This window comes from Rutilus rutilus (assembly GCF_951802725.1).
Source record: "Rutilus rutilus genome assembly, chromosome: 10".
NCBI classification, from domain to species: domain Eukaryota; kingdom Metazoa; phylum Chordata; class Actinopteri; order Cypriniformes; family Leuciscidae; genus Rutilus; species Rutilus rutilus.
Window position 1 is genome coordinate 870,001 of NC_140215.1, and position 122,500 is coordinate 992,500.

Here is a 122,500-nt window from a genome sequence, read left to right on the forward strand (position 1 = left end):
ACTGTTTGGGTAGTTTTTGTGTTACCCAGATCCTGGGTCAGACGTAACAACCCAGTGTTTGGGTAGTTTTTGTGTTACCCAGATCCTGGGTCAGACGTAACAACCCAGTGTTTGAGTAGTTTTTGTGTTACCCAGATCCTGGGTCAGACGTAACAACCCAGTGTTTGGGTAGTTTTTGTGTTACCCAGATCCTGGGTCAGACGTAACAACCCAGTGTTTGGGTAGTTTTTGTGTTACCCAGATCCTGGGTCAGACGTAACAACCCAGTGTTTGAGTAGTTTTTGTGTAACCCAGATCCTGGGTCAGACGTAACAACCCAGTGTTTGGGTAGTTTTTGTGTTACCCAGATCCTGGGTCAGACGTAACAACCCAGTGTTTGAGTAGTTTTTGTGTAACCCAGATCCTGGGTCAGACGTAACAACCCAGTGTTTGGGTAGTTTTTGTGTTACCCAGATCCTGAGTCAGACGTAACAACCCAGTGTTTGGGTAGTTTTTGTGTAACCCAGATCCTGGGTCAGACGTAACAACCCAGTGTTTGAGTAGTTTTTGTGTAACCCAGATCCTGGGTCAGACGTAACAACCCAGTGTTTGGGTAGTTTTTGTGTTACCCAGATCCTGGGTCAGACGTAACAACCCAGTGTTTGGGTAGTTTTTGTGTTACCCAGATCCTGGGTCAGACGTAACAACCCAGGGGTTGAGTTATTTATCGCTGGTTTTAAGTTAATCCATAACATTAACTCAAGTATTAAAATAATAAAAAAATAAAAATAAAAATAGTACTATAGTAAAAATGAATCAACCCAATATGCTGGGCTAAATAAACAACCCAATTTCTGTCCTATATTTACCCAACCCTTGGGTTGAAAACAACACAAAATCCAGAGTTTTTTAAAGTGCAGAGACATGTGCATGAACTCTTGTGACTTAAAACAGTAGGCAACCAAGTTCTACACAGGCATGCATTCTCATTTTCTCCAGAAACAAACCTATAGTTTTAAGCTTGTGTTTCTTATTGCGGCTGTGAATTGAGAGTCGGTGGCGATTCCATCAGGCCATTCACATGTTAAGGGCTCCTCGGTGGCCAAATGAAGAGATTCAGAGGCTTTTGTCTACTAGCAGCGACAGTAAATGAGCGGAGCACAAAGAGCTATCTGTGAAGTCTTGAATGAGCTCCACAGGCCCACTGCCAAAATCTTCAGGCCTTTCGACTCCCTTTAAAGCCACATTCCCAATAACTTTCACTCAGACAGTTCAAACCAAGACCACGGAAATGTGGGGGGAAAAGCTTCCCTATTTATTTCTGTGGCAAATGAGTGCAGTTGGGGTTCAGAAAGATCACGACTACTTGAGGGTCTTTCACTTCAAACGACGTAGCATGTTTTGAAAAGCCCAAAGCCAAGAAATATGAGCAAAGGAGGAGAGATATCATTTCATGCAGGGATTTGAGTTCCAGCCAGGAAGAACACACTGAAGAAACGTAGCACAGCAGATAACAGGAAAACGACACTACATTCCCCACAAATGACGTTTAAAATGAGTAATAAATGTGTCAACATTTTTCTATCACGGAAAAAATTGGTGCAGAAACTATTTTCACTTAGAAATTGCTAGTAAAGTGAATTAAAAATTACAAAGAAAAAGAAAAAGAAATCGCAAGCAACACATTAATTAAACCTGAAATTTTGAAGTAGAAAAAACATTTTCTTGTAAAACATACTGTACTAATATAAATAGTATTGTATTTACAAAAATAAATGTTTACAGTGATAAACATTATCACAGCTATCAGGAGGATGAATAAACATTGGATAATGTGAAATAAAGAGGATTGTATGATGTTTATCAGCTACTTTACAACTTTGAATGATACTCATCCAATCAGAGTCCAACCCTCAATGCAGGACCCAATCACATCCTTCCATTCACATGATTGACAGGTCTTCTACCAGCTGTTGAAATGTCTAATCAAAAGCTTGATACTCTCTAGCGCTGACCCAGAAACCTAAAAATGACTGATTGTTGTTTACATATTCTTTATGTCCTGGTTTCTGTTCTTGACGTACAGCAATGTAAATAGGTCAGCCGGGAAAAACATATGGATTTATTTTGCACAGTTTTCCATCGATACAATCCACATCAAAATAGTACAGCAATGCTAAATGGAAAAAATGTACATCGAATATGTGCTGTAATGTAATGTGAATAGTTTCAGCACGTTCATCGCAAACTAAAGCATAAATACGAATATCACTATTTCAGATAAAAACAAATAAAATAAAAACCTATTTAAAAACTCTTCCTGAAAGTTTGAACATTATTAGGCCTAATGAAGGATATTTTCAAGGTCTTGACAGCAGTCAACCATTCTATTTAATAACATTACATAATGCCAAACATTTGCGGGAAAAACATCCCAAATCATCTTCACTGATGAAACTGACAAAAATGTATTCTTAAAGTCCCAGTATGTATTCTTATAGTCAATCATTTTATCCCTTAAAACTCATCTTTGATCTTCAAAATTACATTTTGACCTGGGAAAATAATTTCTTTATGCCTTAAAATAGCTTGAATCAGTATCATCCATGAATATTATCCAAATTAGGAGAAAATACACTGCAATGGTGTTGACTGATGAATTTGCACATGGTTTGTCATAGAGCATATTAAAAACACCACATAGACATGTAAACTACATTACAAACCTGATATTCACCACAGGGGATCTTTAAATAAAAAAAATAAAAAAATGCAAATAAAGGAGGTTGATCTTTCTATTGAGATGTTCATCATAAATAACAGGTATGCCCTTTAAGCCTTTTCACTGACATTTGGATTGGAAAGGCCAAACCACTGAAGTCTGGAGCTTTCAGTAGCACTAATTTACAAAGCTCTGACAAACACTTGAGCTCTTGCTAGCTCCATCATGTGGCTCTGAAACGATTCAGGGCAGGGCCGCAAATTCGACTCGCTCTTGCCCCTCTTGTCTTCTGAATGGTTCTTTGATGCCCAAATGTGAGGGAAATTGGCCATGCTTGAGCAAGCACTCCCACTCGGCACTGCCGCTTCCATATCATTTCATATCACAATTCACAATGCTCCTCTTTGTGTGCACTGTGATTATGAAGAGAAACAAATAAACATGATGGACAGGACCAGTGAACTACTTTTGGGAGAAGATTATAGGAGTCATAACCAAGCAGGACACATCATGCCACATTTGTTTCTTTAGCGCTACGCTGCACAGTAAAACCTCCTTGGTTCTTGCAGAAGCTCAAACGTGATGCGTAACACGAGAATGAAGCTCATTGGTTCTTGCAGAAGCTCAAACGTGATGCGTAACACGAGAATGAAGCTCATTGGTTCTTGCAGAAGCTCAAACGTGCTGCGTAACACGAGAATGAAGCTCATTGGTTCTTGCAGAAGCTCAAACGTGATGCGTAACACGAGAATGAAGCTCATTGGTTCTTGCAGAAGCTCAAACGTGATGCGTAACACGAGAATGAAGCTCATTGGTTCTTGCAGAAGCTCAAACGTGCTGCGTAACACGAGAATGAAGCTCATTGGTTCTTGCAGAAGCTCAAACGTGATGCGTAACACGAGAATGAAGCTCATTGGTTCTTGCAGAAGCTCAAACGTGATGCGTAACACGAGAATGAACCTCATTGGTTCTTGCAGAAGCTCAAACGTGCTGCGTAACACGAGAATGAAGCTCATTGGTTCTTGCAGAAGCTCAAACGTGATGCGTAACACGAGAATGAAGCTCATTGGTTCTTGCAGAAGCTCAAACATGATGCGTAACACGAGAATGAACCTCATTGGTTCTTGAGAAGCTCAAACGTGATGCGTAACACGAGAATGAAGCTCATTGGTTCTTGCAGAAGCTCAAACGTGATGCGTAACACGAGAATGAAGCTCATTGGTTCTTGCAGAAGCTCAAACATGATGCGTAACACGAGAATGAACCTCATTGGTTCTTGAGAAGCTCAAACGTGATGCGTAACACGAGAATGAAGCTCATTGGTTCTTGAGAAGCTCAAACGTGATGCGTAACACGAGAATGAAGCTCATTGGTTCTTGCTGAAGCTCAAACGTGATGCGTAACACGAGAATGAAGCTCATTGGTTCTTGCAGAAGCTCAAACGTGATGCGTAACACGAGAATGAAGCTCATTGGTTCTTGAGAAGCTCAAACGTGATGCGTAACACGAGAATGAAGCTCATTGGTTCTTGCTGAAGCTCAAACGTGATGCGTAACACGAGAATGAACCTCATTGGTTCTTGAGAAGCTCAAACGTGATGCGTAACACGAGAATGAAGCTCATTGGTTCTTGAGAAGCTCAAACGTGATGCGTAACACGAGAATGAAGCTCATTGGTTCTTGAGAAGCTCAAACGTGATGCGTAACACGAGAATAAACCTCATTGGTTCTTGAGAAGCTCAAACGTGATGCGTAACACGAGAATGAAGCTCATTGGTTCTTGAGAAGCTCAAACGTGATGCGTAACACGAGAATGAAGCTCATTGGTTCTTGAGAAGCTCAAACGTGATGCGTAACACGAGAATGAACCTCATTGGTTCTTGAGAAGCTCAAACGTGATGCGTAACACGAGAATGAAGCTCATTGGTTCTTGAGAAGCTCAAACGTGCTGCGTAACACGAGAATGAACCTCATTGGTTCTTGAGAAGCTCAAACGTGATGCGTAACACGAGAATGAAGCTCATTGGTTCTTGCAGAAGCTCAAACGTGATGCGTAACACGAGAATGAACCTCATTGGTTCTTGAGAAGCTCAAACGTGATGCGTAACACGAGAATGAACCTCATTGGTTCTTGAGAAGCTCAAACGTGATGCGTACGATCTCTGAACTTTTTGAAGCAACAAAGTGGTAGTTGCTTTTACGGTCAATGGTTCGGAACAACATGAGAGTGGGTAAATTCAGTTTTGGGTGAATTAACTCTTTTAAAAAGTCAACATGAAATGCCATTTGCAATCCATTTAACTCCCATAATGAGATGTATTTTCAAAACAGAATCTTCAACAGAAAAAGGAGGAGGATCTTGATTTTATCCATCAGGAATTTATTGAAACAAAGTGGGTGTTACGAATCTGCAAGGTCAGGAGAATATCAGAGGTGGAGCATTTTGATAAAAGATTACAGCGTTTTTCTTTGGAACAAAGGATGAACCGTTACGCACAACAAGACAAGAAACATGGCTTATGGAAGAAAATGGGATGAATTCGGATTTAGGAAAACCACACTGGCACGTCGCCGGAGAGAGTCATCAACCGACACAAGACAGAAATTACTTCTGACAAATAGATGACATACTTTCCTGCAAAACTTGACAGATTATGAAACCACCACCAAATCAAACAACATAAATACAAACACACCCAGAGATTTTAAATATATAAACTCTCCTGTGAATCAAATCAAAACATTTCATTACAAGCCAATATGTTGCTCATGCTGGTCTGGATGGTGTAAACACTGAGGCGAAATGTAAATGCTTAAAAGTGACTAAATCTTTCCAGGAGTCCATTATGTCGTGCTTAAAAAATGACAGTCCACAAGAGAACGAGAACAGCTACAGAGAGACCTGAAGCTGTCGTTCAGACTCTGACTGGTGAGATCGGTTCGGACTCAATTTTAGGCAAGTTTATTTATACAGCACATTATATTTTATAACATTTTATTTATATAGTACAAATAAAGTGCTTTACATAAAAAAGGAATCATAAAAAGGTTCAAAGAAATAGTGATAGTTTACAATGCAGTCCACAAAACAATTATAATAATTGAATTGTTAAATAATTAATAGGGATGCACCGATGTGAAAATTGTGGCCGATACCGATAACCGATATTAATATTGCTGTTATGGCCGATACCGATATTTACCGATGTCGATATCTCTGTATAGAAAACAAATTTTAATGATTATCAAATAAAGAGCTATTTTCCAAAACACATTTTTTTTACTTTAGAAATGACTGATATTGGGCACCTTTACCTGTGTGCAAAATATGTCACACATACACACATTGCATTGCATATAATGTGTGCTGGTCAACTTGTCTAAAATTAAGAAACCCTTAGAAAACAGTAAAAAAAAAAAAAAAAAAACAGGAACATGTGTACAATTAAGATAGGCTACTTCATTTATTATTCCAATATCCAAATATTATTCTAAAAAATACCACAGGGAAAAGGGCTTCTTGTGACTGTCTTTGCGTTTGAACATTGCACATTTTAAACAGGACACGCAGCTGAATAAATGTTAGCCAATACAAACATATTTATAGAAAACAGTTGACAATGAATAGACAGGAGTCCAATAATAGCATAACGAATCACTTATTCTAAAAATAATAACAAGTAGGCTATAAGACGAATCCGACATATGGGCTGTGTTAACAGTAAAACGTCCGTCATTTAACGAATTTTAAAAACACGGATGGATAATACAAAATGCTTTCTGACATTTTGACAGAAAAAAACAAACAAGCAAGAACAAAATTTAAACTTAGCCCGTTTTCATTTTACAATTATCTTCTCTCTCTATGTGCGCGCGTCCGTGTTTGTGAGAGAGAGCTCGCGCAGCACCGGTAGCCTACTTTTTTAATCCATAAGTAACGAACGCGATAGTTTTCATACAAACTAAATATGTAACATAATTAGGTAGGCTACTTTAGTTATTATTAACACAATAACACATGAAAAATAGTGCTTTCTGCTTAGCCCGTTTTCATTTTACAATTATCTTCTCTCTCTATGTGCGCGCGTCCGTGTTTGTGAGAGAGAGCTCGCGCAGCACCGGTAGCCTACTTTTTTAATCCATAAGTAACGAACGCGATAGTTTTCATACAAACTAAATATGTAACATAATTAGGTAGGCTACTTTAGTTATTATTAACACAATAACACATGAAGGCTACGTTTCTCAACACTGAGAATGAATAAATAAACGCCTGTTTCTCCACTCGCGCTTATCAGAATCCACAAATCACACGCGCTGTCACTTTTGAGAAAAATCAAATTCGAATGGGTATCATATATCAAGCAATATATTCAAATATCTACGAGTCAAAAAACGATCAGTCAAAAATGTGTCATGAGGAGGAAAAAAACATAAGTCGCACTGGACTGCATTAACAATGTTACGGACGTGAGCGCTCTCGGCACTTAAAAACTGCTTTAAAACTTTCACAGAGACCTCAAGCAGAAAGCACAAAGCCTGTCTTTAAATTTAATTTCGTTTTGTATTAATTGTATCTTAATTTTGATCAATGTTTCATCAACGAATTGCATTGGATTTAATAAATAAAAAGTATATATACTAGAAAATATTTAATCAGGACAGAGGCGACGGCGCGTGAACCTGGAGCGCGTCTCATAAATGAACCGAAACCTAATTGTATCTTAATTTTGATCAATGTTTCATCAACGAATTGAATTGGATTTAATAAATAAAAAGTAAATATACTAGAAAATATTTAATCAGGACAGAGGCGACGGCGCGTGAACCTGGAGCGCGTCTCATAAATGAACCGAAACCTACCTGCCTCACAGACCTGAGACATATATAGAAAGCTTGAAACTTCTATTTTTAAACAGAACAATTCAAAATGAAAGAAAACAGACTGTTCTCTGCTTATGTCATCTGTATGAAATGTGTATTTCTCTCACATCAACCTCTTCAGCTTCACACATTAAATATCGGCCTGTTCACATCGGCCATATTTTGACATCGGAACCATACCGATGTGTAAAAAAATGACCATATCGGCCGATATTATATCGGCGGCCGATATATCGTGCACCACTAATAATTAATTTGGGGTCTGTAACATTTTATGCTTTTGAAAGAAGTCTCTTCTGCATTTATTTGACCAGAAAATACAGTAAAAACAATAAAGTTCTGAAATATTATTACAATTTAAAGTAACTGTTTTGTAATGCCAATATATTTAAAAATGTATTCCTTTTTAACCCTAAACTGCACATAAAAGCTAAACATTGGTCGGTGTTCGTGCACCACAATAGTCAAACTTTTCTAATGCGATGTCTTTGCACGCAACCACAAACACACGCAAGATCTGTATTCGGATTCAATTATAAATGACTCGTATGAACCAGTTCTTTTAAAGAGTTTGTCAAAAAGAGTTGCCATTTGAATCAAGCAAAGTGAATTAACCCTGAAATCCCGCACTGCACAAACATTGAGCAGGTTTACATGCACACCAATACGCTGATAAATCAACTGATTAAAATAACCTGATTTTACCAGTTTCCATGCAAATCAATAGCCTAGCACTGCAAGTAAACCGCGATTACAGGACTGCTCGAAAGTTAAGCATCCATGTGTTTGGATGTTTGGAACAGGTTGGATGTTAAATAAAGCATTAAAACCCCAGAGTATTTCACAGTGTCTTGCACTCATTCTAAGACTCACTTGTCCTTTGGCTGCACAAAAAGTCGAAGTTTGCGATATATTTCTCCTTCCCTACCGAAAACACTCGCTGTGGCTGGATGTGCTTAAGAACGCTTTGCTCTCGCGTATCACACCTGCGCACTTCACGAAAATCGGGCGAAATCGGGGTAATGGGCAAAAATCAAACTCTGTCGATCGGTTTATTCTTAAGCCGTTTATGACCGATAATAGAAAACGGGTTAACGCGTTTACATGACCACGCGTGTTGGAAATGCATTAGGGGTGCAACGGATCAGCGCCCCACGGTTCGGCACGCGTGATATTCGCGGATTAACTGCTAAATTGAACCATTTTAGAGTGAGTTTATCATTTGGATGGGTTTTGAGAGACAGAGAGAGAGAGAGAGAGAGAGAGAGAGAGAGAGAGAGTGGGCCCTATCTCGCACCCAGCGCAACTGACTTTGTACAGCGACGCATGTATTATTCCTATTTCTCACCCGACACACAGCAGACTTTTCCCTCCACAGACGCACGTCGGTAAATTAGGGAATGAACTTGCGCTCCCGGGGGCGGTTCAGCGAAAAGAGGAGGCGTGTTCCGGCGCAAACGTTCCCTGGTGCTATTTTGCAGTTTCAGAAAACAATTCCGCCACAGACCAGGAGAAACCTCGTCTAAAGTCAGTGACGCGTTGCGCATGTTATTCAGATGCTATTTTAAGGGCGCATGCTTGGCCAAAATGTAGCGTGTGTACAACACACACACTTTGCTTCTCTCATCTACACACAGAAGAAGCAGTTTTCATTTTTAGAAAACCATATATTATTACAAGGAACAATATTAACAATCGAGGGAAATCATTGTGGTGTCCATGAAGAGGTGAAAAAATAGGCATAAATCTAGCTTACACATTTACCCAAATTATCATACGCCTGTTTAAGCGAAGCTAATTTGGGTGTGTTTCTCCATCCCCAATGTCACTTCTCTGTGTTTTACGGCCCTGACGAGAACGTCGGTCTCCTCGGCTGTGAACCGCTCCTGGCAAATCCGCCGTTATAATAGCAATCCGCCATGGAACAAGCGCGCCTGCTCTTAAAGGGAATGTGAGATGACGCTCTGATTGGTTTATTTCACGTTACGCCCAAACCACACCTATGAGTAATGAAGCTGCTTCAGACCAACACATTTTAGATTTGCGTCGGGCGCAAGAGTCATTTATCCCGCCGAGATCCGCCCACAAAGTTACTTGCGTTTCAGATCGCTAAAATAGGGCCCAGAGAGAGAGAGGTGTTTCAGACAGCGCTCAAACACCGAATTGATTTTCCTCTTTCGCGTTTCCTTGCCCTTGAACGGACACACACACAATAATGTCTAAACGCTCGTCTCAGCAAGTATTCTCACAGTTCTGTCATCAGTGAACAGTTGAGAAAGAAACCGGATGTTTTTCAGTAAAATCGGTCTTAAAGTGACAGCAGCCTAATAGTCCTGCTGTTGTCTGTGTCATTAATATTAATCAAAATACAGCTTTAACAAAGATGAACCTCTATTTAATTTCTACAGTGAACAAAGTGTTATTTTACATTTAGATTTAATTATTAATTTCTGTCCCTGAACACTACTGTTAGACTTTGTAACTTTGTTATTTAGTATTAATCTCTGCTTGTAATTTGTGTATTTGTTCTTATTTTATTACTGACTGTTCACTTGTTTTTAACAGTGTTTGAACTTTATCAGTTTTGATGTGGTATCGAAGACCTTCAGGTGATAAATGAAAAGCAAAGTTACAAAGTTAGTTATACATATTACATTTTTGTGCTAATCCAAATGATCCGATCCGTGGCTCAAAAACCGTAAATTTGTGATCCGTTGCCCCACTAAAATTCACTCATTATTTTGTGAGAAACACAAAAGCAGCCATTTGTAAAAATCAGAAAAATATCCACAGAATCAAACGTCTATCAGTAGTGTAACAGTAAGTGGGTTTGTGTAACTATAGCATGCAGCTGCAGTGCAGGAATCACTCATTCACTGCTTTCTCCTCTTCAGGGTCTCCAGACCTCACGACAACAGTCTCTGGAGTCACACAAAGACGAGGCCGATGAACTACACACACAGAGCCAGTGCTGTGAGCGAGAACAAACCAAAGCTCTCACGCATCCTCATACTGTCAGCTGCGACGGCTTGAATCGAAACCCACTCGGTCCGTGTCTGCTTCTTCACTCCTGCCAGTTTCCTCCCAACATTTCTGGAGAACTCAACAAACACAGGCCTCAGTTCATGCCATAAAAAAAACAAGCGATGAAACCACGTCGACTTAACGAGGAAATACTTCAAAGAGTAAATAAAAACAAGATGTTGGTCTTGCAAGTTATCAGCGTGAGCATTTAAAGCAATAATCCAGCACATTCACTCAACCTCATGTCATTCCAAACCTGTAAGTTGTTATTTTCTTGTTTTGGACGAATCTCCAAGAGCTGCATGAAGCTCCTCCAGAACATCTACCTTTGTTTTCCAAAGACTAAATAACAGCATTCAGGTTTGGAAACAACACTGAGGTGAGAAACTGATGACTGAACTGAACTTTTGCTTTAAAGCAACACCAAAGCACTCTTCCCCCTACAGGTTGGAAGCGGAATTGTCCATTACCGCTGTAGTAAATCATTTAGCCTACCGTCACACGCACGCTATTTGTTCACCCAGCACCGGCTTTGGATTGAACGATGTCCACAAACAAGGTTGAGTACGTTGAAAGCATGATGTATTGCGACATCAGAAAGGAAGAAAAACAAAACAATGACTATTGTAACGCTTGCCGTAAAGCAAGTAAAATTTGTAGTTTTCTTATGTCTCATTAGAACTACAGAAGCGCGACCCGATCTGGCAAACTTGCATAGTGTGGTTATAGCAGATATAGGGCCGCAAAGCGACTGCAGCAGTGCCGTTCACCCCGTTACGACTTGATGAACCACTGAAACCATTTTGGAAACATTTTTTTAAGGTAAAAAATTATCTTTAGTGTTGCTTTAAAGTCACCATGAAATAGAAGTTGCAATAGTCTTTTCTCCTCTATTGTGTCGTATATCCGAGTGAAACGCTTCTGGAACAAGAACAAATGTGGGCGGGGCTTGATGGGGAATTGATTGGATGGTTGTGGTTTGCTATTGGCTGATCTCATGTGAGTGACAGGTTATAGCCCCGCCCACATCATCAGAGAAGAGATGCTGCGAGAGGAACTTATTCTGATTCAAGATTATGAGCCATTTAAAGGCCCCCTGAAATATTAATTTAAGTTTTTTATCTTTTAGTATGAATATGTTCGCCCTTAAGGTTATGAATAAGCTTCCAAAACAATGACAAAAATTAGCATTTAGGAGATTCAAAACGTACAGTCTCTCACTTCTGCTAAAATGGATCAGGGATTTGTATGACATCACCGCGTCTCATCACATCTTCTATCCAATCTTCTGTCTCTCTAGAATCTAAAGCTCCGCCCCCTCTGATATAAACACCACCTGACCACAGTGACCGCTGACAGACACTGAGCAGTGTGTGTTGGAGTGTGTGTTCGGTTGCTCAAACGCTCTAGTTTTATTCCGTTTTCCAACTGTACGCTGGTTAAGAATGAAATGAATGAATCCTCCACTACTGAATCTGTCAGTCTGTGAGGGAAACTAAACACTATTGGCTATTTGAAAAGGGGGAGGAGCCATTCAATATGTCCCGCCTTAGCTTCCTGTTTCAGTGGAAATTTTATCAACGCATCAAACAAAGCTGCGCGTTCCAAGACACTTCAGTGGGACTTAAACCCAATCATGATGTGCACCTGTAAATCATTCATAATAAACACTGCAATATTGCATAACAAATGATATTGTGCTGAAACTAAAAACAGGTTAATAATCGTATAACCAAGTGCAGAGACAGATTCCTGAGGTCTGAACGTGAGCAGAGCCGGCGAGAGCGTTTATCCTCGTCTCAGCGCGAGAGCCCATCTGGCCCACAGCCCTTCTCACTGTCCCAAAGCCCATAATTCATTTGGGAGCTTTTAAATACTGGTAAACATCCGTGGAAGTGGCGCCTCTCTCCTCATCTGCCCGTTTCAGAGTGGAAACTCACAATACAGACTATTCTCCTCCACATCTACTCAAACATCTGCAGGACATATTACACAAGACTTTACGCTGAGACGGATGGGTCAGAGACAGCAGGCAAAACAATGCGGAGTGCAAAGAAACGCATAACTGTGCATTAACACACTTGACAACATTTGAAAGGGAAGAGAAAATCCTCTCATTTCTTTTGCTGTTCTTGTCAAAGTTTGTGCATCCTACCGAACTCTTTCAAACTAAATTCATCTGTCACTTGGTAGAAGCTTGTCAAATTAAACGGGTGATTACATGACAGGTTGTGATGCCCTTAAAGGGTTAATTCACCCTAATTTACCCCAAAAAATATCCATAATGGGAGTAAAGGGTTCGTACAGACGCTGTAAAATGAAATTATATTCATGGACTTTTCAAGCACTACTTTTCTGGTTTCCGAGGACTGCAATCAGAGATCTTACTTATCAAACAATATCTTAAGGTAAACAGATAAACAAAAATAAACTAATAAAACAAAATGGAACAAATAAAGTGCAGCACATGCAATGACTGTGGAAACTTTAACCATTGATAGGATTCTATGACAAAGATATCGCTTTCCTTATTCAAACTGATTTTTCTCCCATGAATATATGATTGACCTGAAGAATGAAAGATGTATCATATCCTCGGATATTTATATCAGCAATATCACGCTCATAACCATGCGAAATGCCTTTATATCTACATCAGACGGGTTGCAGCGTTGATTTTGTGTTAAAATATTGTTTTATCAATAAAATTAAACTCTAATTTCACATATATTGTCTTTCAATAATTCAAGCCCTTTGTACGAACCCTGTTTGAACCCCAACAAAGTGCATCCACCCATCATAAAAGTAATCCATACGGCTCCGGGTTTTAATAAAGGCCTTAATAAAGTAATAACCTTTAAAGTAATAAAGGTTAATAACGTTACTATTCACTCCCGTTATAAAGCTTGAGAGACAGGATATTTTTTTATATATATATAACTCTGATTGTGTTTGTCTGAAAGAAGAAAGTCATTCACCTAGGATGGCTATCCCAACTACCCCTCAAAAACCATCGATAAAATCCCATTATGTAAATCATATTACTCTTTGTATGGTTAACAATGCGGTTGCTGGATGTTCAATGTAAACCCTGTGAACTAAAGCAAAGCCAGATTAGAAGAACCACTGATTGAGTTATAGATGCACAGAAACAGCACATGCAGGTCTAGGATTTTCTTCGCCAAACTGGGTTTGCATTTGCTCATTAAAAACGATCCTAATAAGATGGATTAAGCGTAGATCGAACTCAAATGAACGGAAAATTCAATTTTCAAACAGAATTGCAAGAAAACACTGTTTGCCTATAGCTGACAGAGAACGTTCCGGCAAGGTTCTCTCAAATTTACGAAGAACAAACTTTCTTCCAGTAACATTAACAGAACGTTCGTTAATTCGTTCAAAGTTAATAATGTTCTCAAAACGTTAGCAAAAAACATTATTTAGCCTATACATCGTTCATGGACTATATTTTTTCTGAAACGGTTTAAGATGTTTGTAAGTTTTTTTTTTGTTTTTTTTTTTTTTACTGTTTCAGAACGTTCTTCAGAGAACATTAAAAAGTAATGTTTCCAAAATATTTGAAGAATGATACAATCTAATGTTTCTTTAACGTTTGAATAACCAAGATTAAAAAAAAAAAAAAAAAATTAATTCAAATAAATGTAAACATTTAAATGGCCGGTTTGAACGTTCGGAGAACATTCAGAAATAATGTTTTATTACGTAATGGGAACGTTAGCAAAAAACGCTCTAATAACATATTTTTTGTTAGCTGGGCACAACAAAACAAAATAGCAAACTGCTGTCAGACTGCAATGTGTTACACCGTTAACTTCAGTCTACTCTTGTTTATAGCTGACATGAGATGCGGTTGTTAGGAAATCAAATCTCTTTAGTGTAATCCATAATCTCACTTCTCAGAGCTGCTCAGTTACCTAGAGTAATGCCGACCACTCTCGAACTGTGTCAGATACAAAGAAATACAAAGACTTTACAGAAACAAAGCGGAAAAAAGACGTATATTTCCAACAACAGTCGCGCGCGCGTCCGTTCTGAGGTAAACTAACTAACTGTCACAGTCTGAGGGGGGAAAAACGCTCAAACTTTCAAACTACAGCGTGAAAGTATTTAATAAACTCGGTTTATAAATTCACCTACCCATTTTTCAAGCGTTCCAGCACTTCTGCAGGAGTCACATCAACTGTGTTGAGAGTTTAACGGGTAACGGGAACGCTGACTCCGCGAGCGAGCTCACACCGACTGACTCACTCACAGTAAGTGCACGCGCGTGACGTCACCAGCAGGGATTCAGGGATTCACCTCTCCCCCTCCAACTCCCCCTCCCCCAAACCCCTCCCCCTCCCGACACTGTAACTTAAAAAAGTAAGTTAACTTACCAGTTACATTTATGAGTTCGTTTAAAGTAAACAATTGAGTTAATCGTCAAGCATCTATTCTGCGACTGCAAAAACTTTTATTAATGTTATTAGATTATTAACGAATATTAAAAAACGTGAAAACGTCTGTACATTGGCTTTCTGTACAATATAGGATTGATTTTAAACTTCTTTTATTGGTGTATACATCTCTTCATGGCCTTGCACCGCCTTATTTATCAGATAGGAAGAACCTTGAGATCAACAACTCAAAATCTGCTAAAAATTAATACATGTTTTTAAAGTACACCTTAAGACACATTTGTTTGCCATGGCCTATTCTTCCTTTTCATGATAATTTTGTATTATTTTTATTCTATTACTATTGTCTATACTATAGTTTACTCTGTGTCTATATTGTCTATCTTACTGAGATGATGTAAAGCACGTTGGTCAACATGTGTTGTTTTAATAGTGCTATACAAATAAAAGTGACATTGACATTGACATTAATATAACAAAGGTGATTGGTTTAATAAACAGAAACTCTAAGCTAAGCTGACTTATAATATAGTTATGATTATTATGATGATGACTATTATTTTATTGTTATTGTATAAATTTCATTAAAATACAAATATAATATTAATATTTATATATTTATCACATATTGTCTCTAATACATGCAAACCATAGCATGACCACGTCATTTAGCGTAAATGAAATAAGTTCAAATTTCAACCATTAGTTGAGTAATTTATAAGTTGACTAATAATAATGATAATAATAATATTCACTGTAACACTGTAAAAAAATATTGTTGATTTGACAAAAGAAAAAAGTTGTGATAAATCATGAAAATAATTGTTTACAGTGTAAGAAAGTTGCTGCATTAAATTATTAAGTACAATCAACTTGGATGTTTAAAATTACATTAAACTGACTTAAAAATTAGTTGAATCTTGTATAACTTATTTTAACTTATGTTAACTTATTTTGATGAGTTAAAGCAATGTAAAAGCATATGTTGTCATAGCTTATTGATCATATGATTTTTTTAGTGTAATAATATTAATAATAATAAAAAGTATTATTATTATTATTATTACTATGCAAATAATTCAAATTAAAAATCCAAGTTCAAATGTCTTGATATTTTATCTGGTATTTTAATAATAATAATAATAATAATAATAATAATACATTATTATGCAAATAATATAAGTTAAAATGTAAAATATTAGTTGACTAATTTATAAGCTGACTTGCATGTCATGTTGTGGAGTGCATTGTACCTGATATCTGGTTTATTAATAATAATAACTCACATATCAGGCATAATGCAGTCCCCAACATGACCGGTTCATTAGTGTACAGAACATAAGTTCAAATGTCAATCATTATTTGACTGATCTCCTGCTTTGACTGACAGGTTGTTGAAGGGTTAATGTAGACGGTGAGAATCGTATCAGTTCAGACTAATCTCTATTCATGGTGCATCACCAGACTGAGCTGCAAGGCCTCGAGAGCTGAATGATCCCGCAAACTGGCCTTTCGTCTCCAAGGATCCTGAAGAGCCGAATCACAAACCCTTTCAGAACAGGCCAAATGGCTTCAGTCAATGGAAACCCGGAGAAAGAATCGAGGGTATTCTCAGAAACAGTGTTTTCAGGGCCTCGATTTTGAGAGTTTTTCAGATTGTTCACAGTTCTGTATATGACAAAAACATCAGTAACTTCAAGAGCTTTATTCTAATGCACGAGTATTTCAGTCTTTCATTGGTTATTTGCCTTTAGATTATAAACTGATGTCCTCTGAGGATTCAAACATGCAAAAAATGAGTTTGTTTTGGATCGAGGCTCAAAATAACTGAGCATAAGTGAACTTTTTTTTGTTATTTTATCCAGGACTGAGTAGCTGTAACTGTACCAAAGGTCATTATGATGATGATGATGATGTAATCATTGGCTTGAGTAGTTTGTGTTGATGTGATCAAGACCTTTTAACCCCTTCCACACCCCTTTCCCTTTGAGATGTGTTAAAACTTTTGAAAAGAATTAATTTGTCATTAGTCATCAGTGTTACTACTGGTTATTAAAACTCGTTAAAAAAATTACCTGAAATAAAAAAACTGAAATAAAAAAAAATAAACTTTTTTTTATTAAATATTTCTGTAAGTTGGCAAATTTGTCAAAGTTGAAGAAGTAAAATGACTAAAAATAATTAAACAAAAGCTAAAATAAAAATACTACAAGCATTTTTTAAACAGGTAACACTTGACTTAAAGCCTTTATGTCTAATGCATTATAAAGCTTTTCATAATGAAACGGTAAATATTTATATAGATATAATATTAAGATAAATGTGTTTTAGTACTGTCAAATCGATTAATCGCGATTAATCACATCTAAAATAAAAGTTTGTAAATATATATATATATATATATATATATATATATATATATATATATATATATATATACACACATATATATATTCACCCACTTTTATATATATAAAATATTTACAAACTTTTGTTAGATGTGATTAATCGCGATTAATCGATTTGATAGTACTAGTTCTAATGCATTAGTTTTTTATACTTACCCGAGCCGATAAATAATGTATTATAAAAGTACTTTAATACATTAATTATGCCTTATAATGCACTGTGTGGTCTCATTAGAATGTATAATGCATTAAAACTAGTACTATCAAATTGATTAATCGCGATTAATCACATCTAAAATAAAAGTTTGTAAATATATATATATATATAGGCATTCACACACTTTTATGTATATATATTTACAAACTTTTATTTTAGATGTGATTAATCGTGATTAATCAATTTGATAGTACTAGTTTTAATGCATTATACTTTCTAATGAGACCATTCAATACATTATAGGGCATAATTAATACATTAAAATATTTGTATAATGCATTATATATAAAGGCTTTCAGTATAAAAAAAAAACTAATAAAACTGACAAAAGCAGACAACAAAATGACTAAAACTTTAAAGAAAAATTAGGGGAAAAAACATTTCAAAACATAATAAATATTATAAAACTGTATTAAAGACACTAAATTGAGACGGTATTCCTTTAATTATTTCCCTGTAAAGGCCTCAAGCTTCCGTCCTCATCTCAAGCACATCCGTTGAAGAAAACAGCGGCTGTTAAACCTCATTACGCTGAGTTCCTTCCTTTAGTGCCACAACAGAAGCTTTGCAAATACACGTTCAGTGGAAATAGGTAAAGACAAACTTCAGATCTGAAGGCATCAGAGGAGAATGAAACCCTTGGGAGAGTCTGAATACGTGACTGGAATGATGACATCACCAGTTTAAAACATCGCCATGGAGACGAGGAAAGTTTTTCTCATGTGTCTCTTTGACAAGGACTTTCTCATTTATTTCTGTAGAATCTGACAAACATCAGTCTGGCTTTTAACATGTTATTGTTATACAGAGTGCGTCGAGTTTTTATAGCTAGAAAAAGGGTTTTAGTCAAAGATTGAAGTTTAAACAGGCCTTGCATTTAGTCAGACATCTTTATCTTTTTCTGCCATGAAGACAAACATGTTTTCTGAAGTCTACAACTCATCCTGTCAGCCAGAATTAGTTTTATACATCACTCATCAATAGCACAGAGAAAAAAACGGTAACACTTTACAATAAGTTTCATTAGTTAACATTAGTTAACTACATTAGTTAACATGAACTGCACGTATACAGCATTTATTATTCTTTGTTCATGTTAATTTCAACATTTACTAATACTTTATTAAAATTTTGTTAACATTAGATAATGCACTGTGAACTAACATGAACAAACAATGAACAGTTGCAGTTTTTATTAACTAACGTTAACAAAGATGAACAAATACAGTAACAAATGTATTGCTCATGGTTAATTAATGTTATTAATACATTAACTAATGTTAACTAATGAACATTATTGTAAAGCGTTACCAGAAAAACTTGTCAAAACAAGGCCAGTCCATAATGCTTTATGAAATGAACATAAATCTTATTATCTTATCTTTATATATACATTTGACCTTCATACAGATGATTTATATACGTCTGACCTTCAAATAGATGATTTATATACGTTTGACCTTCAAATACCGGTAGATGATTTATATACGTCTGACCTTCAAATAGATGATTTATATACGTTTGACCTTCAAATAGATGATTTATGTACGCTTGACCTTCGTACAGATGATTTATATACGTTTGACCTTCAAATAGATGATTTATATACATTTGACCTTCGTACAGATGATTTATATACGCTTGACCTTCGTACAGATGATTTATATACGTTTGACCTTCATACAGATGATTTATATGCGCTTGACCTTCGTACAGATGATTTATATACATTTGACCTTCAAATTAGATGATTTATATACATTTAACCTTCATACAGATGATTTATATACGTTTGACCTTCATACAGATGATTTATATACGCTTGACCTTCGTACAGATGATTTATATACGTTTGACCTTCAAATAGATGATTTATATACATTTGACCTTCGTACAGATGATTTATATACGCTTGACCTTCATACAGATGATTTACATACGTTTGACCTTCAAACAGATGATTTATATACATTTGACCTTCATACAGATGATTTATATACGCTTGACCTTCGTACAGATGATTTATATACGCTTGACCTTCATACAGATGATTTATATACGTTTGACCTTCATACAGATGATTTATATACATTTGACCTTCAAACAGATGATTTATATACATTTGACCTTCGTACAGATGATTTATATACGCTTGACCTTCGTACAGATGATTTATATACGCTTGACCTTCGTACAGATGATTTATATACGCTTGACCTTCATACAGATGATTTATATACGTTTGACCTTCATACAGATGATTTATATACGTTTGACCTTCATACAGATGATTTATATACGTTTGACCTACGTACAGATGATTTACATACGTTTGACCTACGTACAGATGATTTATATAAATGTAAATTATTTGGTTGAAAAGATGTTTAATCTACCTAAAATGTTCACCACGACTGCATTTATTTAATCAGAAATACAGTAAAAACAGTGAAATATTATTATAATGTAAATCATCTGTTCTCTATGTGAATATATAGTAAAGTGTAATTTATTCCTGTAATCAAAGCTGAATTTTCAGCATCATTACTCCAGTCTTCAGTGTCACATGATCCTTCAGAAATCACTCTAATATGAGGATTTGATGCTCAAGAAACATTTATGATTATTATCAGTGTTGAAAACAGTTGTGCTGCTCATTGTGAAAGTGTTGCTGATGTCATTAGTACAAACCTTTCAGTTTTACCACAGTGAGCAAGTAAAAGTTAGTTAAAAGCTCAACATGTTCTCAATAAAAACATTTGCAGATGTTTGTGCTGAAACTGTGTGTGCAGAAGAGGCTCGACGGTTCAGAGAATCAGGGACAGAAGTGATTCAACAGCTGTGTGTCCGTGATGAAATACAGTCTCTCAAACAGTCCTTTGATTTGCATATAAAATGTCCATATTTGAATTACACAGTTCTGACATAAACAAACAAGCACACGTAAACGCGAAAAAAATCTAATAAATCCTTTTGATTTTCCCGGTAAAAACGTCCCGAGTCCTTCACTTAAAAATCAGGCTATCATAGACAACCTTGGTACAGAAAGTAATAGCCTACATGAAAATTCGTACAGTAGTGCTGTTCGGTCGGTCATTTTTGACCAAAGAATTTTCTTTTTGTATATATATATTTTTTTTGTTTACTTTATTGGAATGGTACGAAACTTGGTAAAGGTTTTGACACTTGCTGTGTGAACACAAAAAAAAAAAATCATGGACATGATTCGAAAAGGTTAAATAGTCCTGTAAAAAAATAAGTCACACTTGTGCTCCTCGCAGTCAAAAATGAGCACATTGGAAATGAGTTTCCTCTAGTGGAAGCGTCTGGTACTGCAGCCGAACACAATCTCACTGAAAGCTCATGTTTTGAGATATCAGGATCAAATTTGGAACACAACTTGTATAGATTTTCTTGCAGTTTTAGAGTAAAACATGATTTTAAACATTTATATTTCATATAAAAATTTAAACTAGTATTTTTGTGAATTTTTCATGACAATACACGTAACTTTTTTTAAGTTCACTTTTTTCACTTCAGAAATAATCTGCCAAGTGTCGTCTTTGAAAAGAGATCAAACTTCAGTCTGTCGCTCTAAAGCATTCAAGATTTATGACCGTTTAAGACAAGTTGTAAATTTGATTTTCAGGTCTATGCTCAAAAAGTGAATAAATGGATTATAAATACAGCGTAAATATAATGTACCAAAAAAAAAAAATCCTCTAAAAATACAACATATTAAATAAAAAACATTATCAAACCAAAATATAGTACATTAATTTCATTGACAAAAAAATCCCCCTAGAGCACCAGAGTTAAATTTAGGCCTTTTTTGTGAGTTAACATGTTGAACGTGTCGTGTGTTATATCAGCGCACGGAGGGATCAGGATGTGAGAGGAACAAAACAAAATTCCTCACATTTTTTAGACAGAGCATTTTTAATGAATTCTACAGAGCGGATCGAGTGGAAAAGTGTCTGGAAAGAAGCGCAACTTTCCAATAACGACAGAAACAGACACAGAGGGGCAGAGAGGCACCATAGGAGTGTGTAACACACTGAAGACCCATCACACACACACACACACACACACACACACACACACACACACACACACACACACACACATCTGCAGAGAGAGGCAGAGAGAGAGACAGCTCACAGTGGGAGTCTATGAGGAATATCTGTGTGAATCTCCTCAAAGCCGTTGATAAAACAAAGACAGTTCAGTGGATCTGAAAGAACGAGATGCACACACACACACACACACACACACACACACACACACACACACACACACACACACACACACACAGAATGTAAAGACATTAGAAGAGTTGCTGGTTTACGCTGGTAAAGCTGCTCGGTCTTTCTGATGACACTTGTTAACCAAGAAACGCTTACTAGTAAAACTAGTTTGAAACTGTAATTCCCAGATCTCACCACTAGCTGTCTCTGTCACACCAGTCATCATCTCACACTGCACACATCTGACCCTCAGCACTCAGTCTATCTATCTATCTATCTATCTATCTATCTATCTATCTATCTATCTATCTATCTATCTATCTATCTATCTATCTATCTATCTCACACACAGTACAATGTAATGTCAATGACAAACATATCAGACAGACAGAAGGACGGACATACGGATAGATAGATAGATAGATAGACAGATAGATAGATATACAGATAGATAGACACACAGACAGATAGATAGATAGATAGATAGATAGATAGATAGATAGACACACAGACAGATAGATAGATAGATAGACACACAGACAGATAGACAGATAAATCTTTATTCTTCTAGCCATTTTACCAGCTATAAAACTGCATAGAAACTCTCCTCACAACACTGTCTAACCTTCAAACTTTCAAACTATTCAGATCTGTCAGGATGGAGTCAGAACATGTGAGTCTTCATCCCTGTATATAGACAGCTCTCAGCGTGTGATAGAGATCATGGAAAACTCACCGATGAACGTCTCGCTCAGACTGAGAGTCGAAACACACGAGACACAAGAAACGTCCCGAGAGACGAATCCCTGAATCCTGAAATGATAATAATAACTCTCCCTGCAGTCTGTGTTTGGAAACAGATGAAAGATTCAAACATCATTTGTTGTAAACCTCGGATTAAAATACCTGAATAATGTTTCTGTCTGTGAAGCCATATATACACATAACTCAATGTATCTGAACATGTTTACAATTATTAAAAACTGAGTAGCTTTATAGGTGAAATTCATAAAAAAAAAAGTTGTTGTTTTTTTAGTATGACTGTAGACCGAAATGAAGGCATTGGGTGAGTGATAGTGCACGGCATGTCTTGTTTTATACCAAGCTAAAAATAAATGCATTTTAATCTGCACACCGAGAATGTCAATTAAATAAATAAATAAATAAATAAATAAGTAAAAGGGAAAAAGCGAAAAAATTAAAAATAAATAGAAAAAAATGCAAGAGAAAAATAATTGAACAAAATTAAATGAAAGACAAAAAAGAAAAACAATCAATAAAAAATAATAGAAAGAAAACCAAAGCAAAAAAATAAACAGAGGAAAAAAAAAAAAGAAATGATGAGCCATAAATGTAATCAGGTTCTTCTGAAATTAGTTAATTATGAATGTGTTACGTCATGTTATGCCTTTAAATCAATCAACTATAAAGACGCAGCATGTTTTTATTTATACAGTGTACACTAGAATTTGACTTTATAAAAAAAAAAAATCCACGTTATTGCACAGCATGGCTTGTTTTATACCAAGCTAAAAATAAATGCAGACATTGAAGCATTTTTTAAACAGGTAACACTTGACTTAAAGCCTTTATGTCTAATACATTATAAAGCTTTTCATAATATATATACCCAGATAACAAAATTATGTTTAAAAAAAAAGGTTGAGCAAACAGTGATTTGAAAAGTAAAAAAAAAAAAAGTTTATATAGTTTTCATAACTACACCGTTATCGTCTCCGAGTAAACTACAAAAACGTGAATGTTTGAAAGTGGTGTTTTACGTGTTCAGTCTACAGGCATGACATCGCCATCTACTGGCCAAAAGTCAGCAGAATACAGCGTTTTACATCGTTTTTGTGAATCCTTGTGAACGGGATCGTTCTGACAATCGTTTTACGCAAAACTTTTCAAAAACGCAAAGGAAAAATTTTCCCGTTTTTAAGAACATGGACGTGCCCAAAGAATGTTTCATGAGAATGCATATCATTAGCCTAATAATGTTAAATTAACATTCTATAAATATTATTTAAAGAATATTTTATCAGCGTTATTTAATGAGTTGAGGTAATTTCCACTGAAACAGGAAGACAGGGCGGGGCATATCGAGGAGCTCCTCCCCTTTTTAAAACTAGCCAATAGTGTTTAGTTTATATCACAGCTCAGCCTCCTAATCTCTAACCATTTCTCCTCCTAATCTCCTCCATATCGCTTTAAAATATAGCATTCTGTGCAGGAAAATGGAATGTGAATAGAAAGCATATTTACACTGTCTGCATCGTTCCCTATCCCCTATATAGTGCACTGTGTGCCGCTCACCGTGTAGAAAATAGTAATAATGTGAACAAGTGACCGATTTCAGCCGCAGATTCAGCATCTGTTTATAATGTAGGGGGCGGAGCTTCAGATTCTAGAGAGCATTTGATTGGACAGGAAAACTGATGAGAAGCTGAAGCGCAGAGTGATGTCATCAAAATCATTGATCCTGGCAGAAGTGAAAGACTGTGAGTTTTGAAGGCTTATATCTTCTAGATGCGAATTTTGAAATTGTTTTGGAGCGCACTATAGCTTATAGATAAGAGTAAGGCTAACATATTCATAATAAAAGCCCAAAAACTTTGATTTTGATATTATGAGGACTTTAAGGTGTGGTCACATTTACCGTTCGGGTGCGAAATGTGATCGATCGGAACCCACACGATCGGTAATTTCGCTTGAGGGCGAAACATTTCCCGCGCAAAGTTCACAATGGGTTCAGGCTTTATCACTCAAATGATCCGAAGCAGGTAAAAGACTGAAAGCTCTGCTCTCAAGAATAACTTGACTTACCTCTGATGTATCTGAAATATTAATGCCTCAGGAGTAGCAGTAAAACACACTCCATTAGTGTGTGTGAGGGAAGAACAACATTTACTGACATCTCCGTCAAACAGACTTTATGTCAACATCTCTGGATTCACATAAAATTGATTGACAGTTTAGTCAAACATCACAGATACAACACAATCTCGTGGCAGTTACATTTTGGCGAATTGGTGGCGACTTTGGAAACTATTGCATTCATTTGTTTTCGTATGCTCACACACCCGAACAGAATTAAGCCTTAAGGCTTCATTTGTTTTCTAAAAAAAATTAAATTAAATTCATAGCTGTGTAGTTTCGTACGATCATACGAAATATCCACTACAGATTATTAAACGGGGACATTTTTCCACCGATGTCCACTTATAATAGTAAAGTTTGTCCTAAAATGTCTTTTTCATAATCATTTTAAGGTGCGGATACATTTAAATTTGTTCTGTGAATTTTCGCGGGTAAAATCAACGCGATCGTGAATTTGAATGTTGCATGAAGGCGAAACGCAGATAATACATAACATACAAATATATATAGGCCTACTAAATATCAATAATAAATATTTTGTGAGTCTTCATCAGGTTTAGATCAGATTTTTGTGATCTGCTTCATTCCTCAATAACTTGAAAAGCTGCATCACACTGTGACACTCATTAAATAATCTGAAAAGTGATGTTCATATTATTTAGATCAGACTGAAATGATTAGGGATATTGTGTACAGACAAAAAAATGTTCTTCCTCAGTGTTTCTGTCTTCGTTTCCACCACAAATATCTAAACATTCTTAAATCAAGATACATTTACTGGAGAAGCAAAATGACTGAAGATATTAAGAAAAAAATATCTTCTATGATTAAAAAAAGACTATGATTAAAATAAACAAAAAATATCTATCAATGAGGTCAGAAAAATAATCTTGTTTTCCCTTTGAATAAGTTTATATTTCTGACTCCAGTGGCAGATACTTTTTCTTATTTTAAGCATTAGCCTATACTCGCTTATTTTTGATGCATTTTTCAGTAAACAATTATTAATATCGGCAGTCATTTTGCTTCCTCTCCAGTAAATGTATCTTGATTTCAGAATGTTTAGATGTTTGCACTAGAATACATTTTTTTGCATTGTTTAAAATAGTCGCCTCACATTGTGTTCACGCAGTGTGTCCGAGATCATTCACACTGATCAAACGAACTGGACTCTGCATGAAAAGCTCAGGTGTGAAAGCCAATGAGACTCGAGGAGTTGTGGAGCTTTAAACATCTATTTGTCATCAGATGAGGATCAGTTTGCTTTATCAGTGTGTGTGTGTGTGTGTGTGTGTGTGTGTGTGTGGCGTTGCCATGGTAACACTGTTTACAGCCTGCTGGTGTTCTATAAATGGCACTGCGATGATGGCAGAGGCATGTTGGGTAATGTGAACGATGAAGAAATGTCATGTCCCCTTCACAATCAACACCAGGCTCTCATAAAACACCTGATTACTGCAGAATCAGGTTAACAAAAACTGATGTCACGAATCAAAGTTCGGCTGATTCATGGCGAATTAGATATCAGACGTCTTAAAGCAGGGATTTCACTCTTAGATCCCTCATCCTAACATTTAAAAGGCTTCTGTCTTTTATAACACACCTCACGTGGCGGTCAGACATTGTCGATTTTGTTTGATTTTAATGCACTATATTTTGGCTCATTAATGGTTTTTATTTAATATTTTGTCTTTTTAAGGGATTTCATGGTACTAAATTAAATTATTGCAGTAGTTACAAACCATTTATACTCAAAACTTGACAAACGCTTTGGATCACAGACTGAAGTTCGGTCTCTTTTTAAAGACGAAACCTGCAGATTATTGCAGAAGTGAAACAAGTATAAAAAAGTGATTTACAAAAATTAAAAAGACATTAGAAGATGTAAAGAATTTTACGTTTATTGATATGAAATATGCATAAAAATACTATTTACTTTTTTTTTTTTATGAAATGTATATGTTCCAAAACATGTTTAACTCTAAAACTGCGAGAAAATCAAAGCCACAAATCTAAACAAGTTTCCAAATTTGATATTGATATCTAAAAAAATTAACCTTCATTAAAATTTTGTTTCGGGCTGCAGTACCAAACGCTTCCACTAGAGGAAATTCATTTCCGCAAGGAGCACAAGAGGGACTATTTTTTAAGGGCCATTTAACTCTTTCGAACCATATCTGTGATTTTTTCTTGTCTTTTGTTTTTCACATAACAAGTGCCAAACCCTTTACCAAAGTTCGTACCATTCCGGTGAAGTAAACAATTCTAAAAAAAAGAAAACGTAAAATGACAGCAGAGCTCCCGAGGGTTGAACATCTCCTGACTGATGGCATTATGTTTGTTCAACTGCAGGAAAGACGAGGACTTCAAAAGGCCTCCACTTCTCTTCTCCTCTCGAACGGCAGCGTAACGGGGCCAGTGTTACTGTATTCCCCCTCTCGAGCTGAGGAAGTGTGTGTGAATGAATGACAGAATGCGGTTGTTAGAGGAAAGTGACTGTGATGCAGAAACAGAAACCGGCTGTTTGCTTACACTCAGTGCGAGCGAATGAAAGACGCTTGTCTAATGCCATCTACAATATACTTCAAGCTCTGGATGTTGCCAAGGCAACCAGTGGGAGAGGAAATTAAACAAGAGGAACGTCACGTGTGTGTGTGTGTGTGTGTGTGTGTGTGTGTGTGTGTGTGTGTGTGTGTATACACACAGTGAAACCAAAAATTATTCAGACACCAGATATCATTTTTGATATTTCTTTACGTGTGCAGGACACTACAGTTCATTTCTGTGAGTGAGGAGAGCAAAATGAAGTAAACTGTGACATTTTACACCCAATAACTCTTCATACAGAGACTACCAGTGACATTGATAAAGACACTTTGAGCTGATCATGTTTTGCTGAAGTGTGTTTTCTTTAATTGCTAATGCTCTTTTTACACACAGACTGAACACAATGAAGCATTGCTTGGTGATTGGTTGAGCTAAACTGGTATTATCTAATTGTGTAGTTAAATTTAACAGCTGACAGATATTCAACATAATTCATGTGTGAGACAGTCTAACAGAAGGACGGACAAAACCAGTCAAATATCAACTGAGTTCTGCTCAGATTTTATCACCATTTTCTAAACTATAGCGAATAAACTGAGATAATGTGAGAAATGTTGAAGTTGGTTTGTACAGTGCAGTACAGTGGTTTGACTGTATATATATATATATGTTTAGTCAAGTGTATGTAAAAATATTTTGCATAAAATGAACTCCAAAATCCACTTTAATGATTTATTTAATCATAGGGTTCACAAGTTTTTTGGCAACCAAACCCCAACATTACCTCCTTTAACATTTCTAAAAATGAAATTTTGCTTGTTAAAATATTTTCAGAGCTCTTGAATCTCATTCTATAAACATTTATGAAAATCATCCTTATTTTTACTAGTCTGGCGCTAGTGGTGAAACACGTCATGTTTAAAGGGGTGATGACATGAGAAATATCATTTTCTTTGATCTTTTGACATATAATAGATCTTTGCACCAAACATCCTGTAAGTTTCAGAACTTAAAATATCCTCCTCATTATGGTTTGGTTTCATGTTCTTGTTTCATGTCATGTTTCCTGCACCTCTGTTTGTAAGTTCCACAGCCATGTTCATGTTCTGGTCTTGAGTTTCATGCCACGCCATGCTTTTGTTTTATGTTTGATCTTGTTTTGTCTACTATTAAACTGCACTTGGGTTCTCCACAAACTTTCCTTCAGTGGACTCTGAGGGAATCTGAGGGATTTGTGACGTCACTCAAGCAAATACATTTGCATAAGCCCGCCTCCAGAGCAAGACATCGACCAATAATTATACATCATCACACCATAGGCTCCGCCCACTGGCGTTCAATCACTTAACAGCTGATATTTGCTGGATGTGAGCATCGCGTCAGAAGCAAACAGAAGATATTATAATGACTGACTCTGTCTACACTGATACAGATGTGTGTTCAGATTATAATGACTGACGCTGTCTACACTGATACAGATGTGTGTTCAGATTATAATGACTCACTGTCTACACTGATACAGATGTGTTCAGATTATAATGACTGACGCTGTCTGCACTGATACAGATGTGTGTTCAGATTATAATGACTGACGCTGTCTACACTGCTACAGATGTGTGTTCAGGTTATAATGACTGATGCTGTCTACACTGATACAGATGTGTGTTCAGATTATAATGACTGACGCTGTCTACACTGATACAGATGTGTGTTCAGATTATAATGACTGACGCTGTCTACACTGATACAGATGTGTTCAGATTATAATGACTGACGCTGTCTACACTGATACAGATGTGTGTTCAGATTATAATGACTGACGCTGTCTACACTGATACAGATGTGTGTTCAGATTATAATGACTGATGCTGTCTACACTGATACAGATGTGCGTTCAGGTTATAATGACTGATGCTGTCTACACTGATACAGATGTGTGTTCAGGTTATAATGACTGACGCTGTCTACATTGATACAGATGTGTGTTCAGATTATAATGACTGACGCTGTCTACACTGATACAGATGTGTGTTCAGATTATAATGACTGACGCTGTCTACACTGATACAGATGTGTGTTCAGATTATAATGACTGATGCTGTCTACACTGATACAGATGTGTGTTCAGATTATAATGACTGACTCTGTCTACACTGATACAGATGTGTGTTCAGATTATAATGACTGACGCTGTCTACACTGATACAGATGTGTGTTCAGATTATAATGACTCACTGTCTACACTGATACAGATGTGTTCAGATTATAATGACTGACGCTGTCTGCACTGATACAGATGTGTTCAGATTATAATGACTCACTGTCTACACTGATACAGATGTGTTTTCAGATTATAATGACTCACTGTCTACACTGATACAGATGTGCGTTCAGATTATAATGACTCACTGTCTACACTGATACAGATGTGTTCAGATTATAATGACTGACGCTGTCTGCACTGATACAGATGTGTGTTCAGATTATAATGACTGACGCTGTCTACACTGATACAGATGTGTTCAGATTATAATGACTGACTCTGTCTACACTGATACAGATGTGTTCAGATTATAATGACTGACGCTGTCTGCACTGATACAGATGTGTTCAGATTATAATGACTCACTGTCTACACTGATACAGATGTGTTTTCAGATTATAATGACTCACTGTCTACACTGATACAGATGTGCGTTCAGATTATAATGACTCACTGTCTACACTGATACAGATGTGTTCAGATTATAATGACTGACGCTGTCTGCACTGATACAGATGTGTGTTCAGATTATAATGACTGACGCTGTCTACACTGATACAGATGTGTTCAGATTATAATGACTGACTCTGTCTACACTGATACAGATGTGTTCAGATTATAATGACTGACGCTGTCTACACTGATACAGATGTGTGTTCAGATTATAATGACTGACGCTGTCTACACTGATACAGATGTGTGTTCAGATTATAATGACTGACGCTGTCTACACTGATACAGATGTGTTCAGATTATAATGACTGACTCTGTCTACACTGATACAGATTTGTGTTCAGATTATAATGACTGACGCTGTCTGCACTGATACAGATGTGTTCAGATTATAATGACTCACTGTCTACACTGATACAGATGTGTTTTCAGATTATAATGACTCACTGTCTACACTGATACAGATGTGCGTTCAGATTATAATGACTCACTGTCTACACTGATACAGATGTGTTCAGATTATAATGACTGACGCTGTCTGCACTGATACAGATGTGTGTTCAGATTATAATGACTGACGCTGTCTACACTGATACAGATGTGTTCAGATTATAATGACTGACTCTGTCTACACTGATACAGATGTGTTCAGATTATAATGACTGACGCTGTCTACACTGATACAGATGTGTGTTCAGATTATAATGACTGACGCTGTCTACACTGATACAGATGTGTGTTCAGATTATAATGACTGACGCTGTCTACACTGATACAGATGTGTTCAGATTATAATGACTGACTCTGTCTACACTGATACAGATGTGTTCAGATTATAATGACTGACGCTGTCTTCACTGATACAGATGTGTGTTCACATTATAATGACTGACGCTGTCTACACTGATACAGATGTGTGTTCAGATTATAATGACTGACTCTGTCTACACTGATACAGATGTGTGTTCAGATTATAATGACTGACGCTGTCTACACTGATACAGATGTGTGTTCAGATTATAATGACTGACGCTATCTACACTGATACAGATGTGTGTTCAGATTATAATGACTGACTCTGTCTACACTGATACAGATGTGTGTTCAGATTATAATGACTGACGCTGTCTACACTGATACAGATGTGTTCAGATTATAATGACTGACTCTGTCTACACTGATACAGATGTGTTCAGATTATAATGACTGACGCTGTCTACACTGATACAGATGTGTGTTCAGATTATAATGACTCACTGTCTACACTGATACAGATGTGCGTTCAGATTATAATGACTGACTCTGTCTACACTGATACAGATGTGTGTTCAGATTATAATGACTGATGCTGTCTACACTGATATAGATGTGTGTTCAGATTATAATGACTGACTCTGTCTACACTGATACAGATGTGCGTTCAGATTATAATGACTGACTCTGTCTACACTGATACAGATGTGCGTTCAGATTATAATGACTGACGCTGTCTACACTGATACAGATGTGTGTTCAGATTATAATGACTGACTCTGTCTACACTGATACAGATGTGCGTTCAGATTATAATGACTGACTCTGTCTACACTGATACAGATGTGCGTTCAGATTATAATGACTGACGCTGTCTACACTGATACAGATGTGTGTTCAGATTATAATGACTCACTGTCTACACTGATACAGATGTGTGTTCAGATTATAATGACTGACTCTGTCTACACTGATACAGATGTGCGTTCAGATTATAATGACTGACGCTGTCTACACTGATACAGATGTGTGTTCAGATTATAATGACTCACTGTCTACACTGATACAGATGTGCGTTCAGATTATAATGACTGACTCTGTCTACACTGATACAGATGTGCGTTCAGATTATAATGACTGACGCTGTCTACACTGATACAGATGTGTGTTCAGATTATAATGACTCACTGTCTACACTGATACAGATGTGTGTTCAGATTATAATGACTCACTGTCTACACTGATACAGATGTGCGTTCAGATTATAATGACTGACGCTGTCTACACTGATACAGATGTGTGTTCAGATTATAATGACTGACGCTGTCTACACTGATACAGATGTGTTCAGATTATAATGACTCACTCTCTACACTGATACAGATGTGCGTTCAGATTATAATGACTGACTCTGTCTACACTGATACAGATGTGCGTTCAGATTATAATGACTGACGCTGTCTACACTGATACAGATGTGTGTTCAGATTATAATGACTCACTGTCTACACTGATACAGATGTGCGTTCAGATTATGACTGACTCTGTCTACACTGATACAGATGTGCGTTCAGATTATAATGACTGACGCTATCTACACTGATACAGATGTGTGTTCAGGTTATAATGACTGATGCTGTCTACACTGATACAGATGTGCGTTCAGATTATAATGACTGACGCTGTCTACACTGATACAGATGTGTGTTCAGGTTATAATGACTGCTGTCTACACTGATACAGATGTGCGTTCAGATTATAATGACTGACGCTGTCTACACTGATACAGATGTGTGTTCAGGTTATAATGACTGATGCTGTCTACACTGATACAGATGTGTGTTCAGGTTATAATGACTGACGCTGTCTACACTGATACAGATGTGTGTTCAGGTTATAATGACTGATGCTGTCTACACTGATACAGATGTGCGTTCAGATTATAATGACTGACTCTGTCTACACTGATACAGATGTGTGTTCAGATTATAATGACTGACTCTGTCTACACTGATACAGATGTGCGTTCAGATTATAATGACTGACTCTGTCTACACTGATACAGATGTGCGTTCAGATTATAATGACTGACGCTGTCTACACTGATACAGATGTGCGTTCAGATTATAATGACTGACGCTGTCTACACTGATACAGATGTGCGTTCAGATTATAATGACTGACTCTGTCTACACTGATACAGATGTGCGTTCAGATTATAATGACTGACTCTGTCTACACTGATACAGATGTGCGTTCAGATTATAATGACTGACTCTGTCTACACTGATACAGATGTGTGTTCAGATTATAATGACTGACGCTGTCTACACTGATACAGATGTGTGTTCAGATTATAATGACTGACGCTGTCTACACTGATACAGATGTGTGTTCAGATTATAATGACTGACGCTGTCTACACTGATACAGATGTGTGTTCAGATTATAATGACTGACGCTGTCTACACTGATACAGATGTGTGTTCAGATTATAATGACTGACGCTGTCTACACTGATACAGATGTGTGTTCAGATTATAATGACTGACTCTGTCTACACTGATACAGATGTGTGTTCAGGTTATAATGACTGACTCTGTCTACACTGATACAGATGTGCGTTCAGATTATAATGACTGATGCTGTCTACACTGATACAGATGTGTGTTCAGATTATAATGACTGACTCTGTCTACACTGATACAGATGTGTGTTCAGATTATAATGACTGACGCTGTCTACACTGATACAGATGTGTGTTCAGATTATAATGACTGACTCTGTCTACACTGATACAGATGTGTGTTCAGGTTATAATGACTGACGCCGTCTACACTGATACAGATGTGTGTTCAGATTCTGAAATGGAAGAAAGTACGTTCGTCCAGTTTAAACATCTGGTTTGAGTCTCTGTAGAGACTTCAGAAGATCCCAGCGTCAGAAACAAGCGTATGGTTTATTTTAATGGTGTCACAGGATTATATGTTTGTTCGGAGCGTTTTACTGACACACAGAGTAATGAAGAGTTCACATAGAAAACTTCTGTTGACGGATGAAGCAGCGACTGTATTTAATCTGAAGTCATTTCTTAATGCTTTGTCTGGAAATGACAGTGTTCTATCGATAATGGTTTCAAAACACCTACTCGTGTATATATATATATATATATAGATCTACACCTCGAGGAACATATCCTCATCCCACACAAACAAATAAAATAGCACTTTGTCATTATTTACTCTCCCATATGTCATTCAAAATCCACGACATTCTTTGTTCTGTGGACACAAAATAAGATATTTTAAGAACTAATGGAACCTTCCTGTAAAGTGTTGCTGTAATATAACGACTCATACTGTGATTTTCATCATTCCACCCACAGCTATTAGACAGATGCACCTGATAAAGTGGCCACTACATGTAATTGCAGAATTGTTTTGCGCTGATGTTCTCGATCACAGAATTACATTTATCTTTTTTCCGTGTGTGTTCCGTGTCATTTTCCTCATTACACTCACAGCGGGGATCCTTCCAGTCATTACCGGGATTCACTCTCAGCAATGTGGAGCAATCAAGATAATAGATCATTTATCCATAGCAAAAAAAAAACAACACAGCAAGCCATGATATTACTTTATCATGCTTCTAATTACAGGCTTCAGTCTCTTAATTGCAATATTAATTTCAGTCTGTAATATTGAGACTGTTGCATAAGCGGAAAATGGAGCAAAAGAATGTCCATGATGACAGTAAAAGCATTTGATTTATGATCAAAACAACAAACTTACACAGCAAAACAATCCTGTTCTTAATGAATGTTAGTCTTATTAGTCAATTAAAAATCTAAAAGTCCTTGAAATAAGAGAAGCAACGCTGCATTACACACTAAACCCCTTATTTTTCTGTCAAACACACACTCTTGCAGCTCTTTTCAGCACAACCGTTCACTGAAAAAATTAAATTGTTCGCTAATAAAAGTATTCTTCACGACACATTTGAATGTGCAAATATCATCTCAGAGCTTCGGTGGACGGGTTTGTGTTTTTGAAAGTTTATAGTGATGCTTTTCGCTTAATAATTGAACACTGGTTTGATTCCGAACGGTTGCACATTCAGAAATATATGCTTCTTAAAGCTTCGGCTGCTATAAGTGAAGACACATCCTTTATTTATAGAGAGATAAAACAGCACTCTATGCCATCAAAACTCCAGCGCACTTGATGACGGTGTTTCATCTCTTCCAGCATCTGAGAGAATGAATCAGGAGTTCAGGACAGTGTTTATCTAACACTGAAGCCCGTGGCCCTTCTTCATCAAGACGTTCAGCGCAGTCTCGATGATGGCATGACATTTCTGGCCTTAAAGTTTCCTAAAGACTCTAGTTTCACTCACTTCAGAGATAGGTCCTCCTTTTAGTAAATCGTGACCATAAATTAAGAATTCACTCCCTCGATCGTTTTAGTAAACCGTGGCCACTTTGAACTAATTCATTCCCTAGTTTTAGTAAATCATGGCCATGAATTAAGAATTTGTTCCGATGACTAAACTATTTGTTGCCTCGTTTTTAGTAAATCGTGGCCATGAATTAAGAATTTTTGTCCACACTAATAAGTTTTCATTTGAAAATCATCTTTTTCTCTCCGTTTTGGCCTTCCATCACACTTAGACGGCGTTTTTATTAATGAAAACGAGGATTTTTGAAAACCAAAAGTGGATAAATTTGAAAACGCCATTTTCGCGTTATTGTGTGGACTGTCAAAACTGAGGTATTTAGAAACAATGATGTAAGTTTTGTCATGTTATGCATATTGAACCCATAGATATTCATGTTTATAGCGGTATTGTGCCTGTTATGCTGTTCACATTCACACAGTTGCTAAAATATGTTACTTTGCTCATATTACTGACAGAAAATACTCACATTTGCTGTCCTGCGGCGAAACATGAGCAGTTTTAGCGTTTTAGACCAAACATAAATGTTTCTTGATCATCAAATCATCATATTAGAGTGATTTCTGAAGGATCGTGACACTGAAGACTGGAGTAATGATGCTGAAAATTCAGCTTTGATCACAGGAATAAATTACACTTTACTGTATATTCACATAGAGAACAGATGATTTACACTGAATAATATTTTACTATTTTTACTGTATTTTTGATCAGATAAATGCAGCTTTGGTGAAGTAGGCGAGACTTCTGTCAAAAACATTAACAATCTTACCGACCCCAAATCTTTTAACGGTAGTGTATATTAAAATGTTTTAAATATTGCTGTTTATGCCTATGAATTAAAATGTTTTCGTAGGTTAGTAGGCATTGGTGCATATAAGTGAAAATGATTCTTCTTGTGTTCAGAATAGACTAACAAACCGTGTGAAAACAAGTAATTGGCAAGTAATATAAACATTTTGTAGTAGAAAGACTGAAAGAGCATTTTCTTGTGAAATGTCCTCAGGTAATCTTTGAGTTATTTACAATTTTTGAAAACATTTTTTACATTGTACACCATTTTTTTCAGTAATTTTTACATTTTGAATCTGCTTGATTGCAATGACACACACACTAAGTAAATAATGTGATTTGTGGTTAAGGTAACATCTGTGTAAAATGTACGATTGACATGTTCATTTCTTTGTTGTTTTAGGAGTTTTGAAGGCCGCATTTGACCAACTCCAGATATTTACCCATTTTACTGCAGTATTTCCACTAAAACTGGACGTTCAGCTCCTGGAATAAAGAAGAAGTGACAGTCAGAGAAGCTCTGGTGTTCAACAGCATGAGACAGTGTGGATGTTCAACTCTATCGCATTCAAAACTAAATCAAAACAATCATTGCAATGTGTTTGCCAGGTTGTTTTATTTCATGTGACAAATGTTGGTTTTGACCGGGGCACGGCAGTAAAAACGGTAAAGCTATTGTGATGATGGCCAATCCAAAGACAGCACCTGTGTGAACCTGACAGCGCCTCGACTCCTGTAAGCGAACTGATGGAGACGCCACTGACAGATCGAGGGAGATGAACACTCCAGGGCTGAAGGACTGCAGAATATCTCAGAAACAGTTTACTGTTAATCCATGCAGAGAAAGTACCTGTCAGGTTTTGGGTGGGTGAAGGGAGCGAGGACTCAAGTGCAGGACAATGGGTGTTTAATGATAATAAAATAAAACAAAACAGACCACAGAAAACTATCTGAGGGAGAAAACAAGACTGGCTTGAGCACACAGCGGGGAAACACACGGTGTACAGACGCCGAACCAGCGCAGGACTGCAAACACAGGGAGAGCAAACAAAGCAGGGCACAGGTAACGAGGGAGGACAGGAGGGGTAAATGAATCAATAATCAGGTAACGAGATGGGCGGGGTTAGACAATCCACAGGAGAGCACAGGGAAACAAACATGACAAGCCATGTGCTCTCACCAAACATGACAAACACAAGCACATGGCCAGTCAAACAAGTCACAAGTTCACACAAAACATGACAACATGAAAGCACACGGCCAGCGTAAGACAAGACGGGACAAAACGGGAGTGTCAGGCTCTGGCACAAAACCAAGATATAGACTAGACAGACAGAAGTGAACCCTGACAGTACCAACACACACTCTCTCTGCAGAGACAGCTTTATGTACTGTATTTTATGTTATTTACTGATGAATGGATGGAGAGAACAATGGATAGAATGATAGACGGATGGATGGATGAATGGATGATAGATAGATAGATAGATAGATAGATAGATAGATAGATAGATAGATAGATAGATAGATAGATAGATAGATAGATAAATAGATAGATAGATAGATAGATAGATAGATAGATAGATAGATAGATAGATAGATAGATAGATAGATCAATTCCTAACAATAACTGTTCTATTCTTAGCCCATCAAATGTCTCAGTCAAATGAATATGATGATTCTGTCATTCTCAAACTAGGCCAGTCCGACAGAGAAACACTGTTCTGGAAGCTGAGCGGCTGCTCGTCTCTCTTCACCCTCAGATGCAGGAACAGAGGGATGGAGGGAGAGAGTGAGAGAGTGATGGAGGGATAGAGTGAGAGAGTGATGGAGGGATAGAGTGAGAGAGTGAGAGAGTGATGGAGTGATGGAGGGATAGAGTGAGAGAGGGATAGAGTGATAGAGTGATGAAGGGATAGAGAGAGAGTGATGGAGTGATAGAGTAACAAAGTGATGAAGGGATAGAGTGAGAGATTGATGGAGTGATGGAGTGATGGAGGGACAGAGTAACAAAGTGATGAAGGGATAGAGTGAGAGATTGATGGAGTGATGGAGTGTTGGAGGGATAGAGTGAGAGAGGGATAGAGTGATAGAGTGATGAAGGGATAGAGAGAGAGTGATGGAGTGATGGAGGGATAGAGTAACAAAGTGATGAAGGGATAGAGTGAGAGAGTGATGGAGGGATAGAGTGAGAGAGTAACAGAGTGATGAAGGGATAGAGTGAGAGAGTGATGGAGGGATAGAGTGAGAGAGTGATGGAGGGATAGAGTGAGAGAGTAACAGAGTGATGAAGGGATAGAGTGAGAGAGTGATGGAGGGATAGAGTGAGAGAGTGATGGAGGGATAGAGTGAGAGAGTAACAGAGTGATGAGGGGATAGAGTGAGAGAGTGATGGAGGGATAGAGTGAGAGAGTAACAGAGTGATGAAGGGATAGAGTGAGAGAGTGATGGAGTGATGGAGGGATAGAGTAACAGAGTGATGAAGGGATAGAGAGAGAGTGATGGAGTGATAGAGTAACAAAGTGATGAAGGGATAGAGAGAGAGTGATGGAGTGATAGAGTAACAAAGTGATGAAGGGATAGAGTGAGAGATTGATGGAGTGATGGAGTGATGGAGGGACAGAGTAACAAAGTGATGAAGGGATAGAGTGAGAGATTGATGGAGTGATGGAGTGTTGGAGGGATAGAGTGAGAGAGGGATAGAGTGATAGAGTGATGAAGGGATAGAGAGAGAGTGATGGAGTGATGGAGGGATAGAGTAACAAAGTGATGAAGGGATAGAGTGAGAGAGTGATGGAGGGATGGAGGGATAGAGTGAGAGAGTGATGGAGGGATAGAGTGAGAGAGTAACAGAGTGATGAAGGGATAGAGTGAGAGAGTGATGGAGGGATAGAGTGAGAGAGTAACATAGTGATGAAGGGATAGAGTGAGAGAGTGATGGAGTGATGGAGGGATAGAGTGAGAGAGTGATGGAGGGATAGAGGGATAGAGTAACAGAGTGATGAAGGGTAGAGTAGAGTAGAGTAACGATAGTGAGAGAGTGATGGAGTGATGGAGTGATGGAGGGATAGAGGGATAGAGTAACAGAGTGATGGAGGGATAACTATAACGATAACAGAAACGGTAACAATAACGATAACGATAACTATAACGACAACGATATGTCACAGTGTGTGTTGTATGAATGGGCGCGGCTCATCAGCACGGCTCGTTATCTCCGCTGATGAGCTGATCAGCACCAGCTGTTTTGAATGAAAGATGTCCTATATATTGTTTGTCACCTCGTCCTGTCTTTGTCAGATGGTTGTGGAGGTTCTCCGGTTTGCTCACCGTCATTTCTCCTCGCTCCAGTTCCTGTTTCCCGCACTATGGATTCTGCCTGTTCTGAGGACCGTTGCTGGTTTCCCGTTTGCCGTCTGCCCACTGAGTCCTGCGTTGCCGAGCCTGGAATTCTGCCTGCCATCTCTGAGGACCTGCACTACCTCTTTACTACTTTGTATTAATAAACACCAGTATTCACTTGCTATTGAATCCTTTGACTGTTCCTTTCGAGCCATGACACGATAACTATACCGATAACTATAACGATAACGATAACTATAATGATAACTATAATGATAACAATAACTATAATGATAATGATAACAGTAACGGTAACGATAACAATAACTATAACGATAACGATAACTATAACTATAACGATAACGATAACAATAACGATAACGATAACGACAACTATAACGACAACGATAACTATAATGATAACGATAACTATAACTATAACGACAACTATAACGACAACGATAACGATAACGATAACAATAACGATAACGATAACGATAACGATAATGATAACTATAACTATAACTATAACGACAACGACAACGATAACTATACCGATAACGATAACTATAACTATAACTATAACTATATTATGATTGGCTATCAATGTTTTTATTATTATCAGCTAAAAAAAAAAACTTTCTGAAACAGATTCCAACGATATCGTTCCTCTGTGTCGTATAGAGGGAATGCACTGACATCAGTTTCCCGCGGGAACACACTCCCTCATCCGGACATCCGGAGTGTCAGAAGAGCTGCTGAGTGACTGGAGTTAACAGGGAAAACTGAGGAAACGCCAGTAAAACAAACGATTATCAGTTTAAACTGAAGGTTGGACTCGATCTAGTGTTCCTTACAACTCACCACAGATCCAGTGATCGTGGATATTGGCATGCAGCCGGGAATCATGTTATACAATATAGGTCTAAATCCATATGATCACTTATATCAGTGTTATATATATCATCATATCGTCCAGCCCGAAAACTTGTATAGTTTTTCTCAGTGTTTATTTAAAAACATCCAATTATGCAGAATATATGATGGTAAATATTCAATTGATGAGTTGTCAATACAATATATAACTTGTCTGAAGTTTAAAATCATTGGTTACCCGTAAGCCAATCACATAACGTTTGGTTAAGAAGTGTGTTATGCGCCGACTCAGCCATATTGAACTTCAACTGTAAACACACGTATGATGCGAAAACAAAACCATAGAGCGAAATACCGGACTGAACATGGCTGTGAACGACTTTTGCAGATTATGTGAAGTAAAACTACGCATCCACGGTACAATCAGCGTCTACGTCACGGCTCTCAGCCCGCCCTCTGTTCGTTGATTGGCCGGCTGTTTTCAGGCCGGAGGAAAACTGAAAGACAGGTCGATATCTCAGACTGAGTACAGAAGCGAACTGAAATTGAGCGGAAGTACGAAGTCTGACGTAGTCAGGCTAGTCATACGCATGTGTATTACGTGTTCATTCTATTGGCACGTCTGTTTTCTTTACAAAGTGACATCGCCATCTACTGGCCTGGCAGCAGAACACAGCGTTTCTGTTAATAGTTGTTTCTGAAGTATGATAAAAAGAGAAATCCAGAATACCCTTTAATATGTCAACAAAACCAATTGTGAATTTTGAACCTGGCTTTATTATAACATTTGAGAAAACGTATAATACAAAACAATTGTCTCAATGTATACTGTGATTAATCAACTAGGGAAAATATTGTAATATCTGTCATTATAATGACCGTTCCCAATGAAAAGTCATTAGCATATGCACAAGTGTCAGATCTATATGCATATTTCACATATCAGCATGCATCTAAGTGTCAGTCAGCTGAGCGAATGATAAAACCTTTTTTTTCACACCTATACTGTAAAATAATCCGTTCTGACTGCTGGACCTCCAGGCCAGTTTCACACATCAAGAGTTTTCACACAACACCGTTTCTGCGGCATCAGAGCTTAATCGTCCTGAAGAACCAAGAGGACAATCACATCCTAATAATGAGCAGTATACACAAACTATGGCTAAATCATTACAATCATCTGGATTCAGTCAGATTTACTGCACAGAAACACAGCGTCTGTCACTAAAATTCGTCAAAAGTCACATAAAGTTTCGTTGTATACTATATAATGACAATAAAGGTAAAACTAAACAAAAACAAAAAAATCTGTGAAATTTACGGTAAAAACCGACAGCGGTGGTTGCAGGAAATTTACTGTAAAAAATGCGGTAGCAACATTTTAGGTTTTACAGACTTAACTAAAATAAAAAAATAAAAAAATTCTATTAGGTTTTATGTTACATTTAAAGTTGTTAAATTAATATTCATAACATTTTTATAATGCCGTGAGATAATGAAATATGTTTTTTTACTGTAAATTTTTGTTACGTCTGTAAAACCTAAAATGTTGCTACCGTATTTTTATTTTTTTACTGTGTACATTTGCTCTTGTTCCAGAAGCTGTTTCACTTTATTTACTGAAGAAAAGATGCAACTTCACTTTCACGCCAATATTAAAGCAGAAATGTTATTTATGTCTGTATATAACTGTACATAACTTCATAACTGCAGCTGACTGAGGATCATGTGTCGTGAGAGCTGTGGACGGACACACGCACACACACACACACACACACACACACAGACCTTCAGTGATGTTTCACTCATTACAGCTTCATGACAGCATCAGTTCACATTTAATGACCATATTGCATAAGAATATTCTAATAAGGCCGGTCTGTGTCCACGGCTTTATTATATCAGGCGTCTGTATATAATTACCCTCCTCTCCAGACCAGAGGTCATCGCTCACAGGATTAATGACCCGTCGCTCATATTTCTCCAGCAACAGTTTTTGCTTTGAGGAGTTGGTCAAACACAACAGTGATGTGTAAGTCTGCAGTCAGTCAGAGTCTCTGTTCATCAGGAGGATCAGCTGGACTAATGTTTCTGTAAATGTAATAACTCCTTCTGGAACGTTCCGAGAACATTCACGAGTAACGTTCAGGTAATGTTTGAAGAATGAGATGTGCGAAAGTTTCCTTAAAACGTTTAGTTACATTACAATTTAAACGTTCAAAGAACATTCTTTCTTTCCTTCTTTCTTTCTTTCTTTCTTTCTTTCTTTCTTTCTTCCTTTCTTTCTTCCTTTCGTTTTTTGTTCCTTCCTTCCCTCCTTCCTTTCTTTCTTTCTTTCTTTCTTCCTTTCGTTTTTGTTCCTTCCTTCCTTCCTTCCTTCCTTCCTTTCTTCCTTTAGTTTTTTGTTCCTTCCTTCCTCTTTCTTTCTTTCTTTCTTCCTTCCTTCCTTCCTTCCTTTCTTTCTTTCTTTCTTCCTTTCTTTCTTCCTTTCGTTTTTTGTTCCTTCCTTCCCTCCTTCCTTCCTTCCTTTTTTTCTTTCTTCCTTTCGTTTTTGTTCCTTCCTTCCTTCCTTCCTTCCTTCCTTCCTTCCTTCCTTCCTTCCTTCCTTCCTTCCTTCCTTCCTTCCTTCCTTCCTTCCTTCCTTCCTTCCTTTCTTCCTTTAGTTTTTTGTTCCTTCCTTCCTCTTTCTTTCTTTCTTCCTTCCTTCCTTCCTTCCTTTCTTTCTTTCTTTCTTTCTTTCTTTCTTTCTTTCTTTCTTCCTTTCGTTTTTTGTTCCTTCCCTCCTCTTTCTTTCTTTTTTCCTTCCTTCCTCTTTCTTTCTTTCTTCTTTCCATTTTTTGTCCCTTCCCTCCTCTTTCTTTCTTTCTTCCTTTCGTTTTTTGTTCCTTCCCTCCTCTTTCTTTCTTTCTTCCTTCCTTCCTCTTTCTTTCTTTATTCCTTCCTCTTTCTTTCTTTCTTCTTTCCATTTTTTGTCCCTTCCCTCCTCTTTCTTTCTTTATTCCTTCCTTCTGTTTTTTTGTTTCTTCCCTCCTCTTTCTTTCTTTCTTTCTTTCTTTCTTTCTTTCTTTCTTTCTTTCTTATTCATGGTGAGAGACAGTTTTATTTATCAAAAAATTAAATAAAATTGTTAAAGATTGTGGATTAGCATGGAATATTACATTACGATTTAAACCTTTAAAGAATATTCTTTCTTTCTTTAAATAAGTTTTTTTTAAGACTAAAATTGGATCAGATGAGTAGAAGTATTGTAGTAAAATATGTTTAACTGACAAGATGAACAGAGAATATATGAATAAATAAGGTGTAATGGGAAATGATCTGAACATGTTTCTGTGAGCTGGAGGATCTGCAGGATCTGAAGACTCAGGAAAACTCCTCCTTCCACGTTCCAGATAAAATAACAGCATATGGATTTGAAATGATGAATTGTAATTCTGTCATGGACAAAAGCTTTGACACACAGAGCGTATGATCTGTTGACTGACACACACACACACGACAGGAGTTTTGTGGGTCAGACGGTGTTTGGTTTAAAGCTGTTGAAGTAAATGAGTTTGGACGGCATCAGAGCGTCAGTGACAGCGACTGTCAGAGCAAACTGATATTATTCAGTGCCTGAAGCGACACTAAAATCATATCCAACGAGCTGCGCTGGAGAACTGGAGGCGATAGAATACAAACCACCTGATACTAAACGGTTCTGGTCTCAGATGGCAGTGTCTTATACTTTATCACATATAGTTCATTTGGATCAAATTGACATAATGAAATAATGATTTCAGAGAGCAGAAGTTTAATAACACACCAGAGTTATTCTGATTCATGTTCAAGGTTCTCTCAAAGTTATGAAAAAATATTCTTCTAATTGACACGAGTCAGAAAGTCACATAATTGCATGTTTTTGTGTTAGATTACACATATAAAGCTGCTGAATAATGATTTCAGAGAGCAGCCGTTTAATAACACATTAATAACACATTCTGATTCATGTTCTGTCAAGGTTCTCTCAAAGTTATGGACAAATGTTCTTCTAGTTTAGTCGGATCAACACAATTTGTTTTACGTCAAATTAATTTACTCTGTTTAACTTTATTACAGAATGTTAAAACATTATTTATATATCGTTCATTGAACTTTTTTAAATGTTGCCACTCGTTTCGGAATGTTCAGAGAACGTTTAAAAGTAACATTATCATGTTTGCAAAATGATCAAATGGAATGTTTTCTTAACATTCACACACTATAATAATAATAATAAATAATTCATTACCCTTCATTTGACTGAATTTTACACACAATTCAAAATAAATTAGTTGGGTCAACACATTTTATTTGATTCAGGTTACATTCATTTTCTCCAGTATGTTTAACTTTATTACAATCGTCAAACTAGATTTTCTTATGTTGGTCCAACTTAATTATTATTTTTTTTTTTATGAATTTACATCAAAGTGTGAAACTTCATATACTCAGAGATACAAAAAAAATATTTAATATCTGACGTTATTTAATTAAGCAATAAGCCACGAGAAGCTGCATATTCTGCGATTTTACCGGCTGTTCTTCTGTTCAACACAAACAAAATGCTTAAAAAAAAAAAAAAAAAAAACGGCAATACGATATAAAACAAGACATAATAAGTTATATTTGATAATGATAATAGTCAATTCTTCCACCAAGTAATATAGCTAACAGGTTGTTTAAGGTTAATGAACAGAAACACAGAGTCAATTAAAACAAACAAACAAATAAAAATCTCCAGATTTGATAACTTTCCCCATAGACTCTCAGATATAACAGGTGTCTGCACGGCGAAACACGAGGAGCCGCTTTCCTCGGCCGGTAATGTGATTCTGTCGGTCACACAGGCGTGACCCCGTCTGTCACTCAGCAACAAGCTCAACCTTTTAGCATCTGCAATCATGTGCTAAGTGAATCTGTTTCCAAGGCAACCTGGGTTCCCGCTAAATTCCCAAGAGGTGTGTGCTGGTGAGCCTATTGTTTATTTCCTTTTTAATTTGATAGATATAAAAAAAGAAGAAGAAAACAATAATGAAATATGGAGGTTGAGCACAATATTCTTTATTTTTTAAGATGACTAGCCTACTTGACCTGCAATATAGAGAATATATGATGTTTATTAATTTTTATGTACAAAAACATATGTTTAAGTGAATCGAATCAGTGTGCGAATTACTGAATAACTAAAAAAAAATGGGACATTTCTTGTTTTTTTATGGAATATTGCAGTGTTTATTCTAAATGATTTATAGGTGCACATCATTATTGTGTTAATAATCTTGAATCAGAATAACAGCGACATCTCTTCTCTTCTCTGATGACGAGGGCGGAGCAACCTCTCACTAACCACAACCATCCAATCAATTCCCCACAGACACAATCAAGCCCCGCCTACATTTGTTCTTGTTCGCGAAGCGTTTCACTCGGATATAGGACACTACAGGGAATTAAAGACGAGCGCAAATCTCTTGTATATGAAGATCCTGGTTCAAGCTTTAATGAAACCCTCCAAAATTCGTACCCTAATAATATTCCAATGTCCCTCCCTGATCAAAATCCACTCACGATCTGCCACTTTGAAACAGTTGCGCATGCGCACAGAGAGGCGCGGAGCTGCCCGAGTGCTGAACCCCGCGCGCGCCTGTGATTTAAAGAGATGCTCAGGCACTGACACACTCGACACTCTCTCTCTCACACACACACACCGTTTCATCACAAGCAGGATTTCTCTTGTCATCTCTAATGGTGTTTCCTTCAAGCGCGGAATGATTTTAGGAGCTTTGCGGGTTTTGTCGTGGACGCGGTGCGTCTCGGTGTCGGATAAACCATGAGAATCTGGGCTGAAGTGGTTCTGGGTTCACCTGAGGAAAACTGTGCTTTAGTTCTGGAGAAAACACGACGGGTGTTCGGGAATGACTCGCCCTTCTGTGAAACTCCTCTCAACTTTACTCGCGTGTTTGATAGGAATGCACAACTTCAGGTATGTACTTCAATTATTACTTCCCGACGCGACTGTCAAAGCAACATTAGTCATATATTAGCTTATATATTAGTCAACATTAGCCGTATATTAGTATACATATCGTTTATAAGAGCGTTTCGGCTCGTTCTCTTGTGCGCGGATGCTGACGTGCGTTGCCATGGCAATTAAAGAATGCTCGAATGAAAATGAGAACGGCAAAGAAAACATCAAAGAACAATCGGGAGTTACAGTTACAACCAGAGATGAGGATTCCATTCTGTTTCTGTAATGTTAAAGGAGACCGGGGCTAGTTGTCACAGGTCTAATCATAATCTAGATCGTCTTGTTGGTTCCAAACACATACAGTCAAAACGAAAATTTATTCAGACACCTTCAACATGTCTCACATTATCACAGTTTATTCGCTATAGTTTAGAAAACGGTAATAAAATCTGAGCAGAACTCAGTTGATATTTGACTGGTTTTGTCCGTCCTTCTGTTAGACTGTCTCACACATGAATTATGTTGAATATCTGTCAGCTGTTAAATTTAACTACACAATTAGATAATACCAGTTTAGCTCAACCAGTTCACCAAGCAATGCTTCATTGTGTTCAGTCTGTGTGTAAAAAGAGCATTAGCAATTAAAGAAAACACACTTCAGCAAAACATGATCAGCTCAAAGTGTCTTTATCAATGTCACTGGTAGTCTCTGTATGGAGAGTTATTGGGTATAATATGTCACAGTTTACTTTATTTTGCTCTCCTCACTCACAGAAATGAACTATAGTGTCCTGCAGTTTGACTGTAAACATATAAAAAACATTTTTGGTTCCATAAAGATCCTTTAATTGAATAGTACTGCTTTTCCCCTACATTTTAATAATCTAAAGAGCCCTTTTCCCACCATAAAGAGCCTTTTGTGCATTTGAAAGGTTCCACAGATTTGAGAGGTTCTTCACGGAATAATCAATGTCAAAAAAGAACATTTATGTTAAAAAGCATAAGGTGGAAAATTAGAATGTCAATGAAAATATCAAAAAGTCCAGTCAAACCAACGCTCACTTTCTCTAGCAGGGCTTTAGTTTGTTGGTTTCAAAGCAAATTTTTATTATTTTTGTGAATTCTGTATCATATTTTTGTAATATATGTTGGTTAATAAGTAAACAAATAAAACTACATTTACATACATTAAGTCACTATTTAATGAAGGTGAGGTATTTCTCTTAAAATGTCAAGTTGTGTCACTTTTTTTTATTCATTATTTTTATTTTATTTGTGTGTGTGAATAGTGTGACAACATGCCCCACTGTGTTAAATGCCTGTTTCTTATTTCCTGGACAACAACGGTGGACATTTTTATGTTTGTGTGTCTAAACAGACACTGACATTAAAAAATAAAACGCAAAAAGTAAAAAAAAATTAAAAGTGTGACAACTAGCCCCGCTGTATAGCCTCATTTAATTCTGTTATGCAGAATATTTATTCTGTTTGTGTGCCATGATATGACATTGAAAAAAAAAATCAATATTTTCTTGAATTCTACTTTATTCTATTCTAGTGATGAATGTTTACTGATGTTTACTGATATTAAGTGAATGTTTACTGATGTTTACTGATATTAAGTGAATGTTTACTGATGTTTAGTGAATGTTTACTGATGTTTACTGATATTAAGTGAATGTTTACTGATGTTTAGTGAATGTTTACTGATGTTTACTGATATTAAGTGAATGTTTACTGATGTTTAGTGAATGTTTACTGATGTTTACTGATATTAAGTGAATGTTTACTGATGTTTACTGATATTTAGTGAATGTTTACTGATGTTTAGTGAATGTTTACTGATATTTAGTGAATGTTTACTGATGTTTAATGAATGTTTACTGATGTTTAGTGAATGTTTACTGATGTTTAGTCATGTTTACGAATGTTTACTGATGTTTAGTGAATGTTTACTGATGTTTAGTGAATGTTTACTGATGTTTAGTGAATGTTTACTGATGTTTAGTGAATGTTTACTGATGTTTAATGAATGTTTAGTGATGTTTAGTGAATGTTTAGTGATGTTTAGTGATGTTTAGTGAATGTTTAGTGATGTTTAGTGATGTTTAGTGAATGTTTACTGATGTTTACTGATGTTTAGTGAATGTTTACTGATGTTTACTGATGTTTAATGAATGTTTAGTGAATGTTTACTGATGTTTACTGATGTTTAGTGAATGTTTACTGATGTTTAGTGAATGTTTACTGATGTTTAGTGAATGTTTACTGATGTTTAATGAATGTTTACTGATGTTTAGTGAATGTTTACTGATGTTTAGTGAATGTTTACTGATATTTAGTGAATGTTTACTGATGTTTAGTGAATGTTTACTGATGTTTAATGAATGTTTACTGATGTTTAGTGAATGTTTACTGATGTTTAATAAATGTTTAGTGAATGTTTACTGATGTTTAGTGAATGTTTACTGATGTTTAGTGAATGTTTACTGATGTTTAATGAATGTTTACTGATGTTTAGTGAATGTTTACTGATGTTTAGTGAATGTTTACTGATGTTTAATAAATGTTTAGTGAATGTTTACTGATGTTTACTGATGTTTAGTGAATGTTTACTGATGTTTAGTGAATGTTTACTGATGTTTAGTGAATGTTTACTGATGTTTAATGAATGTTTACTGATGTTTAGTGAATGTTTACTGATGTTTAATAAATGTTTAGTGAATGTTTACTGATGTTTAATGAATGTTTAGTGAATGTTTACTGATGTTTAGTGAATGTTTACTGATGTTTAGTGAATGTTTACTGATGTTTAATGAATGTTTACTGATGTTTAGTGAATGTTTAATGATGTTTAGTGAATGTTTAATGATGTTTAATAAATGTTTAGTGAATGTTTACTGATGTTTAATAAATGTTTAGTGAATGTTTACTGATGTTTAATGAATGTTTAGTGAATGTTTACTGATGTTTAGTGAATGTTTACTGATGTTTAGTGAATGTTTACTGATGTTTAATGAATGTTTACTGATGTTTAGTGAATGTTTAATGATGTTTAGTGAATGTTTAATGATGTTTAGTGAATGTTTACTGATGTTTAATAAATGTTTAGTGAATGTTTACTGATGTTTAGTGAATGTTTACTGATGTTTAATAAATGTTTAGTGAATGTTTAATGATGTTTAGTGAATGTTTACTGATGTTTAATAAATGTTTAGTGAATGTTTACTGATGTTTAGTGAATGTTTAGTGAATGTTTACTGATGTTTAATAAATGTTTAGTGAATGTTTACTGATGTTTAATAAATGTTTAGTGAATGTTTACTGATGTTTAGTGAATGTTTACTGATGTTTAATGAATGTTTACTGATGTTTAGTGAATGTTTAATGATGTTTAGTGAATGTTTACTGATGTTTAATGAATGTTTACTGATGTTTAGTGAATGTTTACTGATGTTTAGTGAATGTTTACTGATGTTTAGTGAATGTTTACTGATGTTTAGTGAATGTTTACTGATGTTTAATGAATGTTTACTGATGTTTAGTGAATGTTTAATGATGTTTAGTGAATGTTTACTGATGTTTAATAAATGTTTAGTGAATGTTTACTGATGTTTAGTGAATGTTTAGTGAATGTTTACTGATGTTTAATAAATGTTTAGTGAATGTTTACTGATGTTTAGTGAATGTTTAGTGAATGTTTACTGATGTTTAGTGAATGTTTACTGATGTTTAGTGAATGTTAACTGATGTTTAATGAATGTTTAGTGAATGTTTAATGAATGTTTAGTGAATGTTTACTGATGTTTAGTGAATGTTAACTGATGTTTAATGAATGTTTAGTGAATGTTTACTGATGTTTACTGATGTTTAGTGAATATTTACTGATGTTTAGTGAAAGTTTACTGATGTTTACTGAATGTTTACTGATGTTTAATGAATGTTTACCGATGTTTAGTGAATGTTTACTGATGTTTACTGATGTTTACTGATGTTTACTGATGTTTAGTGTATGTTTACTGATGTTCACTGAATGTTTACTGATGTTTAATGAATGTTTACTGATGTTTAGTGAATGTTTACTGATGTTTACTGATGTTTAGTGAATGTTTAGTGATGTTTACTGACTCCGTGTCTCAGGATAACGGCAGGTCAAGAGAACGAGAGACTGTTCGCTCGGGAATCTTCATCTGCGATGTCGCCCTCAGATTTCCTGGACAAACTGATGGGCCGAACTTCGGGATATGATGCGCGGATTCGACCCAACTTCAAAGGCAGGTTCAGTTCTGGATTACAATCTGAATGTGAATCAGTCAAACATTCTGATGCTGCTTTCAGACATCAAGAGTTTCAGACTGATTTACAGGTATTTCTACACATACATTTAACATTCATCAAAGAGCCAACAATATTCTTTATATATATATATATACACACACACACACACTACTGTTCAAAAGTTTTGGGGGCGGGATGATTTTTTTTATATTTTTGAAAGAGTCTCTTCTGCTCACCAAGGCTGCATTTATTTGATTAAAAATACATAAAACCTGTAAAAACAGTGAAATATTATTCTACTGTAAATCAGCTGTTTTCTATGTGAATATACAGTAAAGTGTAATTTATTCCTGTGATCAAAGCTGAATGTTCAGCATCATTACTCCAGTCTTCAGTGTCACATGATCCTTCAGAAATCACTCTAATATGATGATTTGATGATCAAGAAACATTTATGATTATTATCAGTGTTGAAAATATTTCATATTTTTCACATTTTAAAAAGGATTTTCATTTTCATTCAATGAAAATTTCATTTCAATTTTCAAAAGAACAGCATTTATTTGAAACAGAATCTTTTGTAACATTATAAATGTCTTTACTGTCACTTTTAATCAATTTAATGCGTCTTTGATGAATAAAAAATAAATAAATACTGACCCCAAACATTTGAACAATCGTGATAGATAGAAATATATAATTATGTAATTAGTTACTCACCCTCATGATGTCTTTCCAAATCTATATGCTGTTATTTATTTCTGTGAAACACAAGAAGATTTTTTTTAAGATTGTTCAATGTTGGTAAAAATAGACTTATATATTTTTTTACATATTTTCCCTAACTTGCTTTAATGATTTATTTAGTGCAACAAATACAACCATAATGTAAATTACTTTTTTTTCATATTACACAGATTTTTTGTTCAATTACAGCAATAAGTATTTTGGATGAAATGTGCATAATTGATTAAAATAATGTCACAATGCAGAAAAAAACTAAAGGCTTCCTTTCATTATGCAAAATATAATGTATTAGTTTTGGGTGAAATATGACCGGGACAGATTATTAACAGATTCACTTTTCATTTAAACGGAAAACCCACAAAAAAGGTCTATCACAGATTAATGCATGAACTAACATGAACCAACAATAAGCAATAACATTTTTAAAGCATTTAGGATATTTTTTAATGACTCTACAAGTTTGATCAAACCATCAAAATATAAGGAAAACATTTGATATTTTTAAATATGAGGGAAGAACAAACACTAAACTTGGTGATGGTGAACAAAATAATTAGTCAAACTACAGATAAATGTTTTATTTTACGATGCAAAAAAATGCACAGAAACAAAAAGCAGAGAGGAAAAGCAAACACTGACTACAACATAATCAGTTATTAATATTTGGTTGATTCTCTCATTTTTGCATGTGTTCACAATTTCTTTGCCTGGACAAAAATGATGTTGCACGATTCGTCATGTTTCATTGCGTTATTATCACTAATAAAACAAGCACAACTACACAATATGACTACATAATCTATAATAATATTTGAATAAAGGGTGAAGATGAGTAAATGTTGAGTTAAGATTAATAAATACTGTAGAAGTGTTGTTCATTAATGAAACCTTATTGTAAAGTATTACCAAACACACCATAAGACAACATAAAAGCATCATTGCAGTAATCCACACAACTATATTCCACATTCATCTGCCCATGCAATATTGAGAAGGTTCCTGGAAGCTGGTGGTACTTTGGTTAAAGTATAACATGTTTTTTTTTTGGTGCCTGTCAAACCAGAGGACAGGCTAAAGAACACACTGGAGTTCTTCTGATGTATTATTTAAAGAGGATATTACAAATATTGATGCTGTTTTTGAGCTCTAGAAGAGATTTTCCTGCTTGAATGTTGATTATTCTCCTCATATTCTCCATTGTTACGGCTCCTCTCTTCCCAGTCTGTCAGTAACGCTCTGTTTACTTCCTGTCTCTATGAAGCCCCTCCTTCACACTGTGCTCTGATTGGTCGGCTGGAGCAGTGTGTTGTGATTGGTCGAGCGCTTCGAGTGTGTTTGGGAAATGCCCCGCCCCTTACCATAACCGCCAGTTTAACACACTACTAACTAACTCAACCAGGCCCCGCCCCTTTATTCTGCGTATGAATTATTATAATGAGGAATATTGTGACGTGTTCGTTCCCGGAAGAAACTCAAGACTACAATGGAGGCGTTTCAGGAGTTCACTGACACTGATATAGAGAATAACTCACTTTTTAATGCTCTAACTTCAACATTACACACTGAAGACAGATGTAAATGTTAAAAATTATAATAAGACCCCTTTAAGACTAGTGAAAGATGTCTTTAACTGGTTCTTTAAGGTCGTGATGTTTGATCCACCGCTGAACATCAGAGACAGTGAAGGTTCTGGAAAGCGACTTTGTTTCTTGTTGTAATGGAGGGACTTTTTGATGCTCAAACATCAACATTACACACTAAACACAGATGAACATGAGGAAGAAGCAGAACTCTTCCTCACACACACCTGGCTTTATTTGTTGCTATTAAAGTTGAATCTGAATATGTCTGTCACAGACGAGCGGCAGCTTTGGTTCAGTTTATTTTGGCACGGATGGATGTTTGAGTCAAGTCACATTTATTTATACATCGCTTTCTACAACACAGATTGTTATAACAAAGCAGCTTTACAGAGATAACAGGAAAATAATGCAACAAAGTCTGTTTCCAGAAGAAAACAGCGTCACAGTCCAGCTTAAGCCCAGGAGTGATTAAAATGCAATCTTGTTAGAAAACATTCACGAGGTTCAGAATACCTCCGAGGCGCATCTAAAGGAGTATTTTTAGTAACCTGCACCTAGAGTACTTTAATAAACTCCTCTCATGATTTTCAACAAGAATGACAGACTGTATATGATCTAGAAATTAGCTGAGAGATATTCTCTGAAAAGAGTTTGGTGTAGAAACAATTTCACTTAAAAAAACAGCAAGTAACACTTTGATTTAAATGTAAAATTATGTAGAAATACTAGTATTTTCCAACGATAACTTCGAAAATATTTTTTTACAGTAAGATATTTACTGTTTTATTTTTTGCATTAAACTGATTGTTCTTTTGAAATTGTTTCTTCTGATTGAGAGAAAAAAAAACATTCAAACGGTTTAAAAAAAAAACATTCAGAGCAATATTTCCATTTACATTTGTTTATCAGAGGCTTTCATCTGAAGTGACTTACAAATGAGGGATAAAACAAAGTTATTGATTAAAGAGGCAGAAACACGAGATGCTTTAATACAAGCCTCAAAACTGTTCAGAAGATCAAAGTGAAGCACAGAATACAGTTAAATATATAATACAATTGGACCTTGATATGTATTATTTTAGTTACACTAAAACAAAACAATTTGTTCAATTATTCAGCGGTGATGCATTAAATGTATCAAAAGTGACAGTATAATGTAACATTTATAATGTTACAAAAGATTCTATTTCAAATAAATGATGTTCTTTTGAACTTTCTATTCATCAAAGAATCATGAAAAAAAAATTTATGACAGTTTGCATTAAAACATTTTTTTTCCAACACTGATAATAATCATAAATGTTTCTTGATCATCAAATCCTCATATTAGAGTGATTTGTGAAGGATCATGTGACACTGAAGACTGGAGTAATGATGCTGAACATTCAGCTTTGATCACAGGAATAAATTACACTTTACTATATATTCACATAGAGAACAGATGATTTATACTGGAATAATATTTCACTGTTTTTATACTGTATTTTTTATCAAATTTTGATCAAGAAAAGCTTAATTTTGAATGGTTGTATATGTCAGCTATAGGCTTGAATGGTGAATTTTGGCTTAATATGTTGCAGTTGTTTGGTTTGTAACATCATGTGTTCCTGCAGGTCCACCTGTGAACGTCACATGCAATATATTCATCAACAGCTTCGGCTCAGTGACGGAGACGACTATGGTGAGTGTGTGTCTGTGGTTTACACCTTTACTTTGCTAAAACACAAACGGACAGGAGTATTGAGTATTGCCTTGAACTCAACATGACATTTGCTCAGTTTCCATCCACAGGTGCAAATTTAACTAAGTTGGAATATTGCATAAAACACTTGTGAATAAAGCAGCGTTTCCATCCCATGTGTTCAAGAGAACAAAATCAACACTTGCTGGGAAATTGGTGCAAAATATCAGTAATATCAGTAAATATCAGTAAATAGTGCCTGAAAATAGTCCCCAGCTCAGTAACTTCCAACGTGACCGGGACTAAGTTTGTCTAACCTATTAGAACTATTTTCAGGCGCTGTGTCATATCATTACGCCTGCTGCACTCATGGTACGGCAGCAAAGTTTCTTGATTATTACGCAGGAATGAGAGTATAGTTCCTAGCCACATCAGCCTAGAAAATCGCAACTTTTCATTTTCCGTCGGTCTTAGTACACGATGTAACTACAGAAGAGTCAAGTTTTAAATAGGAAAAATATCGAAACTCTTTGGTCATTTTTTTGAGAGAGATGCTAATGGTCCTGTCCGATTCGATGATCTATGCTAAGCTATGCTAAAAGTGGTACCGCCAGACCCGGAGATCGGCTGAATGGATTCGAAAACGGTAAAACTCAACTGTTTAACTCTGGGGGAGCTGTAAAATGAGCCTATTTCCAAAAAAAGTGGAGTATCCCTTTAACTTAAAAAAAATTGAAGAAACCTGTTGCCTTATAATTATAAAGTAGCCTAAATAAACTTAATGCTTAATCAAAAAAATAAAGTAATGTGGAATTGTCAAGTTCATATAACTTAATTTTTTTAATTAAGCATTAAGTTTATTTACTTCATTTTAAGGCAAAGGGTTTACTAAATTTTTTTTAAGTAAGTGAACTGAACACTTTTTTCGGTGCATCCAGCATTTCTTTTTTATACAATATCCCAAAATTGCATGAAAATAGGTGGATGGAAACACGGCTAATGTGTGTTCAGTGTGAACAGTTTGTATGATAATTATGAAACGCATGAATCTCTGCTTGGCATGAAGACACGACGACTCGAGCACTCAATATCTGAAGCACTTTTACTAAAGTAAGCGAAGTGAAGCATCGCTGGTTACTCCAGTTATCCAATCACAGCCTCCGCTGGGGCAGTCACATGAGGTCATTGAGGGATTTATTCAGTAAATATGTTTCCACCGTAGTTTATGCTCGTCTTCTTATCGAATAAAAAGTCATTTTTAGAATTTATGCTTTTCCATCCACTTTTTTAATGCAATATCCCAAAACGCACATAAAAATAGGTGGATGGAAACATGGCTAAACACTCAATTTACTACTAACATGGTTTTTTGTGTGCAGTTGTCTTCATAAAGTTTAATCAGAATGTACTTCTCAATAAACTGGATAAAATCCAATTAAATCCCACTTACACTTGGAAATAAGCAAGATTATGGAAACGGTTAATCGGGACTCTACTAACTTTGTTCCAAATCATTCCCCAGACGTTTCCCGTTCAATCTGTTTTGTCTGAATTAATCAAATGGCAAACGATCCTCTCGATTCGCTAGCAGGCCTGCAATTCAGATTGATTAGTTTAACGTTTGGAGATATTCAGAGACGCTTCAGGGGTAAACAATTCCCAAATCTGGAGTCAAGCCTCATTTTTCTTTTCCAAGGAATATTACTGCAGCCCAAAATCCCAACATCTCAAGTGGATATCAAGCACAAACAAGAGAGAAGCTGCTTTGATCAAATGCTAATTTTGTTTACATGTTTTAGAGCAACCAATCATTAATGAGCAGTACAGAGAAATTAAAATGAATTCGGACAAAAGCGACAGTGTTTTAGCATTTACGCTGTAAAAAATTATTTTGCACAGATTACTGGAGTAAGCTTAAGTATTTCTACTTCAAAATGTTATATTTAATTCAATGTGTTATTTGCCTTTTTTTACTAGCAATTTCTGAGCAAAAATTGTTTATTGTATCCAAATGATAAACAAATGTAAGAACTACTAATATATACCAGTAATTTAAAACACACACACCCGTTTTATGGTTTGATGAGTACATTATTTATCTTGGTTATTATATACGCAGCTAATTAACTTGGGTGAATCTTTTTGTAATGTTACAATATGCTCGAGTGGAACAAAAGGTCTTGCTAATTCATTCGTTCAACACAGTTTTCAAAGAGCTTCATCTCATGAAAACCTTGAAGGGATTTCTATGGCTAAACTTTTAACAAAAAAACACACAGAAATGTTTATAAAGTCACTGAATGGCTTTGCAATGCACGTTTAAATCATGTCGTTCGTTCAGAGAAGAGGAAAAATTTTAGCAATGCATGTTTTGTTATTGATGGCAGTCTTTTATGAAATGTCGTGCATGAAAGCACAAATGCTCATTCACAAATGCTGTTAGAGGCTTTTATTTTACCAGAAGGTCTGCTGATCTTCTGTCTGCATGCCAGCCATGAAGCGTCTCTTGGGTGTTTTCTGAATCACAAAGTCAACATGAAAATATAGCTGCAAGCAGCCATTAATGGGCCAAGCACAAAGAAGGCACGATAAGTCATGCTAGCATAGCTGGGAGCATCAGACCAGCTGCAATAATGAGAAATTAAATACGTATTAAGATTATTTCAGGCAGAATGGCTGAAAAATCACAAATACAGTCACTAGTCATATGATTTAATGGTTTATCACTTCCGACCAATAGGTGGCGCTGGGACCAAATTGATGTCTTGTGGTCGGAGTGAGGTGACAATGACACATGCAAAGTTTGGTGTCAATATACCAAATCATTGCGGAGAAAAAGCCTCAGAGTCAGTTTGGCATCATGCCATCAACTTTGTTGATGCGGTCTACGAAAACTATATAGACACAAAATCCATACATTTTTGCCGGCATGGATCTGAAGATGATCTGCCTCGAATTCGATGAAAATCGGACCAACGGTCTAGGAGTTCGAAAACGTACGTTTTTAAAGGAAATCAAAATGGCGGCCAGGAAGTTAGGCCGACTATGGCAAAATTGGTATCAATGTTCTCGGCAAGACCAGTTTTATTACAATAGGCCAATTTAATAAAAAGTTATTATAATCTTTATATCTTTTGACCGAAAGGTGTCGCTGTCCCGAAATGTTTTGAGTACTGCCAGGGCATGGTGCCGATGACACATACCGAGATTCTTAACGATACGCCAAAAAATTGTACGTTCATAAAATTGCATTTTTTATAAATACATTGTAAAAAATGGCCGACGCCCAAAATGGTCGATATGGGAAAGTTGGCCGTTGTTCGACTCGATGCTGCACCGAATCTAAAGAGACCAGTTTTGTGAGTTTTGGCCAAACCCATTAGAAGTTATTAGAAAAAAGAGCCTTTTTCATATCTCCTGACCACTAGGTGGCACTGTGCCGAAACTGTGCAGGTAGCCTCAGGTGATGGTTGCCCAAACACACACCAAGTTTGGTCAGAATACGTTAAAGCGTTGCGGAGATATAACCTTGCGTCCATTATGGCATGTTAATTCTTCGTCAGATTTGTTTGCGCGTTTTTCAAGAACGGTTTGACGAATCAACTTGAATTCCATAGCTTTTTGCCAGGATGGTTTGAAGATGATCTGACTCGAATTTGATGAAAATCAGACCAACGGTCTAGGAGTTTGAAAAAGTAGGTTATTAAAGAAAATCAAAATGGCGGAGTCCGAAAAAGTAGAATTTTGTTTCTAGCCCTTATGGTTAAAAAGTTATGAGCATAAACGTGAGTGCAAAATTTGGACAGTTGGTGGCGCTAGAGGGATTGAGTTACAGACTGCAAATTTGGTATGGTGACAGTTCAGACTGTCCTCTATCTGTGTGCCAAATTTCAGAACTTTCCTGCAAGCGGTTCTATAGACTTCAAGAGCGGAAGAAGACTAATAATGGGAACACTAACGACTACAATAGAACTGCTGCTCGGCCCCTAATTAAAAAATGACCCCATTTACTTCCATTCTAGTTAGACTGAAGGCTGAATATCATTTAATTCCTCCACTATAAGCACAAATGACCTTCAGCTTCATGCACTCTTAAATATAAAGGTTTTTTTGCAGTAAGAACCATTTCTGGTTCCCCGAAGAAGTGAGCCGTTCTTAAAAGGTTCCACGGATGTTAAAGGTTCTTCACTCATGCCAATAAAGACCCTTTATTTCTAAGAGTGTGTGAAGGTCAGAGCAAACGTACAGTCAAACCAGAATCTCACATTATCAGTTTATTCGCTATAGTTTAGAAAATGGTAATAAAATATGAGCAGAACTCAGTTGATATTTGACTGGTTTTGTCCGTCCTTCTGTTAGACTGTCTCACACATGAATTATGTTGAATATCTGTCAGCTGTTAAATTTAACTACACAATTAGATAATACCAGTTTAGCTCAACCAATCACCAAGCAATGCTTCATTTTGTTCAGTCTGTGTGTAAAAAGAGTTACTGGTAGTCGCTGTATGAAGAATATTTGGGTATAATATGTCACAGTTTACTTTATTTTGCTCTCCTCACTTACATAAATGAACTATAGTGTCCTGATCACACTAGTGAAATGATATCTTGCACCCAGCGCAATTGACTTTGTACAGCGACGCATGTATCATTCCTATTATGCACCCGACGCACAACAGACTTTTCCCTCCACACACTTCGGTAAATCAGGGAATGAACTTGCGCTCCCGGGGGCGGTTCAGCGAAAAGAGGAGGCGTGTTCCGGCGCAAACGTTCCCTGGTGCTATTTTGCAGTTTCAGAAAACAATTCCCCCACTGACCAGGAGAAACCTCGTCTAAAGTCAGTGGCGCTAAAGTCATTTTTAGAAAACCATACATTATTACAAGGAAAAATATTAACACACGAGGGAAATCATTGTTGTGTCCATGAAGATGTGAAAAAATGGGCATAAATCTAGCTTACACATTTACCCAAATTATTAGGTAATTCTGTTTAACCGAAGCTAATTTGGGTGTGTTTCTCCAAACCAAACCACACCTATGAGTAATGAAGCTACTTTAGACCAACCCATTTTAGATTTGCGAGACCCGCCCACAAAGTTACTTGCGTTTCGCGCTTGATACTTGCGTTTCAGATCGTTAAAATAGGGCCCCTGGAGTGTGAGTAATGTTTGGTTTGGCTGTACGTGTGTCAGGACTACAGGGTGAACATCTTCCTCCGGCAGAAGTGGAACGACCCTCGACTGGCGTACAGCGAGTATCCGGACTCGTCTCTGGATCTGGACCCGTCCATGCTGGACTCCATCTGGAAACCAGACCTGTTCTTCGCCAACGAGAAAGGAGCCAATTTCCACGACGTCACGACGGACAACAAGCTCCTGAGGATCTTTAAAGACGGAACCGTCCTGTACAGCATCAGGTATGAAGATCTCAATGCTTTAATCTACCGGATCATATTTGATACGCAAAAGGCCATTAAATGATCAAAACACTCAATCTCTCCAGTCCTCCTGTGTCTGACTGATAGTTTCCACTGTTTTAATTGTACAAACGTCCTCTTTCAGCTCGTGCTTCACGTGTCTTTAAATCTGATTTTATCAAGTAATTCGCCTTGTTTGATCAAATGACACAATAGAAAAAAATATTTCATATTTTATGAAATTGAACCCATTACTGAACCACAATACAGTATAAAAGAAAGAGTCTGCATGTGTGTTTTTGTTAAGAATCATATCTGATACATCAGGCTTTTATGGCTCATATAGTGAGAATATGGATAAAACAGCTCAGTTTTTTATTCAGAGCCTCAAACTGAGCAAAAATATGCAATTTTCTGCAGATGCTGATATTTATATGAAATTCTGACTATTGTAATGTAAATCAATGAGATCTTTATAACAGTATAGCTGATACTTACATAAAATGCATATAAATATTAATATCTGATAATAGTCTTAGTCAGATGATATTTAATGCTTAGTTTTATGATCAAATCTCTGTAGTTTTAAAATATATAATGCAATGCAATACAATGATGATCGAGAGACGAACAAATAAATCTTCCTTAAAAGCCTGATGATCATATTTGATACTTTATAATAAATGATGTGTCTGGATAATTACGTAAACCTCACTTATAAATATAATAGTATATAACAATATAACGATATTAAAGTTTTAGAGTAACACAAAACAAATAACATCACATAATTCGTCAAATCCATTGCTAATACTGATAATCAAGCGGTTTATTCTTTAACTCTCGGCACTGATTAGATATAAAGACATTATTAATAAACATTATTATTATTAATCACGTCGCATAAAAAGAGCACAGTCATTATAAATTAAAGCTGACTTCAACACCTCGAAGTGTAAGAAGAAGATGAAGAAATGAAGACATACACACACACACACACACACACACACACACACACACACACACACACACACACAAACACATTTTCAAACACGTTTCATCACATTCATTTATGAATCACATGAAAAAATTACGAAATTTGATTTGTAGTTTTTGCCTGAAAGTAGTTTGTAGATCACTGGATATTACTGTCATATATTAGTTTTGCCCTTTGCAAAAATTGCAATTGACATAAAATTAAAATTATTTTAATTTTTTTAAGTTAAATTATAGAAATTATACATTGAAATGATAGTTTTTAATATAGTAATTATATGAAAAACTATAATTACTAAAACTGATGTAAATATACATTTAAAAAAAAACAAATAAAAATGACAATACCACATAAAAAAATTAATGTTAATTAAAAATATGAATTAATACTACAATAGTCTATAAATAATACTAAAATAACACTTGGACCACAATGATTTTTTTTTTATTGTTTTATGTAAGCCTAAGGTTTTAAAATAAAGTTTTAAATTCTGACATAAACTATTCATAAAGCGTTCTGATTGTGCTCTACTGTAAAATTATTTTTCATTTTTCATATTTTTCATTTCACTTTTAATTCAGTGTCACTTGCTGTTAGTTTTCTTGTAATTATTTGTGAAGTGTCATCAGGTTTATCTCTCAAACTCACTTCCTTCTCCTGCTCTGATTGTAAGTTCACACGCGTCTGGAGAAACACAGAATCTCTGTTACGTTCTGTTGTGAAAATAAGCTGATATGACGCTGTCCTAGTTTTCATAAATGATGGTCTATTTATATAAATCTGCACACATCAGCTCCTCGTCAGTGTTTGAATTCATGCATAAGTCATAGTGTCGCTTCAGCTTCCAGGTGACGCTTCATATAGATCTCACATGTGGACCTTCAACCCGTTGGACCCCACTGAAGTCCATTATACGGAGAAACATCCTGGAACGTTTTCAGGTCCAAATATCAAACATTCTTAAATCAAGATGGATTTACTAAAGTAGTAAAATGCCATAAGATATTGTTTTCTGGGGGGAAAAATCTAAATAAAGTGAGTTTTTGCTTAAAACAAGCAATATTATCTGCCAATGGGGTAAGAGAAATAATGTTAATTCAAATGGAAACCGAGATTATTTTTCTGACCCCATTGGCAGATCATTTAGCTTGTTTTAAGCAAAAACTCACTTCATTAAGATTATGCTAGACATAATGTCTAATGGCATTTTACTCATCTAGTAAATGTCGCTTGATTTAAGAATTTTACGATATTTGGACTGGAAACAAGACAAAAATACTGAGTAAGAAAATCCTTTTTTGCAGTGTTGAATGTGTCCCGTTTTTCACAGGTTGACGTTAATCCTGTCCTGTCCGATGGATCTGAAGAACTTCCCGATGGATGTCCAGACCTGTACGATGCAGCTGGAGAGCTGTGAGTTCCTCAGGAGTGTCTTTATCTCTCTCTCTCTCTAGTAACCACCCAGAACACCATAGCAACACCCTAGCAACCACCCAGAAAACCATAGCAACACCATAGCAACCACCCAGAAAACCATAGCAACACCATAGCAACCACCTAGAAAACCCTAGCAGCCGCATAGCAACACCATAGCAACCACCCAGAAAACCCTAGCAACCACCTAGCAACACCTTACCAACCAGCCAGAATACCCTAGCAACCACCCAGAACACCGTAGCAACACCCTAGCAACCACCCAGAAAACCCTAGCAACTGCATAGCAACACCATAGCAACCACCCAGAAAACCCTAGCAACACCTTACCAACCAGCCAGAATACCCTAGCAACCACCCAGAACACCATAGCAACACCCTAGCAACCACCCAGAAAACCCTAGCAACCGCATAGCAACACCATAGCAACCACCCAAAACACCTTAGCAACCACCCAGGATACCCTAGCAACCACCTAGCAACACCTTACCAACCAGCCAGAATACCCTAGCAACCACCTAGCAACCACCCAGAACACCTTAGCAACCCACTAGAAACACCCTAGCAACCGAGTGGCGAGTGTTGCCACTGCAAGCACCACTCACATTTTCTTCTGGAAATGTACGTTCTGGCTCTGAATCCGTGTTTCTGTTCTCCAGTCGGATACACCATGAACGACCTGATATTCGAGTGGCTGGATCAAGGTCCGGTTCAGGTGGCTGATGGTCTGACTTTACCACAGTTCCTCATCAGAGACGAGAAGGACCTGGGTTACTGCACCAAACACTATAACACAGGTCAGAAGACACACACTCATGACTGATCACACTGGACCACCTTCGACTAGTACGAGCACAGGAACATTCAGATCTGAGCCGTTGTCATGTATGGATATGAAACAGTCTTTTCTACCACCCAGTATTGTTATTTCTGTCTTACAATAATCCACATCATCACAGAAGCACTGGATAACGGTTGATAGTTCAGATATAAACACTGATATGAGCTGTTGATGGTGTTCAGGGAAGTTCACGTGCATCGAGGTGAAGTTCCACCTGGAGAGGCAGATGGGGTATTACCTGATCCAGATGTACATCCCCAGCCTCCTCATCGTCATCCTCTCCTGGGTCTCCTTCTGGATCAACATGGACGCGGCTCCGGCCCGGGTCGCGCTCGGCATCACCACGGTCCTCACCATGACGACCCAGAGCTCGGGGTCACGGGCCTCGCTACCGAAGGTCAGACCCGTCACTCACTTCACAGCCAGAAATATGAGGGTCTGGAACAATATACAGAGAGGTTTCATTTGTTGCACTCTATTTCTCTACTGGTCCGTATATCCCAGTGAAACGCCTCTGGAACGAGATCAGATGTGGGCGGGGCTTGATTGTGTCTGTGGGGATTGATTGATCACACCTGTTACTCACTTCACAACAATCATTCAAATATTGTACGATTAGTCTATTTATCATTCGTTAATTTCATAAGTAAACACACAGCTGTACACAAGTTGCCATATCCTGCCATTTTACAAGCTGTACTGCATCTCAAAATATGATATATATTCTAATATTTATATATATATATACACACTCTAAAAGATGCTGGGTTGTTTTAACCCAATTTTGGGTCAAATATGGACAAACCCAGCCGTTGGGTTAAATTTTTAAATTGCATTTTTAGTCCAACGTTTGGGTTTGTCCATATTTGACCCAAAATTGGGTTAAAACAACCCAGCATCTTTTAGAGTGTATATATATATATATATATATTTTACCGACTTGATTCCTGCAGAATATTGAACGGATCAAACTGTGAGAATATTCCTGATGTCTCGTTTTTCTTCAACACGTTGTTTATTAATGGGCTTTTTATATTGTTATCAGTCGTGTTTGTGACGTTGGTAAATTTGCTCCGACATTAAAGTCAGCATGAAACGTTAGTTGCGATCATCTTCTCTCCTCTATTGTGCCGTATATCCCAGTGAAACGCTCCCAGAACAAGAACAGATGTGGGCGGGGCTTGATTGTGTCTGTGGGAGTTGATTGGATGGTTGTGGTTTGCTATTGGCTGATCTCATGTGAGTGACAGGTTATAGCTCCGCCCACTTCATCAGAGACGAGAAGAGATGCTGCAAGAGGAACTTATTCTGATTCAAGATTATTAACACAATAATGATGATGTATACAATTGATATATCGTTTACACATCATTATTGTTTTAATAATCTTGAATCAGAATAACTGTCATATATTTTAAAATTAATAAAACTAATTTTATATTCAGTAAACGGTGAATTAAATACTATAATGTCATTTATATTGACAATAAAATAAAAACACTAGTTATTCTCAACATCTGGATCACATCCTCAAACATCATCAGTGTTTCTCCAGTAATGTAAATGAGATCCAGTTTATGGAGATGAATCATCGCATCATCAAGAGTTGTGTGACGTCAGCGACTATTAATATCAAAAGGAAAGAGTCCTGATTCACAACAACAGAAGCTGGAACACACAATTATCTGTTCCGTAACACATAATGCAAATGACCTTTCCTGAGAGAAGCGGCTCTCTAAACACATCTTTAAACTCCAGCCGCTCGAACTCATCGAGTTATGCTAATCTGATACTCACATTATTATGTGCAAATGAAAGCGCTCATTAATAGACAGCCAATAATCCCATAATCCCTGCTCCTGTTTTATTGCTCTAATGACGGCTGTTGTTTTCTCCAGCCGTACGGCAGGATCATGTGACTCCATATGTAAATCAGTGAGAGATTGAGTGTGTCGCTCTGTTTTAACCTGATAGATGTAATGAACATCGGCAGTTCATAGTAAACCTGGAAATAAGTGATAATTCATGCAGGTTTTGTTTATTTAAAGTTGGACTTTTCTGCGGCTTATTCATGGCAATTAGAGCTGGTAAAATATTGATCAGTGTAATAAAACTTCAAATTATCCATTATTGGTCAATTTGATTAATTTCTGTGAATTTGATCGAACTGTTTCAGAGACTGTGTTACTATTTCAGTATATTAAAATGTACAAAAAACAACAACCTTGCTTTAATATTAAATGTTCTACTTAAAAATACATAAATAATTGTAAAATTAAATAAGCATAATAAAATAAAATGTAAATAATATATATATATAATATTTTTTGTATTCTGATATATAAAAATACATAAATTAAAAACGAATAATTTAAAATGTAAATATAAATTGAATTTTACACACAAATAAAATGTAATTATTTTATAAATATATATATTTGTATATATATATATATATATATATATATGTGTGTGTAAATTAATACTGTGTATATATATATATATATATATATATATAAATGCATAAATAAAAAATATTTTTAAAGTAAAAGAATAAAATAAAAAATGACACACACACACACACACACACACACACACACACATATATATACTGTAAATATACACACACATACATACATATTAAAATATATTAATACATATTTTACAATTATATATATATATAATACAAAAAGTATTAAAATATTATAATAAATATATTTTTATATATATATATATATATATATATAATAAATCAATATATAATTTACATTTTATAATATTTTGTAACTGTATGAAAAAAAATATATATATGCACACATAATACATATAATTTTATACATAAAAATGCATAAATAGTAAAAAAAAAAATTTAATTATATATACATACAAAAAAATTATAATATATATATAATATTGCAATTATAAATAAAATATTATAATGAACAAATACATGAATATTTCCCCAGATCTGATGCGATGTGTGTGTGTGTGTGTGTTAGGTGTCCTATGTGAAGGCGATAGACATCTGGATGGCGGTGTGTTTGCTGTTCGTGTTCGCCGCCCTGCTGGAGTACGCCGGAGTGAACTTCGTCTCCAGACAACAGAAGGAGTTCCTGCGGCTCAAGCGCAGGCAGAGGCGACACACCAAGGTGCGACACACACTCATGTTCAAGCGCAGGCAGAGGCGACACACCAAGGTGCGACACACACTCATGTTCAAGCGCAGGCAGAGGCGACACACACACTCATGTTCAAGCGCAGGCAGAGGCGACACACACACTCATGTTCAAGCGCAGGCAGAGGCGACACACCAAGGTGCGACACACACTCATGTTCAAGCGCAGGCAGAGGCGACACACACACTCATGTTCAAGCGCAGGCAGAGGCGACACACACACTCATGTTCAAGCGCAGGCAGAGGCGACACACACACTCATGTTCAAGCGCAGGCAGAGGCAACACACACTCATATCCTGCAGGACGGCATGCAGAACATGCTCTTCTTACTCAGTGTGTTTTTCTTGCTTCCAGTCCAAATATCAAACAATTCTTAAATCGAGAAGATAAATAAACTTGTTTCTGTTTAAATTCCCCCATTGGAGGATCATTTTGCTTGTTTTAAGCAAAAACTCACTTCATTTGCATTTATTCACCCAGAAAACTAGACTTAATATCTAATGGTATTTTACTACTTTAGTAAATGCATCTTGATTTAAGATGATATTTGGACTGGAAACAAGACAAACGCACTGAGTGAGAATGTTTTGCAGTGTGTGACTGAAGACACTGGTTTAAAAACGACATTAGCGTCGCCAGCTTTAACGAGCAGCGCATTAACACCAGAGTCAATTACAAATCACTCAAACGCTTCATAATCACCGTTTACTTCGACATCTCGAGGCGGTTTCATCCAGTCAGTTTGTTTACTCATTAATTATTCACAAACATGTGAAAGAATTGCTCATATTTGGGGCTGAAATGAATCTCCAATGGGACAAAAATAACATTAAAGGAATAATTTATCCAGTGATTAAAGCTGGTCGTCATTCACTCGTTTATTTCCTCTCTGGAACGCTAACGAGATGTTAGTCAGAAGCTGTTTTCCATCCAGTTAAATGTACAAAAACACACTATCATAAAACAATCATAAAATTATTGCACTATATTAGACTTCATATGAGTCATATGAGTCAAACATCTGATGTGTGAGTGATAATAAATGATAATTCATGCATTTTCAGGTTTTGTTTTTTTAAAAGTTGGACTTCACTGCTGCTTATTTATGGTAATTAGCTGGTAAAATATTGATTAGCGAATTAAAATGAGTAATATGCTAATACATGATTGCAAATTCTCCATTAGAGTTGGTAAGTTTGATTTATTTCTGTGAATTAGTTCAAAACTGATTCAAGGATTTATTTGTTTAAAATGTTCATTGGTCAAAACCTGTTATTATTCAGTATATAATCTTTTTTCATTTGTTCATGAACAAATTAAAACGCTGCTTTAATATACTAAATGTTCTAGGTAAATAAATAAATAATAATATATATTTTAATTAAATAAAAAAATAAATAAAAATAAAAATACAATTTAATAGACATATTTTAATAAAATGAAAAATATATTTGTATAATTATAATATTATAAATTACAGCACATAAATTATTAATTAAATTCATAAATGTATATGAATTTTTATTTGATAAATATATTATAAAATAATATTAATATTTATAAAATTGTGTGTAGCTACACACTCGCTACACACTCGCTACACACTCGCTATACACTCGCTACACACTCCCTATACACTCGCTACACACTCGCTACACACTCCCTATACACTCGCTATACACTCGCTACACACTCCCTATACACTCGCTACACACTCGCTACACACTCCCTATACACTCGCTACACACTCCCTATACACTCGCTACACACTCGCTACACACTCCCTATACACTCGCTATACACTCGCTACACACTCGCTATACACTCGCTATACACTCCCTATACACTCGCTACACACTCCCTATACACTCGCTACACACTCCCTATACACTCGCTATACACTCGCTACACACTCCCTATACACTCGCTATACACTCGCTACACACTCCCTATACACTCGCTATACACTCGCTACACACTCCCTATACACTCACTACACACTCCCTATACACTCGCTACACACTCGCTACACACTCGCTACACATTCGCTACACACTCGCTACACACTTGTTACACACTCGCTACACACTCGTTACACACTCGCTACACACTCGTTACACACTCGCTACACATTCGCTATACACTCGTTACACACTCGCCTCAACCCCCCTCAGGTGTGTGTGTGTGTGTTATCTCAGAATAAACCCCCTCAGGTGTGTGTGTGTGTGTGTGCGCGTGTGTGTGTTATCTCAGAATAAACCCCCTCAGGTGTGTGTGTGTGCGTGCGTGTGTGTGTTATCTCAGAATAAACCCCCTCAGGTGTGTGTGTGTGTGTGTGTGTGTGTTATCTCAGAATAAACCCCCTCAGGTGTGTGTGTGTGTGTGTGGGGGGGGGGGGGTATTCTGAGATAACACACACACTCACACTCACACACACACAAACACACACACACACACACCTGAGGGGGTTTATTCTGAGATAACACACACACACACACACACACCTGAAGGGGGTTTATTCTGAGATAACACACACACACACACACACACACCTGAGGGGGTTTATTCTGAGATAACACACACACACACACACCTGAGGGGGTTTATTCTGAGATAACACACACACACACACACACCTGAGGGGGTTTATTCTGAGATAACACACACACACACACACACACACACCTGAGGGGGTTTATTCTGAGATAACACACACACTCACACTCACACACACACAAACACACACACACACACACACACACACACACACACACACACACACACACACCTGAGGGGGTTTATTCTGAGATAACACACACACACACACACACACCTGAAGGGGGTTTATTCTGAGATAACACACACACTCACACTCACACACACACAAACACACACACACACACACACACACACACACACACACACACACCTGAGGGGGTTTATTCTGAGATAACACACACACACACACACACACACCTGAAGGGGGTTTATTCTGAGATAACACACACACTCACACTCACACACACACAAACACACACACACACACACACACACACACACACACACACACACCTGAGGGGGTTTATTCTGAGATAACACACACACACACACACACACCTGAAGGGGGTTTATTCTGAGATAACACACACCCCTATAACACAAATTCCCTCTTTATTCCTGAACACACAGGAGGAAGAGTTACAAGATGGCCGCCTGCACTTCGGCTACAGCAAAAGCCCCGCGACCAACGCCATTCAGGAGCCGTCAATCCCGAAGGACTCGGAACCGAACCGGAAGAAGTTTGTGGACCGAGCCAAGCGGATCGACACCGTTTCCCGAGCCGCGTTCCCGATGGTGTTCCTGATCTTTAACGTCTTTTACTGGATCACATACAAGATCATCCGACACGAGAGCGCCAGGAAAGTCTAGTTATGAAAACCGAGGACTTTTATCAATTTAACGTGAATTTCTGATGTGTACGTGATCCGTGGTTGTTGTTGTTGTTGTTGTTGTTGAAAGGTTTCATACGAAAGACACTGTTTTATATGATTGTCTTTTGGATCTTGATAGTTTTTATGAATCGAGTCGTCACTCTCCTCCTCTTTCTACACACAGCTGCACATTTACTGCACACACACACACACACACACACACACACACACACACACACACACACACACCATATATCCAAATCTCACTAAACACATCAATGTTCAGGTTATGTCATCCACAAATCAAAAGAAATATTATAATATATGTTATTAAATAATGTACTATAAAATGTTAGAAAAGTCAGGAAATATAACCAAATTACAAATTAATTAAAATATATTATGAAAATATATGTTTAAAAAACATTAAATTGTAATATTTATATATTTATTTTACAATTTAACATAAGATATATATATGTATATATATATATATATATATATATATATATATATATATATTACACTATATTATATATAAAATATTTATAATATTATATATATATATAAAAAGTACACTATATTAAATACATATATATAATACATATTATCTACAATTTTTAAAAATCCTTTATATAATACATTTTATATACATTATATAAAGTATTTTAAAATGTTAGATAATATTTTTTATATACAAGCATATAATATAGTGTAAGATTATATATATAAAATATCAGATTGTGAAATCTATATTAAACAATATTAATATTGTACAATTTGATATAATATTATGTATAAATATATTTTAAAATATTATGTTAAATGTTAAAATATTAATATATTTTATATTCTGTATATATTAAATATATTATAGTGTAATATTATATTTATATAATAATTTAAAATATAATATTATTCATACATTAATTTTATATCAAATTGTACAGTATTAATATTGTTTAATATAGATTTCATTATCAAATTTTTTTTAAATACATATTTTAAAAAGTCAATTAAATTAATATATATATATTACAATTTGATATAAGATTTTTTAAATATGTATTACATTATATATATTTAAACATAAAATAGTGTCATATTTATATATACTATATTAATATTTTAAAATGTAAAATAATACATAAATATATAATATTGTTTTTTACACACACACACACACACACACACACACACACACACACACACACACAAACTGTCGTCTCAATTTCTTTGTATTTTAAAGAGCACATAATAGTGAAGATCGCAGATGAAAAGCATCTTTATCACGTTGTCTCTCACTAATGTACGGTACGATGTAGATTTGTCTGTTTTCTCATGGCTGTGACGCATAATCAAATGGCATAACCTATTAAATGCTGCATATTCTGAAGAACATTTTCATATTTCAAGTCTATTGAGTCAATTATTTCAAAAAATTGCTGGGTAATACAAATATTGCAAAAACCTGCACACATGAAGTCACTTCATAAAGCATCTGTCCTGTACTCAGCTGCAACGTTTTAAACGGACAGGCAAACAATGTAATCCATTTAACTTTTTAAGAGCCGTCAAAACATCTAAAATATCTGTGGTTTTGCAGCTGCATAAAAATGTATTTAATCAGAATTAAACTTTTGAGTGGCTGTCAATGGAGAGAGATGGTGTAATTCCAGCCTCTTCCAGCAGGGGTAAACCAGACTAAAGCAGAGGAACATTAATGTTAAATCCTCTCAGATCATGTGATCAATGTTGCATCATCCTGTGACTCAAGCTGAGAAACTGAGTTTGCAACAGTTTAGTGATGAAATAACTACTTCTACTGTTAACCCTTAAGAGTTTAAGATAACTAGTTCACCAAGATAAGAGGTTAAAGTGTCTGGATTATTCCTGCTCTAAAGAAACCTTTTCAAATCTGTAACTTCATGATTCTGCTGGTGTTGTATTTCTCTAAAAGCATTTATATATTAGACTAGATACTTTATGAATTACAGCTTGATTATTTACAGGATGAAAAGGAAAATGAACAATGTTGAGGCAAAGTTTCATTTTGATCTCGAACTGATCCGTGCCATAATTTGACCAAACAGGTTGAACAAACAAAATGATGTCACTTCCTGCAGGATAATGTCATTAGGGAACTGGCTTTTTTGTTTTTTGTTCTGGCATGTTTGGATGGAAAGTGAAGAAAACAAAACTAGAGGTATGTCGCATTTGGTGGAAGGAAAGCGTCACTGCATACACAGAGGCCTTAAACCGGCTAGATCTGCTTACTCTTCAACTCTCACAAGCCTAGGCCTTTATTTGATACAGTGGATCAATTAAATTACTGTCACTTTTGATCAATTTAATGTGTCCTTTCTGAATAAAACCCTAATGACCCCAAACTTTTGAATTGATAGTGTACCAGATATAGTCTTTAAATAGTCAAACTTAAACTTATTACAGTGAAAATGCTGGATTTTCAACTAATAAATGCAACAAAGAAATTCTTCAAAAAATAGAAATGTTCCAAGACCCTCACACTCACCATCCTGACGGATCTCAGACACGATCTCCAGGCGGAGACGGATGCTGGTTGCCATGGTAACGCTGGCAGCTGCGAGGACACTTGAAGTGGATGATTATGAATATTTGCTGTGGTCTGTCTGAACACACGGGTTATCTCGGCGGTGTCAGAGAGTCTGGCGGATGAAATGAAGTGCACAGATTAAGTGAGACGCATGTGGACTGTTATTAAACAGCACATCACGGGGGCGATTGCTGACAGAAATAGCAACAGCAAACAAACACACAAAATAATCAAATATTTGATGCAATCAACTTTTTTTAAACAAGAATTTTTTGCTGTCAGAACCATTTGCATTTAACAGTAATGCTTTACAATAATCTGTATGCATATGTTTGAATACATAATATATATATGTGTGTGTGTATATATGTGTGTCTATGTATGTACATACGTGTGTGTTTGTGTATGAATGTATATATAGGTGTCTATGTGTATATATACTGTATATAGGTGTGTATGTATGTAGATATGTGTGTGTGTATACTGTATATAGGTGTGTATGTATGTAGATATGTGTGTGTGTATACTGTATATAGGTGTGTATGTATGTAGATATGTGTGTGTGTATACTGTATATAGGTGTGTATGTATGTAGATATGTGTGTGTGTATACTGTATATAGGTGTGTATGTATGTAGATATGTATGTGTATATGTGTGTCTATGTATGTACATACGTGTGTGTGTGTTTGTGTATGAATGTATATATAGGTGTCTGTGTATATATACTGTATATAGGTGTGTATGTATGTAGATATGTGTGTGTGTATACTGTATATAGGTGTGTATGTATGTAGATATGTGTGTGTATACTGTATATAGGTGTGTATGTATGTAGATATGTGTGTGTGTATGAATGTATATATAGGTGTCTATGTAGATATGTGTGTGTGTATGTGTATAGGTATGTATGTAGCATAGATATGTGTGTATAGGTGTGTGTGTGTGTGTATGTACATATATGTGTGTGAGTGTATATTTATTGGTGTGTCTATGCATGTACATATGTGTTTATATAGGTGTGTGTGTGTATGAATGTATATATAGGTGTCTATGTATGTAGATATGTGTGTGTGAATGTGTATAGGTGTGTATGTATGTAGATATGTGTGTGTGTGTGTGTGTGTGTATATGTGTATATTACACACACACACACACACACACACACACGTATTTATATATGTAAATTTGCAACGCTGAATAAAATGAGACATTTTGAAGTAGAAAGAATGAAACCGTATATTTTGGTCAAACATAGTCCAATAATATTTGCTTTCTTTACAACTTTGAACACATGTATAAGGTCTTCAACGGAAAACAAAAAGCTTTTTATTTATTGTGAACAGTAAACACACATATTTCCTGTAGGTGAAGGACAGATATGGATGATCTGAACATGTTTCATCACGTGTCCTCCTGCAGGACCGACGGGGTCGTGTGGGAAAGCTGAAGTGTTTTCTGTGGAAATGTCACAGAAGTGTCAGGAAGAGAAGACTCGACGCCGAGCCGGAACACGCAGAACAACCGCTTCAGTCTTTCCTTTCCTTCCTACAGAAAATGCAAAGTAACATGGGTTATTTTATTATTTGTGATGTTCCTCATGCTTTTCCTGCATCTTTCCCAAGTTGTTTTAAAAGGAATAATTCAACTAAAAATGTCAATTCTGTCACATTTAATCACACTTTCATCATTTCAAACCGTTATGCTGTTATTTTCCCCCTACAATTGACCCTAAGAACATCAAAAAAGTGTCATTGTCGACAGAACTTCAGCTGAACTGATCTGAATAAGGACACGTGTCTTCTGTAGAGCTTCTGAACTGGTCATTACTTTAATTTTAACGATTCCGATTCCTATTTCAAAAGCAATTTAATGTTACAAGTTTAAAGCTCGACAGCGATGTGTTCCTTTACCTACAGACGAGCCGCTTCCCTCAGAGCGACTTCATCAGCGTCCAGCTGCCTGTCAATCATCCGCTCCACGAGTCTGCTGTAGGCGGAGCCGTCCACCAGGGGGCGGAGCCTCGTGTGGCTCCGCCCCCGTTCCTTAAGCCACGCCTCCCTCCGTCTCTGGAGCGGCTCTGAGGATTCGGGGTCTGATTCCTCCGGTCCTGTCATTCCTCTCTCTCCACACTGGAGCACGAGCGACAGCTCCTGTATTACAGAGATGATCTCCGTCTCCAGAGTCCGGCCCAGATCCGGCCCGGGTCCGCGTGACCTCGGGCTCTCCAGAAACCGGATATGATGCGACGCAGGCAGGAAGTCACACAGCGAGTGCAGGAACTGCAGCAAACGCAGGTCGTCCCTGTGGAGGAGGAAAACACATCGCATTTCAAAGAGGTTCTCAAGATCGTGGATATGTTGTTCATTTATAGTCATATATTGTTGATGTATTTTCATGAACGGACACACACTGATGTCTTCACCTGCACTGGACGCTCAACAGCGCCTGGAACGGGGATCTCTGGTCCCAGTGGAAGAGCCTGAGGTCAGTCGGGTCAGCGATGACCCGCGGGTCGACGTCCAGCACCGAAACACACAGAGACTCGTGAAGAAACCCCTGAACATCCGCCAGTGTGTGATCCGGACACTCGATGAGGAACAACCAGGAGTCCAACAGCGCAGTCAGACTGAGCAGGTCTTCTCTGGCCTCGTCTGAACACACACACACACACACACACACACACATCAACATTACTCTCAAACTAATCACACATCAAATCAAATTTAAAGTCCCCCTGTGGTGAAAAGCTTTTTTTTGCTTGCTTTTTTTTGGGATCGTGTCGAGACTTTGAAGCTGCACTGAAACTCACATCTGGACCTTCAACCCGTTGGACCCCATTGAAGACACTATAACATCTTGGATGACGTGGAGGGAGAGTAAATGATCAGGAAACTTTAACTCTGAAGAGAACTAATGCTTTACGAATCTGACCTGTGTTGAGCTTGCTGTCCTGTAACAGACGCGGATGAAACTTCCCCATGGAAATATCTCTGAGGTCCACTGAGATTCGCCCGCAGAACTGAGAAACCCGAGAAGACCCGGATGATTCTCTGGTGCTGTAATGGAGCATGATGGGACATCTGACGCAGCCTGAGGTTAATAAAGGAGCCAAATCAGTGACGGCGACCAGAGCAAGTGTTGATCCGGGACATTCGGAGCGTCTGATCTTCTTCTCATCAAACGGGCCGTGAGCAACACACACATCTGACTCCGGAAACTGCAGGATCTTAGTGTTTATAACGGGAGCGGCTCCAGAATCCACGACCGAAACGCTCATGTTCATTACAGACCTGACGGAAGAGACAAAGCTGTTATTATATGTCTTGATATTGATGCATTCAGGGCCCTATCTTACACCCGGAGCAATGCAGCGCCAAGCGCGACGCAAGTGTGTTTTGCTAGTTTCAGCCCGACGCAGTTTTCATTTTCACGTCCTGCGCCGCGATGTTTAAATAGCAAATGCATTTGTGCGCCCATGAGCTGCTGGTCTGAGAACGAGTGTGTGTTCTGGTGCATTGATGAGCATTGCTATTTTGAGGAACAGAAATAGACTGAGACATTGACCGACTGAAACAATGGCGGAATATTTGTTTTGTTATTTAAAGAGCGTGTTAGTAATGTGCGCCTATAGGCGGGTCCACAACGCGCTACACTCTGCTTATTACACACACACTCTGCTTATTACACACACAGGGACGCACAGCAACACACAAACATGCCAAATATTTAAAATAAAAGGATTACAATGTAAAAGATTATTATTGTGTGCATAAAGATATGGTGAATCCGGCTTATCCCGTAGATGTTCTGCTTGCGCACGAGCAGATCCGTTTGCGCTCTGGAGACGCGTTCAGTCTTTCCATTATCAAATTCCGTCATGTAAATAGCGAATCCTCCATGTCGCGGGCGCAACTGGCATTTAAAGGGAATGGGAGATGAGACTCTGATTGGTTTAACGCACGTAAATCCCAAAACACACCCATTACTCATTATGAGAATAGAGACAACCCTTTTAAACCAGCGCCGGGAGCACCGACCATTTATCCCGTCGTTAAACTAGCAAAAGTGGATTCCGACACGCCCTGAGTGAACTTGCGTCCCGCGCTTTAGACCATGAGCTTAGATCGTTAAAATAGGGCCCTTAATCTGCAAATCGTCAATTTATCAGATTATCATCATATTAAGCCCCTTTCACACAGAGATTCCGGAAAATACACGGATAAAGTGACCCGGGATTTGACCCGGGATCGTTTGATTTTGGTTCATTCACACTGCCAGTGATTTTCCGGAATCAGAGAGTGCGTTCACACACAACCCGTAAAAATCCCGTAAAAACAAGTGACATCGATGTGACTTGTAATGTCTCAGCAGCGCCTTAAGTTTGCTTATGAGCTGCGATTTCTCTCTCGAGAAACCACGCTTGTGCATTTTTTTCTCTGATTCGATCATAAACTTGCGCATTACGTACCGTTTCACAGCTGGCGAACAATCCCGGCTTCAGCGGCATCACTACGACACGGCATTATTACGGCTTTTGTTCACACAGCGCGCGTTCCGGGACTGAACACGGCAATGTTACTAGGTCCCCAACCCGGCATCGATGCCGGAATCAATCCCGGGTCATGTTTGCGTTCACACAGAAGGCGTTCTGGCAATTTCCCGGCAATTTGCCGGGATCATCGTGCTGTGTGAAAGGGGCTTTAGAGTGATTTCTGAAGGATCATGTGACACTGAGGACTGGAGTAATGATGCTGAAAATTCAGCTTTGATCACAGGAATAAATTACACTTTACTATATATTCACATAGAAAACAGATATTTTACATTGTAATAATATTTCACAATTTTTACAGTATTTTTGATCAAATAAATGCAGTCTTGTTGAGGAGAAGAGACTCAAGAAGGAAGAGAAAACATTAAAAAAACTTTTATACAGTAGTGTAAATAAAAAAAGATTAAATCTGATTCATCCTTTAGTGAAAATCATTGTAGAAAACGCCTTGATTATTATTCTTAGGACTGACTTAAATCTCGTGACATACGTGTTATTCTTGGGTCTCAGAACGACACCGACGATCAAACTCTGTCCAATGACTCTCTGCCAAACTCTGTCCACTTTCAGAAGAGCTTCGGCACATTCAGTCTCCATCTCATCATCCAAGACATCAAGGTCTTCATCTCCAGCATCATCATCCTCATCCCACAGAGAAACAAGCCCTTCCTACGGCACAGATACACACAAACCGGGTATAAAAAGTGTGTTCAAGTGTTGACTTTAAATTTCAGCACTTTTTAAAGAGCACCTATTCTGCTTCTTCCTCATGTTCATCTGTGTTTAGTGTGTAGTGTTGCTGTTTGAGCATCAAAAAGTCCCTCCATTACAACAAGAAACAAAGTCGCTTTCCAGAACCTTCACTGTCTCTGATGTTCAGCGGTGGATCAAACATCACAACCTTAAAGAACCAGTTGAAGACATCTTTCACTAGTCTTAAAGGGGTCTTCTTGTGATTTTTAACGTTTTCATCTTTCTTTAGTGTGTAATGTTGAAGTTAGAGCATTAAAAAGTGAGTTATTCTCTATATCAGTGTCAGTGTTCCTGAACTCCTGAAACACCTCCATTGTAGTCTTGAGTTTCTTCCGGGAACGAACACGTCACAGTATTCCTCATTATAATAATTCATACGCAGAATAAAGGGGCGGGGCCTGGTTGAGTTAGTTAGTAGTGTGTTAAACTGGCGGTTATGGTAAGGGGCGGGGCATTTCCCAAACACACTCGAAGCGCTCGACCAATCACAACACACTGCTCCAGCCGACCAATCAGAGCACAGTGTGCTTTTCAGAAGGAAGGGGCTTCATAGAGACAGGAAGTAAACAGAGCGTTACTGACAGACTGGGAAGAGAGGAGCCGCAACAATGGAGAATATGAGGAAAACATTCAAGCAGGAAAACCTGTTCTAGTAGAGCCTGAAAACACTTTATAATAGGCCATCTTTAATCCATTTTTATTTTGATATTACTATGAAAGTTGAAGAACCTGTTCTGGAGGGAATATCACATGTTCTCGTCCTGATACCAGGTCAGTCAAGGCCACTAAAGACTGTAGTATGAGTCTGTCTTTGACCTCCACGTCTCTCTGAAGGTCTTCAAGGAAGTTCAGGCCGCTCTAAAGTCAGAACAAACCAAGAACAACAGCAGAGAGGAAGACGTTTCAGAGGAATATCTCAATGCATGTCTAAAAACAAATTAAAATTAATTATATGATACTTTCATTGTACAAAACTTCTTTGGAGCTTGTATGAAATGCTTTTACAATGCAACTACAAGTGCATAACTGAAAAAAATTTACTTAGTTTTTAAACATTTTATATTATATTTTGTTTTTAAAAATGCATGCATTTTAATTATTGTGTACTTCTTGGAGCTTTGGAACAGGGTTATTATAGTTAAATAAAAAACAATATTAAAACAAAACTGAGATAAAATAAAATATGGAAATTGCCATTTAAGAAATTCTCATTTTCATTCAGTTTAACTTGATGTACTAAAATTACTCAAATAAAAATTACTAAAACTATATAGATATATTAAAAAACAAAACCTAATAAAATGGCAAAAACACACAACAAAATGACTAAAATAACAAAAATAAAATGGATTTTTTTTTAAATAAAAACTATTGTAACATTTTCTACAAGCTCTCATTTTTTAACATTAGTTAATGCATTAACTAACAATGATTCATATATTTATACAGCGTTTATTAACCTGTGTTAATGTTATATAATAAAATGCTCATGTTCACATTAGCTCACAGTGCATTAACTAATAACAGATACAACTTTGGATCGTAAAAATGCACGAGTAAATTTTTTAATTAACATTAAGATTAAGATTAATAAATGCTGTAGAAGTATATTTTATTCTTATTTCATGTTTACTAATGCAACTTTATTGTAAAATGTGTTACCACAACTATTAATAAAAACTATGATACTAATATTATAACACTTGTATTATGGACAGAATTATGTGAAATAACACATCTTTGCTTGAGCAATTCTTATAATATCACCATTTTAGAAGAAAGTAAACTCATTAAGAGTCTATAAGAAAAGCCTTTTATTGGTTCCCACGATTTTATGGATTTATTTTCAATTAATTTGGTTTTAATTAAATTTTATGAATTAAACAGCTCGTAAATGTACTTTATCACAAGAAAAAGTTATAGAAAGGGTTCTTTAAAATGAGTCTAGAACCCTAGAGTTGTGCACTGAACCCCACCTAGAACCCTAGAGTTGTGTACTGAACCCCACCTAGAACCCTAGAGTTGTGCACTGAACCCCACCTAGAACCCTAGAGTTGTGCACTGAACCCCACCAAGAACCCTAGAGTTGTGCACTGAACCCCACCTAGAACCCTAGAGTTGTGCACTGAACCCCACCTAGAACCCTAGAGTTGTGTACTGAACCCCACCTAGAACCATAGAGTTGTGCACTGAACCCCACCTAGAACCCTAGAGTTGTGCACTGAACCCCACCTAGAACCCTAGAGTTGTGCACTGAACCCCACCTAGAACCCTAGAGTTGTGCACGGAACCCCACCTAGAACCCTAGAGTTGTGCACTGAACCCCACCTAGAACCCACCTAGAACCCTAGAGTTGTGCACTGAACCCCACCTAGAACCCTAGAGTTGTGCACTGAACCCCACCTAGAACCCTAGAGTTGTGCACTGAACCCCACCTAGAACCCTAGAGTTGTGCACTGAACCCCACCTAGAACCCTAGAGTTGTGCACTGAACCCCACCTAGAACCCTAGAGTTGTGTACTGAACCCCACCTAGAACCCTAGAGTTGTGCACTGAACCCCACCTAGAACCCTAGAGTTGTGCACTGAACCCCACCTAGAACCCTAGAGTTGTGTACTGAACCCCACCTAGAACCCTAGAGTTGTGCACTGAACCCCACCTAGAACCCTAGAGTTGTGCACTGAACCCCACCTAGAACCCACCTAGAACCCTAGAGTTGTGCACTGAACCCCACCTAGAACCCTAGAGTTGTGCACTGAACCCCACCTAGAACCCTAGAGTTGTGCACTGAACCCCACCTAGAACCCTAGAGTTGTGCACTGAACCCCACCTAGAACCCTAGAGTTGTGCACTGAACCCAGAGTTGTGCACTGAACCCCACCTAGAACCCTAGAGTTGTGCACTGAACCCCACCTAGAACCCTAGAGTTGTGCACTGAACCCCACCTAGAACCCTAGAGTTGTGCACTGAACCCCACCTAGAACCCTAGAGTTGTGCACTGAACCCCACCTAGAACCCTAGAGTTGTGTACTGAACCCCACCTAGAACCCTAGAGTTGTGCACTGAACCCCACCTAGAACCCTAGAGTTGTGTACTGAACCCCACCTAGAACCCTAGAGTTGTGCACTGAACCCCACCTAGAACCCTAGAGTTGTGCACTGAACCCCACCAAGAACCCTAGAGTTGTGCACTGAACCCCACCTAGAACCCTAGAGTTGTGCACTGAACCCCACCTAGAACCCTAGAGTTGTGTACTGAACCCCACCTAGAACCATAGAGTTGTGCACTGAACCCCACCTAGAACCCTAGAGTTGTGCACTGAACCCCACCTAGAACCCTAGAGTTGTGCACTGAACCCCACCTAGAACCCTAGAGTTGTGCACTGAACCCCACCTAGAACCCTAGAGTTGTGCACTGAACCCCACCTAGAACCCACCTAGAACCCTAGAGTTGTGCACTGAACCCCACCTAGAACCCTAGAGTTGTGCACTGAACCCCACCTAGAACCCTAGAGTTGTGCACTGAACCCCACCTAGAACCCTAGAGTTGTGTACTGAACCCCACCTAGAACCCTAGAGTTGTGCACTGAACCCCACCTAGAACCCTAGAGTTGTGCACTGAACCCCACCTAGAACCCTAGAGTTGTGTACTGAACCCCACCTAGAACCCTAGAGTTGTGCACTGAACCCCACCTAGAACCCTAGAGTTGTGCACTGAACCCCACCTAGAACCCTAGAGTTGTGTACTGAACCCCACCTAGAACCCTAGAGTTGTGCACTGAACCCCACCTAGAACCCTAGAGTTGTGCACTGAACCCCACCTAGAACCCACCTAGAACCCTAGAGTTGTGCACTGAACCCCACCTAGAACCCTAGAGTTGTGCACTGAACCCCACCTAGAACCCTAGAGTTGTGCACTGAACCCCACCTAGAACCCTAGAGTTGTGCACTGAACCCCACCTAGAACCCTAGAGTTGTGCACTGAACCCAGAGTTGTGCACTGAACCCCACCTAGAACCCTAGAGTTGTGCACTGAACCCCACCTAGAACCCTAGAGTTGTGCACTGAACCCCACCTAGAACCCTAGAGTTGTGCACTGAACCCCACCTAGAACCCTAGAGTTGTGCACTGAACCCCACCTAGAACCCTAGAGTTGTGTACTGAACCCCACCTAGAACCCTAGAGTTGTGCACTGAACCCCACCTAGAACCCTAGAGTTGTGTACTGAACCCCACCTAGAACCCTAGAGTTGTGTACTGAACCCCACTGAAGCTTTACCTGGTCAGTAGAGTTTACCTGCAGTCTGGATTCTAGCGCTTGAACTGTGAGAAGGAAGTTCTCCTGCGCCGTGTCTGATGTGTTCAGGACCGCTCCGTCTGATCGTCCACACTGCAAAACACTTACAGTTTCAACATAGAGCAAATTCATTTATTTAATAGAATGCATTTAACTCTAATGTCAGTGTCTTGTACTTTATCACATGGTTAATTTGTATCAAATTGACACAATCTGATTGCAAATGACAATTTCCTTAAAGTCTCCCTGTGGTGAAAGTCCAGCGTTTAATGTTGTTTGTGTGTCTATGTGGTGTTTTTAATACGCTTTAAGACAAACCATGTGTAAATTCATAAGTCGACACCATTGCTGAGTATTTCCTCCTTAAAACTGCAGTGAACCAAAGACAGTCTCAAACACACGCTTTGAAATCGCTGGTGTTTCTGACATCACAAACTACCTTGTAACCAATCAGATCAACGTGTGATCGTCAACCAGTGGATCTCTGAGCTGAGTGAGTGAGTGAGTGGAGGCGGGGCTCATTTGCATATTCATAGAGCCGCGCATACTAAATGAGGCAAGGGTGTCGAGTTACAGTCAAGATATTTTAAGGCATGAAGATTAAATATGTCATTTTGGTGATCAAAGATGAGTTTTAAGAGATAAGATGATTGACTACAGAGGGACTTTAATAAATATCAGTGTATTCTATCAAACTCTACAGAGGCTAAACAAGTTGCGTCATGAAGCAAAAGCTTAAGAATGAAACCGTTGACGCACAGAATAAGTGACGGCGCACAGATCGGTGAGCACGAAGTTTCTGAGCAGATCTCCAGGTGCATTCTGGTCCTCGAACACGAGCAGCATCTGATCCGACCCGCATCTCACGAAGTCGTCGACGAGCAGCGAACACACTCCTGTCCAACACCACGCCACCTGACACACACACACAACACACATTGATTTCTTTTATTTCTTTCCCCCAAAAAAATTACATAAAAATTCTTATTGAGCCATAACTTTCGACTGGTAGTGTAAATATAAGTTTACTAGGTGCAAAAAGACACCGAAAACAAGCTTATTATTTAACGCGTCTTTAACACAAACCTGCATTAGACATAACACTGACAAGTTTAACTCCAGTGTGTGTGTAGACGCTCCTCTCGTCTCTTGAAAGAGCTCCTGGATTAGCATACGCTGCGATGCATCGAGACAGATAATATATAATCTGACATTCTCTTCCGCTTTGAAATGTTCCGGTGGAAACGCTAACCTTTAATGCAGGTTTTAATAGTAAATCCTGTACAGTATAAACTCCTGAGCTGTGATTGACAGGACAAGCTCTCAAAGAGCCACAGTCTGCTTATGTTTATCGTTTATTAACCAGGCCGAAAGATAACTTAAAATTATTTAAAATGAGACAAAAGAAAGCTAAACCAGCTAAGAATCGAGATTATATCATGCTCCTTATTTTCATTTGTAACCTCAACGACTGACATTTTTATGTTGGTCTTTTATTTTATGTTCCACGAAAACCTGGATCCCCTCCATGAGGGGATTTCAACAGTGTGATTTCTAGACCTGAAAAATCATGAAAATAAATAAAATCCTAATAAGTTATTTTATTGGTCGACACCAATAGTAAAAAATAAAATAAATACAAATAAAATAAAAGCAAAAAAATTAAAAGTTGTAAAAAAAACACACAAAAAAAAACAACTTAAATAAAATAAATTAATAATACAATAAATGTCGGCGCCAATAGCCCCATGGTTAACGCGCCGACATATAGCGCAACTGCGCCTCCGGCGACCCAAGTTCGATTCCCAGCTCGAGGTCCTTTGCCGATTCCCTTCCCCTCTCTCTCCACCCCACGCTTTCCTGTCAAAATCTCTACTGTCCTATCAAATAAAGGCACAAAAAGACCAAAAACATAACTTGCAAAAAAATAAAAATAATAATACAATAAATAGACATTAAAAAAATAAATAAAAATCACACAATACTTTATTTTTAATTATCTGTTATTTTTAAATATAAAAATATTATTTAATAATAAAATAAGTTATGATAATGATAATAATAATAATAATAATAAACCGTTAAATTCAGTGGTACTAGAAATAATAATATTTTTGTTTAGTATTGTATCATTTTTTTAATAAGGTTAAGAAACTATTTTAAGAACCTTATCCTGTAATATGAATTAAAATAATTCTAAAAAATTTAAATAATATTTTCTCTGCAAGCATGTCAAAAAATAATCCGATCAGATTTCTTCTCCTTCTGACGTATGAAGAGGATCTTATTATAATATTAGCGGCCCTTAATCTGCACGTTTACACACACCAGCCGACATTTGGTTTCACAAGAGACAACAGAGACCAGTTCTAACGCAATGATGAAGATCCAGCAAAGCCTGAAACTGTTCTGTGGTTGAGCACAGACGAGCACTGAACACTATTGACCAGAACATGTCACCGCTGTCTTATAAACACCTCAGGAACTGTGGACACTTGTGGAGAAGTTCAACATGATGATGAGATGATCAATGTAACTCCACAACAACTACACAAATGTCTCCACTAACATTCAGAAGCTCTTCCTGAGTCTCTCCGTAAGGCTGCACTCGCTACTGGTTATTCTGGGATTCTGGATGAGTGAGATTGGCCTGTTCTGTTATTGCCGGAGTTTCTGAAGCTCGTGTAAAGACTCCGCCCTCTTCTGAACGGAGGCGGAGCTAAAGCTCATTTGCATTTAAAGCGACACACAAAAACGGCTTGTTTTTGCTCACACCCAAAAAAGGGCAAATTTGAAAAGCTGTAATAAATGATCTGGGGGGAATTTTGAATAAATGTATTTTATTATTTAATGGTTTGACTGTATATTACATCTTGTGAAAAGGGGCATAATATGTCACCTTTAATGCTTTTAAATCACAAAAAAAAACCTGACCTGGAAAGTGTGGTTCCACACGGCGCAGACGTTCCCGTGACTGAAGCTCACGATGACGAGACGCTCGTTCCTCCGCGTGTGAACCGTCTGAACGCTCAGCGGATGCTCGTACGGAAGAGCGCACACATCCCGAGGGAGTCCGTCCTCAAAGCGGACCAGCTGTTTCGTGCTCGTGGCCGCCAGAACACGTGACTTAAACAATCCGCCGTCTTCCTCCGCGGAGAGAACCATCATGCACTGCATCACAGAGACGTAAGCGTTCGGCACGAAACATGCGGCGGCACAGCGTTCGTCGGCGTCTTCAATGAAATAAAGCGTGTTTTTCACATCAGATGAATCATTCGTAGTGCCTTGAACCACTATTTTTCTTTTATGAAGAGGAAGTTCGCCAATAAACTTGATTGATTTAAAAGGAATCGGGACTTCTTTTACACCGCCGCTCTGCGACGACACATAGAAAACTGAGTTTTCATAACTCCAAATCAACGTGGGACCCTGCAATATTGAAACATGGTCTCTAATCTCGTACGGTGACGCGAACTCAACATGAAGCTTTCCTTCGATGGAGTAAAGCATGTATTTAAAAGCTGATGTCCTTTTCTTGCATATTCTCAGTAAAACACAAGGCACTTTTTGTCTCAGCTGCACGTCGAGCGCAGAAGCGCAGTGAACGATGTGCGTCTCCGAAGAGTTCTCTTTGTGTATCAGGTGTGTGTTATGATCTGTAACGGAGAAGGTCTGCGAGGTTTGATCGAAGGAAAGACGGAGGACAGAAACTTCTGAGCCTTTGCGATGATCTCGGGTTTTTGAGCTCGAACTCTTGCTCTGGAACACAAGCACTTCTCCTCCGAACGAGAGCATCGAGACGAGCCGCTCCGCCGCCATCGTCTTATCAGTCGAAACAACACTCGAACGATCAGCTGGAGGAAAAAGAGGAGAAAACACACTTAAAACTTTAACATGGAAAACATTCGAGAGGAAATGCATTGCAACACGACACATTTCCGAAGCGTTTAGTGTTTAATAGATATGTGCACCGATAAATCACTTAGAATAAACTAGAGCTGGGTAAAAAAATATAGATTTCACGATTTTAATCGATTCTCATTTTTACGAACCGATATCGATTCTTAAATCCCAAGAGTCGATTAGTCATCCTGTTCTCAGTTGATGAATGAATGTAACATTGTAGCGCATCCCATCCAATATATCGCAATAATCTTTGTGCTTTGTTACTATTGATATGAAACAAAGTCTCAAATTATGTCCATTTTCTTACGAAATTCCAAAACATAAATAGCGTTTTGTCGCTGTGGCGTGAGATCGCTCTGGCTCAGCTCTAGAGAAGCACATGATCTTCTCTTCCGCCTTAATAACACCAGTTACAGCGCGAGACAAACATGAATGAGCTTCTGAAAGTGTGTTAAAGACAGAGTACAACTTATAGAAGTCCGTATCATGTGACATGGAGTCGCCCAATCAGTGTTTCAACCGTGGAAAGACGTCAGTAAAACAGCTTGTAAACAATGTCATGTAACGTCACATTTACCTCAGAAAAACCATGTGACCATAAACTCGTCAGTCAGCGAGAAACATTAACTCTAGAGAGGAGCATTCTGCTAAATATATGAACCATATTACATATTCATTATAATTTTTAATGTTCTTCAATATTTAATGCATGTTTGAATAAATCTAGCAAGTTTTTATGACAGCCACCATTTAAATGTTTACATTTCATATAACTTTATTATTATACAAATAAATAAAAGTGTAATTTAAGGATATACAAATCAGTTCATTTTTACCTTCAATATTATAGTCGGCTAATGAAGCCTATAGGCTACCACTGACTCAGTTTACAGCGTTAGTGAAGAGATTTGTTAAGAGATTTGAAATGTGCCATGTGTTGTACCTGATATCCAAAATAATCAATATTGAATCGAAATCGAATCGAATTGTGAAATTTGTGTCAATACCCAGCCCTAGAATAAACACTGCAATATTCAACAACAACAAAAAATTCGATTTTGATTACATTCTTTAATACTTTTGAAAATGACGCTGATAATGTGTTTCATTTTCAAATAATGCTACGAAGTGCTAAAAAAGGATTTATTTATTGTTTATATAACAAGATCAATACAGATGCTCTATATACTAAGAACCTGAGAAATTTAACGAAAAATATACAATTTATCAAATATAAATAGTTACTATTAAACAATAGTTGTGAGATTATCATTAGGCAGATGGCTTTATCTGAAGCATCTTGCATTGCGTTTCAAATCGTATGAGCTAGCGACGCACGATACATCGGCCACCATATCGGTATCGGCCGATAAAAGTTCATTTTTAATGTTGTCGTTATCGGCCTGATAAGAAAATTTGGCCGATATATTAAAGCTGATAAATAATGTATTATTTCCTTCAGCTGAGACTCTTCAGATGCGACTGTTCAACATGATGGTTTTGAATAGCTTGGAATATGATTGTAATCACTTCAAGAAAGGAAAATACAGTTCAGTGCAGCGCAAGTCCGTCATATCGGCTGCATACAATTATGAGAACTTTATAATGTTTTTGGGTTATGGCTTTTAATGGTGAGACTTTTGTTTTTTGTAATCAGGCTCTCAAAAATTATATAAAAATTTGGATTTAAAATTATCGACCAATATATCGGTTATCGGCTTTCCAATATAAAGAATTATCGGTTATCGGTATCGCCGTAAATGTTCAAATCGCTGCATCCCTAGTGTATAACATTGAGAATGATGATAATTTGGTTGAAATCTTGAAAGGAGTTCATGTAAAGTTCACTGAGTGTCACATTTGATATCAGGCGTTTATGGCTCATATAGTGAGAATATGAAGGAAAAAACAGCTCGGTTTATTAAAAAATTAGCAATTTGGTGCAGATGCTGATATTTATATGAAATTCTAATGCTTGTAATATAAATCAATGAGATCTTTATAACAGTATAGCATAAACTGCATATAAAAATCAATATCCGTCAATAATATGTCTTAGTCAGATGATATTTAAATGCTTAGTTTTATGATCAAAGCTCTGTAGTTTTAACATATAATGCAATGCAATGATGATATATTGAAAATATAACAATTATATAATATTTAACATTCTGTATGCACTATTAAGTTACAGTTAATAGTGTTTATGTAGCCTACATCGTTTCTACAAAAATTGCGTAAATTAGTTTCAATTAGTTTGTAACTGATATAATGAAAATTGTGCCTTTAATATTAATATGGAAGCCCATTTCCACCACATAAGAAAATAAAATCATGCTTTTATAAATCGTAATTATGCCATAGAAAGTCGAAATTAGACATACCAAGTCAAAATTATGACAAAGTTTTATGACTTAGTTTGTCGTAATTTCGACTTTTCATCTCATAATTGACTTAGTATGTCAATTTCGACTTTCTATGTTATAAATATGACTGAGTATGTAATAACTTCGACTTTTAATCTCATAATTGACTTAGTATGTCATAATTTCTACTTTCTGTTAATAAATATGACTAAGTATGTCATAATTTCGATGTTATGACTTAGTATGTCAATTTCGACTTTTCATCTCATAATGGACTTAGTATGTACTAGTAATTTCTACTTTCTATGTTATTAACATGCCGTTGTGTGTCACAAATTCGACTTTTCATCTCATAATTGACTCAGTATGCACTAATTCAGACTTTTTATGTCATAATGGTTTACAAAATAATGCTGTTTCCCCCTAATGTGGCGGAAATGGGCTTCCATGTGATACAGCATATGATGCACTATTAAATCCAGGAAATATATATGTGACAAAACTGGTTTCATACTGTACCTCTGGATGACTCTCACATTTTTTACTCTGGAATGAATGTGTGTGTATGTATTATTCTCACACGCTTCTTCTCTTCCTCAAAGTGCGCGCGTGTTTACAGCACGTCACGTTTTCCGGGTATCTCTTAAAGAAACAGTGCTACAGTTCAATCACCGTTTCACAAATAAGTGATGTTGTCATAGGCTTTTGCTGTTTTTAGATTGCGCACATGATGCAATCATTTGCCTTAAATTGCCAGAGCTCATCAGAGGAACTTTATCTTGCAGCAAAAGCCTGTTCAAAGGTTAGTTTGACATCTCCGAGCCAACATGGCGTCATCCAGCGTCCAGTTTCGCGGAGTCTGCGGTCAGTCCCACTGAAGACCAGGCCACTGCTGACTGACAGTGCGCACCATCATGGCGGACGCAGGACAGACGGAATCAGAGCAGGTAATCACACAGCTAAACAAAACAAGCATTTCGCGTTTTATTCTCATCTGAAACGGATTTATAAATAATATTTCACTCTCTCCAAAAGGACATCGAGAGCAAGATCGAAGAAACACGACAGAGGTTTAAAAGCGAGTATGTTGAGGGTGAGTTAGCAGTACGCTAAGTTCTCAAGCTTCACAATAACATTCATCACTGAAGTCTTGATCTCATAATTGCTTATTAATTCAGATATTAAATATGAAAAAGTATCCACAATGACATTTAGGACTTTAGAGGATCACGTGTCATTCATTATAAGAGCAGATGTTTAATATTTGATTTCACAGCTGTTGGATTCAACTGTCAGTCAGAAGTCAAAATTCATGTTTTAATCATAATGTTGATTTTTGTTTTGCTGTTTTTAAAGGAATAAGTAGCGATACGTGCAAAAAGTCAGTCTTACAGTATTTGCATATAGTGTTTTATGACATTTCCTGGGATGTAGTATGAAAATATACTCTCATGTACGCTTTTTATTACATTTCCTTGTAACGTTAAATAGTTTATAACCAGGTTAACTTGTATTGTGCAGTGTCAGAATAGTGTGTTTAAATTCATTTATTGCTGTGATGCAAAGCAAAGTTTTAAAATATATTAAAAAAGAAAACCATTATTTTAAATTGTAATAATATTTCACAATATTACTGTTTTTTTCTGTATTTTTTTATCAAATAAATGCAGGCTTGATGAGCATTAGAGACATCTTTCAAAAACATTAAGAATAGTAATGTTTCCAATCTTTTGACCAGTACTGTATGTATATGTATGTGTGTGTGTGAAATAAATAGCGATGCACCGATATGAAAATTTTGGCCGATACCGATAACCGATCATTTTTTGTATTTGAAAGCCGATTACCGATATATTGGCTGATAAATCTAAATCCAAATTTGTATAGGCTATAATTTTTGAGGGCCCGATTACAAAAACTAAAGTCTCACCATTAAAAGTAATGTCCCAAGCTCACAATTATTATGATGTTTTCATTATAATTTTATGTAGCCGATATGACAGACTTGTGTTGCACTGAACTGTATTTTCCTTTTTCAAAGTGATTCCAATCATATTTCAAACAATTCACAACCATCATGATGAACAGTCGCATCTGAAGAGTCTCAGCTGAAGGAAATAATACATTATTAATGAGCTTTAATATATCGGCCACATTTTCTTATCGGGCCGATAACGATATTAAAAATTAACATATATCGGCCGATACCGATATGGTGGCCGATATATTGTGCATCCTTAAAAATAATACTAAATAATATTTATATAAATGCATAAACACAGATTTATGCATATCTGTGTATTTACTTCGACTAATTGAAACCCTGCCCTGCTGTCTCTAACTCAATCTCTCAGAGTCCCAGGACAAATATGACAGCCGAGACGTGGAGAAGCTCCTCCGAGACGACGCTCTGCTGGAAGGATACCTCACGTGGAGACACTTCGTTGTGGACGACACCTTGAAGATGATCGACGAGAGCTTGCAGTGGAGGAGAGAGTTTCAGCTCAACGGTGTGTGTGTGTGTGTGTGTGTGTGATGCTGTTTCACAGAAACAGGCTGAAATGAGGAAGTTACTCACATGCTCAACGGTTCCTGTTGTGTGAATCTTGTGAAAGCAAACATGTCTAGGCCACATTTACCAAAAAGAAAATTCTGCTTATTTAATGCAAACTTTTGCAGTGTGAAACTATTTTAATGACAGTTTCCAACCCCATAAAAATATTTCTGGAATATGACGTAATTTCATCTGTTATAAATGACTTAGTATGTCATAATTTCGACTTTTCATCTCATAATTGACTCAGTATGTCATAATTTCAACTTTCGATGTTATAAATATGACTTAGTATGTGTTAATTTCACCTGTTATAAATGACTTATGTCATAATTTCGACTTTTCATCTCATAATTGACTCATTCATAATTTCGTCTTTCGATGTTATAAATATAGCTTAGTATGTCATAACTTCATCTTTCTATGTTATAAATGATTTCGAATGTCGTAATTTCGACTTTATCTCATAATTGACTCTTTCATAATTTCATCTTTCTATGTAATAAATATGTCATAAGTATGTCATAATTTCGACTTGTCAAAACATGTCCTGGCCACATTTACCAAAAAGAAAATGAAACTTATTTTAGGACTAATACGATGTTTTGCAGTGTGAGATTATTTTAATGACAGTTTCCAACCCCATAAAAACTATTTCTGAAAACATAAGCCGGACATGATCAAAAGACGCAGTGAAAGCATTATTGACCGCTGTAATGATCCTGTTATACTGGTCCATATCATAGTATTATCATTATTAGTGTTTTCCTCTTGATCCCAATGACAACATGAGTTCCTTATGGATGATTATGGACTATATGCTTCGTCTGTTTAACGGTTATAGAGATTTACAGAATGGTAATTGGATCGTAACTCTTTTGTGCTCCTGAGAAACAGTTCCCTGTAGTTTCCTTTCCAATAGAGACACTTATTGTATGTATCCTGAGCTCTGCTGATGTTGAGCGGCACAATCCTCTTCTTGTCTTTCGTCCTTCAAACCTTCAGTGTTAATTCAGTAATTTCAGCGGATTTGTAACTTTCATTGCCACAAACCAAATCAGTGAGTGTTGGTTTCCTCTTATCAGAGGTTCACTGTGCTGCTAAACTGATACTGTTGAAGAAATGTGATGAATGACTGGTATTTAGTCTTCTCCTTCCTCCTGTAGATCTGGTGGAGAGCAGTATTCCCCGCTGGATGTTCGAGAGCGGTGCGGTTTACCTTCACGGATACGACAGAGAAGGAAACAAACTCTGTATGTGGAGGTTAATCCGCCTTTGCATGTTATAAACACCGTTCTTAATCGCAATATAACCAGCTTTCAGAAATTCTGTGAAAAACATTGTGGAAATCATGCCTTAGTTATTTGAAAATAGGATTTTTTCTTCATTTTTTATCTACTTGACAACAAAAACATACTATATATATATATATTATTATTATTATTATTATTTTTTTTTTATTTATTTTTTTTTCTTCTTCCTTGAAACACTTTTTGTTGATCTAGTCTGGTTCCGAGTGAAGCTCCACGTGAAGGATGCCAAGACGACCGTGGATAAGAAGAGGTATGTGGCGTTCTGGTTGGAGCGCTACGCTAAACGAGAGCCGGGAATGCCACTGACGGTCGTGTTCGACATGTCCGAGTCCGGACTCAGTAATATAGTGAGTTCTTCACTTTACTCCACATGCTCATGTTTCAGTCCTGACAGTGCTCCATACCCAGTGCTGGGCAGCGATTAAACACATCCAAAATATAAGTTTGTGTTTACATGATATATGTGTGTGTGTGTACTGTGTATAATTACTTTGTATATATAAATATACACATATGCATGTATAGATGAAAGAAATATTTGCATGTATATACTGTATATGTATTTATTATACATAATTTATATTACAGTATTCAACATTTGAAGTGGATCAAAACCGTTCATCAAAGTTATACATGAATTATGAACATTATTCGTTCTCGTCTTTGGACAAATGTTGACGACTGTATATATGACGCAAGTATAAATATTTTATATATAAATAACATATTTTTCTTAAATATATACATGCATGTGTGTGTATTTATATATACAAAATAATTATACACACACACACACACACACACACATATCATGTAAACACAAACTTTTATTTTGGAAGCCATTAATCGTTGCCCAGAACTACAAATAACAAATATTTAGAGCATTCCTCTATCAAAAGAACATATATATTGAAGAAATATGTGTGCATGTACTGTATATATAGTTATACATAATTAATTAATTAATAATTTATATTATATCAAGTATAAATCTTATATATATATAAAAAATTCTTAAATATATACATGCATATGTGTGTTTTTATATATACAAAATATACACAGTACATTTTATTGTAAACACAAACTTTATTTTGGATGCGATTAATCGTTGCCCGGCACTACAAATAACATTAATATTTAGCGCATTCCTCTTTCAAAAGAACATGAAGCACAAATAATAGTAACCGCCAAATATAAATATTTCAGAATTAGTTTTAGTGTTTTTTTCCCTCCCAGAGTCTGAAGAGTGTGTGGATGTTTCTCACATAAACCGATGAAGAAACGTGAACCTCGATTTGCGTTTGCTCTGATTAGTCTTGGGCCGTTATTGACCCTCTGGCAGGCATTTTAAGGTCATTATCTGCATTATATAAATATGATTATACGCTGTGCGAGTCGAAGGTGCAGAGGGACAGACGCCCTTCACTGCTTTAACACTTTGCAGATTAACGTGGCCTTTAAATCTCTTCGGTCAATCCAACTCGCTTAATCCAAGAGAACTTCCCGTCAAACAGCAAATCTCCTCGCCTCATGTTTCTGCTGCAGAAACGGCCAGAGCCACAGCCTAATCAAACCTAATGCCACAATTACAGTGCGCTTTAATTAATGCTTATCTTATAGGACTGTAAATTGGTTTTGCATGTTTATAATATGAAGGACTGTCATGTGGAAGTGTCTTCATTATGGCGACTAGGGTTTAACGCTTCTCTGTAAAATACAGTCAAACCAAAAATTATTCAGACACTTAGTGCAGTTCTATGTTATAAATATGATTTAGTATGGCATAATTTCGACTTTTCATCTCGTAATTGACTCAGTATGTCATAATTTCGACTTTTCATCTCATAATTGACTCAGTATGTCATAATTTCGACTTTTCATCTCATAATTGACTCAGTATGGCATAATTTCGACTTTTCATCTCATAATTGACTCAGTATGTCATAATTTCAACTTTTCATCTCATAATTGACTCAGTATGGCATAATTTCGACTTTTCATCTCATAATTGACTCAGTATGTCATAATTTCGACTTTCATCTCATAATTGACTCAGTATGTCATAATTTCGACTTTTCATCTCATAATTGACTCAGTATGGCATAATTTCGACTTTTCATCTCGTAATTGACTCAGTATGTCATAATTTCGACTTTTCATCTCATAATTGACTCAGTATGTCATAATTTCGACTTTTCATCTCATAATTGACTCAGTATGTCATAATTTCGACTTTTCATCTCATAATTGACTCAGTATGTCATAATTTCATCTTTCTATGTTACAAATGACTCAGTATGTCATAATTTCGACTTTTCATCTCATAATTGACTCAGTATGTCATAATTTCATCTTTCTATGTTATAAATGACTTCGAATGTCATAATTTCGACTTTTCATCGCGTAATTGACTCAGTATGTCATAATTTCGACTTTCGATGTTATAAATGACTTCGAATGTCATAATTTCGACTTTTCATCACATAATTGACTCAGTATGTCATCATTTCGACTTTTCATCTCATAATTGACTCAGTATGTCATAATTTCATCTTTCTATGTTATAAATGACTTCGAATGTCATAATTTCGACTTTTCATCTCATAATTGACTCAGTATGTCATAATTTCGACTTTCGATGTTATAAATGACTTCGAATGTCATAATTTCGACTTTTCATCTCGTAATTGACTCAGTATGTCATAATTTCGACGACTTTTCATCTCGTAATTGACTCAGTATGTCATAATTTCGACGACTTTTCATCTCGTAATTGACTCAGTATGTCATAATTTCGACTTTTCATCTCGTAATTGACTCAGTATGTCATAATTTCAACTTTTCATCTCATAATTGACTCAGTATGTCATAATTTCGACTTTTCATCTCGTAATTGACTCAGTATGTCATAATTTCGACTTTTCATCTCGTAATTGACTCAGTATGTCATAATTTCGACTTTTCATCTCATAATTGACTCAGTATGTCATAATTTCAACTTTTCATCTCGTAATTGACTCAGTATGTCATAATTTCAACTTTTCATCTCATAATTGACTCAGTATGTCATAATTTCAACTTTTCATCTCATAATTGACTCAGTATGTCATAATTTCGACTTTTCATCTCATAATTGACTCAGTATGTCATAATTTCGACTTTCGATGTTATAAATATGACACTAAGTGTCACACCAGATATAATGTTTGATATTGTTCCACTAGTGTGATCAGGACACTATAGTTCATTTCTGTGAGTGAGGAGAGCAAAATAAAGAAAACTGTGACATATTATACCCAAACACACTTCATACAGCGACTACCAGTGACATTTGGGACTAAAATTGATAAAGACACTTTGAGCTGATCATGTTTTGCTGAAGTGTGTTTTCTTTAATTGCTAATGCTCTTTTTACACACAGACTGAACACAATGAAGCATTGCTTGGTGATTGGTTGAGCTAAACTGGTATTATCTAATTGTGTAGTTAAATTTAACAGCTGACAGATATTCAACATAATTCATGTGTGAGACAGTCTAACAGAAGGACGGACAAAACCAGTCAAATATCAACTGAGTTCTGCTCAGATTTTATTACCATTTTCTAAACTATAGCGAATAAACTGATAATGTAAGTAAGTTCAGTGATGTTTCATTTTTGTTGTAAAAATGATTAATTTAGTGCATATATATATATATATATATCCGCTCTGGAGAAAACCGTGATGTCATCGTCCAGCTCAGTTCAGCTCTCATATAATGGTGTCAGTGCAGGAGATCAATAATATTGATGAATATTAAATTAAATGTCCCTAACTAAGCAAGCCAAAAGCCAAAGTCAACAAAGGCGAAGTTGTTTGCCAAGTAAATAAATCTTCCATATAAAATCCATTCTGTTGTGTTCTTGTAATAAACTCTCATTGAAGAGTCAGTAATGCAAAAGGTTGTTGCTTCCAGGAACGAGTATGGAGAGCAAATGTAAGCGTCAACAGCAAACGGAGCTAAAGGTTACTCGAGCGCTCAGTAAACACCACGATTGCACAATCTGTTCAGATCAGAAGGACTAACCGGTTGTACACACTGATCATGTTGATCAGTGTGTGTGTTCAGTGCTGGTTGAGCTGTGTGGTTAGCGGTTAGATTTGACCCCGTGGTGACCTTTAACAGTTAGTTAACTAATGGATTAATGGCAGCTTTATAGTTTAACATGAGGCAATGGTTTAGGCTTTATGAAGTGGGTCAGTAACAAACACTCTCACTGAAATACACTCCAATATTCAACAATTCAGTGAGAAATGCTTGATATTTTAAATTGATTTGGTGGTAAATTTGGATTTGTCTTTTTTATTTTTTTATAATCCCAGTGCTTTACAAACGAAAACTTTTTTTTTACTCTAAAACCTTCTTACCCCAAAATCCATGTTTTATATTATATTTATATTATGCTCACTACTAGACAGGCAGATATATTTACCGCGGTATGAACGGTATAGCAAGATTACAGTATACACCATCATTTCATCCAGCTCTATAAATTATAGACATTAAATCAATGAAAAATTAAGAACGTCTAGAACCGTTTGGAGAAACATCACGAAATTTGGCACATTTATTGCAAAGGATCTGAACATAATTCACACCAAATTTGGGGTCTCTGTTTAAAACTCTCTAGCGCCACCATCAGCTTAAATTGTGACTTAATATATTTTTTTGGATTATAAATTCTGCCTGGCAACACAAATCTGCTGTTCTCGACTCTGTGTCTTGCTGCGTCTAACGTTCTTTCCCATGTTCTTCTCTTCTAGGATATGGACTTTGTGAAATACATCATTAACTGCTTCAAAGTGTACTATCCAAAGTTTCTTTGTGAGTGTATTCTGTTTATTCAACCTTCTGTTATAGCAGACTTGATGAAAAGCCAATAATTAAATCAAATATAATAAATACTTTTAACAAATCAAAATAAAACTTACTAAAGAAGATGCCAATGTGCTGATAAATTATTGCAATATTGGTAACACTTTACAATAAGGTTCATTAGTTAGCATTAGTTAATGCATTTACTAACAATGAACAATACATTTGTTACAGTATTTATTCATCTTTGTTAATGTTAATAAAAATCCAGCTGTTCATTGTTTGTTCATGTTAGTTCACAGTGCATTAACTAATGTTAACATATACAACCTTTGATTTTAATAATGTATTAGTAAATGTTGAAATCAATGTTAACTAAGATTAATAAATGCTATTGTTCATTCTTAGTTTATGTTAACTGACTGACTAATGAACCTTATTGTAATATTAACTTAAACTTCAAGCTCAACTTAAAGCTCAAAGGGATTTGGCTGACAGAAATAAGTTTGGGAATCCCTGTATTATAGAAAGAGATTTCCAAAATGTCCTCATTTTACATATAACTTTCCATAGTCACTTGGTTTGTTTTAACATTTATGTATTTTCTGTTTTAATCACAGCCAAAATGATCATGTACGAGATGCCCTGGATCATGAATGGTGAGTCGTGATTGGTTGATAACTGACAGATCTTTGTAATGATGTTCATTTGTCCTAACTATGAACCATCACTGAACTTGCTTAAGCTGGACTGTGACGCTATTGTCTTCTAGAAACAAACTTTGTTGCATTATTTTCCTGTTATCTCTGTAAAGCTGCTTTGAAACACTCTGTACTGTAAAAAGCGCTGTATAAATCCATGTGACGTGACTCGACTGGCTTGTCTTGTGTGCGGCAGCCGCCTGGAAGATCGTGAAGACGTGGCTCGGCCCTGATGCCATCAGTAAACTCAAGTTCGTCACCAAGAGTGACATCCAGACGTACATCGGCCCCGAACACCTTCCACCGTACATGGGAGGAACGGTATGTAAATATAAGAGGAGGATTACTTTGAACTGGGCTTTGGCACAAATGTCACGTCTCCATTTCAATTCACAAGCTTGCAATGACAATCTAACTATTAAGGCTGGGCAAAAAATAAAAGATTCTTCGATGAATCGTTTTTTTTAAAGGGGTCCTAAAATGCCCTTTTCCCAAGATGTAAAATACGTCTCTGATGTCCCCAGAGTGTGTGTGTGAAGTTTTAGCTCAAAATACCTCACAGATATTTTTATACAGCATGTTAAAATTGTCACTTTTTGAGGGTGAGCAAAAACACACTGTTTTTGTATGTGTCCCTTTAAATGCAAATGAGCTGCTGCTCCCGGCACAGAGGGCGGAGCTTCAAGAGCTATTTGCTGCTGTAACTGGTAGTGAAGAGGAAGAGATGATCGGTTCTACAGCGATCTGTCAGCACACATTAAAGAGACACAAACACATATTTATTGCTTGAATTTTGTTATAAAATTGAAAGTATTTGAAAGCTGAGACTTCTTCATATCAAAAGTAACAAAGCCTAATGTGATTTATTGGATGGGAGGTGCGCTACAAATCATGTTTAGGGAAGAATCAATATTTTCAGCCCAGCCGTAGTTTTAAAGTCCACCTGTAGTCAATAATTTTATCACTTAAATCTCATCTTTGATCATCAAAATGACATCCAGGAAAAAAAAAAATCTTCATGTCTTAAAATATCTTGAATGTAACTCGACACCCTCGCCTCATTTAGTATGCGTGGTTCTATGAATATGCAAATGAGTCCCGCCTCCACTCACTCACTCAGCTCAGAGATCCACTGGTTGACGATCACACGTTGATCTGATTGGTTACAAGGTAGTTTGTGACGTCAGAAACACCAAAGCGTGTTTATGAGACTGTCTTTGGTTCACTGCAGTTTTAAGGAGGAAATACTCAGCAATGGTGTCGACTTATGAACTTACACATGCTTTGACTTAAAGCGTATTAAAAACACCACATAGACACATAAACTACATTAAAAGCTGGATTTTCACCACAGGGGGACTTTAAGTAAAATATGGCTTTAAGATTTGTGGTAATATTCTTTTGTTTTATCTGATAGGATCAGTTCAAGTACAGTTATCCGCCTCTCCTGGACGACGACTTCCAGTCTCCAATCTGTGAAAACGGTCCAATCGTCAGCGAGGACGAGAGTGACATCAAGGATTTAGAGTCCGACTCCAAAGAAACTCTCGAGTCCAGCTTCAATGCTGAGCAATCCATCAGACCAAAGAAGGTATACCTCGTTTCCTCACGTCTAGGTCACATTTCCCCCGAAAATCCAAAGAAATTATATTTTGCAAGATTATTTTGCAATGCATTTTACGTTTTTGCATCTTTTGAATTTGGCAAAAATAATGCAAAAAATATCAACTTAATTTCTGGCAAAATCTTACAATGCGGTTTATTTTTTTTTTATATATATATATTTTTACATGAACTTGAAATTATATTTTGCACATTTTTAGATCTTGGTAAAAAAAAAAAAAGGTGCACAAAATACTAGCAATTTTCTGGTGAAACTTTACAATGCGGTTTGTTAACATGAACTAACGATAAACAAAACGTCTACAGCATTTATTAATCTTAGTTTGTGTTCTACATTTACTAATACATTAATTAAAATTAGAAGTTGTATCTGTTAACAGTAACTCTGTGAACTAACATCAACAAGCAGTGAACAGCTGTATCTTTATTAACTAACATTAACAAAGGTAATAAATGCTGTAAACTATATTGCTCATAGTTGGTCCATATTAACTTATGGTAAAAAAAATGTATGCAAAATATGATTTATTTTCTTTTGATTTTGAAATGTGGCCCAGACATGCTCCCGATCGGTTTCCTGAGACTTAACTCCTCTATGCCTGATTTACAGCTGTTTCTAACAGTGATTATTTGCTTACTTTTTGAACTTCTGTGCATTCTTCTCATACTTTTGATTAAATCATGCAATAACGCATGCATTTGCTTCTAAATCAAAACAACGTCTGCGAGTTCAACTCAAAGCATGCTGATGCTTCGGCTTTAATAACGCGGCCGAGACCTTGTACTGAAGCTCCACTGCCCCTGTTAATCTCTCGCTGTCTTCTCAGTGAGATGATGATCACATGTGATCGGGTTAATATCAGGTGAATCGACTCCTAACTGGGGCTGGACAATATTTATAATAAAAATAATAATAAAATGTGTGATGTTTTTCAGCATTTAGACAATGTTCAATAAATGTTCAATGATAAATAGCAGTATTTACCCATGTGTGTTTTTTTACTAAAACATAAAAAAATGTAACGACACAAACAAATCATTTAACAGTTTGTTTTTAACTTTAGCACTAATGCAGCTGATCCACACATTCAAGTGTTGATAACATAAAGAATGCATGAAGCTTGAATAAAACATTTAGATTTTTTTTTGTTTAAAAGCAGAGGCTTTTGTTCTTTGTTTTGATTTATTGCATGTTCAGATATTCATACAACAAAAGAAAATGTTATTTTTAAAACCTTATTTTTTTTTTAAAACTGTTGTGTGGAAAGTATTTTTTTTATATGCTTTTGTTTATTTTTATGTTTTAGTTTAGTATAAGTTGATTTATTTCAAGTTAATGATTTTAGTACATCAACAAACTTATGTAAGATTCTCAAAAAATAGTTTTTTTATTTTTACGTTTTTCAACTATTTATTTATTGCTGCTTTATTTAAATGAACATATTTTTTAAATAGCTTTAGGTTTACGATACTAACCCTGTTTCAAAGCCGATGCATTGTGCTGTTATCCGTCATCATCACTCAGCCCTGATCTGATCATATCTTCTGTGCTGTTAGTGGATCTGTTAGCAGACGTGTTGATTGACGTCACATTGAGCGAACATGCTAATTATGATAGCGACGGCTAATGCGCTCAAACATCTCATTGATCACTGCAGATTCATCATGTGACTCTCAAACTCTCAGCATGAGCTCACAGGTTCAGATGATTGATTTGTGATTGAGATCTTCACTCATTTTCGAGTGGAAAGGCCCGTTTACACCAAGAACGATACAGTACTGTATTAGCGATATTGTTCTGTTTATTCTGTAAATGCTCGAGCTTTTTAAAGCAGGATGGATTCTGATTGGCTGTAAATGTTTTTATCATTCATCAGCTGAAAAAAATCTTTCTGAAAATGATTCCAACGATATCGTTTCTCTGTGGCGTTAGAGTTGTTGTTGTACTGTGGACTTTTTTCATATTTAGAATTATCTTTTTTTAGAACTGCATCTTTATCGTTATAGTTATCGTCCTGGGTGTGAACAGGCCATAAGGCTGCACGATATATTGGGGAAAATATGTATATTGCGATATGGCTTTGTGCGATTGTCAAATCCAGGTAAATGTATGCGTTAGCGGTTTCAGATTGTTTCAGAATGGTTTGGCTCATATAAAGTCTCAATTGTGTGTATAAAGTTAGAATTGCGTGATACTCGCAATTGCATGATATAAAGTCAGAATTGCGTGATATAAATTCAGAATTGTGAGATATAAAGTCGCAATTGAATGTTATAAAGTCAGAATTGCGTGATAGTCAGAATTGCGTGAGATAGTCAGAATTGTGAGATATAAAGTTGCAATTATGAGTTAGTCAGAATTGCGAGATATAAAGTGGCAATTGCGAGATCTAAAAGTCAGAATTGCGTGATAGTCGCAATTGCGTGTTATAAAGTCAGAATTGCGTGATATAAAGTCGCAATTGCGAGTTATAAAAGTCAGAATTGCGAGATATAAGGTGGCAATTGCGCGTTATAAAAGTCAGAATTGCGTGATATATAGTTAGAATTGCATGTTATAAAGTCAGAACTGTGAGATTTAGTCGCAATTGCGTGTTATAAAGTCAGAATAGCGTGATATAAAGTCGCAATTGCGTGTTATAGTCAGAATATCGTGATATAAAGTCGCAATTGCGCGTTAAAGTCAGAATTGCGTGATATAGTCAGAATTGCGTGTTATAAAGTCGCAATTGTGTGTAATAAAGTCAGAATTGCGTGATAGTCGCAATTGCATGTTGTAAAGTCAGAATAGCGTGATATAAAGTCGCAATTGCGTGTTATAGTCAGAATTGTGAGATATAGTCGCAATTGCGAGTAAAAAAAGTCAGAATTGCGCGATATATAGTCACAATTGCGCGTTAAAGTCCAAATTGTGAGATATAGTCACAATTGCGTGTTATAAAGTCAGAATTGCGTGATATAAATTCAGAATTGTGAGATATAAAGTCGCAATTGAATGTTATAAAGTCAGAATTGCGTGATAGTCAGAATTGCGTGAGATAGTCAGAATTGTGAGATATAAAGTTGCAATTATGAGTTAGTCAGAATTGCGAGATATAAAGTGGCAATTGCGAGATCTAAAAGTCAGAATTGCGTGATAGTCGCAATTGCGTGTTATAAAGTCAGAATTGCGTGATATAAAGTCGCAATTGCGAGTTATAAAAGTCAGAATTGCGAGATATAAGGTGGCAATTGCGCGTTATAAAAGTCAGAATTGCGTGATATATAGTTAGAATTGCATGTTATAAAGTCAGAACTGTGAGATTTAGTCGCAATTGCGTGTTATAAAGTCAGAATAGCGTGATATAAAGTCGCAATTGCGTGTTATAGTCAGAATATCGTGATATAAAGTCGCAATTGCGCGTTAAAGTCAGAATTGCGTGATATAGTCAGAATTGCGTGTTATAAAGTCGCAATTGTGTGTAATAAAGTCAGAATTGCGTGATAGTCGCAATTGCGTGTTGTAAAGTCAGAATAGCGTGATATAAAGTCGCAATTGCGTGTTATAGTCAGAATTGTGAGATATAGTCGCAATTGCGAGTAAAAAAAGTCAGAATTGCGCGATATATAGTCACAATTGCGCGTTAAAGTCCAAATTGTGAGATATAGTCACAATTGCGTGTTATAAAGTCAGAATTGTGAGATATAGTCGCAATTGCGTGTTATAAAGTCAGAATTGTGAGATATAGTCGCAGTCAGAATTGTGAGATATATAGTCACAATTGCACGTTATAAAGTCAGAATTGTGAGATATAGTCGCAATTGCGCGTTAAAGTCAGAATTGTGAGATATAGTCGCAATTGCGTGTTATAAAGTCAGAATTGCGTGATATAAATTTGCAATTGCGAAGTCGCAATTATCTTTTAAAATGTTTTATTCTGTGGCGGAAACAGGCTTGCATAAAATCACCTCATTCATTCTAGAATGATTATTTTCAAATAGAAATATCCAAGTCATCATTCCTGTATATTCATTTCGCAATATATAATCGCAGAAAAGCAAAACATCGCAAAGTCAGTTTCTCCCCAGTATCGTGCAGCTCTAATCGACTCCGATGTAAAATCCCCATCATTCTCCACAGAGCAACTGATTCTCGACTGCAAGTTTCCTCACATTATATTTTGCTTCGAATCAAAGGTTCATGTTTGATTTGATTCCCGGCTTTTAACTCTTTTTTTCCATAAGAATTTGGAGGATTCCTCAATGCGCTGCGTTATCCTCGAGCATGTGTTTCTGATGTCCCTCTCTGTCTGTGTGTCTAAAACAAGGACGGGTAAGACATTGTAGATGTTTCTACACCCTCAAGTGCCTGACGTTTCCAGAGCGAAACCAGATTCATCCGTCCATCCCATTTCAACTCCATTCAAGACGCTCGTGTTTGTTCAGCGCTCCCGTTTCAGATGTTCTAAAGCATTTCAGAGGCATTGCACATGATTTTAATCACTTCCATTGATTTCTCTTTAACAAACTACCGTCTGGTTACGGGGTTTGTTCGGTTTGATCAATCAGAGCTAAATGAAGTTTTTTTGTTGCAGTTTTACATTGTTATTTTTGTGTTGTGATGTTAAACTCTTAAGGGCTCAAACACACTAAAGTTTGCTGTTGTCGAGAACCGGTTCTTGAGCATCTGCGTTTCTGAATCTACAAATCAAGTCAGCTTTAAGTCAGCAAAATTAGTCAATTATGAAACCATTTAGATTCATTTCAATCTGTAACGTCACAGAAAATGAAAATGTTTTATCTGAGATGCGAGTTTAAATTAAATGTGTAAAAAGACACAATCCTGGATAAATTGAGAATCACAAATTATTATTTTTTAATTTTTTTTTTTCGTTTCAAATTGATTGTGATTCTCCCACGATTCTGAACAGACAACTAAACAAAATAACGTGATTTACTAGAGGTTCTGACAAAATCTGTTAATTGCTAGTCATTTTGAAAATGTTTAATTAATTTGAATGAATGATTCAGTGACTCGCTCAAATACTTTTTTCATTACTGGATGAATCAGCGTTTTTAACGAATCTCTTGAATGAATGATTCAATGACTCACTCAAATACTTGTTTCATTACTGGATGAATCAGCGTTTTTAACGAATCTCTTGAATCAATGATTCAATGACTCACTCAAATACTTGTTTCATTACTGGATGAATCAGCGTTTTTAACGAATCTCTTGAATCAATGATTCAATGACTCACTCAAATACTTGTTTCATTACTGGATGAATCAGCGTTTTTGAACGAATCTCTTGAATGAATGATTCGATTACCTGCTACTTTCTGTCATCTGTGGAACACAAAAGATGATATTTTAAAAACATCTTGGCGTTTTTCGTCCAAATAATGAAAGTAATTGAGGTGTTGTTTGGACCCCCAAATATTTTTATTTAAAGTGAACGATCGCTTAAGACTCGAAAGACTTAAATCCGTGTAGTTACTGATTCTTCTTATGAACGCATGTAGTTAAAGATACTCAGAGCAAAGATTTGTTTTAATAAATAATGCTTAAAAAAAATAGAATACAGTAAAAACCAATTAATGCTTGTTAAAAAAAATATTCTAAAAGCATAATTCTGGTTCCTCGAACACAATTATGGTTCCATTTCCTGAGTCTGACTGTCAGAAACACAGCGAATCAGTGGATTCCAGGGCCGTAAAGGGAAAAACACTGGGTTTTGTGGGACATATCCAGTGCTTTCAGTAACGCAGCTGATCTCACGCTGATGCGACTCGATCGACCGCACGAGTGTGTCGGAGCCCTGAGAGCTCACACCACTGTCATGTGACTGCCTTCTTCATTACTGTATCGTTATGATAATTAACCATATCTAACACTCAAGCATCTGTGTCTCCAGTTACTGTTATTATACACACACTAATCGGTTCAGTTTTGCACTAACACTCCGTCCAGATGAAGCTGAATGTGACTTTTACACATTTTTTAACATTTCATAAAATGTTTTTATTCTTATTATGAGTGATTTCTCTGATCGATACTGTGATTCAGTACTGAGTGTTTGCCAAAGATGGATATATATAATACAATATAATCATTTCATCACTAATGATCAGTTAACTGGTAACACTTGAGGTTCACATTAGTTAACGTGAACTAGCAATAAACAGTTTCTGCAATTCTAAATGTTAATTCCAAAACTGATGAATTATTTTATTCAAATCAAAGTTGTGTCTGTTAATATTGTTTAATGGACCCGACCTGACGTGAACTAACTATGATCAGCTTGAGTGTTTTAACTTGCATTAACTAATGAGAGCTTATTGTAAAAGAGTTGCCAATGAAATGATGATTGGCTGATTTACTGACGTGCTGTAAGATGTAATCTTGTGTGAAAAACATGTAATCTAGTTCAGCTGTTTAATTCTTTACATTTTCAATCAAACACTGAATAAAGTCCTGAACATTTCAAATCAAACCTGCCTGTTTAATCGATGTGACCTTTGACCCTTTAACCCCCCGACACACTGCATCTGTGGTTCGGTCACGCCATGTTTCGATTCAACTTTGTTTCACACACTTCTGCAGCACGAGCACAGAGAAAGTGTGTGTTCAGCAGTTTCGCTTCTCCCACGTGTGTGTGTGTGTGTGTGTGTGTGTGTGTGTTTGGCTCGAGACTGAAGTGGAGAAAAGTTCCTGCAAGGGTTAAGTGGTGTGTGTGTGTGTGTGTGTGTGTGTGTGTGTGTGTGTGAAGTCACATGACATGAGGGCTCTGTTCCTGCAAGGGTTAAGTGGTGTGTGTGTGTGTGTGTGTGTGTGTGTGTGTGTGTGTGTGTGTGTGTGTGTGTGAAGTCACATGACATGAGGGCCCGTGTTCACACTGGCCCTTTGTTCTGATTTCAGCTGTGTGTTGCTGATGCCATTGATCCTATTGGGGATTACAGTGCATTGCTGCTAATGTGTGTAAAGTTGTGGCCTGTTTAACTCTGTTGCATTTCATTTATTCGCCGTAACTCGAATGAAACATTTTGCTTTATATGCAAAAAAAAAAAAAAAGCACAGAAAAACAAAAAGCTAAAAAAAAAAACTTTTTTTTTACTATTACATAATCAGTTATTAATATTTGGTTGGTTCTCTCTTATTTTTAAACACAGCTACGCAATATGACTACAAGATCTATAATAATATTTGAATGAAGGGTGAAGACGGACGTCAGTAATTGCATAAATGTTGCTACTCAAATTATATATTTAACATCAACAACATGTTTGTCAAATGAATAATGTACAAAACATTCATTTCCAGATAAAATAAATAATGCATACCATAATATAAAATCATAAAACCGTTGAAATTAGCATAATGTTTGACTTTAGTGATGCATTGATCATTGATCTCATTAGTATTTACTTGTTGCTTAACTGTTCATTTGTATAAAGTTGCAACATGCTCAACTTTAATGCATCTTTGTTGCCATAACTCTCATTAAAAATGAAAAGCATATTTATCCATCTATCTATAAAAAAAATAAAAAAATATATAGTTATCTGTACTGTAAGCCTCTCTTTCAACATCTTCCTTTTGTATAATTTCTTGATTGTAAAATGTTAAAGTTCATCAGTTTGTTGATTTTTTTGCGCATTTGAACACATTCATGCGCCAAAAATCGGACCTGATGTCATGCATTTCCATTATTAATCACATTCTGAAAATACAAAGTGTCACATCATGTTCTGTGTGTTTCGCAGGTGAACTTCATTGAAGACGGTCAAAGGTCAGATGATCTCGACCGAGGAGAACCAGGACGACTGAGAGGGGCGAGAAAACCCACAACCACTTTCAAGGGCACATTACTTCACATCAGGTACACACTACACACTGCACACTGCACTCTACACACTGCACACTACACACTGCACTCTACACACTGCACTCTACACACTGCACACTGCACACTACACACTGCACACCGCACACTACACACCACACACTGCACACTACACACCACACACCGCACACCACACACCACACACCACACACTACACACTACACACTACACACCACACACTACACACTGCACACTACACACCTTACACCGCACACCTTACACTGCGCTCGCGTTCAGGTAAAATACTGTCACAATCTACTTTAAATAATCAAGGCATGTTTTACTAAAGGAAGAATCATATTTAATCATTTTCATTTATGCACCAATATCACAAATAAATAGTCATGAACAGCAATATTTATAGCGATGCACCGATATGAACATTTTGGCCGATATCGATAACCGATAATTCTTTATATTTAAAAGCCGATAACCGATATATTGGCCGATAAATCAAAAGCCTGATTACAAAAGCAAAAGTCTCACCAGTAAAAGCCACGTCTCAAACACACAATTATAATGATGTTCTTAAAATTGTATGCAGCCGATATGACGGACTTGTGCTGCACTGAACTATATTTTCCTTTTTTGAAGTGATTCCAATCATATTTCAAGCAATTCAAACCCATAATGTTGAACAGTCGCATCTGAAGAGTCTCAGCTGAAGGAGATAATACATTATTTATCGGCTTTAATATATCAGACAAATTTTCCTATTGGGCCGATAATGATAACATTAAAAATGAACCGATAACAGCCGATACCGATATAGTGGCCGATATATCGTGCGTCCCTAAATATTTACTATATATGAAAAATGACACATGGCGACTTTAGAGAACATTTCTCAAATGACAATGAATCAGAGTTTTGAATCAGTTCACTCACAGTTTGAACTGACTCAATGAATCAACTCTTTTCTCTTCTGTTAACCGTTAGTAAAGGTTGTATATGCGTTCTTGATAATCGTGTGTGTGTGTGTGTGTGTGTGTGTGTTTTCCTCCAGTCCAGCAGAGGAGCTCAGCTTCGGTGCTAAAGAATCAGAGAAGAGGTGTTTGATCGTCCTCAACAACGTCACCAAGAACCACGTGGCCTTTAAGGTGAGACTCAATCATCACTTTTGAAGCGTATCCCGACCAGACGTGATGCGATTAGCAGTTCCTCTGTCCACAACAGAAGCGACTAAAGCAATCACAAATCACAGCCAATCAGAAGAGCGTGTGGGCGGAGTCTCACTTCAAGCGAACTCGCAACCAAATGGATAAACTCAATCAAATTCATAAATATTACACCATTACTCTTAGAAGAAAAGGAGAAATGTCTTCAATTATTGAAACAAAAGTATTATGCAATAATTTAAGTCCCCCTGTGGTGAAAATCCAGCGTTTAATGTAGTTTATGTGTCTATGTGGTGTTTTTAATACGCTTTAAGGCAAAGCATGTGTAAGTTCATAAGTTGACACCATTGCTGAGTATTTCCTCCTTAAAACTGCAGTGAACCAAAGACAGTCTCAAACACACGCTTTGAAATCGCTGGTGTTTCTGACGTCACAAACTACCTTGTAACCAATCAGATCAACGTGTGATCGTCAACCAGTGGATCTCTGAGCTGAGCGAGTGAGTGGAGGCGGGGCTCATTTGCATATTCATAGAGCCACGCATACTAAATGAGGCGAGGGTGTCGAGTTACATTCATGTTAAAAACACCACATAGACACATAAACAACATTAAAAGCTGGATTTTCACAAGATTGCATAATACTTTCATGTTTAATGGGTTATTTCATTAATTAAAACTAATCCATAAAATGGTGCCATGAAGGAAACCCTATATATACGGCTCTATATATGAAGGGTGTCGGGGTAAAGACAAACCGAACATTCCCTTAATTTTTCCTGGACTCCATTTTAATGGTTACATTTAATTTTAATAATCAAAAAGAATGTCTAATTAATTGAAATCAGGAAACTTATACAATATAACAACAATTCATTTAAAGTTTAACAAAACTTTACATGTTTAGGGCTCTATGAAATGTGTTTTAATTGTTTTAAATTTATTATTACTTTTTTTTAAACCACATTTTGTGTTTTCTGTTTTAAGTTTTCTGGACTCCATTTTAATGGTTTAATAAAAAAAAAAAAAAAAAAAAAAGTATAATTAATTGAATTCATAAAAACAACAATTTATTAATTTAAAAAGAAAATTTCATTTAAGTTTTTTTTATTTCAGAAATTCTCTATTATTATTATTATTAGTAGTAGTAGTATTATTATACATTGAGACGTAGCTAACCGAACTTTAATTTTGACGGGTTGCCGTGAAGACCTTTGAGTTTCTCTGCGTTTATAATATGACGATAGTTTTTCTCAAATGAAACGGTTTAAATAGTCTTTGTGTGGTTTAATATTCCCAGACACTGCTCTACATCGCGATTTGATTTAAGTGTTCTGACCTGCTTTTTATTTACTCGTATATTTCTTTTACAAAACCCGTGAAATTCCGCGTCATACTTTAAATGCTGTTTTTCTGACTGGATTGCGGTGGCGTTTTCTGCGTCACAGGCCCTGATGTCATCGAGTGTCTGGAAGCGCTGTAAAGCTGCACTTCTGGACTAGAAGAGCCTCATGATCATCTGGTTTTGATTATTTCTTTCTTCTGTAATGTTTTATCTGTGTCTGAAGAGTTCATTTCACTGCATTAAGTGTTTGTGATGTGGCATGAATGACTCCTGAGAGCTGATCACGGATCAGTAACGTAAATCTAAACGCGTAATATACATGTTTTATATATATGTTTTTGATATGTTTTTCAACTTAACCCGTTCCAGAGTTTGTGTTCTCGAGCCAAACACTGTTATCCTGCAAATTAACGGCCAGAACACATTAAAAGTATCTATTTTGTGTGAGAGCGGTGTGTGTTAGCGTCCGCTAAGTTAATAACTAATGATCTCTGCAACTGAATCAATCAAAACTAACTTTATCTGGACAATAACTTTATTCTAGAGCTGCTGTAAAGCCTAAACAATCTCTGTTACTGTAATCTCCTGTAAATCACTGTAAAGCTGCTGTGAAACATCTGTATTGCTAAAGCGCTGTATTTTAGTTTAGTTTAGTTTATTACAAGGACAATGCATATTAACATGACAAGTCAAAATATGCCAGAATTAGCCAAAAGGCTAGTTTTCATCCGCAGTCCTAGGCCAGATGTACAGTAGGCAACCTAAAAATACAATGTAAAAACAACAATTTAATCAAAACATAACAGAATATAACAAAATACAACAAACCCTACAATTTCCCAAATTAACAGAGAAGAGAAAAAAAAAAAAAAAAAAACAATCAATGTTGACATATTTGCATACTAAAAAGCCAAGTTTTAAAAGAAGAACGAAATCCATTATAACTATTTAATTCTCTAATTGACGTTGGGATGTCATTCCATTCTTTAGAGGCTTTAATAGAGAAAGCAGACTGGCTAAAAGCAGTTTTCCTAAAATTAATAACACAGTCCCTTCTAAATGTACCTCTAGTGAGACGACTGTTTTCCGATTTTAAACTCATAAACTCACTAAGAGGTGGTGGGGCCAGGCCATTAAAAATTTTATAAGCTAGACAGCCATTTGAAAACTTAACAAAGTTTTCCCAACTCAACAATTTATATTTGGATAGAATCTTACAATGATGAAAATGACGTGGTTTCTTATCAAAAATTTTTAGCGTTTGTTTATATGTAGTCTCTATTGGGAGCAAGGCGGAGTGGTTGGCCTGAGACCAAGTAGTAAGACAATAATTCATATGTGAAAATATCATAGAGTGCATAAACATTTTAGCAGCTTGGGTAGACATAGAATTCCTGATATGTCGAAAATTAGATAAATTAAATTTTATTTTCTTAACAGTATTTGAAATCTGAGAATTAAACTTAAGTTTGGAGTCAATGATAATACCAAGATATTTAAATTCTGAGACAATTTGAATTTTTTCACCAGTAATAAAAATGTCCGGATCAACTGCAGAGTTGGTAGTTTTACTAAAGAACATATAAATGAAGGACTTGACTACGGTCTACTGTTATAAACGCAGGCGCTTTGCAGAACACTTCTGTGGAAGTTCATAAGTCTCTGTGTGCGTGTTTGTTTGTGCAATCAGAGTCTGTTCTTGTTTTATTAGTTTAGTGTAATTTAGGAGTCGCTCTATTACAAGAGAGGCTTTTGTTCTCACAACATTCTGACAGCGTTCCCTTCCCAGAATACAGGCTTCGTGTAGCTTTACTAGTTCCCTTTACTGGGTCTCATTTGTGGTGTGTGTGTGTGTGTGTGTGTGTGTGTGTGTGTGTGTGTGTGTGTGTGTGCGCAGGTACGGACCACGGCTCCAGAGAAGTACCGAGTAAAGCCCAGTAACAGCAGCTGTGAGCCCGGATCCAGTGTGGACATCGTGGTTTCTCTTCACGGAGGTGAATATGAACAGCCGACCTTTCTGCCCTTTCTGTTCTGGCGTATTACAGAAACGTTCTATCTGAAGTCTTAAAGGGATAGTTCACTTTCACATGAAAATTAGTGGCATAATAATGGCAGTGCAAACAGATCGAAGCTCATAAACGTGCATCTGTCATCATAAACCAGCTTCACAGGCTCCGAGGGGTTAATAAAGGCCTGCTGAAGCAACACCATGAGTTTGTGTAAGAAAAATATTCATATTTAAAACTTTATGAAGTAAAATAACTAGCTTCCGGCCAAACGAACATACGGATTCCACTTAAGTCTTAATGCGCCCTGGTCAGTCTCATCAAGAGATGAACATGCTGATATCGCTGCAAATGAGGCTATTAATGTGGAGGAAGTGAAATGTCAAATCACTCCATCACACCGACTCTGAATCTTTACTAAACGAGTGGCGAGAGGAATGGGACATGTGTGCTAACAACACTTTAACATGAGATCCACCCTAACCCTAACCCCACCCTAACCCTACCCTACCCTAACCCTAGGGCTGTCAGTGTGGCTGAAAAGCTAAATTCCAATTTCTTTCTTAAATATTAGAAAAGTTCTAATTATATTTGAATTCTAAAGACAATCGTTAATATTAGAGGATAAAAGTACTGTATTGTCTCCTGTGTCCACAAGAGGGCGCAAGGGAGCATAAGCAAATATAAATCTTGATCAAAGCTTGATCTGAGCGCTTTCACACACTCACACACACACACACACACTCACACACTCGCATGCTGAGCGCTCTCTGTTGATAGTGTTTCCAGCTGATGAAACATACTTACACACACACACACTCACACACTCTCAGCTCTGACCGATGTGCAGGTTTGGTCAAGTGTGTTCCACGATTGTTGCCTCCACCTGAGATAAATCTAATAAGACATCATTTTGAATAGTGTTTTATCTACTACGGCATCGATTGATGTGTGTGTGTCTGTGTGCGTGTGTGCGTGTGTCTGTGTGCGTGTGTGTGTGTGTGTGCGTGTGTCTGTGTGCGTGTGTGTGTGTCTGTGTGCGTGCGTGTGTGTGTGTGTGTGTGTGTGTGTGTCAGGCTTCCAGGCGTCTCCTCAGGACCGGTTCCTGGTCATGGCAGCAGAAACAGAGAGCGGCACCGGAGTCCCAGAGTTATCTCAGTTCTGGAAGGAGGTTTCAAAAGCCAAAATCATGGAGCACAGGTGACGTCTGACACACACACACACAGACAGTCAAACCAACATTTTATTCAGACACCTTCAACATTTCTCACATTGTCACAGTTTATTCGCTATAGTTTAGAAAACGGTAATAAAATATGAGCAGAACTCAGTTGATATTTGACTGGTTTTGTCCGTCCTTCTGTTAGACTGTCTCACACATGAATTATGGTGAATATCTGTCAGCTGTTAAATTTAACTACACAATTAGATAATACCAGTTTAGCTCAACCAATCACCAAGCAATGCTTCATTGTGTTCAGTCTGTGTGTAAAAAGAGCATTAGCAATTAAAGAAAACACACTTCAGCAAAACATGATCAGCTCAAAGTGTCCGAATCATTTTTACAGTCCCAAATGTTTATAAATGTCACTGGTAGTCGCTGTATGAAGAATATTTGCTTATAAAATGTCACAGTTTACTTTATTTTGCTCTCCTCACTTACAGAAATGAACTATAGTGTCCTGATCACACTAGTGAAAAAATATCAAATGATATCTGGTGTCTGAATAATTTTTGGTTTGCCATATTCATGAACAAATGTCAAGGTGAACAAATGCACATGTAGTGAATTAGGCGAAAGGGTTTGTATTTATATGCACAGAACAACTTCTCAAAGAATTAGGGCTGCATAATTTGGTTTGGTAGGGCTGGGTCAACTTCCCAGGGGAAGCCTGGAGTGCCGCATGGTTTGGGTGATCTGAGGATTACGGTGAGGGAAAATCCACCCGGCAAACCTCCCTCCTCTCTTACACCGCAGCCGGTGGAGCTCCCCGGGGAATGTGCGGGTCCCTGTGTAGTGGACCGACCAGCCGTTTCATTCAGGGCCCCTCCAGAGGACAGGATGTCCATCGCAGCATCGGAGGCAGAGCTGGGCTCTGGAGATGACGACTCGGCTCCGTTGCCCCCCTCTGGGAAGGCCTGAGCCAGCTCCTGAGATGTCAGCTATGCTGAAAAGGGCCGCTGAGGCGATAGGGTTCGTCTGGAATTCTTCACCGTTTCCCGAACCGTCTCGGTTGGATGATTGGTTTCTCGGGGCAAGCCGGGCTGTTTCCCAGTTCCTTTCTTCCCTGAAGTGCATGAGGAGCTTACTAGGTTGTGGACGGCACCTTTCTCTGCCAGAAACCGCCTTAGTAGTTCCTCCTCCCTCACTACGCTTGATGGAGGTGCGGCTAAGGGTTACGAGGATATCTCTCCAGTGGAGCGGTCTGTCGTGATGCAGCTGTGTCCGGCGACCACTACCTCATGGAAGGGGGATCCTCGACTCCCCTCTAAGGCCTGTACGTTTTCGTCTGTCCTTACAGGCAAAGCTTACAAAGCCTGTGGGCAAGCTGCATCTTCACTGCATGCCATGGCGTTGCTTCAGGTCCACCAGGCCCAGGCACTCATGGACATGCACGAGGGTGGTTCAGACCGTGAGCTCATGGATGAGCTCCGCACTGCAACTGATCTTGCCCTCCGGGGTACGAAGGTTGAAGCTCGCGCAATCGGTCTGGCAATGTCCACATTAGTGGTCCAGGAGCGCCATCTCTGGCTCAACCTGGCAGATATGAGGGAAGCGGTTCCTGGACTCCCCCATTTCCCAGGTTGGGTTATTCGCCCAACAGTTCTCTGCTGTCCAGAAGCAGACGGAGGCCATCCGGTACATCCTGCCCCGGCGGCCCGCTGCTGCCTCCACCCATCCGCCCGGGGCAGATCCTCCGCCTCTGCTCCCGTGAGTCATCGCAGCAGCCTCCACCCAGATCTCAGCGTGGACCCGGTCGCAGACGGTACCAAACCAGGAGGTAAGCGCAAGCGCAGGCGCTCCTAAAGCGGGCCACTCAGAGATGGTACCGATCCACTCCCTTCTCCCGGTGGAGGACCGTGAGGAGTCTTTGTTTGTGTATGATTGTTCCTCCGCTGGCCCCCGTCATTTTCAACCTGCAACCTACATTTTCAAAGAAAGAGCAATTTCCTCTGTTTTCTGAGTCCAAAAGAGGTTAGTTGTTGGTGTGCGACCCTGGGCAGCCTTGCAACCTTCAGCTACCTTTTGTTCACCAGCCAGCAGTTGGGTGCGGTTCGAGGATCCGGTATCGCCTTCTCACGCATTCGCTGAGGTCAACTAGAGACAGGTAAGAGTTGCACTACACACTCAGACCCTGTCTCGGGCAGCCTTCGGGCCTTTCGAGCTGGGTCCCTGTTTGTTGCCTGAAGTCTGTGGTATCTCCGGTTCCGCTGCTTCGCCAGTTGTAGCACTAGACGGTGCTCCTGGCTGATCCAGCGGTTCTCCTGTACCTACAGACCACCTCCTGTATCTACTGTACCTCCTGTACCACCCGCCCATGTGCAGCGCTGTTTGTTACACTTCTGTGTTCAGATTGTGCTGCTGTGTGTGCGGTCATTGCTTCCTACTGGTGAAGGTTGCGATCGAGCCGTTCCTCCAACCGATATGAAAATAGGTTCTAAGTGAGGCCTGTTCTTCATTGTACTCAAACTATAGTGAGTTAGACCATGAGGGGTCTGTGTGCTTGATTCGGGCCCTTTTTTAAGCCTCCGTTCAAGTTATTACACAGTATGCATTACTAATGCCCATCCCTATGAATGGTCTGCAGTGTGGGGCCTGAAGGACGCGTACTTCAGATATCCACTCCTCCGCAAACACGGGTCATCCTGTGTCTTGTGTTGAGGGGTCAAAGTCCCTCCCTTCGAGTGCTATATAGCCAGTTGGGTTTCAGGTCAACTGGAAAGGAGTACTCGTCTACGGACTCGTTACTCGTTACGGAGGTGAACTTGGTTTACACGTTTCTCAATTAAAATGTGTCTGGTTAGTGCTTAGAGGTGAGAAAGGATCCCACTGAATAAACTTCAGAGGCTCCTGGGGCATTTGTGAGATGCAGCCGTATATAAATGGTTTCCTCCATATGATGACCGCTTCAGCACTGACTTTATGACCGAGTCCCTAGGTGGCCGTGGCAGAGCAGCACGCTCCGTGTGTTAACAACACCTGGTATGCTACCAAACCTTTAGCAGTGCTCAGACCTTTTTGTTCTCCGGGCTAATCGCTCCTAGAACAAGTGTCTATTAAACTCTAGCTTAAGGGCCATGTATAATGGGCATGCAGTAAGGAGGGCTTGGGCTTACCTCCCACTGCATTGGCATTCAGTTGCCTCGAGGTGTAGCAGTTTCCTTGCTTGATGTCGCTGCTCAGCAAGATTGCACTGCCCAGTACAGCGACCGTTGCTCATACGCCTCCCTCGCATGTCACAACTCGCCCGCCACCTCCTCCTATGGGGTCAGAAGCTTCTGAGATCACTTCCACCTCAGACTTCCACTTAGGTTCCGGCCTGCTCAATCGTGCCGCCCAGGTGGCCTCACGACAGCCTGTTGCCGAAGAGAGTGGAGACTCCATCCTCAGGCGGTCCAGCTGTCCGGATATCTTCAGGGCCGCACGGTTACATTTGTTGCAGACGCTCTGATTTGTTCCCTTGCTAGTCGCTTACTCCCTTAAACACGGAGACACTGGCTCACAGCTGATGCCAGGGTCTACGTAAAGTGCGTTAATAAAAACCCCAGTGAGCCCTCCTGCACATCACTGTGCTAAATCAGGTCAGAGGAACAGGTTCTTTAGTTGCCCCGTAATGGCCCAACTAGGACCTCATTCCCTAGACAGCTTTCCTGACTCTTCCTCTGAGGTTCTCAGGGATGGGGCACCGTTGGCACCCGCACTGAACCGGAGAAATCCAGGTTCTGTTGTGGTGGTTCAGCTATCTACCTCTGAAAGAGCTTAGATATTTTTACTTCTGCGAGACCTCCCTCTAAAGAAAAGAGGCTTGCTTACGATCTGAAGTAGAACCTGTTCGTTGTTGGTGTTCTTCTCACGGGAAGACCCCTGAGAGTGTTCGATCACTTCTGTGCTTCCTTCCTGCAGAAGATGGGTCAGAGCGTGGCTGTTCCGCTCCACCCTCAAAACGTATGTTGCCCTTAAAGCCCTTAAACCCAGCCCTGACTTTTCTCTGTTCCTCCCGCTAGTGCGGTTTTTAGGACAGAATGCAAAGCCTCAGGACCTCCTCCAGCTCTCGTCTGTTTCGGAAACCAGCAGAAGGGAAGGCGGTTTCCATGCGGAGGTTGGCCCACTAACAAATTAGTGCTTGCCATCATCTTGGTGAGATTCCAAGGTGTACCGTGCCCACCTGGGTACTGAGCTCGAGTGCCTCACTGACAGATTAAGAGTTGTGGGCTGGGCGACACCAGCACATTCGCTAAGAAATTAGCCTATGTGTCGAGCCAGTTGCTTAGCGGGCTCCCTTCTCACGAAGCCAGCTTCACCTTAGCCCGGTTTGTAGTTGCTCTATATTTCCCATGAATCTTCAACTGGAGATTGAGTGGGTGGATGCGATCAGACTGGGAATGCAACAGCAGTTATGTCAGAACAAATGCATAAATACCATTATCGATGCATACTGAGATCGGAGAGGAGACGCTGTTCAGTGACGCTCTCGCTGCTTTAACTATATTAATACGCCGTTTCCCATGTTTCCCATAGGCTACGCTGTCACGTCCTCGAGAGTCCCAAGTCTATTCTGAGCAATTCATTTGATAGTTCGTCAGTGACGTCCACCAATGAGCATCAGGATCTGCAGACGATGGTGAGAATTTACTTTCATAAGGCGAAAGGTTTTTTGGTTAATAATTGATTATCCTTTCCTTGCACTTTGTAACATCTTTCCCTTGCCCTAAAATTAAACTAAAATTCTTTTTTTGTCCAGAAAGCAAATTTGAGTTAATTTTGATAATTTTTTCTTTTCTTTACCTTTAAATTGTTAGATTTGATCAATAAATGCATAGTAATTTAAGCACATTCCTCACATTCTTTCAACTTAAATTCAAAATAGCTCTCAATTTCATGCATAACCCTTTTAATTCAGCTCTAAATATCTTACATTGGGCGTCTTTGTCGACCTCTTGTGGAGAAATAATATAAGATGATATTTCATGACTCTAGATGGCCTTATATCTCTATATGGAGCAAATGAGCTGTTCCTCTGGGTCCTAAAGTCAGTTCGCTTCAGTGTGCATTTAGATACACATGTAGACATTATAAAATTATTTTTTGGTAAAGTTTTAGCCCGGATTTTCAACATTTTTATGTTTTTCTAATGTGTACTGAAGCATTCCTCACATTCCATTCATTCCTAAGCGGGTCAAATTGACCCAAGGAAAGGATTTGTTACTTTCAAAATGTTGCAGTATTTGTGGTTCAAGTGCGACACAAGTCTTGGACCCTCTGATGAACACTACATTTTTTACTTTTTAAAATATTTTTTTAATTGAGTTAGGGGTCAAAATGACCCGAGAGAAGGAAGAGTTAATCTGACCCATGTTCCAGCATTAACCTCATGCCGCATGTGTCCTCCAGCTGATGCGCATGATGCTGACGAACTCTCGGCTGGAGCAGAAGCTGGACTGGTGTGTGTGGATGCAGAAGGTTCTGCTGGTTCTGCTGGCGTTCCTCCTGGCCCTCAGCTTCACCACGGCCTACTCGCTGTGGACGTCGTGAGGCCGGCCGGACGCTCAGGACTGAACCGCGTCGGGTCACTGCGCGCGTTTGCCCAGAACACCACCATGATGATGATGATGTCATCACTGTGCGCTTTTACCCAGATCACCACGATGATGTCATCAGAACCGGTCCCGGACGACATCATGTGTTTTTATCTCTCACTCTCAGAGAATACACCAATTTAATTTATAAAACACCATCATGCAAATGTAATTAACTTTTTTTTTTATATATATCGGGTCACTGTGCGCTTTTACCCAGAACACCATGATGTCATCAGAACCGGTCCGAAACGACTGAGCTAAAACGACATCATGTGTTTTATCACTCACTCTCAGAGAATACACCAGATTAATTTATAAAACACGTTGTGTAAAATTCTCAAGATCATGCAAATGTAATTAACTCGATTTTTAATATATATATATAGTATTTTATAAAAGTATGAATGTATAAACAATAAATGACACTTTTTGTCGACACTTTTATCATCACTATTCTGTGTGCTTTTTTGTGCCTCGATAAAATTAATGCATTTTCTTTTAAATTGTAACATATTTAGATAAACGTTGAATGATGATGCATCAGCCCATGTGTTATCATTATAGCAAGTATAATAAAGTATAGAACATGCACAGAATAAAGAACATATAGAAATGTTTTATAAATCGCATTACAGTACAATTACAGTAAAGTCAAAATACAGAAACTTTCTTGGCAAATCATTTACAGTGTAATTTAATGGATTCTCATCAAGTAAATATTCAAGATATGTTTTAAACTGGGCCATTTCTGTGATAACTATTAAATCCTGTTATTATTGTCAGATTAACTCATATTACAGAAGAAGAAATTATAGTTTGTTTTGATATTATCCTTTCTGTAGTTATTCAAGTTATTCTATTGTTTTCATTAATAACCTGGAACACCTGAAGATCGTAAGTGTTTTGTCGTGACATAAAGTGGTCATTTCTGGGATTCACATTTGATTCTGTGAAGCGAACACTAGTGTTTTGATTTATAATAATAAAACATGTTTTAAAAGTGTTCAAATATATTATATCTCATTATCTGGAGACGTTTAGGAAGATGCTGAGATCAGATCCTATAAAAAACACTTCATGTACAGTGAGCCAATGAGAGCAGAGACTGCAGTGTTTGGGGTCAAAAGGTCAGAGGTCAATATGAGAGGTCAAGTTTGAGCAGCTCCTGCACAAATAAAAAGGAAATCCCAAACGACATTTTCACATATAAAATGACAACAGCTTATTTTTGCTCAGTTTGAGGCTCTAATTAAAATGTCCTCCATATTCTCACTATATGAGCCATAAAAGCCTGATATGATGCATAACAAGTGCAATTTTTTATATATTTCTGACTATTATTTTCAAATCAGACTTTACAGGGTTAATATTTAACAAATAAAAAAGTCGCCAAAACCCAATTCTTTGATCGAAAACTTCATATTAATGCTGTGAAACGATTAATCGCATCCAAAATAAAAGTTTGTTTACAAAATATATGTGTGTGTGCTGTGTATAATTATTTTGTATATATAAATACACACACATGCATGTATATATTTTAAGTTTTATCTTTATATCTTTATTTATATATAAAATACATATATTTATATAGTATAAATAAAATATACAGTATATACATGCACTGCATAAGTGTGTATTTATATATAAAAAATAATTAGAGACAGTCCACACACACATTATGTTAACACAAACTTATTTCGGATGCGATTAATCGTTTCACGGTCCTAAACAGAAATATTAAACGTGTTGATCGCCACTGGAATCAGTGCATTGGCCAATCAGAAGACAGAATCTCCACAGTGTGTTTTATAACGCTGTTCTTCTTCTTCTCTTGATTTCCTCGCTGATTACAGTTCAGTCCTGCTGTTCTTCTGATTACACTGATTCACTCGAGTCGCTAATGAAGCTGACGGATCAATAGAGAGTTAATGAGAGACTGACTCCTGTAATCATGGCTCATATTAGCAGCTGTTGCCCTGGCGACACATCAGCACGTGTTTCCCGGGAACAAGTGTTGTTTTAGATAGTAGTTTTTTTTAACCCTTTCCTGCCACTGATGGCATTTTCCGTGTTTTCACTGTTATACGGTAGGGGGCGCTATTACACAAAAGAATGCATGAAGCTGGAATAAAAGAGTTTAAAAAATGAGTTAGGTTGATTATGATTTGACTTTTCTAACTTTAGTTAGTGTGTAATGTTGCTGTTTGAGCATAAACAACATCTGCAAAGTTACAGCGCTCAAAGTTCAAAGCAAAGGGAGATATTTGCTTTTACAGAAATCTCTTTTTAAGGACTACAACAAACGGCTGGTAGGAACTACATGAGCTTCCTCCCGGGTTAGTGACATCTCTAACCCTAAAATTTACATAAACCTCGCCCCCGGGAACGGGGGGGGGGGGTCCATGTTGAGAAGAGGTAATCTGAGCTGCTAACACACGCACACGCACACACACAAGCTGTTGAAGCTCCGCCCTCTATGCCGGGAGCAGCAGCTCATTTGCATTTAAAGGGACAGACACAAAACCACACGTTTTTACTCACCTTCAAAAAGCGACAATTTTAACATGCTATCTGTGGGGTATTTTGAGCTAAAACTTCACACACACACTTTGAAGACATCAGAGACTTATTTTACATCTTGTAAAAGGGGCATTTTTGGACCCCTTTAAAATTGAATTTGTCTATTTTTATATTTTCATTTTAAAGTTTTAGTAATGTTGTGTTTTTGTTATTTTCATTAGTTTTTTTAAATATGGTTAAAAAAAAAAATCACGGCACTATGGCCATTTTGATAATTACTGACAGTGTTATTTTAGTTTTATGAATATTCAAATCAAATTTTACATTTTTAAATAAATAAAAATTATAAATGTTGCCTTGGCAGCTAGCTGAAATAAACTAACAGTTATTTCCGATAAAATTATTTAAAATTATTTCATTTTTATTTCAGTTAAAGTTTATTTCAAGTAACAAACGTGTATTTTTTATTGTTTTATTAGTAAATTATAACTATAGCTGAATTTGATAAACAAAATGCAACCAGGATTTACAGAAATACTACGTTTATTTAATAACGAGCCTGATTTAGTTTGAAAAGTAACTTGTATTTGCGATCATTAAAGATCAGATGTTGTGTAATGCGTTTTACTGAAGATCAGCATCTCACATTCTCACACACACACACACACACACACACACACGTCAATGTTCAGAAACACATAATATCTCAGAGGCTTGAGAACTTTGCATGAGACAGTATGAAAGTATTTAGGAACACCCTAGCAACCACCAACAACACCTTAGCAACCACCCAGGATACTCTATGAAGTGCCAGGAAACCTAAACATCGAGGCAACACCGCAGAACTGTAGAATATAAATGTAAACAGGGTTGCAGTGGCGTTATATAGGCCTAGATATCTGAAACTAAAACCATCTTTTTTTTCCTCTTTTTTTTTTTCTTTTTCTTTTTTGTACTTGAAATAAAAAAAACTTTGAAGCGTTTAATTTCAGCTGGTCACGATGGAAACAATATAGACATTACAACAAAACAAATAGTCACAACAAAACTTGAAAGCATGTGTTACAGCGCCCTCTAGTGACGTCAGACGGACGGCGTCAGGTTCTGATCACATGACAAACTCACACAGAATAGTTTGCGGGTGGGTCATGATCTGGGGCCTCATTTATAAACGTTGCATACGCACAAAAGAAGGCGTACGCCGCTCTCTACGCAGTAATTGGTATTTATAAAAAGCAAACTTGACAGGAAAATGTGCGGCCCTTCACGCAAACTCTGACCCAGGCGTACGCACAGAAACGGGTGAAACGACACCGGCGGCAGATGGAAGAAACACGTGAAAGCGTGTGAAACTGTAGACCGTTGTGTAAAAGAAATGGCAATACTGCCTCTCATAAATAACACGAAGACTTCACAAAGCAAGTCTTACAATTAACAGCCTACACGAACACCCGTTTGATCGATCTGCAGTGTAAAACAAACTAAATCA

The 122,500-nt window shown here is 37.2% G+C and overlaps 4 protein-coding genes across 7 annotated transcripts in view; 2 read left to right on the forward strand and 2 right to left on the reverse strand.

The window, feature by feature from the left end:
* Positions 1-14,904, reverse strand: part of gpm6bb (glycoprotein M6Bb) — a 44,712-nt gene extending 29,808 nt beyond the window's left edge. Inside the window, exon 1 of one of the 2 annotated variants that reach the window (XM_084421948.1) lies at positions 14,767-14,904. In XM_084421948.1, coding sequence (XP_084278074.1) covers positions 14,767-14,770 — 4 coding nt within the window. In that variant the 5' untranslated portion in view covers positions 14,771-14,904. The remainder of the gene's footprint in view (positions 1-14,766) is intronic. The other variant, XM_084421949.1, reaches the window with a different exon arrangement.
* A 30,462-nt stretch (positions 14,905-45,366) lies between these two features.
* Positions 45,367-70,196, forward strand: glra2 (glycine receptor, alpha 2). Its single transcript, XM_084421174.1, has 9 exons — positions 45,367-46,260; positions 50,386-50,519; positions 54,467-54,534; positions 59,732-59,955; positions 62,283-62,365; positions 63,046-63,183; positions 63,410-63,624; positions 66,227-66,376; positions 69,594-70,196. Exons 1-9 carry the CDS (start codon positions 46,193-46,195, stop codon positions 69,831-69,833), a joined length of 1,320 nt encoding a protein of 439 aa, XP_084277300.1. The 5' UTR covers positions 45,367-46,192; the 3' UTR covers positions 69,834-70,196.
* Positions 63,527-88,922, reverse strand: fancb (FA complementation group B). Of its 3 annotated transcripts, XR_014628943.1 has the most exons (12): positions 88,804-88,889; positions 84,947-85,866; positions 82,772-82,927; positions 82,013-82,105; positions 78,447-78,575; positions 77,455-77,633; positions 75,344-75,702; positions 74,835-75,063; positions 74,327-74,713; positions 73,765-73,957; positions 72,369-72,522; positions 63,527-63,665 (listed from the first exon to the last, which is right to left on the reverse strand). XR_014628943.1 is itself a non-coding variant. In XM_084421173.1 (10 exons), the coding sequence occupies exons 2-9, from the start codon at positions 85,829-85,831 to the stop codon at positions 74,323-74,325; spliced, it is 2,421 nt and encodes an 806-aa protein (XP_084277299.1). In that variant the 5' UTR covers positions 85,832-85,866; positions 88,804-88,922; the 3' UTR covers positions 73,627-73,957. The 3 variants fall into 3 exon arrangements, 2 of the variants coding, with proteins under 2 accessions (XP_084277299.1, XP_084277298.1); XM_084421173.1 differs by lacking the exons at positions 63,527-63,665; positions 72,369-72,522 and having other exon boundaries at positions 73,627-73,957; positions 74,323-74,713; positions 88,804-88,922; XM_084421172.1 differs by lacking the exons at positions 63,527-63,665; positions 72,369-72,522 and having other exon boundaries at positions 73,639-73,957.
* Positions 88,923-88,957: 35 nt separating this feature from the next.
* Positions 88,958-118,938, forward strand: mospd2 (motile sperm domain containing 2). Its single transcript, XM_084422250.1, has 15 exons — positions 88,958-89,231; positions 89,320-89,377; positions 90,639-90,794; positions 92,005-92,091; positions 92,344-92,498; positions 96,959-97,019; positions 97,631-97,669; positions 97,908-98,032; positions 99,129-99,302; positions 107,080-107,195; positions 108,226-108,319; positions 111,579-111,675; positions 112,764-112,887; positions 117,428-117,530; positions 118,301-118,938. Exons 1-15 carry the CDS (start codon positions 89,199-89,201, stop codon positions 118,439-118,441), a joined length of 1,563 nt encoding a protein of 520 aa, XP_084278376.1. The 5' UTR covers positions 88,958-89,198; the 3' UTR covers positions 118,442-118,938.
* The last annotated feature ends 3,562 nt before the right edge of the window (positions 118,939-122,500 follow it).

Coding starts and splice junctions, on each gene's coding strand:
- fancb (XM_084421172.1), bottom strand. CDS start 85,831: ATGGCGGCGGAGCGGCTCGTCTCGATGCTCTCGTTCGGAGGAGAAGTG. Junction 78,576..82,012: donor CGCTAGAATCCAGACTGCAG/GTAAACTCTACT, acceptor TTCTGACTTTAG/AGCGGCCTGAACTTCCTTGA. Junction 75,703..77,454: donor CTGAGACCCAAGAATAACAC/GTATGTCACGAG, acceptor CTCTTCCGTCAG/GTCTGTAATGAACATGAGCG.
- mospd2 (XM_084422250.1), top strand. CDS start 89,199: ATGGCGGACGCAGGACAGACGGAATCAGAGCAG. Junction 90,795..92,004: donor GAGAGAGTTTCAGCTCAACG/GTGTGTGTGTGT, acceptor TTCCTCCTGTAG/ATCTGGTGGAGAGCAGTATT. Junction 112,888..117,427: donor GCCAAAATCATGGAGCACAG/GTGACGTCTGAC, acceptor TGTTTCCCATAG/GCTACGCTGTCACGTCCTCG.
- glra2 (XM_084421174.1), top strand. CDS start 46,193: ATGACTCGCCCTTCTGTGAAACTCCTCTCAACTTTACTCGCGTGTTTG. Junction 50,520..54,466: donor GATTCGACCCAACTTCAAAG/GCAGGTTCAGTT, acceptor GTGTTCCTGCAG/GTCCACCTGTGAACGTCACA. Junction 59,956..62,282: donor ACCGTCCTGTACAGCATCAG/GTATGAAGATCT, acceptor CGTTTTTCACAG/GTTGACGTTAATCCTGTCCT.